The sequence below is a fragment of the Xiphias gladius genome, chromosome 23 (assembly GCF_016859285.1).
Source record: "Xiphias gladius isolate SHS-SW01 ecotype Sanya breed wild chromosome 23, ASM1685928v1, whole genome shotgun sequence".
NCBI classification, from domain to species: Eukaryota; Metazoa; Chordata; class Actinopteri; order Istiophoriformes; family Xiphiidae; genus Xiphias; species Xiphias gladius.
The window spans coordinates 3,933,040-4,077,218 of NC_053422.1; the positions used below are offsets into that span (position 1 = coordinate 3,933,040).

At 43.0% G+C, this 144,179-nt stretch overlaps 4 protein-coding genes across 17 annotated transcripts; 1 reads left to right on the forward strand and 3 right to left on the reverse strand.

Moving 5' to 3' along the window:
• Positions 1–33,270: 33,270 nt before the first annotated feature.
• arhgef37 (Rho guanine nucleotide exchange factor (GEF) 37) lies at positions 33,271–78,987 on the reverse strand. 10 transcript variants are annotated; one of them, XR_005706579.1, is made up of 21 exons: positions 78,841–78,987; positions 77,726–77,829; positions 74,548–74,582; positions 74,384–74,467; positions 73,932–74,039; positions 70,286–70,803; positions 67,799–67,928; positions 66,317–66,464; positions 65,940–66,139; positions 65,641–65,771; positions 64,290–64,394; positions 62,494–62,607; positions 61,754–61,923; positions 60,428–60,575; positions 59,963–60,091; positions 58,273–58,468; positions 57,296–57,465; positions 53,417–53,539; positions 37,742–37,897; positions 36,208–36,295; positions 33,271–33,946 (listed from the first exon to the last, which is right to left on the reverse strand). XR_005706579.1 is itself a non-coding variant. In XM_040119799.1 (18 exons), the coding sequence occupies exons 5-18, from the start codon at positions 70,790–70,792 to the stop codon at positions 47,929–47,931; spliced, it is 2,322 nt and encodes a 773-aa protein (XP_039975733.1). In that variant the 5' UTR covers positions 70,793–70,803; positions 73,932–74,039; positions 74,384–74,582; positions 77,726–77,829; positions 78,841–78,987; the 3' UTR covers positions 47,906–47,928. The 10 variants fall into 10 exon arrangements, 2 of the variants coding, with proteins under 2 accessions (XP_039975733.1, XP_039975732.1); XR_005706580.1 differs by having other exon boundaries at positions 74,384–74,582; positions 78,913–78,987; XR_005706581.1 differs by having other exon boundaries at positions 74,384–74,582; positions 78,852–78,987.
• Positions 78,988–80,073: 1,086 nt separating this feature from the next.
• elp1 (elongator acetyltransferase complex subunit 1) lies at positions 80,074–96,004 on the forward strand. 5 transcript variants are annotated; one of them, XM_040119887.1, is made up of 37 exons: positions 80,074–80,130; positions 81,354–81,566; positions 81,835–81,987; positions 82,181–82,262; positions 82,840–82,920; positions 83,093–83,178; positions 83,292–83,482; positions 83,643–83,766; positions 83,958–84,051; positions 84,554–84,784; positions 84,864–85,034; positions 85,500–85,578; positions 85,808–85,963; positions 86,101–86,207; positions 86,517–86,620; positions 86,715–86,768; positions 86,879–86,984; positions 87,657–87,772; positions 87,974–88,047; positions 88,440–88,518; positions 88,952–89,031; positions 89,135–89,272; positions 89,527–89,612; positions 89,768–89,916; positions 90,639–90,762; positions 91,385–91,482; positions 91,681–91,882; positions 92,022–92,083; positions 92,277–92,339; positions 92,542–92,602; positions 92,768–92,881; positions 93,419–93,518; positions 93,624–93,751; positions 94,097–94,248; positions 94,687–94,771; positions 94,937–95,000; positions 95,931–96,004. In XM_040119887.1, exons 2-37 carry the CDS (start codon positions 81,417–81,419, stop codon positions 95,980–95,982), a joined length of 3,996 nt encoding a protein of 1,331 aa, XP_039975821.1. In that variant the 5' UTR covers positions 80,074–80,130; positions 81,354–81,416; the 3' UTR covers positions 95,983–96,004. The 5 variants fall into 5 exon arrangements, with proteins under 5 accessions (XP_039975821.1, XP_039975820.1, XP_039975824.1 ...); XM_040119886.1 differs by having other exon boundaries at positions 80,080–80,220; XM_040119888.1 differs by having other exon boundaries at positions 80,096–80,133.
• A 43-nt stretch (positions 96,005–96,047) lies between these two features.
• Positions 96,048–112,312, reverse strand: LOC120785675 (probable carboxypeptidase X1). Its single transcript, XM_040120550.1, has 17 exons — positions 112,309–112,312; positions 111,888–112,079; positions 110,931–111,089; positions 107,165–107,274; positions 106,907–107,046; positions 106,655–106,739; positions 103,555–103,714; positions 103,357–103,448; positions 102,481–102,604; positions 99,902–100,098; positions 99,574–99,753; positions 98,440–98,637; positions 98,211–98,307; positions 96,925–97,064; positions 96,617–96,719; positions 96,110–96,209; positions 96,048–96,066 (listed from the first exon to the last, which is right to left on the reverse strand). The coding sequence occupies exons 1-17, from the start codon at positions 112,310–112,312 to the stop codon at positions 96,048–96,050; spliced, it is 2,100 nt and encodes a 699-aa protein (XP_039976484.1).
• A 1,770-nt stretch (positions 112,313–114,082) lies between these two features.
• Positions 114,083–121,445, reverse strand: smu1a (SMU1 DNA replication regulator and spliceosomal factor a). Its single transcript, XM_040120464.1, has 12 exons — positions 121,304–121,445; positions 119,612–119,822; positions 118,873–119,025; positions 118,453–118,563; positions 118,116–118,244; positions 117,826–117,945; positions 117,590–117,706; positions 117,140–117,267; positions 116,832–116,958; positions 116,525–116,692; positions 115,780–115,932; positions 114,083–114,853 (listed from the first exon to the last, which is right to left on the reverse strand). Exons 1-12 carry the CDS (start codon positions 121,327–121,329, stop codon positions 114,755–114,757), a joined length of 1,542 nt encoding a protein of 513 aa, XP_039976398.1. The 5' UTR covers positions 121,330–121,445; the 3' UTR covers positions 114,083–114,754.
• Positions 121,446–144,179: the final 22,734 nt, after the last annotated feature.

Consider the following 144,179-nt stretch of genomic DNA (forward strand, 5'->3'; position numbering starts at 1 on the left):
ACCCCGTGTACAATACCCTGACACAGTCATATGATGGAAGGTAGAATGTGTAACTTCCCTGCGGTCCTGACCTTTGACCTCATTACTGTAGGCCGGTGACTATATAGGTACTGAGGCAGTTGCACTTGTTGCATGTAAATCAGGATGACAGCATCGGTTCTGGCTGTCAGAGTGAAAACATTAAGTCCAGTTGCTTTGCAGGTCGTAAAAGAAATAAAAAGGACGTGTAGTGTATTTATGAAAAGCAGAGAGATAAGAATGCAAAAAAACATGTAGACATACTGAGGTGTGCCTAATGCTGTACAGTCTAAATTTTCTTGAGGTTCAAACGGTGGACTTTTCAGTTCCCTTTCATCTCGCCCTCATAACTGAAGCAGATACAGAAGGTGAGATCAGGGCAGCGTCAGATCATCACGGTGATCCCTCTGATACTAGGAATTTAAACTGCACAGATTCTGCCTTCCTCTGTCAGAATTTTCTTCTCGTTAGGGTGGAAAAACCTGTGAAGCGGCGCTTAGTCCTCCGCAGTAAAACTCTCCCCTGAAACCCAGAATGATGAAATGAGGGTGTTTGGCGGCTCCTCGCAGCAGGGGGAGGCAGTTTCATCGCAGGTTTTACAGAATGACTCCCCTGAAGCTTAGGAGTTAAATCTTCCCACACCAGAGTGATTTCTCTGGTTAGCCGGGAGATCAGAGAGGGAGGGCCTGTTACGGCAAACACGCTCATATCTGATTTGTTTCGAGAGGGGTAACTAAATAATTTATGACCTTTATTGGCCTAAACACGAGGAATTGTAACATCACCGGGCTTTACGATGGCCTGACGCTGGAGATGGTTGTACTGCTGCTGGATGAGAGCTAAATCATTCATCATTGTAGAGTCTTGTCTTACTACTGCTTTGCTTTTACATTTTTGTTATGCTACACTGTTTAGCTGTGACATTGACTTTCTATCTTGTCCTTCACCAACTGGCACCTACAAGTCCTGGACTGGGTCCCACTTTTGTGAGGTTTCCCCATATTACTTTCATATTCGTTTCATTAGTGGCACATGTAACCAAATCTCGAGCGCGGTGATTGGATATTCCTTGCCGAAAACGCCCACTGGGAGTAGAAGTTAAACAGGATTCCTGCAATTGTTAATCTTATTATGCACTTATTATTCAACCAGGAGAGTCTCATGCGGATTGAAGCCACGGAAGGGAACCAAACTATGAGTCAGATAACATTTTTTTATGGCAAAAAAGAAAGGGACTCTTACTTCTGAAACAAGGGGCTCCTCCCATTGGGCAACAAATAAGACTTACAGCATTTGGTTCCTAGTACTGTGCTGTTTCTTTTGTCGAATTGTGTCATAAATTAATGGAAAACTACTGCTACTGTAATAACTTTGCAGAGATGTAAAACCCCAGCCTGAACTTCCTGGTTTGCATTTTATCTCCCTGTCAATACCCTGTACTGCAGCGACATGCTCACACTGACACAGCCTCTTGTGTTGTTTATTCTAAAGGGCCATTATCATTCTGGATACACCCTAACGTGTGATTGCAAAATCATTTGATACTGTTAGTGTGACGTAAGCCGGAAAAAAATTAAGTCGACTTGACTTGACTTGAGGTGATCATGAACAATAACCCTATCAACAAGACGGATGGTGAGTTTGCGCAATGCAACAGTTGTTGCATTTTTTAAGGTCTAAGATCACTCTCCAGGTTAAAGTGCTTTTTCAGGTCGGGTGAGTTTTTTTCCAGGGAAAATCTGACAACAACACAGTTAGTCTCCACAATCTCCATCCTAATTTCAGCGCTGGTAACGACATTTAGGCCTGTATGTGACGTAGCCCTGGAAAAGGCGGCCTCGTCACCTCACAAATGTCAAGTAAAGTTAGCTTTTGTCATCATATGCCCTGATTACATTATCAAGGGTTCTAGAGCACCTTCAGCTGACATGTAAGACCTTGGCTTCTGATAAGCTATCGGCCCCTGCGCTCAGTGGAAGGCGAAGTGCAACAGGCACCGGAGCAACCCTTGAGCAAGGCATTCGATCTGAAAAACCCTAGCGAGGCTGACGTGAAGCTCCCGCTGGCTGAGAGCTGAGCCGCGTGTAGTCTACGAAAGGTAATGAAAATGTCGGAGTGGCATTCTGATAACACACTAGTGAATGAGCCCAAACTGGATCAGTGTTCATTTACTCTACTTTCTTATTCTTATCTAGAGCTGGAGCCGAATTAGCTAAAGGGGTGGACGCACACTATGATTGACGGGTGGATTTTGACTTGAACATGACGACTGATTGGATCAAGTCCACAAGAGATACAATCATAGCTGCCGTGCTGATTAGGGGGTAGCTGTTTACCTTCTGGTCTGGTTGTTAAAAGACGTCAGAATTAAGATCACTTGAAAGGTGTTTTTAGAACAGGACTATGGAGGTCACGTGTGTGAAGAGAAGAAATGACATATATTTTTTTAATTTTCCAAATGGAGAAATAGTGTGGGAGTGTAATACTTAATAATTCACTTTAACAGTTTTAGTGCAGAGAAGCCACTTGGCTGAAGTTCACTTTAACCTTAGTTTGTTCTCCTACATCTCCCTCTGCAGAGTTTACAGTTTGTTGCCCACATCTCTCCATCCATTGTTTCATCTAAGCTCCTTTTCAACATTTCTTCTCCTTCTACACACAAATTGCAGCAGTAATTAGGATGGCAATCTGTCTGTTGACTGATGTGCATCTCCGGTTTGGTACAGTCAAATGCAACGGTGTGTTCTTAAACTTGCGCAGGCAAATCTTTAGCTCAGTTCAGATCTCTCATCTTTGCATCGACTTTGCTGCCTTTGAAATTCAGCTCACGGTCAGTCGTACGTTGCCACAGGATTTGGGGGGGTTCCCCTGTGACAGCCCCCTGACTGTACACTACCTATCATTCAGTCACTCTCAGAAGGGCCTACCCTGACAGACACAAACACACATACACGCACAAATACAGAAAACCTGGCCGTAGTAAACGGAGCATGTAAAGCTATAAAAACATGCTGTCTGTTATCTATGTCTATCATCGAAAGACAACTGCAGGCAAAAGGTCCACTGAATGTTAAAAGTAAATTACAGCCGTTAACACACAGATAGTGGGTGAATTATCCTGCTCTGTGTGTGCGTGTGTGTGCGTGTGTGTGTGTGAGCGAGCGTGTCGAAAGAGAGTGAAAGAGAGAGAGTCATGCTTTTTATTGATTTGTGAGCTTCTTGTGAATTTTAATGAAGCTAATTAAGCTGTATAAAAACATTGTTAACTACGACTGAAAGTACACAAGGTTTAGAGTTCATAAATCAACACGAGGCAACACGCACAAACACACACACACACACACACACACACATGCTCAAGTTCATTCTGTTTGAATCCATTTAGTTTGGATCCGTTCAGTTCATTCAGATATTGGTCCAGTTTAACTAAGCCTGCTCTGTTCAGTTTTATTGCAATGCATTTTGCTCTAATCATCCGAAGAACAGAAGATAAGAGGAAGGAAATGAGGGGAAACTGGTGCAGTCGATGATTAGCAGGAGCAGAGTTGTAGAGGCAGAAATATGAAAGGTGAAGAAGAACAGAGGTGCAGAGGATGAAGAGATTCGTTGGGGAAATAACCGTAGGGATAGGGAGCAGGAGTAGGAGAAGAGGGAGGGAGCAGAGACTGGAAGAGGGGCGCTGAAGAGGAAAAGGAGATGTAGAGAGAGATGTTCAAGGAAGCGGTGAAAGGAGGTAAAATGGAGATAAATCGTGGTGGAGGAAGGACAAGTGCAAGGTGATGTCAAGGGGAGAGGAAGAGGAAGGTCTCTCTCTCTCTCTCTCTCTCTCTCTTCCATCCCTCCATCAGACTTTAATCTCTCCGGGTTGAAAGGATCAGAGGTCAACCAGAGGACTCATAGTGAACGGTGGGAAAAGGATCTGTCAGCACGCACGCACCAACGATGTAAGTAGCACACGCACGCACGGCAGACCCTCCCAAGAATGTCTCATTTGGAACAAGGTGACAACAAAGATAACACAATTTAAAATGTTCTGAAAAATGTCATAACTGTGCATCGTCACTGTTTTCAGTTTGCATCGACAAGAGATCTCTGACTTTGATGCTAATTATTCTGTGTAGTAAGAATCGAAACAAATGAACTGGGAAAAAAAACCCAGATTACAAGTTGAAATTTGGATAATAAAATACCATTTCCACTGCAAACACCCTGTAGACCCACTATATGAGCCGACCCTCAAGGGACTCAATTTATTTCATTATGAATGGAATGATTAAAAAAGGAAAGTTTAAGTAAGCCTGATTAGTCTAAGCTACAGTAAACTCTGTCTCCTCTGGAAGGAAAAGGACAAACATTTGCTGTGCGAGAACATACAACCTGGGTAAGACGATGTTGGATCTGCTGGTCACTAGAAACTAAAAATAACAGGCTTTAACATGACCAGCTTTAATACATTAACACACACACCAACATACACGACGTACATATGACCACACACAGAACAGTACAAGCGTATTAGGTATTACACGCAGACAGTATTTGCAGTATTCAAATGCAATACAGTTTTACATTGAGATGTGCCGTCTCTCTCTCCCTCTCTCCCACACACACACACACACACACACACACACACACATTCAGTGCAGTGTGTCCCCTCTCTCATGTGACTCAAGGACAAGTATCAGTGGCCGAAGGTCAGCTGGTTCCACATGAGTGGCCGGCATTCCAGTGGTGTCACTCTCAGCTGTGTGTGTGTGTGTGTGTGTGTGTGTGTGTGTGTGTGTGTGTGTGTGTGTGTGTGTGTCAGGGTTGGTTGGTTTGCATTTTAACACAGCAGGAGCCCGATTATGACTTTGAAGGGGACTCTGTCTCCCTCTCCCTCATTAGTTACAGTGCAACCGAAAGTGTGCGCGTACGCATATACATACGTGCATGTGCGTGAACCGTGTGTCTGAGTGTGTGTGTGTGTGTGTGTGTGTGTGTGTGTGTTGGCCTGGGTCTGTCGCTTGTCGCAAGTTCCCATTGGCTTTGCTATTGATCAGTGGTTGGTATTACACGTGACTGTGTGTGTGTGTGTGTCTCTGTGTATGTGTGCACCTGACAGAGTGTGTGTGTTAGTACGTAGTTGTGTGTGTGTGTGTGTGTGTGTGTAGATATGGCTTATTGAGGGCCCGCTTAGGTTTCACTGTCCATTGGTATGCACGTCTGACGGGGGCCGTGTGTGTGTGTGTGTGTGTGTGATGATAATAAGCCTCCATCTAATTCAGCTGGTACCAAGGCCATCTCAAGGCCACATCACCTTCCTCCTGAGTGTTTTCTTCTGGATCGATGCTCTCACACAGTGGAGGAGGAGGGCTGCTGTGGTCTCAGGGACAGGGGGGCGCTCGGTCTCGGCTTAACCCACTTTAATGTCGCTCACTGATGTTTGGCTTAGAGAACACTTGAAAATGAACACTTGAAAGATCAGTTGGTGAGGGAAAAAAAAAAAAAAAAATCAAGATTTCTTATCTCCTTTGATATTGAAATCAGTTTACAAATGTTGAAGATATCTGTGTGCCGTTTTCTTAAAGGGGCACTCCACCGATTTTACACATCAAGGTCAGTTCGCTTGTCACCGTCAGTTCCACTACGCACGTGAAAAAAACCATTTAATGTCTGTGGCGCTGGACGAGCTCTGTCAACACACCTAATTAGTCACCGAACAAGCCTGACTACGTCACAGTGATCGCGTCAGGGATATCGCAGCGTTGGCTTTGGGGCTACAAGTTTATAAGCGTTACAAACCGGAGGAGTGGAGTTGGGAAGACTTGAAATTTGAGAAGCAGGGAGCGTCCAATGAAAAAAGGCAATCAAGCTGCATTATGGGAACTGTAGGACCTAGATTTTTTTTTAATTTTTACTTCCACTGGGGACCAAAAGTCTCAGCCTCTGCTGCTTCAAGTCAGACAATTCTTTTTTTTTTTGTCTCTCACAAATCTCCTGACTTAACGCAGGTTCAAAACAACGTCACTGCAGCACGCTTTTGGTATGCCATGCAAAAGAGACGACAGAATTCTGTTTCAAGAACACACAGTGCAGTCAAGGGTAGCCACTACCAGCAATGATGGACGAGCCAAAATGAGCCTCGTTGAGTGCGAGGAGCGTTGTTGCCTTCAGGGGCTGCTAGCAGGGGTCCTTGATTATCAGTTCGGTTTGTAGTTTGGCTGCCTTAGTTCTTGTTTGTGAGTTAACTTTTGCAACGCGCAAGCACGCAGCTACCAGTGTTACACAGATTGTCTCTGTTTTGTGGGGTGCTCCGACACGGGGGCTTAACTCACGCAACCTCCCTTGAACTCCCTCCCAACAGTCGAAAACACTTCTGTTGACTTCCCGTTGACCTTTCGCTGCTTGCAGTCCCGTTGCATCACATGTAATTTCTTCTGAACTGATGCGGGGGTTCTTGTTTTTACCACATCGGGCCTAACGAGGGTCAGTGGGAGGCCACCGCTGCCCTCCAAGCCCTCCTCTGATGAGTAAATATGCATATCCACAGCCAGGAGGGCATTTACCGATGGGGTGAAATAACAATGAGGATATTCCTAGTGTAATTTTGGAGGCAAGGACGGGGAGTTCAGGTCCCATTCCCCATCCCCCGCCTCTTAATATCGGCTGCATGGAGTGGTCTATACCGTCTAATAAAACACCGACTCTTATCTCCACAGAGGCGATTTGAAAGGGCACGAAGATGACCGCAAATTATGAACTAGACTTTCTGTTCATTATGCAGAGGAGAGAGGAGTGTGAAAATAAATGGAGAGGTGAATAAGCATTCATAATGTATTTTTCAAAGTCTGCTCTGTCAGGGATTGAAACAGGTAGAATAATGTGTGATACTGTGGATGTAAGTTTTCCTTGGATTTCTATTTTTAGAAGGTTGTTTTTATTCGGCACAATGAAACTAATATACAGATAGAGTTCTTCAGCTTTGGTGGATGTTAAAGGGTCAGTTCACAAAAATTACCAAAAAAAAAAAGGGGTAAAAAAAACAAACAATTAAAATACATCTCCGGTGGTGTATTTTAATTACCTCTGCCTCCACAGAAAAAAAACAGTGGAGGTGAATGGAATTGTGTTCGTGCAGTTCACAGCACTGAACCATTACATTTTAATAGTAACTTAACACTAGAATCATAGAACCTTAGTTACATCTAACTGCTTTTTTTTTTTTCTTTGTAATGGAATTACACGTCTTTCCAGAAACAATGTCCCCATTTCTCAGGATGATCCACAAATCTCACTATGAGCAGTATTAATTGTGACTACTTTCTACCAAGGAAAGTAGTCACCTCCGCTCTGTGGATCGACAGATGTTGTTGCTGTTGTTGAGGCTTTCAAATGGGCTTCTTCAATCCCGTGAGCGCCACGGACCGTTACATTGTGGTGGCAGAAAGAGCGTCAGACAGTTATCTCAAAGCCTGGACGAATAGATAAATCCAAAACTATCAGCCTGTTGAGATGCCACTCAAAGGAAATCAGAAAAAGAACTGAAATCCTGAAGACCGAAATCGTCATGGATCCTTTTTGTCTTGTAGCTAAAATATATCTGAGTTTTATAAATGATTCTGTTACAGTTATATTCTGGTGACAGGACTGACTGAGATGCAGCGCGTCAACGTGCGTCCACTGACAAGAGGAAGTCGTCATGTCAGCCCGGTAGTTTTCCTCGACTCCTCCTCCACTCTCAGACTCGCTGTATTGCTCTCACACAACTCTATTATGACAGTTGGCTTGGAGGAATTCAAAACAAGCACGCCTCCAGTCCTCCCCATGGGCAACCAACCTCCATAACACACACACACACACACACACACACACACACACACACACACTCAGACCTATGCCTGCACAGGGTCTCATATGGACGGATATTCACACTCACTCAGACATGCATGTAATGGTCACACAGACCTGCAAAACAACAGACACAGACGCACCACAAGCCCCCGTTCTCATGTTTTCATAATGCAATGTAAAGGTTAAGTCTGGCTCGGCTTGTTTAACGTGCACACACACACACACCGCCGCTAAAGTGGAGAAAAACAAAAAGTCCTAACGCTTCTTTTAACCCCTGGCAGGTGCAGGGGAGGGGCCAGGGGTGGATGTATGGATGGAGGGGGCCGATAGGCTGCACAGGAGGACTGAGCCCTCGGGGGAAGGGCAAGCGCAGAGAGGGGCGGGGAGTTCGGGGTATGAAAGCGAAAGGGTCGGTTCACTCAGATATACCCCCCCCAAAAAAACCATGTGCTCCTACATCTTTAGTGAACTATAGCCCTGCATGTTGGTTTTGCTGAAACTTGTGCCGCCGCAGAAATACAATGGAGGTTGGTGGATTTTGTTTGTGGTGGTTCGGTCGTTTAAAACTTACACACAGAAAAACTCAGCAGTGTGACAATGTGTTTTTCCAGAGAACTTGTCCTGGTTACCGTGGAGGATTTTTTCTAACATGAATAAAAACGTAGTTCCAAATGAGAAATACTGACTGTGAGGCCTGTCCTTTTTGACCTTCCACTTGCCATGTTTTGTTCACTGACTCAGTCTCTCTCGAGTTTGTTCCCTTGTTTCTTGAGTTTGACTTTTTTTTTTTGTCCTTGCCCTCTGTCCGTGTTTCTGTCTCGCACAGTAAAAGTGTCAAGGACTGCTGGAGTCGCTCCAGAGAACAGCTTCCAGGTAACACACACACACACACACACACACACACACACACACACACACACACACACACACACACACACACACACACACACACACACACACACACACACACACACACACACACACACACACACACACACACACACACACACACACACACACAGAGTCATGACGGAGCCTGGTGACATTCATAATTGTGTAAGCACTCAAACATGCATTGGTACCGCACTGTAATGCATATGCACTCCGTGCAAACAAATGTGCACACATCATCATATCACATGAATGCTTGCACCACCCTCACACACAGACACACACACACACACACACACACACACACAAAGGCATAGTGTGCACTCATGTATAAAGAGCATTTAACAATAAGTTAACACTTTAACTAAAAACTTAGATCACTATCTGTGTAGTACTGACAGAGTAGAGGAGACACAACTGGAGGAAGGACATAGTCTGACTTTGATGATGGGAGGAGCGGTTTACCTTCCAGCTTCACACCTTCTCAACACAGGAGGGTTTGATACTCAGACCTTTCTGCAGCGAAACCTCCTCCGGTCTAACCACGACCAAAGCTCCCGAACATAAGTATTTCAAGTGCTTAAGTTTAAGAGTCAGCCAGCCAACATTTGTGATGTTGTCCTGTAACCAACGTAACTTTTACTCCAACGGAGTTACTCACCGAAAACTTTATGCAAATTTTGAGAGACAGTGTTGTGTCTCATGCCAAGAGAAATAGAATAGGATAAAAGAGACGAAATTAAGCTGAATAGACTAGAGGAGGAGCTGTGGGTCCCACGAGAGGACAGGCTGTTATGCATGCTGGTGTGTATGTGAGAGAGAGAGAGACAGAGAGAGTGTGTGTGTGTGTGTGTGTGTTAGTGTGTCCTGGATACCTCTCTAGACATGTTGTGTCATTTGTGTGTTTGTGTGTAGCTGGTGTGCATGTACTGTGTATTTGTCTGCATAACTGTGAGCAAATTTCAGTGTGTGTGTGTGTGTGTGCTTGTGCATGTGTGTGAAGGTCACCATGTGTGTGTTTTTGTGTGTGTGTGTGTGTGTGTGTTTCATTGTGCTCATGTGATACACTCTGCAAACAAAAGAGAGCGGACACCAGCGGCTACTCCCTGTGGTATGATAAAAATAAAACACACATACGTAATCACACACACACGCACACACACACACACACACACACACACACACACACACACACACACACAAACACACACTTATCATACACAAACTATTCCCTGGCTGAGAATGATAATGCAATGGTCAGAGGAAGGGAGGAGGCAGGTAGGTGAAGATAGTGGTGGTGGAGGCTCAGATGTAATAAATAATACATTTTCAAAAACTGAAAGAAGAGAGAGAAAAGAAACGAAAATACAAAAAAGGAACAAAAAAGTTGCAAGGAAAAGCAACTGAGGAATGGAAAAATGGAAAATGATAATGAAAGGGAAGCCTGTGTGTTACCCTGGCAGGAGCAGGGTTGAGGACCAGAATAGACCTGCTCCCTAAATCATTTATCAGCCATGTTAATGCAAACCATTAACTCTGCCCAACACAGGAAACCTGCCGCCAGGTTTTACCCTTTCAGCGGCAACATGATACAACGAGCGTGTGTTTATGTACGACGGAGTATTAGAGCCACGTTGAGCAAAAAACAAAAGTTCAGAGGTTTAGGGAGTAAGGATGTAATGTTACGAGAATAAAGTTGTAATTTAACGGAAAAGAGGTCATAATATTACGAGAATAAAGTCGTAATTTTAGGCTACGTGTTATCTTGGAGGGGGGATATCAGAAGAGCAGCCTGCCACCTGCCTTAAAATGAGGAATGTGGAGCATTTTGTGAAGTTGTACTTTATCACGTGTTTGACAAATAACGAAATACTTCTCCGTGTCTGTTCCGGAGAAGAAAGAACCTGTCGACCGATGCGCGTAGCACAGCTCGACCCCTGAGACAAACAGCAGTTGCCACGAGCAGGTTCAGGCTCTCGCTGACTGTCCTCCTGCCCATTTTATTGGCTGCTTGAGATTTTTTTCTCAAAACTTTGTGATGTAATTCTTGTAATATTACGACTTGTTTCTTGAAATACTACACCTTCATTCCCGTAATATTACGACCATATGCTGGGAATCTCAGAATTCCTTTCCCTCGATGCGGCCCGAGTACTCTGTCGTGTTTACGTGCCTGATGGTGAATGTCAGCGTCAGGTGACCAGATTTTGTATTGTGTTACCTACTCTATAGCCATGCTAGCATCTCTGTGAGGGCCGAACTCGGGCACAGTGATGCTTTGAGCTAAATGCTGATGTCAAAATGCTAACGTTCCTGTTAGCACGCTAACATTCGCTAAGTAGCGCTAACATAAAGTAAAGCTGGGTCGAAGGTCATTAGTTCTGCAGGTATTTGCTCATGAACCAAAACACTGGGCAAAGTGAAGTGTTGGTTAAATGGACTGGGATCTGAAACTCGTGATTTTGGTCTCTTCAGGGTTTATCCGGTCTCTATTTATACCATATTCTCTTCAGGATCATTCTGGCTCCTTCTGCTTTTGTCCTGACAGCGTGGGTGAAAATGTTGAATATCTAATTAGAGAAAGTCGGGCTTTGTTTCGGTACCTTTGATGCCGTTTCTGTGTCGCCGTTAATTTTGGATAGTAGGAGACAAGCGTTGTTCCCACTCACACAAACAGATGACGTGAACCCGACACGTCTTTTTTTGGGAGCGCACCTCCCGCCCCGCGTGCTTTATGGAGGTCTTGGGCCGTATTTCACTCAGAGGTTAAATGGCTGTCAAGCCTGGATGGTAGGAAGTTACACATTCACTGTCAGAAAAGGGTTCTGGTTGTGTGTGTGTGTGTGTGTGTGTGTGTGTGTGTGTGTGTGTGTGTCATGAGAGATGAGACAGCACAAGTGTTAGTGTTATGTGGTGAGAGAAGAATACAGAAAGAGAGAAAATCAGAGGGGACAGAATGTGACCAGAATGATTTTAATAATTACTGAAGGATATATTTTACGGTCGTGCCAGAAAATCTGCCGTGAATCTGTGTTGAATTTGACAAACTGATAGAGATGATTAAGTGATTAAGTCCTATTTTATATAATGAATCTTCATTGTTTCACATTGAGACACTTCACCTACCCTCTGATTCAATTCCTCAGGTACGTTTTGTTTCAGCTCCTGGCTCGCTTTCTTTCTCATTCATCAAAACGCTCAGAGCCACTATTGCGTACGCTGTAAATGGCACCTCACCATTAAGTTTTGTTTGCACGCTTTATTTCGCACAGCAGTTAGTAGATGCTCATAATGTACATGGTATTCTAGTTTCAGTTTTACGTTTTTATCTGTGCAGTGCATCTGTTCTGTAGTTCCTCTTTGCCGCTCAGACACCTTAAAAAAGCAGAAGGCCTATTTTTAACTTTCTTGTTGACCGTTTGGGACCAAAGCAAAGGCGCCGTGCCCCAGTCAACCCACAAAGAAGCAAACCGAAAGCAGAGTCGGGTGGCGCTGGCAGCCAGGTGACGCAGTGACTACTTACGCTCGTGGTTGCGAGCTGGACGGTAAGTTGTTAAAGTTAAATGGAGGCAGCACATTTGTGCTATCCAATCCTGACCAAAAATTTCCGCAAAGCAGAGCAGGGTTATATAAAGGAGGATGGTACGACGCAGCCGATACGATAGCTTTTTAAATTCTGGACTCTCCCGTCTTTCTCCGTCCCCTCAAAGGTCAGCATTGTCAAGACGGTTTACGTTTGGTCAGAGGTGTGAAGTTGCGTGGCAAAGGTTCACCATAGTTGGACTCTATGTGAAAGCACCACACAAAACGGACTTGTCCACACTCATCTAGCTCACCACTTGAACGTGGTGATTCCATTAAAAACAATGGATCTTCAGTGAGAAGTTGCGCCGCTATAAACGCTGGCGTGACCAGGCCTTGTCAACTTGTTCAGTTTAGTTAAGTTCTGCTCTCACCTGGCTGCTGGATCTACCTGTGTGCACACAATTTTTCCCCCCTGAAACACTGGCTCCATGGGAAACCCAACATGGCTGTTGGCACGTACAAAACAGGAAGTTGCATTCGCAGCACCTACGCTCCGGTCTCCCTGCCCCAGTTTCGCGTGGCGTTTAGAATCAGTGTTAAAGTTTTACTGCCTGGCCCGTTCCGACATTGCTGACCTTCTCCTTCCATACTTTCCTGTTCACACCCGGAGCTCTGCTGACCAGTTGTTGCTGACGGTTCGCAGAGCCAGGCTGGAAACAGGGAGCAGGAGGCCTCTCAGGGCCCCTCTCGACTCTCCGCTAAAGATGTTTTAAATTTCATTTGAACCGGATTTGTGTGTGATTTGACAGGTGGATCAGTACGAAGGTCAGACACTCCAGTGATCTTGAAATGAAACTGAAACACATAGCATGCTTTTGTAGTTGTGACAGCACTGCTACCGCCTCGCCACACACACACACACACACACACACACACACACACACACACACACACACACACACACACACACACACACACACACACACACACACACACACACACAGACACACACACACACACACACACACACACACACAGACACACACACACACACACACACACACACACACACACACACACACACACACACACAAACATTTCCCCGTCTAGTGAACAAAGTGCACAAATCCTGCTTCCCACATCACACTCATCTGCCCATCTCACCGTCTGACCTTGGCTCTGATTGGCTGCTGAGAACGCACCTGTCAATCTCAACAGGCTGCACCTCTTGTTTGGTTCCTGGGCAATGGCATCGGCCAATCCCAGCGAGCCCTGCACGTCAGTGCTTTTACACACATTCCCACTGACAGTCTGGGCTCGAATTACATTATAGTTACTATCCAAATAACTCACTCGCTGACTTACTTTACTGACATGCTTTATTTACATTTACAATACGAAATAATTATACACAAATTTAAACGCAAAAAGGAAGTGGAGACATGAAAGTGAAACTAATGAATGGATTTTTAAAGTAAAGATGAAATGGAAAACTTCAAAGTCAGAGTGGCCAACTTAAGTAAAAAAAGAAAAAACTCAAAAACTACGTTTACTGTTTGGTAGGATGGTTCTTTGGGCTACTGCAAAAATAAACTATTTAATATTTAATGACGGCGTTGGAATTCTGAGCCCAAAATAAAGTCATCTGTGTTTGTGCTTGTTTGTGTGTTATGAAAATCCTGCATTGCTAATGAGACACAGTAGAGACTCGTGTTATTGTAATACTCACCAGAGTGGTCTGCAGTAGTACTGCGCACACACACACACACACACACACACACACACACACACACACACACACACACACACACACACACACAGATGTACAGTCCTGCTCTGCGTCCTCTCTCTTGTCTCACTGTGGCTTCACAACAGTCTGAGTTTATATTTCAGGCATGAAAGCCACAAAGATCTCCAATCTCAGTGGTTTGAACAGTGAATAACACATACACACACACACACACACACACACTCTCTCTCTTCTTCCCACGATCTGTTTTTCAGTTAGTCATTTGTTTCTCTAACTTTCTCACTCTCTCTCTGTCACTCTGACGCTACAGCGAAATACAGCACAGCACAGTTCGTCACTTGAACCCTGATAATCTCAGAAGTCCCATTAAATTCCTCACCTAATGAGCAGAGTAATCCAAAGCAAAAGAAGACTAATGGAAACACGATTTCGATAAGTCAATCATCATTTTGGTTTGTCAAAATGCCAAAGTTTTGCTGCTGCCAGCTTCACAAATGTAAGAATTAGCTGCTTTTTTGTTGAATATCATTGTAAATAGAACATATTTGGGACCTTTGGCTGTTTCAGACACTTCTTGGGACCATGATGAGTTGGGATGGCAATCTATCATCAATTTTGACATTTTATAGACTAGACGATGACGGATCTAAAACTATTTAAGAATTCGATCAGTTAGAGGAGTCTTGTTTTTCATCCTGTGCACATATTTGCCATTTCTAGGAACATTTAAAACCGATTTCTCAAAGTTTGAAAGTGCTTCTACACAAAAGAATTGACCCGGTGATGTTTTACAGACCTTTAAGCTTGTGATTTACTTGCTTTTAACGACTGTATGTATTCAGCATTTCATGCATTCGTTCCGAGCCTCTCTCTCTCTCTCTCTGTACGTTTCTCTATCCTCCTCACTGCGAGTTCCTCTCCCCGAGAGCTGAACTTTATTACACTAAATATTTCATCTCTCTCTTCATCTGTCTCTCACTCACTCCGGAGTTTCAGCTACAGAGACTCTCACCTGCTCACCTCTCCCTCCCTATCCTCTCTCCAGTGGCGCAGTGACTCACACAGTAAAGCAGAACTTCATTGTAAACCTCAGATGACTAATGCATACACAGCAGCCCTGCTTTTCCTCTTCACCTCCTCCTCCTCCTCCTCCTCCTCCTCCTTCTCTTTTTCCTCACCTCAACTCCCCGTCAACCGCTTTTACCTTTCCGCTCCTCCTACGCCCAATTCAGACTGACAGCGACAACCTGCACAGCGTGATGAACAGTAGCACGAAAGTTCCTTTCTGTTGCTGTGTTTTGAAGAACCCACAGAAGCGTTTTCTCCAAAAAAGTGGACTTTCAGCCAGGGCAGACCCAGACGCTTTGACGCTTCTAAGCTTTGACCGTTGCCATGGTAACCAACCTCCAAATCAGTATTTGAGTGATGAGTTGTTTTGTTTTTAATTATTTATATAAGTATTACCCCAATAATCCCCAAACAGCACATGACGTACAAATAGTAATCCGACATTATTCATTATGCATCAAAATGAATTATTATTAGTTATTGTCAGATAAGGACATTTGATCTTAGCGATAGCTTTGTCCGTCACCGGGACAGTGACACGTCACCCGCTAGCAAGATGCGGAAAAAGTCAGGCGCCTGGAATAACTTCCAAATTGTTGAAGATGACCCCCACAAAGTCGAGTGCCATAGTTTTGTAGATCACCTGAAAACTGTACCTAACAGCTTAACCGTCCCGCAGCTGCAAAATATACAGGACAAACACACACACACACACACACACACACACACACACACACACACACACACACACAGACAGATTCAAAGTCATTTTCACAAGCACAATTTACACACACTCACAAATGTGCTTATAAACAGCTATGTATTTGTCATGTTCTTCCATTCTGTCTCATGAACACATGGTCAAACACACACACACACACACACACACACACACACACAAAAAACACAGCGTTTTCCCTGTAAGAGCAGTCCAATGTATTATTGAGTAGACCGCCGTCATTTCAGGGCCTGAAGGTCACCGACATCAATAACTCTGCTGGTAGCCACTACACAATCCCACTATCCACACACACATACTCACACACAGCTGGTCACATGATGGAAACTCTCATTGCCAGCAAATCCTGGTTCAACCAAAACCCAATGTAACAGCGGGAATCAAGGCTTCAACAAATGATCTTAATTTTGACTAAAGACAGTGTGCAGACGGTGTCCCCTTCCTGTTTCAACATGCACAAAACCAGGTCCACAAAGAAATGTTTTTCCTACTTTGGTGTGGAAGAACTCGACTGACCTGTCGGAGCCCTGATCTAAACCCCCATCCAACACCTTTGGGATAAACTGGAATGCCAACTACAAGCAACGCTGACGTGATCTCCTGATATCAGTGTTAGACCTCACTTGTCAGGTTCCCAACCACATGAGGCACAAAGCTTAAGCATATTTCCAGAAATCACGATGTGAATATTAGGAATTGGTTTCTCAAAATAAACAATGGGCGGCACTAATTCTCCACTCTGGTGCCTTTCAACCTTTGCAGAAGAAGAGGGTGCAGTACAATTATGCAGTTAAAAGAGCACAAGTCAAACCTCAACCAATGGGGAAAAATGTAGAGAACTTGAAGGAAATATGGCACTTATGTTTGTTTCATATATTAATTTGAGCAACGTTACAGTTTCCTCATCACTCTGCACAGATCTGATGTTTTCATCTGATCTGATCTAATGTTACCATCTGCTGCTCTCTGCAGTGAACATGCTTCATGTACATTGTGATTTATTTATTGATTTTGTTTAAGTCTGTTTCCATTGCACTTTGTCACAATTTACTTTTGCTGAAGCACCAAATGTTCCACCTCAGCCAAACGTAAAAACTTTTGTGATATTCTAAGTTTTTTTTTTTTTTTTTTTAAATCAAATTTCCAGAATTCCACCCAGGTTCGACAACCTACTAACGCTCTTGTGGCTGAATCAGAGCAAATCCCTGCAGCCAGGTCCCAAAAACTTGTGGAAAGACCTTCCAGGAAGAGTGGAGACTTCTACGGCCGCCGATCAATTCCTGTGATTCACGTGTAAAATAAGTCAAATATGCGAAAGAAGGAAAAAGGATCTGGCACAATATCGTGGCAGGGTATCGGGCCTTGTTTGGCTGTTTCTGGCTGACTTTGATCGTAGGCGACTCGGGTCGATCCCAGCTCCTTATCGTGAACCACTTGATCTTCCGACAAAGTCGTTCTTGCGCACGCGGGTGTGTGTTGGGATTTCGACGAAGTGTAGCGCGGTTATCAGGCAAACACCGTGTCATGCTGCTGTGTCGCTGTTAATGGTTTGCCTTTGAGGAAACAGACTGCTGCAGTAAGCATATCAGCGGCAGGATGGGTGAGCGACACGCCGCAGCAAAGGCATGAAGGGCGAGCAGGAGAGCAGGAGTTACAGAGTTCAGTGGTGTCTATGTGTGTGCGTACGAGAGAGAGAGAGAGATGTGGTTTATTAATTAACTCTGCCTTCCGTGTAATGCAGGTTAACATGCACACACACACACACACACACACACAGACGCACAAACACACTGTATAATAGTTATTACGGTGTCCGATGTGTCCTAATTGACCCGCTTGTTCTCAGATATGAGTGATTCCTGTTCATAAAGCAAACAATTAAAATACTAAAAAATATGTAGCACTGCAAAAGACATATTTCCAAAAATTATTAATGACCCATACGCATACATTTTTAATTTGCATTAAAAAATTCAAACACATTAAAGGTGGCAAAGGCATATTTTAAAATACAATGAAACAACAGAACAAAATGAGCAAGAGTCAATGAAATTGAGCTACTTATAGGCATGATTGAAAAGGCTAGTGTCTTTAAAGAAAGCAGATAATTCAGTTTTCTTAAAGATATGGATGGTCTTCTATTGTCATGTACAGTTAGGTACATCAAGATGTGACTGAAGTGTAGACTTTCAGCTTTAATTCAAGGCTTTTAACGAAAATATCGCATCAGCCGTTTAGGAATTACAACCTTTTTTATACATAGTCCCTCCATTTGCAGAGGCTCAAAAGTAATTGGACAGTTGACAATTGATCAATTTCATTGCCGGGTGTGGCCCGTTCCCTCGTTATTTCATGACAAATTAAGCAGATAAAATGTCTGGAGTTGATTCCAAGTGTTGAATTTGCATCTTGTGGCTGTTCATGGGAACTCTGAATATATGGTCCAAAGAGGTGTCAATGCAAATGAAGGAGGCCATCGTTAGTCTGAAAAAAACACAACAAACCTATCAGACAGATGGCAGAAACTTTAGGAGAGACCAAATCAACAATCAGTACATTCTTAAAAAGAAGGAAATGCACTGGCGAGCTCAGCAACAACAAAAGGCCTGGAAGAGCAGAGTAGACAACAAAAGTGGATGATCACAGAATTCTCTCCTCGGTGAAGAAAAAACCCTTCACAACAACTGGCCAGGTCAAGAACACTCTTCAGGAGGCAGGTGTCATTGTCAGAGTCTACAATCAGGAGCACTGGTAACAGTGAAGAAGAGACAGGCCAGATTAGACTTTGCCCGAAACCCCTGTAGAAAAAAGCCTGCCCAGGTCCAGGACAGGATTCTTTGGAAAGATGGAACAAAGATTAACTTGCACCAGACTGATGGGAAGAGAAGAGTATGGAGAATGAAAGGAACGGCTCATGATCCAAAGCAATAACATCATCTGTCAAACACTGTGGAGGTAGTGTTATGGTATGGGCATGTATGGCTGCCCATGGAACTGGGTCAAAGGTGTTTATTGATGATGTGACTGCTGATAGAAGTAGCAGGGTGAATTCTGAAGCGTATAGGGCTTTAGTGTCTGCTCAGATTCAGCCAAAGGCTGCAAAACTTATAGGACGGCGCTTCTCAAGGCAAAGAAACTGAATATTCTTCAATGGCCCAGTCAGTCAACTGACCTCAATTAGGTGACTGACTGAACCTCAATTACCTCTGAGCCTCCGAAAATGAGGGACTATTTATAAAAATGACCGTGATTCCCAAACGGTTGATGAGATATTGTTGTTAAACCCCTTGATTTAAACTGAAAGTCGACACTTCAGTCGCATCTTGATGGCTCCATTTCAGATTCATCGTGATGGTGTACAGAGGCAAAATCACGACAATTGCGACATTGTCCAAGTACTTATGTACCAAACTGTACATGACAATAGAAGACCATCAATATCTTTCAGAAAACTGAATTATCTGCTTTCTTTAAAGAAGCATCTTGAGACTCAGCTTTTGCGTATTGTTTATTTAATTCACAGCGTTTATCATCTCAACTCTGTTTGAATGTAGAAACTTGTTTGTTGTTTTTTTAAAGTTTGTGTGACTGTGTACACCACAGTGTGGTTATTAAACTGAGACAGAGGAAGGCGGCGGGAGACAGTAGGTGCATGCAAAACTGAATATAATGACTACATGTCAAAGGCTATCTGGATTCATGAAATGAGTTCTGGCTACTCTCTCTCTCTCTCTCTCTCTCTCTGTGTGTGTGTGCGTGTGTGTGTGTGTGTGTGTGTGTGCGTGTGCGTGTGCGTGTGTGTGTGTGTGTGTGTGTGTGTGTGTGTGTGCTGCGGGAGGGCTCAGATTTTAGATGTGGGATTACAGCATTATCATCTGGCTAAAAAGGGCAGAAGGTTCATCATCTGACCACTGTAGGGGCTCTGTACCACAAGCGCCACTAATACTACTGCTACTACTACTGGTACTACTACTAATACTAATACTGCTACTGCTACTACTACTACTAATACTGCTACTGCTACTGCTACTACTACTGGTACTACTACTAATACTAATACTGCTACTGCTACTGCTACTACTACTACTACTACTACTACTGCTACTAATACTAATACTGCTACTGCTACTGCTACTACTACTACTACTACTACTACTACTGCTACTAATACTAATACTGCTACTGCTACTACTACTACTACTACTACTGCTACTAATACTAATACTGCTACTACTACTACTGCTACTACTACTACTACTACTACTACTGCTACTACTACTGCTACTACTACTACTGCTACTACTACTGCTACTACTACTACTGCTACTACTACTACTACTACTGCTACTACTGCTACTGCTACTGCTATTACTACTACTACTACTGCTACTACTGCTACTACTACTACTACTGCTACTACTACTACTACTACTACTAATGCTGCTACTACTACTACTACTACTAATGCTGCTACTGCTACTGTGCTACTACTACTACTGCTACTACCTACTATCACAGCTTCTACATATACGATGTGACAACTGTGACAATTTACACTACTCCTACTTCTAGTGGCTGGCTTGCTATTAGCAGCAACTGCCAATACTGCTGCTGCTACCCACGTTATTGGTACTCCAGATGTAAGTACTACCACTGCAACAGCTGCACTACCACTAAAAGTCCTGCATCTTCTGCTGATGCGACTACTTCAGGTACACCCTCAGGTACTAATCTTACAGCTATTTCTACAGCCATACTATCGCTGCTTTCGATTCTACTCCAAGTACAACGATCCAGAACGGCATTCCTGCACCTTTGATTAATAGGTAAATAAATCTGATGGGCAGTCTCATACATAATAATGTGGGCCGGTGGACCATCAAAGACCGCATTAAGTTTTTACTGGCCCTGTCTTTCCATTTCCCAGCCGTCACCGTGTGCCTGTCATTCGCTGTGTGCATGGGAGTGTGCTGTGTGGGCGTTCTGGGACTGGGCCGACTTTGGCCCGTGTAATCACCCCCCCCTTCTATTCCTACAAGAACTACTGCTTTTCCTACCACTACTGTATTTCCATAATACCAGTACTTCTTCCGCGACCAATACCACGTGTGGTGCTGCGGCTATTGCTACCACTGCTCCTGCTTTTTCTCATTTTCTTACAAACACTCTTACTGCTACAACCGCTACTAGCGCCACTGCTGCTGCCATTTGTTCAACCTACAACTGCGTGCGCTGGCACATCGACTGTTACTATGACTATTACATCTACTAATATGCTACGCACTCAAGAAGACGTACTCGCTCATCATCATCATCATCATCATCATCATCATCATCACACCAGCAGAACTGGTCCATACGCACAGCAACCCCCCCCCCCAGTTTGTCAGCCTTTGATCCTGGCATCCAGCCACTCGCCTACCGGTCGTCCCTCCGCCTGTCTGTCATGGCTGTCAGGCCGGTGGCTGTGCACGCGCCAGGCCCGAGCTGTCAGTCACCCTAACCTTTGACCTTGAATGTGTCACCCTTCATCAGCACTGCGGTCGCCTTCTCATCAAGAAACGCGAGACGACACGCAGCTTTCACACCTTCTCTCCTCTACTTTTATTTCCTCTCTTCTGTCATTCTGTGGCTTTTTCAGCGCTCCATCAACGTTTCACTCCTTACCGGTGAGCACTTTCTTTAACCTGGTCAAAGCCCTTCCTTTAACCCGGGCTTTTAACTGAAGAATGGTCTGCAATCTGCTCAGTTGTCTTAATTATTTATCTGTTTAAATTACTCTGTGCATTTGCCCACCTCAGGATTTAATTCTCCTGTTGATTTATATATTCCTTTTAAAATTCTTTTCTTTATTTATCTATAAGGATAAAGCACATTAATCAAAATGTCTCAGATTGCGCCAGCAATTAGCCAGCATGCTAATTTTCAGCTGCAGGTCCTTGGAAAGATGTTCCTAAAACAAGTGAAATGACAGGGTAAGAAACACAAACTTGAGACAATGAGACACTGACGTGACAACAACAGCGATGAAACCAGCTCGCATAAATCACGCAGAGGCACAGGAAGATGAAAAAGATTCACGCAACGATACAGTGACCTCACCCACTATTCAGCATACCCACCCAAGGAGAGCAAACAGAAAACAAATGAATAATACTGGTAATATCTGCATTTTGCACGCTTACATTTTATTCTTCTTCCCTTTTCCTGGGTTTCAGTTTTATTTTTGCTTATTTTTTTCCCCTACCTTCTCCCAGTGCGGTGGCTTTTCGGTACGAAGCACAGCACAGAAGAAGGCAGCGTGTTTGACAGCGGGTCAGTTTTAAATATTTTTGTAGGGAATAATGGAACGAGAAGCGGCAGCCCACAGCGAGCTGTTAGATCAGGGGCTGGGGGCAACGGGCTGCACACTTCCAGCTCCTCAGGTAACCACCTTTACTGTGCCCTGCCGTTCTGCGGGAAAACTCCCAGTGCCAGCATGAAATCAGTGCACAGTTGGAATTATCACTGACTGACTTCTTTATAAAAACACAGCGAGTTTGTTTGGGAGCCCTGGGAGCAGCTGCTGTAGTGTTAAAGTGCGCTTGCTTTTACCACCAGTCATCACCAAATGAACTCAGACTGAGGCTGAACTTGAAGATTATTACTTTCAAAGATGATCCTCACTTGGCAAAACTCTTGGAGGCACCAGCTAAATGGAAAAAATATAACTGTGTAGCAGCAATTCATTTAATAATAATAATTTCTTACAGTTCTTTGGTTAGTTTTCATCCCGCGACCATGATGATCTCTCAGCATCAGTTGGTTGGTGTTTCAGCTCAGAGTCGAACCTGATACGACAACAAAAGATAAAGCGAGTCCATACACAACTTTACACACAAAACCCCAGTACACACAAATTCAGAAACTGAAACAGACGGGCACAGCTACACCAGAATACAGAAACATGCATTTATTTAACTGTATGTAGAAATGCATACTCGCCGAAACACGCAGGCGTTACAGTATGTTTGTATTGAACCAGAGGTCAGCACCCTGTTTCACCGCTGAAGTGGAATAGGAAAGCCCCCGAGTCTAATTTACAAAACAATTGATCTTTTTGGAATCAGGGCAGCACACACACACACACACACACACACACTCACACATTCATCTGTTCATTCACAAACCAATATACATGATGTAACTGGAAAACATATGGATGTTTATGTTAATGTGTGTGTTTTTATGTGTCTGGGTGTGTGTCCCTTTCATAGTATAGTATAGTAGGATAGAACCCCCCCCCCCCCCCCCCAACCCCTCGCAATCTGTCCATTAGTTCATCATCAGACTGTTTACAACCAGATAACGGGCTCAAACAGACAGCAGCCCCCACGTTTTAGATGCCTTTGACATGTTGGCAGTTTCACCAGAGAGACACTTCCTCTCTCAGTTTCTCAAATGATTCAATCTTGATAAGTGTTCGAGGCTCAAAGAGGTTAAATGATCCAATATCATATTGAAAGAAAACAAACCTTGCAGAAGAGTAATAAGTAAGTTCTGTGTAATGCCATAAATAGACGTCATGCTGCAAAACACGTCTGGTTTATTGCAACTTGGGTCCTGCTTTCATAGTTACGGCTATAAGATACAAGATCACAATATCAGTTATAATATTGGACTCACAAAGTTCTGGGAACATGTCAGACAATCTGACAGGTTGTAAACAAGCTGACACTTCAGCCATATTACCTAAACCACTTTTTTTTTTTTTTTTGAGCTAAGACCAAAAGTGAGTTACACACAAAAACCCAACATTAGCAAGAGTGCAGCTTCTCATCCAAGAAGGTAAAGCAAAATCTCTTCATGTTGTTTGCACTCGCTGTTTAGACAAACCACTCCGCAAAAATAATTTTTCCCTCCTCTGAACTCTAAATCACCCCATCACCAAACACAGCGTGGCAGAAGCTGGCAGCAGCCTGCCAGACAAATACAGATGTTCATGTTTAATAGACAACCGGCGAGGAGCAGCGTGATTGCCGTCCGGGAGACGAGAGAGCTGTCAGCACGAATACACAAACACGCGCACACACATTCGGATTGCAGTGTATTGACTAAAGTGTAAATCTTGGCAAATCACAGTCTGTCTACATGTGCAGGCATAATGTATGGGTGGACATGCACACATGTACACGCTAACACACACAAGCACACACGTACAGAGGCCCATAAACACCCAAACACGTGATGGTTGGGGATACATGCTCACTGAAAAAACTTCCTTGGCAGCGAAGAGATATCCGAAACAGCAAGAATGAATGTGTACGCGGTCGGAAAGAGAGGAGTCGGGCAACGAGGCGATGAGACAGGATAGGGAAATGGGAAACCTCAGGGCAGGAAAAATGGAGAGACGAGAGGCGAGGAGGACGAACGCAAAAAGAGGTGGAGGAGGAGGCGAAAGACAAATGTGGGGTGAATGTTTGCAAGAAACTTCTAAAAACATTGGTGGTGTATACTGTACCTGTAAAATGACCATAGTTGGTGTATTAAAGGTAACGCAGACCACCAGCGTGACATTATGGACAACATCCTTCAGCCAGTTACTGGAAACTATAAAGTGCTGTGCATTTTGTGTTTTTGTCCCAGTCACTAATGTGAAAATCCAACATTGGCCTGATTCCATATCAAAGAGAAATAGGGACAGAGAGACTGACTGGTACGGACCGGTGACCAGTTTAGCCAGTCCAGACCTGACATCATCCTATCTGGACTCAGCTTCTTAATGAAAGATTTATCTTATGGACTTTCTGTACCAGTCTCTACCAAAGCTATACGTGTGTGTGTGTGTGTGTGTGTGTGCGCTCAGCTATGAAAGTAATGTGAGCAAACGTCCTTGAAGAAAAAAAACAGAACTGGGTTTGACTGGTGGATTAATTGTTTACAAACATTTCTAGACTTAAGACGCCAACAGGCAAAATCTATTATTTATGCACTAAAAGGATAATTATTTCCTCAATTTCCATCATTATTTATCTTCTCTTTGTCACATGTTTTACAAGCAGGTTTGAAACGTCGTCAACCCAGTGTACCACAAACACTGAAGTAAAACTATCAGCGTAGCTCGGTCGAAAGGGAAGAAATCAAGAGCCAACGGCCTCGCTAGCAGCTCTGCGAGGTTGTACTTACGCACGGTGGTGTACTAATGTCAGCATGCTAACATGCTGTCAGTGACAATGCTAAGATGCTGATGTTTAGCAGGTATTAAGTTTACCATGTTCGACAGATCTTACTTTAGCGTGTTAGCATGCCACGATTAGCTAATTTCCACCTCACACAAAGTACAGCCGAAGCTGATGGGAAGGCCATCCGTCAAGTTTTGACCTGCTGGTTGCACCAGATGAAAAGGGATAACCTCGGTTCATCCTGAGGGCGGGACATGATCCATCAATATACCAAAGTACGCGCCAATCTATCCAATAGTCGTCAAGGCATTTCACTAAAAAACAAAAAACTTCAACCCCATGGTAGCACTGCAGGAAAATCGTTAAAGTCAGTAAGATGCATCCTCTCGGGACCATGAATGGCTGTACAAGAATTCCCCGGCAATCCGTTCAGTAGTTGTTGAGATATTTCAGTCTGCGTCCAAAGTGGTGGACAGAGCAGCAGAGTCATGCCAATGGCACGACATTTAAAAAAAAAAAAAAAAAAAGTTTAACAAAATGTATAAATTATGTAAAGTGCAGTGTTTTGATTGCGGGTGCAGCTACGTGTTTACATTGGCCTACGTCTCATTCAGACCCCGGGTGGCAGGCACTCGGAGAGGGCCAGTGAAGAGACACACAGAGCCGGTAAAAACGGATGGATTTTTTTATGGTCCACCGGCCCACATTACTCTGTATGAAACTGCCAATCAGATTTATTCACTTATTAATCGAAGGTGCCAGAGGAGCATTCCAGATCGTTCCATCTCACTTTAACCCCTGGCATATATATATATATATATATGTATATCTATATATGTTTATATTAGTGTGATCAATCCAACTGCACCAACAGTGTAGTTGCCTACACCGACTCACTGACAGACCCACGAGTCAAACCATGATACAAATTATGAATTGTTTCTCTCTCCAAGCACACACTCAGTGACCTATGGCTTCATCAACACATTTGTAACGCCGTAGAAGATCTTTTCACCTTTTCGAGATGATATGTTCAAACGGGATTTTCAACCTTCCTTTCACTTTACTGGCACATCTTCCTTATTTTCCGGCTATGCATTGTGTGTGTCTGTGTGTGTGTGTGTGTGTGTGTGGTGTGTGCTGTAATAGCCCATCACAGAGTGCTAATAGGAAGTCGGTGTAGGAGATTGAAACATCAAATGATGCCTCAGTGCATCAGGGAGAGAGACAGACAGACCGAATGCACACTGTTTACTGGCATGTATCAATCCGTTGAGGACAGGAATTTACAACTCCCCACAGCCCCTTAGTGGTGACAGCTGGGCACAGCAGGCGGACAGAAGAGTAACCAGAGGGAAGACAGTAACACTGACTCAAGTAAAAACAGTCAGATAAATAACTTGATTGATTGATGGATATATAAATAGCCTGTCAGACTATCTCGTTTTAACAGCTCTCCAAGTTGTTCTGGTCCTGACCGAGCTCATCTGTCAGCGTCGATGCACTGTAAACACACACGTCCTCACACCCAAAGACAGAGAACAGAGGGCACAGACTCCGGCATCACCTCGCCGTGTTGAAAGCCTACCAAGCAAGGAAATGTTTGCCTCGCCCCGTATCTGCTGAAGTTATGTGGAAAAACACGGGATTGGAAGCACAGGATCCAAAATACTCCCGGTATGATCTTTCCACAGCAACCGTCTCCCTGCTGGATAACAAAACTACACATCAGATACTCTGACTACCTGCCACGAACTTTGCACGAATACATCCTGTGCATGTGTGACGACTTTAGAAAATCATAAGGACGGAAAGTTTCTGTTGAGACATGACAGCGCGCTCCGGGCACACGCCCATTCATTCACTGCGGTTGCCATGTGAGTGACACGTACATCTACCTCACACAAAACCTTTACAGCAGTGCACTCCTTCGGACAAATGTTACGGCCTGACGCCACACCATTCATCATGATAATGTGCAGTTGGGCCTCCGAAGGCCCTCCATTACAACCGTAAGTCAATACACTGGGTATAATAACAATTGCTGTTCCATAACATGGTATGTTCCCCGCCGGCCTTCTCAGTTCCAGCCTGTTTGTGCTGTTTGCCAGACACATAATCAGCACGTGGAGCACACGTAAAATGATCAGAACAACGGGCTACAGGTGTGGTAAGACGCACAGGTATGCTGCAGAGGGAGACCTGTGCAACAACATTTCACCTAAATGCTCATAATTAGTGCTGCAAAATAAAGTCACATAATCTAACCCGTGCTCTTGACGCCATTATATCACAATTCAATTCTTCTTAACTGAGACACCATACAAATTACGCTTTGCTCTGTCCAGACCATGGAGGCATTTGTGTATCCTTATTATATTTTCAGCAGGTTTTGGCAGAACAACAGCAAAACGTGGCTCGTTGCCAAATGTCACGTTGACAGTTTAGTGGTTTCGCTGACACTAATACACAGTGTGACTTACAGTGAGCTCCGCTGTAAAATAAGCTTCGCAACCTAGATAGGAAAGCAGTGGTGTGGAGTGCATGCTGCAGGTCTAAGGTTGCAGGCTGCAAAACAAATTATAGTTTCTCTACAGCGAGAGAATAGTGGCTGAGCAATGAAGGTACAAACTATCTCTGAAGGATGAAATGAGCAAAGAGCCTAGCTGCCACAAATCAGATCCTTTTTTCTTTGTTAACTTAAAACGCAACCTGGCGGTGGCAGGCGTCATCATGTAATATTATAGTTTTGCTACGGATTTAACTGAGTAAACCCTCTCTACGGTAAACTGTTGGGTAAATATTGCAGTGCTGCTTCCCATGGACTGAGATTAGATCACCATCTCCCCTATCGGGCTCAGCACTGTTTGGCTTTTGGTTGAAATCCTTTATGTTGGCTGCTTACACTGCAAACAGTTTTGTTGTTTAGTGACAAAGTGTAAGTCTGCATCGCTGTTGACATGTAAGCCTTATTATGACAGACTCTGAACCGCTGTGTGTGTGTGTGTGTGTGTGTGGTTGTGTCCTCACATCTACATGTAGTTAAAACGATTCAGATGAAATGTGCTCTGACGGAAAACAGCCGAGTTCGAACGTTTGTTTCCTCCTTGTGCGCACAGTGCACAGGTGTTTATGTTTCTATAGGTCTATGTGCAGCATGTGATGTCTTAAAGGCCCCGACAACTTGATTTCTTAGTCAGTGTCTCGCTTTGAGCGATGGGTTCCTACATGTGCACACAATGATCGACACATTTAGAACAGTTTGGGTTATTTATAATCTAATAATACCACACCTACGCAGTCCAGATCAAGCAGATCAGGTGAGTTTTGGAGGGTTTTAAGTCTTAATAAATTATACCTAGAGGTCTTTTTGTTGTTGTTGTTGTTTTTTGCAGTGATTGTTCCTTATTTAGTTATGAATATCGAATGTAAATGTGTTTTAGCTGTGTCTTTCATGTCTTGAAGTGCATTCTTCTCTTTGTCCTTTATGTATTATGTAAAGCATTTTGAATCATCTTTGTTTATAAAATGTGATATTTCCATAAACTTTGCCTTGCTTTGTTCGGCACTAAAATGCTTTGAAAGATATGTGCATGTGTTTGATGCAATAAAACTGTGTGTCTGCTAGCGTGTGTGCTAAGGTGCTTATATCTATTTCCATCTGTCTGGGGTTGCATACCTACATGAATCGACGCGTGTGTGTGTGTGTGTGTGTGTGTGTGTGTGTGTGTGTGTGTGTGTGTGTGTGTGTGTGTGTGTGTGTGGTTGTGCGCGCGCGTGCGTGCGTGTGTCCAGTCTGGCCGGCAGCCAGCAGGAGCATGTGGCGCAGGCTCATTCCAGAAAGCCCACTGTAAGGAACGGGCTTAGCTTTAAACACTTTGAGATCCAGCTCAGATATTACGGTCACGCTCTAACAGGAGTTTACATCTCCATCAGCATTGCAGCCAATAAACAAATTCCTCACTGGAAACTAAAACACTTCGGACTGAGAGATGTGAGAGAGCTTCTGAAGATTAACTGCTCATTCGGTGGTTATAAATGAATCTTGGGAACTATCCAGGAGAAAAAAAATTAGCTACTCTTTTCTTCTCAAATAAAGAAAGTAAAACACAACAATATTTTAGCAAGTGTTTTGCTGACTAGTGCTCTGTCTGGGAAAGTGTTGCAGTGTGGTGGTGAATTGAGGTATAAGCAGACAGAATATGCTGACACACTGTCTGTGTTCACTGGCGTCAATCAGATAACTTCCTGTAAAAGGGTGCAGTGAGTTTAAAGACTTTCGTTGAAGCTGCACTAGGCTCTCAAAGTACACCTGTCTCATTAAGGTAAACCATTAAAGGCAACGGTGATATGTGTGGATACAGATTATTTGCAAAAATGAAATTCTGGTGCCAGATTTTTGATGACTTAATGTGAACCTTGGGGGCATATACATTAATTACAGCCAGTTGTAGTAGTAGTCGTAGCTGCTAGTGGAGCGATGTGTGTCAGAGCTTTGGTTTTGTGGTTTTATAATTTGGCAAAAGACGTTGTTGACATTTTTAAAGAGCACGGTTGAGGTCTAGTTTATTGATTTCTCCCTCTTTGCCTGCTGATCTAACAACATGGGGGGTTGGAGGTGTGGGCGGACATATCGCTCCGTATTTTCCAAGACCTCATGCTCAGTAAGCCACGGCGAGCTGCAAATGACGAGTGATTTGATCGACTGATCATTCTCGAAATTATACGCTGCCAACATATTTTGTTGTTGCTGTCAACTCGTAAATACACCACGTGTTGGAAGCTAGAGACGCTTTTTCGTGTCACTGGGCCATTAAGACAGACATCACAGAGTTGCTTGGATGGAGAACATGTTCATATCATCTGAAAAGTCGTCTCATTTCTTCTTCATACTTTTATGCCGGGTCGCCGTTGGAAGCAGCAAACGTCAAAAAGTGCTTTGTGTAGCTTTGACTGTACTATGCTTCTGTGGTTCAATGTGTTTACATAAAACAGAGTGACAAGGTGGGTTTTAACACTGGGGAGGGCTTTGGTTGAGGATTTGAATGAGACTGGGTCACCACAAATGTACAGGTCTGGTTAAAAAAATTGAGAGACATAAAGGGTACGCTTGACCTTTTGATAAATTTAATTCATTCCTCAAACAAAACTAAAAGACAAATAAGATTCACCTGTGCTTAATCTTCAGTGTTCACCTGAATTAACCAATGAAGGATGGTTTTACTGCATAAAAAGGGGCTGATTGTTTCCAGTTTCTTTTTCACAGTGGCGAAGACAAGAGAGCTGTCTGAGAGCATCAGAAACGCTATGATCAAAAAAACATAACAGTTCCAAAGGCTACAAGGCAATCGCCGAAGATCTAAAAATCCCTGTTTCAACAGTTCGTAATGTTATCAGGAAGTTTCACAGTCATAATAGAAGAAACTCAATGAGAGAAGTCTGCAAATGTGGATGCGGATTGTGGAAAAAACACCACGCAAGACATCTAAAGAGCTTCAGACTGACCTGGAAACCTGGAGCGCTGGTTTCAGTCCGTACCATACACTGCAGACTAAACCAAGTAGGGCTCCGTGGGCAAAGGCCAAGGAGGACACCACTATTGAAAGGCACAAAAAAGGCATGACTGATGTTTGCAAAAACTTTCATAGATAAGCCACAGTCTTTCTGGGATTTTGTTTGGGGAATGCAGTGCCTCAGTTTGTTCACAGTCGAAGAAATGAAGTCCATAAGGAAAAGAAAACCCTACCCAGAGTAAAACATGGTGGAGGTTCTATCAGGCTGTGGGGCTGCTTTGCTGCCTCTGGTACTGGAGACATTGAATGTATCAAAGGAATGATGAAATCAGAAGATTACCAAGGCATTTTAGAGCAAAATGTGTTACCCAGTGTCAGAAAAATAGGTTTGAGGTGAGGGTCTTGGGTCTTTCAGCAGGACGACCCAAAGCACAGATCCAGCAGCACAGAAGAATGGTTGAAAAGGAAACGATGGACTGTTTTAAACTGGCCAGCAATGGGTACTGACCTAAATCCATTGAAAACCTTTGTAGAAAGCTGAAATCCGCCACTGCAAGAAGGACTCCTGCAAACTTAAAAGAGCTTGAACGCATAGCAATGGAGGAGCGGCAGAAACTACCAGCAGACAGGTGCCAGAAGCTTCTAGATGTTTAGAGGCTACGGTTGCTGCCAAAGGCTCTGCAAACAAATATAAGCGAAGGATTTCAATAGTTGTGTCTGAGGTACATTTTGTGTTTGTATTATTTCACTATTATGCAAATTTTGTTTTTTTTTTAACTTTCTATTGGTCACTAACCTTGGACATTTTATTAAATATTCAGATGATACAAAATTGGTTCATTTGCATTTATTTATAACGATATTCTAAATTCTGTCCTTAAAATTCAGGGGTGCCAAAAATTTCAACCAGGACTGTAGCGTATACTCAAATTTATGGAAACAAATTTTCACTTAACTGGAAGGGAAAAAAAGTACATGTAAAAATACATGAAAATTTAAAATACATGTTACATAGGCCGAGCCCACAAGGTAACAAGGAAAGGCTTTTATGTAAATGTTATGATGGGACCTGTACTGTGAGAATGTAAATGCTTATTTTGATTTTTAATAGATAGACCATGATCCAATAACACCGGGAGTAAGGGCCCTATCTGGTGCAGTGCCCAGCAAGAAATTGACGTTTTACTGTGTGCGAAATTTTTATAATCTGGGTGACACCGCAACACATTTCAGGGAGCTTTACGAGGACGATCACTTACAAAGCTGGAAAGCAGTTTCTCTTGACTTGTTTTGTTTCTTTTGACAATCATTTGTCTTAATATTTTTCTTTTGGCTGTGTTCTCTCTGCCTCATCCTTCCCCTTCTATGCCCGGCGGTGCTGCTTGTTAAGAAACGTCAGCTGATTTCTCGGTGCGATAAAAAAATACATGTCATTATTACCCGCTGCACCAGGACGGTACCCTGGGCACTTTACAGATTTGCTTAACCAGTCTGGAATTACTTGTACTGTTCAAGGGCAACTCAACAAAAGCTGCTGAGGTAGGAAGGAAGTGTTACTCTGTACCGACTTTGGTATTCAACCAAGCAACTTCGCAGTCATAAAATTATTTCCTGAAAAACAAGACTGCTGGTGTTTACTGATAAAACAAAGATTTTCTATGCTGCATACTAGACAGTTTGACATGAGCAACAAGGTGTCTTAGCAAAGATCACTGGAGGTCTAGTGCGTGAGTGCCCTGTTGGGCGCGGAGACAAAATAAACCCCACACAAGGTTGGAGGTGACTGTTGGCCATAAACAGCAGCAGGGGGATCCTAAAATAGCGTGAATGGAGCTACTGTTACTGTATGCTCCCCTCTTGACCCTCAGCTTCCTCAGGACCTCCTATCAGCACCTCTACATGCACACGTAAGCATGCCTGTGCCCATACCAGCAGAGAGATAAGTGCACCAACACACATGTTCACAGATCTGTGATCCCCTGTGCTCTTTATACATGACATCTTTTCATGGCAGCAGCATTCTCCATGTGTCAGGCCTCTTATGGACTCGACCTTGGACGGTTGATCGACCTTGAATGACCAGCTGGCCTGCTAACTGGTATGTCGGGTTCTTGTCCGTCAGACTTGGTGGGTGATGTTTGAGTTGTGGGACGCTTGATTGGTTTTTCTAGCGGATAAACTGGTTGGGCAGGCCTTGTCCACTATGGTAACTTAACAACCAGTAGCCATTGTAACTGGTTCTGCTTTTGTTTCTCATGTCCTCTGCCCGCTTTGGAGCATTTAGAAGTCATTACGTATAAACATGAAAGAAAATCAGTTAGCCCCACTTAATCCACTGTAGCCTGTGCCACGACTGTAGTCACCTAGCTGGCAACATGTGATATACAGTATACGCACAAATATGATTGTGCTTATATAGCATATCTCTGGAGCAGTGGCCCCTCTTCAATGATGTGTATCTTAAGCAGCAATCCAAGGCCGAACCTAGAACCAAACACTTGGAGGATTTTGAAAGTTCAGGTCTTTTTTGTTAGACATAGCTCTGGCTTGATGTTTTTTGTGTGTCAAAAAGAAAAAAACAAAACAAGAAACAAGCATTACCGGCAGGTCCTCCCTGTTTTACTGATGATGATTCACTTGGTGGCCGTCCTCGTGTAACGTTAGACTGGACAGCAGAGAAAAATCTGCAGTAACGCAGAGAGTGTTGAACTTTTCTCAACTCAGGTTGGTGAGGGTGCTCATCCGAACACACAAGACGCTTGGGTGGATACAACAAGAGGTTTCCAGAGCAAGAAAAAACCTTAAAACCCAATCACATCAATCAGAAAAATGCACTACAAAAATACTACGACTGCCAAGAACAGGTCCAGTGTGATTGCTGCCTTGAGGCAAATTAATATTTTCCACACCCACCTAGCCAGGAGGGTAAGTGTTAGAGTTACAAAAGGTTGTCAGTTGCTCATATCTGACAACAGCATGCCACAGAGTATGACTCAGCAGACTGCACACGCCTACAGATGCGTAGACAGCTCTGCGCGCTCTGCTTTCTGCATCCATCTTGGTCTGTATCAGTGCTATTACCCTGTCTGGTTGGCTGATGATTTGGCTGGTTGACTGCCAAACCAGCTGAGTGTCTGGGAAGAGGGCTGGTTGTGGGTTAGCCGTACGGACAGACAGCGAGCTGGGGGAATGTTTGTCGGTCAGCTTGCTTGCTGACTGGTCGTTTCGCCGGCTGACGTCGTGGCTCCGCGGCACGTTGGGTCGTTAATTGGGTGGGTGGCTGGCAGGCCGGCTGGCATCCCGTGTAAGTACACTGGTGGGTGGATGTTGGGCTGTCAGCCTGATGTTTGCTGGTTTGCCGTTTGACCGACTGGTTGACTAGATGGGCGGATGATGTGACAGCTGGCTTTGGCGGGTAGAAGTATTCAGAGAGAGGGAGAGAGAGAGACTGTTTGAGAGACAAAGGGAGAGAGAGAGATGCCTGAAATGTTCATGATTGCAGTGATGCAGGTTGACATGTGTAACACTAAGTGTACTAATCCAGCGCACTGCAGCGCTGTCACCACGCATCTGTCCACTCTGCTGACAGCGACACCGGGTGTGTGTACGCGTGTGAGCGTGAGTGCACGTGTGAAAAGTGCCTTTGTACGTGTGTGTGCACATAAACGACATTTCACATGCGTGTGTGTGTGTGTGCTTATGTGTGAATCTGAATCAGTTCCGCCGCGGCTACTGAGTGTGTAATGTACACCAGCACGCGCCCCGGGCAGTCTCGGAAAATCTCTCTCACCCCGTCACACACACGACACCACACGCTTTTTATTGTCACCGTGCCCGTCCGCGTTTAATGCAGGAATTGCACGAGTCATACGCAGTGTAGATCGGGCCGCTGTACTCCATTTGCCGGTTGCGTGCGACATCTGAGCTACACTGAGTGCTGCTTTTATTTTCATTTCTCTAATCGGGGATTTAAACACATGATGACAGAGCGACGAAACGGATCCAGAGAGATTTGACAGCATGCGGTCGCTCCAGTTGACAATGATCATAACCGATAAAGACAATGACCAAAGCTACAAGAATATGAAACTGAAGTCCTTTATATACAAAAGAGCTGTTGTTATTTTTCGACATCTATATTGATCACGTTCAGGTAGCGAATTATTTCTAAAGCGCTTGAGAGGACAGACTTGCTTAACATGCGTCCACCGCAGAGACACGGACATAAAAGCGAGGCGGCAGTAACTGGTTCCGTATGTAGTTTATACGCCGTGGGGCGGGTTGACCTCCTCCCTTTCCCCTGCTGAAGCGTGTCGTTTATGTGCTGCTGGTTAAGGGATAAAAAAAAACGACGTCAGGAGGAGTCGGAGTGGCAGCCGCGAGTCAAGGCCAGCAGAAGAACATCTTATTGACAAAATCACTTAAGCCCCCTCCCCCTCTTTCACATTGATATACTGGAATCCTTTACTGGGCTCCTCTGCCCTTTCTTCTCGCCTTCCAATCTATTACCTTGCTTTTTTTCTCTTCTTCTCCTGCCCTTCACCCAACCCTGTCTTTTACAGTGACAGGGTCTTTATGGGTTTCCTGACAAACGTGACCTCCTCTTTCTCCTTTTCTTTTTCATATTCCGCCATCCTGTCATTTTGTCCTCCTCTGCCTCATCTTTCTCTTTTTTCCTCTTTTGACCGCCCAGTCCTTCAACTCCCCTTACCTTTTTCCTCACCTCCTCTGCTCCACTGCTTTCCTTCCCTCTACTCCGCCTCCACCTCCCTTACTGTATCTTCCCATCTTCTTCTTATTTTTCTAAAACAGATAGCCACTTTTTTATTTCAGTTTTTTTTTTTTTTTTTTTTACAGCTCAAGCTCGGAGGTGAGTGGAGCAGATCAAGGTCACAGCGGGATTTAGCTCTTTCTAGGAAATAAGGGGAAAGAGAGAGAGGTCTCGACTTCTAGCTATTGCCGTGTTGTCTATTTGCAGCCTCACATGTCATGGATTACAGGTGACATATCATGTGAGACTGTTCTCACCAGAAAAACAAAAGCATTGGTTGTTTGTTTAAACCGTTTCTCCTGAAAATCAACCTTTTGTGGATGTGCAAATGTTAACTGATCCCTTACACTGTCATGATGTTGTTGTATTCTGTAAAAACCAAATAGGAGGGAGGTCGGGGCGAATGGTTGGACATACAAAGCGTATGAGATTTTTTTTTTTTTTTTTTAATTAGGAGAAAAATACTTTTATGATGCATAGAAAAAGTTCTTCCTTCTTAGTGAGCTAAACACAGTCTTACAGTTACGTTTTTTTCATTTTGTTTATTTCCTGTAGCTCGTGCTCTTATCCAGAAGGAGGAGGCAGTGAATAAGGTCAGAGGTGAGAGGTCAGATCTCCCTGCAAATCTCCTGACAATGCCGAGTTGGAGTTTGGAAGGATGTCTGTGATTGTCTTTGTTGTTCTTAAAAATGTAACTTATTTACAAATCAGGCATTTTGTCGATGCTCACTTACAATGAGTACAGTAGTATTACAATACAATTACCATGCCACATTGGCAATATTCCTGTGACTCAAAAATTATAGAAAGAAGAGACGTGCCCAAAAAAAAAAAAAAAAAAAAAAAGACCTGTAGAGACGGAGAAGGGATGATTTGTAATAAAAAGAGACTTCAGAAGTGACATGAAATAGATGCAAATGAAACTAGATGATACTCACTGCACTGACGTGTCGGTTCCACGTGTCAGATTTTCCCTAGATGTTAATCAGGTCTTCGTTGCCCATGAGCAACCCCTCTGCAAGTTTCCTGTAAAAAATGTTTCAGAGGTTTTCTGCTGGAGGGCACAGAGACAGAAACATGATCTCCATCAACCTCTTTCAAGCATCGAGCCGATGCCCTTTTCCACAGAAAGCGCAGGGACTGATAAAGTTAACATTTTTGTTATAAATAATAACAGGTATTGACGATGGATTTTTGTGTTCAATAAATGGCTTCTTACATTACCACTTCTGGGTTTGTGGTGGGTGCTGTTGTCAGAGTTTGCTATAGAGCTCTATATTTCAACCTTCTAGCCGAACTTTGCGCGCGGTTCGATGCATGTGATGGTTCCAAAAGCTGAACCAAAGCCAGGCTTTGGCCTTTGAAACCCATAAAAGCCACTACAGTCACTCGGTGTGAGGAAAGCAGTACATCGGGTGTTAATACTGTCGCCAACATTGCAGACGTGGAGAAATGAGCCGGTGAAGGTGTCAGAGATCATACTGTAGCTACCTAAAATACCGCTGTGACTGTAGAAAACCGATGTATGATCAAAACAAATAAAGCCTCTAGGCAAGAGACAAATCAGAAGTTGTGACAAAAAAAATACACATATTGTATAAACCAAAGTAAAGTCACCTGTTATAAAATCTTATATGAGGCTATGAAGTAGCAACCGAACCAAAAGTTAAGTTTTAAAGTTGAATTCAGGTCAATTTCAAAACAGATTTTTTTTTCCGCACTGAGGTAAAAGTAAACACTACAAAGAGTGAAAAGAAAGTAAGACTGAAGACAAAGTGAGTCACCGCAGTTATTTTGAATATTCATTCAGCAATATCAAATACCATAAAAGCATCAAGGTCGGACCGTATTTAGTTTCCCCATATTTTAACTGAGATGCCACTGAGCTGCGCTCACTCTGTGTGATGTAACACACTTTTAGAAAGCTAATGAAGAGTGACAGTTCAAGCTGAAAGATGAGACAGATAAGCGCGTGTGTGTGTGTGTGTGTGTGTGTGTGTGTGTGTGTGTGTGTGTGTGTGTGTGTGCGTGTTTATGCCTTGCACAGAGGCAGAGGATGAAGTACTTGGTTCATATTCGTGTGCACTCGCATTCGTGCACCGTTGTGTGTCTGCGCGTCATCAGGACACTCCAAATTTAGTGACAACGATCACCCGATATGTTTGAGAGCGTCAGGGTCTCCGCCTAAAGTCAGTGTGTGTGTGTGTGTTTGCGCGTGCGCTTCGATTTGCCAGAAGAAGTCCAACACGGATCGGTTTACCGAGAGCACGAGTGGGTTATTTTTTAAGCTCTAAGCATTGTACTTTAGATTAACACAGTCATCGAAAAAATGTCACGCTGTCCTTTTCGTTGCAGTGTCCTCCGCCTCCCCAAACTTTAAAGTCACCTCTGAGGCTGCTCCTCCTTGAACTTGAGTACTAGCTCTAGAGTTACGAGGCGGGAGGGCCACGCCTTCCCGCAGTATTTTCTCACCTTTGTTTCTGAGAAGTCGGGTATGTTGGAGAGGGCGCGTCAGTTTGGAAAGGCAGATGGCCTGCTGCGTCCTCCTGAACTCAGCCTCCTGAACTCAGAAGCAAGGCGTCGTGGCTGCCGAGTTTGTCCAAGCTCCACCCAGAATCCAAACGGGAACTTTAAACAGATAAATGTTTCATTAGAAACTGTTACTTGGGAGTTAGATTTTCTCTCCTTACGTCCACAGGCGAGTGCCTTTGACTTGTTATCATCGAACCAGATATTTTCTAACTCAGGTGGACATCGGTTTTATGCTCATCCGGGCCTTGGAGGTGTTCCAAGGAAGCGATGGGCGGATCGATACCAAAAGTATCAATACTGGGTCTTTTAAAAAGCACGATTTTTCATAGGAGGGAAATTAAACCAAATACTGTAGATATAGTACTTGCAGCAAAATGGGAAGAATACAAAATATTTGCCATTAATGACTGTAAATCTGTAAGACATTTATTGTACACACGCATGAACGCACGCACACACACACACACACACACACACACACACACACACACACACACACACACACACACACACACACAGACAGTTAAAATGAACTGGAGTCTTGGTGCCGCATTTTGGGAAGATGAAGGTAGAGAGACATTTACTCATAGCTCTAGGGGGAAAACAGCGGCGGCGCAGCACAGCAGAGCTTCAGGAAAGAACGTGTGTGAGCATGTTTATATCTGTGTCTGTTTTTGGCTGTCTGCACGTGTGTTTGTGAGAAAATATACTGTGCACTTACACACACACGCACACACACAACAGAAATTAGAGCCACTGGGCACGTTTTACTCACATTTATTTCCGCTGATGTTTTTAACTTGACACCAACGCCCTGACCGACACTGAGCGGCAAAACAAACTCCATGCGGCTGCTACAGTATATGTGGAGCCGCGAAGGGAGGAAAACACACTCATGAGCCTGGAAAATGTAAAGGCCATCATAGACAATCAGTGGTCTGGAATAGAATTACAGTAGCACCACACCAGGGAAGCGACATTAAACTAAACGAAACCTGAAGGTGTTTTATGGACCTTTTTCACAGCAGAACAGGTGGTAATATAAAAATCACGTTAATGATGGCCGCATTTCACTGAAGTGTCTCAGTAGGCCAATCACGCTACAACGCATTATACCGGGGCCTTAGGAATAGTGAGCCGTAATGACTGCTGATATTTTCAGCTTCGTAATGTGAAAACGTCTGCTGTGTAGAAGACGGCTGAAAGAAAGAAGAAAAGCGAGGAGGACAGGGGCTGTGGAAATGAAACCAAGAGGAGGCTCACAGAAGCTGTCAGTCATCTCAGTGACGGTCTTGAAAAGAAGTTTCATCAGCCAGTCCACTGTGTTTGTGTGTGTTTGTGTTTGTGTGTCCAGTGACTTTAAACCGAGTCACTAACGGGTAACAGAGATGTGCACGGCCGTTTTGAGGGGCAACAGCTCAATTAGGGCCTCAAAAAAGGGTCTGTGTTGTATTTAAAGGGTGACAGACGAAAAGGGGACAGACGTCTTCATCCCGTATTGATGTATTCATCATTGAACGAGGCAGCGCCTGAAGTCCGTCTCTCTAAATCCTGCACGGTCATATAAACACAACCCTCAGCGTAGGCAGGTGTGACCTCAAACTGATCTATCTTAAAAATTAGCGAGGCAACCAATCAACACAAACAACGATGCGGTAACGGCGATGATTTATTAAATGATAAAATGCTGCATAAAGCTGCTGCACGATTCCTGGTGACACAGATATGGAAAGGATATTAATACCATATGTCAGTGTGTTTTTATGTGTGTGTGTGTGTGTGTGTTTGGGGTGACAGCTGATGTCTGAAATTAGGAGCAGCCCCACAGCCAAACCCCCCGAGGAGATGGAGAGGTGCTGGGTTGAGCTGACATGACACAAACACACACGCGGTATAAATATCCTTTCCACATCTGTTTGTGCCATCCTTGTTAGGACATTGCACTGACATCCATTCATTGTGGATAGCCTAACCCAAACCCTAACTCTAATCCCAACCCTTCACCGGTTCGCGCCTAACCCTACCCCTGACCCTAACCGGGACCTCCGAAATGACATGTTGCCTCATTAGGACCAGGCGTTGGTCCCCATGAAGACTACTGGCCCCGACAAGATTGGTGTTTATACCGCCATCAGCAGATTACCAATGACACACACATAATGAAAATCACTTCATATTTCAGATACAACCAACTTTTGTACCATGGGAAATTATACCTTCAGTTTAGGGAGAAGTGTTATTTAACGAACCTTTGGGTTCATTTGGTAAACCGGAGTCTTAAGAGACTCACTTTAAGGGACTTTACTTCATGTTGTCCTTTAGTTTTTTAACCATAAGAGCCTGTCACTAGGTCCACAAGTATCAATTCATCTACTGATTATGTTCTTTTTGCTTTTAATTGATTGTGCATTTAAGTAAACCGTAATGATAAACACTCATCACATGTTCCCAAAGCCCAATATGATGAGCTATGACCATAAATGACTAAGGTGAGAAAGCATAAAACTCATTGATACCAAATGGGGAAACTGAAGAGGAGTGACAAGGATGGGATAATGGGACTAATGTGAATATTCAATTATCATTGTTGTCATGGATTGTTTTATTGCCTCATCATCTCAGCCTTCAATGGCTCCTGCTGGTAGATGGATCTTTTGCTACCCTCGTACAGAGGCAGGCCAGCTGCCCCCCCGGCTTCCAGTCTTCATGGTAAACTAAGTTAAACCAGCAGCTGGCTGTATCTTCTACTGTAACTGTACAGACATGAGTCACGACATGAGACTTCAGTCTGAACGTCTAACTCTTTGCGAGAAAGCAAACGTGTGTAACGTGGTGTCAAAATTCAGCCTTGTGAGTGAGTGGACTCACACAATATGACCACCAGAGGTTGATGTCCTGTTACCCAGGACCACCACTATAATAATAACACTGTAGCTGCATTTTCCACAAATTGTTTACTCATGAACACCAGCTCACTCTGAAGATGGGTCACTTGTAAAAAATTTTAATTTTAAGTAGAACGAATCAACATGTTAAGACACAAGACTTGATTTTTTTTTTAAACAATATTTTTAGGGTTGACAATTTCAGATGGAAAATTCTGTCCAATTTCAAATAACTATATTCCACTTGCTTAAATTTAATTTTTCAGGTCTACAAATTAAAGTAGAGAAAAAATAAAAAATAAAAATCAAATTGTGTAATTCAGATTCCCCATTCAATTATTCTCTTTGTCTCTGAGACTTAGATTTGTTCAGATTGATACCACTCTCTCGTCTGCACAGTAAATAAGGAAGCAAAGCCAGAAACAGGGAACGTCAGATTAGCACAGGTCGGCTGTAGACAGGTAGCACCTCTAATGCTCAGTAATTACCAAGTTATATTTTGTTTGTTTTATCCGTTCAAAAACCGTGAACAAACTGTAAAGAGATGTCCAACAATTTGCCATTTTACGGGGGGGTTGAGGGCGCGGTGACAATGTGCCGTACTGTAGCTTGCGAAGGGGGCGTTGCCAGGCAGCCAGTGGAGACTATGGGAAGTTACTGCTTCCATAGAGAAACAGTCCAGCACACAACCCAACCCTACTTTGGTTTTATAATCCGGCAGACGTCAAATTGGTTGTAGAAGTGCTCCAGCAGGAGAAACACTTTAGAGTCCTTTCCAAGGCTTTGTATTTATGTCAGTTTTTGGGCTCATTGCAACGACTATCACGTCTTCTGTCACCGATTCATTTGTATTTATGTAACTTGTGAATGGGATCATTGCATATACTCAAATGCAACACAGAAGATGTGTGCGTGCGTGTGTTTGTCCTTGCACTTCCTCCCTAGTGAGGACCAGAACAGAAGTTTTTTTTTTTTTTTTTTTTAACCAACAGAGTGACATTTTTGGGAAGTGAGGACATTTTAGCAGGTCCTCCTTTTGTTTCCACTGAACGTGAGAGCAAAAACAGCTGTTCAAAGAAATGACCGATGCATATAAAAGCGGTAACTAGATAGATTAGATCTTCCTTGAGTAACAAACTAATATCCTACCAGATGCGTTGCAGGTTACAACTCGAGTCATTTGTTAGATGCTTAGGGTGATGCACCACCTTACTTTAGACACAAAAATAGTAACTAATGGAAAGGTATCCATGAACCTATGAACTCTAGTATGATGCCTTACTTGAGGGGACATAAAACAATTACCGCGGAGGCAGTAAGGAAGTAATGATTAGTTCTTTATTACTTAAAATTTAAGCGACAGATTCAGAATTAGTCTGGAACAATTCATTAAGGGGTCATTAAGAATATCAACAGATCATTGCACTGGTTCACTAACATTGCATACTAGTTTGGTCTTACGTAACTTATTATCTACTATATAGTGCTTGAATCAGTTATGCATGAACTACTTATTGTGTTACACCATGTCACCAGAATAAGAATCCACACTTTGGCAATCGACATTTTTTCAGTCATGCTTCGGTGACACCGTAGATAAGCGCAGTATTATTCGTATTATTGCTCCTCTCAAAAGTATATAGATTTTTCATTATTCTGGAATACATGGTGTTATCGGCTGCTCCCTGATCATCACTAACAGCTGAAAAAACGTTGTTTGACTACCATTTTAACTTTTGTACTGCCAACTTTAGTTTTGCACTACAGAACATTGGAGGATGAAGCCCCGCTCTCTGATTAAAACATATTTACACAAGGTTCTTGCACATGAAATAGTAATCCAAGTTTCCACAGCTCATGAGTTCACACGGAGACAGCAGGGGAGGACCGAAGTGTGGCGTGATTATCCTATTAACTTTTCATCTGTAGACCTCTGCTTTGCTTAGAGATGACTGGACTGAGAATCTTTGGCCTCTGCATGAAATTAAACTCCAAGGTTCACACAAATAATTAATTATAATATCTTAGGACTTTGATGAGTGTGAATGCAGAATACTCACTTTTTTTTTTTTAACTAAGGTGTTGGTTCGTGAAAAGTACTACTAACTCTCAAGGTGACTGCATTCCTTTAAAATCTTGAGTCAACTTTTCTAAAATGCTTTGGAGATAGAATGGCCCGTCCTTTTTCTTTCTCCATCCAAATGGATGTACAGTGGTGCCTCAAGGTTTGTGAAGCCTTTAGAATTTTCTCTACTTCTGAATAAATATGAGCTAAAACTTGATCAGATTTTCACACGTCTTAAAACTAGGTAAAGGGAACCAAATTAAACAAATGAGACAAAAACACCAAACCTGTTCATATATTTATTGAGGAAAACTATCCAATCGTACACATTTGTGTGGATCTATGTGCTAATGACTTCTCAAGAAGCTAATTGGTCAGCTGTTTCAATTAAGTTGATGGGACTGGAAGTGTGGGTTGCAGAGGTGTCCTGCCGGCACACAAAGTCTGGTTACTCAAGTCAGTTCTTCTCAAGAAAATTCGGTTGCTGTGAACTATGTCTCGAACACAAGAACTTTCACCGGGACCTTAGAAGAAGCATAGAAGCACAAAGCTGTAAAAGGCAACAAAAGCATTTCTAAAGATCTGGGTGTTCGTCAATCCACGATAAAACTGTCTACAAAAGGGAGTAAATTCAGGTACAGTATGTGCTACTCTGCCTAGGAGCGGGCGTTCTGCCAAGAGCACACCAACAGCAAGATGTGAAATCCTGGAAGAGGAGAGAAAGAAGCAAAGAGTAACAGCACAACACCTGCAGAGATCTCTACAGCTTGCTCAGCCTTTGGTTCTTTGGTACCAAGTTCACATTTATTCAGGACTAAAGAAAATCCTAAAGGGTTCACAAACTTTCGGGCACCACTGTATTACTAAGCCAGAGCTTGCTCTTGCGAAACTCAAAAGTTGCCGGGCAGAGGTAACTGATCCTTCACTAAGTTCGCACTTAGTCAAATTATAGATAAACCAACAGGCACACGGTGAACCCGGGCTTTTCAAACCTTTAGATGTCTGGGGCCCTGGGCCACCTCCCACTTTTCCTGGTTGATAATCCAGCCTACATCCAGCCTTGGCTTCATCAATAAGACTGGACACGAAGCACACCTGTACACACCTGACCACGACTTATGACTAGAGACACACTGCTGTTCTGTTACTGCTAAAACTTAAACTCACTCATCATATGTATCACTGTGCAGGCCACTGTTATAAAACTTAAAAGTTTAGAAAAAATAAAAAAAAATAATAATAGGATAAAGGCTTACATTTTAATGTGACAGCCTGTTCCTGGTCTGGTCAGTTTCCTGTTTTCAATCACAGAGGCTTTTATTCTGAAATCTGATTTTCTGAAACACACGGTGAAACACGCAGACACCCACACGGATGTGTACCGCTGTCTTTGTTAGGACGCTCAACGATATGATGCATTTCCTGAGCCCCTGACCCTGACCCTGACCCTGACCTAAACCTCATTCCAGCCTGAACCTTTCTAACCCAAGTCTTAACCCTCAAACAGCCCTTTGAAGTTGTGAGGACCGGCCAAAATGTCCTCGCAACGATGGTTTCAGACTAAAATGTGTCCACGCAACCACAGAAACACATGTACATACATACATACTTTACACTTTGCTGTCACAAGTGAGTTGTGATGTTGTGACAGTTGGTTGAAGCATCAGAGCCAATCCAGGGTGTGTGTGTTTCTCCTGCTTTCCTCCTCTTTGCCTATAAATCATGGCAGTCAGGATCAGCTGTAAATAAGGCAGTAACCACACAACACACACACACACACACACACACACACACACACACACACACACACACACACACACACACACACACACACACACACACTTCTTGCACGCAGAGGCACAGATGGCTTGCTCTCACCCTGAGGCTGCCATTAGCAACATGAACAGTTTGGTTGACCGTTGTTGCTGTTAGCACACACAGGCCACACACACACACACACACACACACACACTAACACACACATATAGGCAGCTGCCGCACCAGGATGAAGACACAACATGCTGGTGGAATGAAGATAAGTATTGTCCTGAAACAAACTCAAATACTGATGCGGTTTGGTTTTGCATTGTTTTTGTCAGACATGCTGTTCCCATTCAAACGTGCGCAGTAAGGCCACACTTAGACAAAGGTGCGTGTCTAACGACACTGTCATGGTATTTCCTAACTCGTCGATTGTTGATTCGATTGAAAATCTGTTTCTGCAAATTCTCCAGTGAGTTAATGCAATCATTCGGAAAATTCTCCCACACTCTAGTCCATATTATATCCCAAAGCATATCTCCAGCATTATTGTCATCTCCTTTCATTTGTCATGTTTCAGTTGCTCGGTCCCAATTAAACAAATGCTAATCAACAAAACATTCATTTATTTACGAAGGCCCCAACAAGCCGACTATCCCACACAAGCCAGGTGAGCCAAGTGATGGCGTATTCGGCTGTGTGGTGGGATGTGGATTTTGGGCCCAGATTTAGCAGCACCGGCTCCCAGGTTCTCAGGTTTTTGGCTCGGGTGCAGTTCTTCTGCTGCTCCCTGGGCGGCAGTGTGAGCTGTGTGCCTATTTTTAGCTCAGCTTCCACTAGAGGACAAGATATTTTTAGCCTGACACACACACACGCGCGCGCGCGCACACACACGCGTGTCCATCCTCCCACGCACACTGGAAGCCATACACTCGCACACACACACACTGATACCAAGACTAATTTCCAAACACACACTCACACTCATACATGCAGCCATTCAGAGGCTTTCGGGCGCCTGAAGGATTTGCTCTGCATCAAACTGCTGCGGACAGAAAAAAGGTTTTGCTGACGTAGGCGCGCATGAGCACGACACCCACGCGTCCGTGCCGCCGTTAAAACTAAACACACATGGTCGAATGGACACGTCCCGTGTGCTGAGTACATACATACAAACATACATACATCACCATAAGATATTCATGCATGCACGTCCATTTTTACACTGACACGTACAAAACACCCGAGCGTCTACACCTATGCGAACAGCGCGCCTCGATGTGCTTCCACACAGACACAGAGGCGGCGTTTGTTCCCTAAGTGCCACTCTAAAAGCCCCCAAACCAGCGCTCCAGTTCACACTCCAATGCCCACTGAATGAGAGAGCTTCCTTTTCCCCTCCATTTTCAAACCACTAACGTTTATCTAGTGCAGAAGAAGAGGAGCTTTGTGCTCACCGACTAAAACCTGTGGCAGCCTTTCAGAAGGCCCTTCGCCGCCCGCGAGGCTCAGATCGGGGGGAAAAAAAAACCACGGGTTTACTGCTGCATGGCACACTGCAGGCTACTGAGTCGTAAGATGAAAGATGAAAGAGTGTGTCTGGGGCCTACAAAAAAGGAAAAAAAGACGCACGGAAAAAATCTCAGACAACAGCAAAAGCAGAAAATTCAAGTGAACGCTGGTGTTGTGTTTCCAAGACACAAAACTCTGAGGGTGGACGAAGAACCTGAGAGATGGGAAAAGTTGAGAAAGGCACTCTGGGACGCCCTGGTGACCTCAGGGTTTAAGGTGCCGATCGTACGATCAGATATCCCCGGCTTGAGTGTGGCTGACTTCTGCCGCGTTTGAAATCTTCTGTCCCTCTACTCAAGGCGTAAATGCCCCCAAAAATACTAAAACAATGAGTGGTCCTCTGGTACTCCGCAGAGTCTTTGGCCACTAGCGGCGCTATGAGCGATGTCGTGTCCCGAGTTTTCCAACCTGGTAATCTTGATAAGTCCTGATAAGGCTGAGTTACATCTCTCCAGAAACTCAGAGATGCACAAAATGAACGTTTCCTATGTTTCTCCCTAAAGTGAACTGTTTTATTTCCACCCCCCGTTAATGTTGAACTTTGTTCGCAAAACTTTGGCGAAAGACCCGGGCAGCGTGTGGCGCTACAGTTTGCACGGCGGCCCGAGAGAGTACAGCTGCTCTCTCCAAGCAAAATAATTGCCTCGCTCTGCAAACTGTGTAACTAGCGCGTTCGACAGCTGGCGGCGGGAAGTGTCATGAAATGCAGCAGATGCGAGGGAAAAGGGTGGGGGAGGGGGGAGACCGCTACTGCATCGTGGGTAACGTAGGCACCAGGCGTTGACTAGGAGGAAGAACATGTGGAATAAAGAAAAACACAGTATCTCCAGTTCAGCTCAGTTCATCCTTCATTCAAAACTGTCCATCGTGAATCCATATATTTATTAAAGTGCAATGTTGAATTGTTGGGGTACTTTTAAGTATTGACATTTAACCAGCCTAGCTTAGCATTAAGACTGGAAGCAGGGGGAAAACGACAGGCCTGGCTCCGCCTGACGTCAAAAAATATGCCGGCACGTCTAAAGCTCAGTAATCAAAAGGTTGCATCTTAATGTGTACTCAAACAGAAAAGTATTTTTTATTATTATTTTATATTCTAAAATATATTATAAAATATATATATATATATATATATATATATTACTGTTAATCTCCAGAGAGTCTCAACCATAATGTAATTGTCAAAACTTTTTCTTCTTCCTGCAGATTTTGCTCAAACTCCTGGAAGTCATGCTTTCTCCATTATCACACCGAAACCTAAGGCTCAGTCTCTTTTTCCTCCTCGTTTGTGTTTTCATTTCATTAATATGTGTCGTCTTGCCTTTTTCTCTCTTTCCTTGTGAATCAATACTGGGAGTCATTTGTCTCACTCTCTCCATTTACAACGTCTTCGCTCGCCTCGTCATCATTAACATGTATGAAGTGAGCCTAAAAAAAGAAACTGAAATGATGCTAACGACGGAAAAACAAGCCGTTAGGGCACCTGTGGCCGGATGTTTGCCGCCAGTCTCTGCTGTCTGATGACGGCTGAGAGAACAAAACAAGTAAAATATCTGACAGCCGGAGAAAGACACAAATTAGCTGTTTGGGATTGACTCACTAACAAAATACATGGTGTGTTGGGAATATAAAAATGCTGTCACAACATTTTTCAAACTTTTCTTTCTCTGGGAAATATTTGTCTATGAGCAGCGTTACATTCGCACAGCAGGCGACGGGCACACTGAGGGGCAACTCGTCCAAAACAGAAACGCGACCAAACACAGCACAGCATATAAACGTGTGTGTGCGCGTACCTTTTGCCAGCTCTCCATTCGTTCTTTTACTCCGCTGCACTGAGGGTGTTAGAAGATGAAAGAGGTACCCGTGAGCGGTAAAAGCTCACACCTCCTGCTCTGGAAAAAACAAAAAGTATGAAGTGGCTCAGAGAATATGGGGATTTAAGAATTGTTTGTGCTGAAAAATAAGAAAGGGGAAAAAAACCAAACAAACAAAACAAAACGATCAATCGCAGGAACAAGAGTTGTGCTGATCCTGTCCTCAACTTGAGGACGGGATATGATTAAAGCCAATGAGCAGGAAGACAGTAAGAACACAAGGAATATACACAATGTCTTAGATGAACTGCAGATGATGTAGTGACAGCTGCTGTGTGAAGAATCCGACCAATTTGGGCAACAGGCCTGTTCACACTGCAGAGTCCAAAGCCTGTGGGGAACTGAGTTTACTCTGCAAACATGCTCAGTCTGTAAGAATCTGCCAGAACTAGTTTGTACACAGAGTAAACTGCTTAGTTGACACAGTCTGTGGGTTTCTGTGTCTTGCCCGAGGGGCACCACAACGGTGGTTGTTGGAGAAGCAAGAGGATACCGTCAAGTTCAGCGTCCAAATCTGCCTCGCTAGTCTGGGATTCGAACCGGCAACCTCCAGGATGCGCGCTTGCCAGTTTGTCCTCCACGGCATCTGGGAGGAAAATGTGTCGATGGATTTCCAGGCTGAGTTTTGTACTAATTCGATGAACGGTATCCATGGATGGATCATGAGAACGCGGGCCCATGGGCACAGAGAAGTAAATGATGATGGTATCTGTAACGATTTACAGGTCGATAGACTGGGATAACACTCGATTGAAAAGGTATCGATTTTAGTGATCTAGGTTACATAAATCTGTAAGATCTGCTTCACAGGGAAATAAAGTCGAGGAAATGATCTAAAAAACATGTAGGCTACTTTTCAACCAAATTTAGCCTGGTTTTAACCTAGTTTTTACCAAATCAATGTATCCTGGATAAGTTTGTAGAGCTAATATTGTGAGTCGAGCAATATAAAAAAACAATTAATTAACAACAGTTTTAATAAGTGCTTCGTCATAAGTAATTTTCAAACTCTGATGACATGTTTGGAAATGGTTTTGATTTGATGTCCAGGTCACGAGTTCCCAGCTTAAGACGACTACATACCTTCTATCAGTTTTAATTCTGGTGCTTTCTTTACACTCGCTGGTTCGGGCTGGATTTTCTACTGGTGTGAAATGACTCGAGGACACTGAGCAGGTTCCTGTTTAATTTTATTGAAGCCACGCAGTCAGTTCACAGCTGCCCCGACTGCTGCACTGCACAAGCTCTCATCTGCTGGGTGAATAACATGTGTGTGTGAGTGAGTTCGACATAGTAACTTTGGCAACACTTGAAATACTTCACGCTTCTTCTCAGGTCATGAAGCACTGCGGCGTCAAATAACTTAAAAACAACAATTTAACTAAACACAGTTACAAAGCAATAAATTATAAACAGAAATTCTGTACAGACTGTAAAAGACATGATCATCGGCATGTTAAACCTGTTACACTTCACATGTTGGTTTGACAGCAGGTTAATAAAAAAATAATTAAAAAAAAAAATCAGAGGTAAACGGAACAATATGGACAGAATAGACAGGATTTGACTTGACTGATCTCAGGCAAGCAATAATACTGGCAAAGGTAAAGATGGAGGCAACACACACATACGCGCGCACACACACACACACGCACACACACGCACACACACGCTTTCCAGTTGCACGCTGAAATACACAGGCTGGCTTATCCAACACAACCAAGGTCTCCTACTCCCTCTAGTGGTGTATGAGTGGAAAGCAACAGCTTCCTTTGGTAATGAAGGCACAAGTGTGTCTGTCAGGGTATCACCACACATGTGAGGACAACGTTTCCGCCTTGACCACCAAACATGTCCTGCATTTTATTCAGTCTCCGATCAAACAGAGAAATCCACCCTTTACTACTTACACTTATCATCGGGTGCTTTCTCAGTCTTTGCCTGGAGTGTGTGGTGAAATAATAGTTTAGTTTTTACACTACCTCCATTTTTGGGGAATAAGAACATACTTTTTTTTTTTTTTTTTAAAAACGTAAGACATTCAAAATTGCAGGGAAAACCAGCAATAGCAGCTTCACACTCTTCGTTTGTCATCAGTGGGAATTAGACAAAAATTTGCTAAAAATGACTGAATGGATCCCAAAATGAACGGTTTAACGCCATTACCTGTTTTCAACAAACATGTAATGGCTGAACTGTTCCTTTCACCCTAAACTGGCCTTTGAAGAGTTGAAAGCAGGTAAAATGTCCTCAGGTTGGAGGATTTTCTTCATTTTCCCTTCATCTTAATAACCCGGAGGACATTTGGTATTTGGCTATATAAGTACCATCTCTCTCTCACACACACACACACACACACACACACACACACACACACACACACGCTCTTTCTGTCCCTCCTGCTGCTCCGCTCCGTCCTGACATTCAGGCTGATGGGAAAAGCTAAGCTCCTGCTGAGCAGCTGTAGATCTCAGCCTCCCTCCCCCTGCTTCGCATCCACAGCAGCTGATGCAGCTCAATCCACCAGGAAAAGACTCAATTGTATAACAAACATGCTCATTTAAAAAGAAGGCTAGTTGAAGGAATGTCATGACTCAAGATTTTAATGGGGGTTTTTTTTATGTTAAGTTTAAAGCTGCATTTTAAAATTGATAAATAAATCTGTGAGCAAGCTATCGGCTGGTTTACGCATCCTACAGACACAGCTGCAAGTTTTGACCACCTTCATATAAACATACTGACCAGTCCAGCCTTAAAAAGTAGGTGGATTATTTTATTTTATTTTTTTTTAAACTGAAAGGACTGTGTTTGCCAGTACTGGGACAAATTTCTTGCTGAAGGGTTAAAGAAAAACATTTTTAAAAAGTCTCTCTATATGTAGGTAGTTGGGATTTGATTCATTCTCGCCTAAACATGTTTTTTTAACCTATTGTCAGATATGAGATGAGAGCTCTAAGTCTTGGGCCAACCACAGACTGTTTGGATATTTTGATGATGAGCTGGATCCTTCCACCATTAGACAAATCTTTTTTTTTTTTCAGCAAGAATGCACATAGCCTACTGGAGATGAAGACTTGGCTCCAACTCCGACTGGCATGTTGACAGGGTCGGGACATTATTATTCTTTAAGACATCAATGATACATTCAGATATTGCAGCAACTTGGGAGAGTTGTTTTTCCTTCCACAAGCACATCATTTAATGTGCCATGACTTAAAACCTTTAAGGCGCAGAAATAAAATGCATAGAGGAGGCATTCACCCTGGACTCTGCGTGTCTAAAACAGAGGAGGTGGTATTCGGGACCATGCCGGTCTTTTGTGAATGCAGGTCAGTAAACCTCGTGACGAGCCACTAAATGTACAGAACGCTGGGAGAAAATGAACAGGCAAATTTCCACTTCACCGACAAAAAACAACTTAACTTCTCCTGCTGTGGTTAAATGCTTTCACAGTCCAGCCAACTTGAAGAAACGCCATAAAGCGATGCGACCTGCATACGGTATCCATAGCAGCAGGCATCATCAGGTGTCTATGACTACAGTAGTAGGTCACTTCCTTCCTGTCTATACTATTTTATATCTATGATTAAACCTTTTTGAGCCAAAAACCAGATTGAGGAGTAGAATTCTTACTGTAATGAGGGCTGAGAGAATGAAAGCATAATTGTGACACTTCACCTGTACAAATACAAGAGTGACTGTAGGAATAGAGGAGTGAATTCACATCAGCTAATGGGCAGAGAGGGAAAAAGAAGGAGCTTGTTTAGGAAAAATAGTCAAACCAACAGAATAACTCTGTCTCTTCCTCTTCCGCACGTTTGTCTTCCATTTTCCCCGCAACTCTTTTCACTTCTTCCCTCCGTATGAATTCCTTCCTCTCTCTCTGTGTCTCTCTCTTCCGCTCGGGCCTGAAGACACTTCACATTTACATCACATTACACAGTCTGAGATGATGAGAGCGCTGTGTACCTGCCAGTCTTTATACAGTGTTAATCCTGCCCTCCAGGTGAGGAGGAAGAGACCGACCGACCGACAACACACATACACACACACACACACACACACACACACACACACACACACACACACACACACACACACACACACACGGACACATTTTTTGCCCTCTGTGTGTCCAAGTGTTACGGTCAGCTTGCTAACACATGGACACACTAGTAAGAACGTGCAGTCTCTCTTTTTCAGTTCAAGTGTCCCGCTGAAGACTGTGGAAAATGAGTCGAGTACAGCTCAGATGAATCCCGCTCGCCTTCAAAACTTTTGCAGTGCAACTTAAAGATCGTCCTTCCACCTTTAGATGCAGGGCTAAATTCTGTCTCCGCAAGCATACACCCTGCCCAAGTATCCATAGGCGAGACCAGATATAGCTACCAGCTCTGGGGCTGCTGCCTCCTTCATTCCCCCCCGTGTGTCAGATATATTAACACTTGTAAAGGGCAAGGATTCTGTGGAGCCAAGGCCAGAAAAACACTGTTCATAAATCAAAGGTTCTCCACCCACACGGACACTTTCAGATTGTTCTACAGGTTTTACTGCCCACACTGAAACCTTACAACAACACTACAAATGTATAAATGTTTTCTGTTGCACATGCACCAGTTGCTTGAGCCAGCACCTTTGATGCTTTTACTCCTTTACTAAGCAACTTTCTGCCATTTGTCGCGCTGTTGCACAGTAAAATGATTTTGGAAGTTTAGCTAACGTGTGGACGGCACTGCAGTGAGATGTCAGTGTTTAAAAAAGAAGCTCAAATTTGTTCGTCCGCACCAATATGCCAAACTTGCGCCATCTCCACTTCAGTGAACGCTTCTGAAAAGATACTGTATGTTTCCGGTGTCAGAAAATGAAGGCTCAGATCTGAGTTAGTGCAGAAGTGGCCTAAGAGACGGCCAGTAATCCCTTACTTGTAAAGGGTAAAGGTGAGTAAACTTAATCTTCCTTTTACTTTTCTTTCCTTGTGATTTTGAAAACCCCAACGCACTGATTTGCACACACAGGAAATAGGGAAAAGGCATGGAGAGAAATTTTAAAATTCCAGTTGTAAAATTGACAGCAGTCGACTAAGAGAATGTGGCCTGTTTAGTGCTCACACGGAGGCATTTCATAATTTAGATTATTCAACGGTTCTGATGTCTGTTTGAAAACTGATTTTGACATTGAAAATCTAGATAATTGACGGCCATGATGTAGATACTGTACATGCTATTGTTTGATGAGTTCTGAGAAGCAGGTGCAGCTTCATTACAAAAACAACGCTGTAAGCCTTCTACAAACATTATTGGTGAAACCCTTGTCACACTTCATGCTGTTTTCTTCCCCTCCACCCTTCCTTCCTTCGTTTCTCTCAGTGGGGCTGGTAACAGCCGGGTGGTCCCATCCCCATAGGCATGACTGCGAGGTAGTTGGAGGGCACGTAGCCTCTCTGCCCACCTCTCACCTCTACCAGGCTCCATTCAGGGTTCCCTCGTTTGTCGTGGGGCTCCAGGACACGGACCGGCTCGCCAGCCCCAACAGAAACTTCATGGTTTCCTCTTGCTGTGAAGTCATAGGCTGCCAGCACCTGTCAGAGAGGACACCGAGTCAAAAACAGAAAAGTAGAAGTCTACAGCCTTGCCAGCTTCCCTGTGAGGCAGAGAACAAAATGACAGGTCTGGAGGAACAACTTTGTTATTCTCTTGGTTCCTTACTACTGGTAGGGGGAAAAAAGAAAAATATGGCTTGTTATTACACTAACATGCATGCACAGCACTTCAACTGGCAGACTGTTAGTGTAACTGTTGTGTTGGAGTTGGAACTGGTTAATAAAATCTATATGAATATCATGTTTTGACTTTTGGTAGAATTCTATTGTTATGATACGATGCTGAGTTTCTGTTCCATGAATTTCTGTTGTACAAATTAATGATTCAGTCAAAGCTGTAATTAAAATTATTCCAATTAATAACAGAAGTTAATGTTACACATGTGAAGAGTTTGGTCTCATGCAATGCATAACAACAGAAGTCAATTGCTTTGAACTTTCAGGTTTCATTATTTTACATCTGATTTTGCCTACATCTGACATGTCGTGACCTAGAATGATATCAGGATACCTAATGCTATGATTTTACGATAACAATGTTTTCAACAATATCGTCCAGCCAAGTGGTCGGGATAACAGGCAAACATTTAGCGTGCTACTTTAGCTAGTTGTCCGAGTGAAAAATTCACAACACATGACTCCAAGAAACAAGCAAGCAGGAGAGAATGCATGCACACCGGTAGAGATGCAAACACACACACACACACACACACACACACTAACACAACCACAAATCATTGTAATGTTCTCTGAAAAGGTTAAGCCCACTAGTTATGTCTTGACAAATCCCATCTCATCACTTCACACACACACACACACACACACACACACACACACACACACGGACAGACAGACAGAATGAAGACTTCCTAATGAGGCCTGCGTTGGTGTGACAGAGTGTCCCAGCAGTGCTAATAGCTGAGTTTAGCCGCCTGCTCGGTGTCATTAACAAACCCTCCACCTCAGCTCACCTCTCAGCTACGACATTAGCTCTGCCCTGACGGTCTGCACCAGTTAGCATTTAATTAGCATTTTGCCGGGCAGAGACAGGGAGGAGAGAGACTAAAAAAAAAAAAAAAAAAAAAGGAAAGTGACAGTGGCTATCGGCAGCAGAGCGACTCACGTTACTGGATGTTTCTGGGGTCGAGAGAACAGCTAATCAGCACCTCGTTGAGTCAGGACATGGTGAGGCCACAAATGTGAGAGACAGCAACAGTGACTGACACTGCCTGCATATTTATAGAAGCCAGACTAAAATGGATTAATACTAATATTGTTTTCCAGGGTGTCTGCAAGCAGTAACGACACTCTGACCAAAATCCTGGAAACAGCAAACAGGAGGGAATTAGAGACCTACAATTTATATAACGACATATTCTATATAACATATATAACCACATATGACAATGACATATCTAATTGATTATCTAATTAAAACAAAAAACCCTCGTTATAAAGAGCCAGAGTGAAACCGAATTCTGTTCCGCTGGTAAAAGAAACTCATTTTAAAATCACGACATTTGTAACTGCGCTAAGAGATGATAACAGCCTTGGAACAGAGCCTCTCTCAACAGAAACTCACTTCTAAATAGTCCAAATAAGGACATTAGTGTTTTTGAAAAATCATCCAATATCGTTGTTCATTGAATACTAGAGCAGTGCAGGTTCAAAATGTGTCTGCCAGTCGGGGCTGACTGCCGGGCCTGCGTTAATCCAGCTTTCAGCTTTCTTGAGAGCATCAACCGAACAACTTCACACTCGACGCTGCGTTTCCTCTGATCCTGAGCAATACACCTGCGGGGACATAGCTGTGTCTCCTAGCAACGCTGGAGTAAACGCGTCATTTCTGGAGTCGGCCGCTCCGCTCCAGTTTGACGGTGTCTGGGTGACGGCGTAGAAGGGGCTGTTGCAGTTGGGTTCCACCTTTCTTAAACCCCCCCCCCGGTACGTGCGCCCTGTAAACTGGCTGGGTGCTGCACTGCCCTCGTAGTGTAGTCTTCCACCTTTTTCTACACGTCAAGTAACATGTAGAAAAGCAATGTCTGAAGCTTTCTTGAGAAACGCTCAACTAAAACAATTCACAGTCGACACTGCACTTCCTTGGGTCCTCAGCAACACACCCACGTAGTGTGAAGTAGATCGGATTAGCGGTTCTCGAGAAAAATCAAAATACAGACAGGCAGAGATTTATTTTCTTTATAGTTTGATTTATGGGCTAAGACATATAAACGGACAATAACACTCACATTCAGACTTTGGCTCAACTGCATCTCTGTCACAAATCACAGAGAAAGTTGAAGTCAAGACAAGTTTAGCACCTTAATGTTAGAGCTACACCTTCATGTCTTTAAAGTTAGACAGCCATCAATCTTTTCTATTTTCCTCAGCCACTAACAAAAGAACAATATTGTCAGTCTTCTGATAGCCTCAGTTTTCCCCAATGGAAAACAGTGGCTTAGTGTGAATGAAAGAACAGAAAGAAGTGAAAAATATGTGGTTTTAAAAGGTATGTACCATAGTGTGGACAGGGACCGATTGTGTGTATGTTTGGTGTATGGGCAGACTCAGGGTCATGAGGCCTGGACGTGGGGAGGAGTGGATGTGAAAAACCGCCTCTATAAAAAGGTCACTGGAGTAATCAGTCACTTTAACAGGCAATGTGGAGACATGTCTTTCTCTAAAACACACACACACACACACACACACACACACACACACACACACACACACACACACACACACACACACACACACACACACACACACACACACCTGATACTAAACGCAATCCCGCTTCTCATCCACGCACCTAAATCTCCTTCTCTCTCATGTACACAACCACATAAACCATCACAAATTTACAACCCCACAGCAGTCCCCTCTCACACTCACGTGTTGCTCATGTTAATCAATCTCTCAGCATACACACACACACACACACACACACACACACACACACACACACACACACGTACACTATCTTTCCCATACACAGTCCAGGATGCCCTCTTACAGATATGGACACATATCTGGCTGGATACACAGGGATTCTCTCTCTCTTTCCTCCTTGCGCACGCACACACAATTTCCAGATTGATGCTTCTGTCGCAGAATGCTGTCACATCGATCAGTCAACTCTTCAGAAAAACACACACACACACACACACACACACACACACACACACACACACACACACAGTCTGTAGCTTTTAATTAGGGAAATTAACACACTCTCTCTCACATACACACACACACACACACACATACAGTCACTCACTCACTCACTCACTCACTCACTCACTCACTCACTCACAGTTTGAAGTGTGATCTCAGATCATTTAAACCCAGGCCAGCGAGCTGAGGCCCATGTCACAGCCAGTCTAATTCCCATGTGTGGCCCTTTAAATTTAGGAGTCTAACATTTCTGTGGGGACAAGGAGCACTTGGTGATGTGGCACTAATGAGGTCCTAAAATAAGCTGACTGATGCTTTACTTGAACACTTCTGTCAACATATTTCGTATTTTATTTTATTTGTCAATAAACTGCGCCTCTTCAAACATTCAGGAGTTACGGTAGAATAAAAGTATTCTGTTTCTACCACATTAATATGCAAATTTATGCACCGAGGTGCTCAGACATCTAATGAGATCATCTGTGATGAAGAAGGAACCTGTGTAGTTAGTGTGAAGTTTCCATCAGGCATAGTGAGTCAATCAGTCATTCAGTTGATCACCTGGAAGCAAGGCTGGCTCCTGACTGTCACTGGCCGGCTCTCTGGGCTGTAGGAGTGTCTTCTGATTCCCGTCACGCCTTCTGGCAGGGTCGGGTGTGGCGAAGGGGGCGGGTACTCTGTTGGCTGATGATAGCGAATCAGCTTCGAGGAAGGAGCGTAGCCTCTTCTGCCTGCGTGCAGCGTACACAGAGGACGACACGTGGTGTATGTAAAAAGTATTTATTCTAACTTAAATGTAACCTTCAGTCCAATATTTTAAAGATCAAGAACTAACTTTTGATGTCTACTGACTCTAGCGGTTATTTTCAAAAATCATAGTTCTACTGTTTTTCAAGCCGATTTCATTTTCAGAATATACACTACACCCAAAACATTGCAATCTATCAGCCAGTGGCTAGTATTGTAACCTATATCAAATACTAGCTGTAACTGTTTTACTGTTGGTTCATAACCATACATGTCATCAACCACTAGATGGCACTCATGAGCTGCATTTAAGAAAAGCTTTTTTTAATACAGGAATCAACACCATCCTTTGTTTTTCTCTTAACTTCTGGATACCTGGCACCTCTTTGTTCCCCATATAAACTGTATGCACAGTAGGAAACCACTTAGTCATAGTTCTTCCTCCCCATATGTAAATGTAAAGAATTATTTAGGCTTGAGTCATTTCCACCAGATACACTGCTGTTTTCCCTCCACTCAATGGTCGTGATAACACCGTAAATGCTCCTCCACATTTCACCCAGCCATTTTCATTAGTTTGAGCACAACAGCAACGCTGCTCCCACACCGGAATCGCAGCTTGCGTTCGAAGCGCAGCACACAGCAGAAAACAGACCTCGACATAATCTCAGCATCCGCACAGAGTGAACCTATGTGCACAACTTGGTTGCATTTGTGGTAAAGATTTTGGTAAGAATGCTTCTTTTCGATACACATTTTAACCGTTTTCACAGTAAGACACTGGTTTGTACCTCCTGCATCAACCAGCCACCTCCGTTTGTCTCCACGGGTGTCGGTCTCACTGATAAGGGCCACCAGCTCCCCTTTGGCCAGGTTCAGGTCCAGGTCCCGGCTGCCCACGACCGTCCCTATCACCTGGTAGATCTTTCCAGAACCGTGCTTATCTGTTAGCTGCTTCAGACGGTGCTGAGAGGATGGGCTCAGAGGCTGACAAGGCGGAAGACAATGTAGAGTGAAATGTAATGAAACTGATTATTAATCAGACCTGACAAAGACAAAAAGGACGAGACAGGCCTGAGCAGAATAGGAAATGGTCAGTTCAGTGCCAAAGAAGTGATAAATGCATCATTTCCAACCTCTGTGAATTCAAGCGTGTCTGGATGCTTACCAGCACAACAGACTTGTACAGGTTAAACCAACTTACTCTACTTTATCAGGTATGTTTTTATCTATAAATCAAACTTCAATGTGTTTGTGAAGGCATGCAAGCTTTTAAGGGTTATATATATTTCTTACTGAAGCTAATACAGACCTAATTTCTTCTTGTTGAAATTAGGACTAAAATGTTTGTTGTCCTGAGTCATCGAACACGTTCGAAAACAAAAATGACTCATTCTCACTCAGAATGACAGGTTGGGAAAAAAACTAAACTTTTCCCGTCACTGAATGTGTGATCATTGCTGCCAAGGGATTAAGAAAACTGCAGAGGAAGAACAACAACATTCAGGATCCTGTTGTCCGCGACTGATTCACGATTACACGAGTGACGCAGAGCTGATATATGCATCACCATGATGACTTGGCAAATTATCAACTGTTCAAAGTTGATCATATCTAATCTCAGTTTATTATTACAAACTCAAACATAAGATGACGTGACTGTGCAACCTGCTCTTTCAGTGGGTTATTTATGCAAGTTGCTCGGCAGGTTTAAGGAACCTAACCCTGTTCCAAGACATCTGACAGACAGCTGAGCAGGAAATATAGTCAGCAGTAAAGAGATGTTGTTTGTTTATCCAATTGAATTCAAGAAAAATCACTCCGATTGACAGGCCAGGGGGCGCTTTGGAGATTAGTCTTTGAAGTGTCTTTTCATGAGCTGTTGCTTGGTAGCCCGGCTAAATAGAGATCTAGGAGGGTTCTGGGGGACACAAAGTTCACACACAGATATGGGCTGGGAGGGAAACGCTAAGCGGAATGCGAAGAGAAAGGATGTTTAAAACTCCCTATGCTTTAGTAGTTCTGGCATCAGTTTATATACTGATGGTGAAAATATTCAATTATAAACAAAGTAATGTCAGCTGGATTTAACATCCCTCACTTCTGTATTTTTAGTCTATTGTCATACTGTGTCTCCTGTTTTTATTATTATGGAGCCTGTAGTGTTGTGTAAATGTATTATCCTGTGTCGACGCCAATCAAACAGCTCAAATTTCTTGTGCACCTGTTGTGTTCTGTGAAAAAAAAGGCAACGTGACTGAGCTCAGGTCCCCAATAACAGCTTGTTTTGCTCGTTTTAGCGTTACTCTTAGTTTACAGTCTGTTGATCACCAAGTGTGTCTCTTATCTCTTTTAACCATCTTGGAGTTTTGGATCTAGATGAAGTAAATTATGCGTAGAAGCGGGAGTTGATCCCCAGGCCTCTTGGTCAACAACCAAGCAGAGCACAGTGTAAGGCAACAGCACTATTTCAGCTCCAACCTGGACGGCAGGCGCATAGAGCGTCTCTTCCACGCTGCGACACAAGGTCTCCAGCCTCCTCGCCCCTTCCAACACCGCAGAGTCTGCCCACTCCCAGAATGCACCAGGGCCGAGAGAGCTGTGAGGCAGCTGGGAAAAGAGAGAGATGAAACAGAGGGGAAACGGAGATAAAGAAACAAAATGAGCATGAAGATTCTATTTAAACTATTAGAGTCCTGAACTTTTATACCCTAAATGAGTAGTATACTGTAAGATAGCTCCCCTTGTGCTTTTTTAATTGACTGGCCATAAGGTGCAAGTAACTGGGTTCACCCAACTAACTTCTCAAGAAAGGTCAGCACTGTCTTGGACAGCACACTGACTACAACCTGGTGTGAAAAATATTCCTTTGCTTTACTTTATCTGCGCAGGGGCTCAGTGGATAACAATTTCACGCACATTGTATTTGATTACAGGATCGCCTACCTGTTGTGCAAAGCTCTGGAAAAGTTGCTCCATGTCTGAGGCGAGGTCTTTATGCAGACAGCTAAACGTCCCCAACATGCTCCAGATCATCTGCAGAGCTACACCGTTAAACTGGGGAAGCTCGTTGAGGAGCAAAGTATTGATTGTCCTGAGAGGAGAAGGGACGGAAAGAGAGGAGAGGTTTACACGCAAGTTGAAGTCAGTTGTCACCAGAATTTGGTTACAACTGGTTACAACAACTTTAACACCACTGCAAAAGACTGAATTGAATATTGGATTAAATAATGCTCAACCCTTTCATTAGATGTGCTTTGCAAGCTCAAATTAAATATGAAAATCACGTCCAAAAGGTGTAATTGTGTAGATTGTGCTGATTCATAGGAGGAGGCTCTAAAAATAGAGTGTGGTTTTACACTGACTATAAGAGGCTGGACTTTGAGGAAGACTGTTGGCTGGTTCATAATTTTGTAAATGTTGTACCGTGAGAAGGGAAGGTCTAGTGCGATCTGGCTTCAGCCAACAACTTTAGGTTTTTAAGTTGCTATTATAAATTTATAAATAACTGGTTTGACATTTACTCATTATTTTGTGTCTGGTTTCATTTATTTATAACTTAAAGAATAAAATAAAAAAAGTTATAAATTCATTTTTAATTGAATTCATTTGGTTAAAAATTCATTCAAGTTGAGTCAAAATGCTGAGAATATTCAACAACATTAAATGGTTCATTACAATTGAAGTGGATCTCACTCTGCTTAAAAAGGTTCATAAAATTGGTGACGAAGGCCAAACTAAAACAACTGTTGCTTACAAATCAGACAAATGAATAGAACCACAACCTCAAACCACAGTGGAAAAATTACTAAAAAGCTTAACAATGTGAAAAGTATGGTATTGTGACAACACCAGTGGCTATAAAGGGCACATGACTCATCAATACCAGAATTTCAGACAACAGTAAACTGGTTCTAGGGCAACTGCCACGGTTTTTTCAGATGTGCTCACAACCGCCTCAAATTTGTTAAGCTGGCATCCAGCAAAGAAGCCATTTGTCCTACTAGAAAATACTTTTCTGTCACTCATTGTCTCTTGCAACCCTATGCAACGTGAAAATAACCTTTTCTTTAGAGCACTCTGATGAGCGCTCAGGCTCAGGAGATCGCTAAGTAAAGTTCAGGTTCTTAGTCGAGACTCCAGTATGGACAGATGCACTCGGTGTCTCTGCAGATTGACCCTGTAACTCTCAGTTACACGACAGACCTTCCAACCACGAGTCCAGCATGTGAATTTAAAACGATCTCCGTCTCTCTCTCTCTCTCTCTCTACCTGTACGTGTTGGCCACAGCCTGTTCCTCGTAGCTCAGATTAGATTTGGCTTCTATCACTTCATAGTCGAGCAGCTTATCCAGCCGCTTCCTGATCAGGTTCCTCGGGCCCACCAGGAGGTCACGGAGTGCACATAGCGGCTTGTGGATCAGTGTCCTCATCCTCTTTTCCTGGAAGCAAGGTCATTAGAACAACATTAGAAGAATGCTGTGTTGCTATCTTTGTAGCCAGTATTGACACGATTTTAAACATTGAAATCAGGATGGATAAATATATATTCTCTATCATCGGCTTGATTCTGTGGACCAAAAACTTTGTACTGATGTCCAACACTTAGTTGCCCTGAATCAGCTTCTCAGCAAAATCTTGGATATTTGCGCAGGAAAGCAGGACAGTCATAACAACACTGGAGGAAAGCAATATGAAAATAAACAACAGCAAAATTAAACATCCCAAAACACTGCCTGTGGTGGCTTTACGGATCCTGGTTACCTCAGACTCATGCTAGATGCTGTTTAAGTGATAAGTGTGATGACATGTCCAACACCTGCACATGAAGGGCAAATCTAAAAGTACAGTTCTTGCTTCATAATGTAGGTTTAGCGATTAAAGGTCCTATTAAATGCATGAATTTTATTTTAATTGAGTTTTGTTTCACTATGGTTTTGCTGCTTTTACTTAAAGAATTTGACCACCACTGCCACCACGGGTATCTGGGTAAGAGTGTCGGGTAGGCTCACAAACGTAGGAAGAATCCACTGTCTAAGTGCCGTAGTGATTTCCTTGTAGCAAATAGGTGCCTTCTCTCCGTCCATATCAAAGTCGAACTCCTCTGTTTTGCAGGCCAGGAACCCCTGCAGACCAACAAAGGAGAAGGGGCCGTCATACCCTGCTCAGATGCCCTACTTCGGTGAGGCTGGTTTTGATTAACGAAAAGATTGTGGGGTTACTGAATTCACAAATGTGTTTCCTTTTTTAGTTTTCAAGGTACAAAGTAGTTGCCACGTCCAAATTAGAGGTTGTTCAGAGATGCTGCTTGGTGATTACGATACAAGAAAACCAATTGTCATGACTCCCAGGAGGAGGACAACTGGCTGGGCCTGGCAAAAATAACTGGCCTTTGATTATTAAGAAAATGTGAAAAAGAGGGGGGTGGGGGGCACAATGCTGATTCCTGTTGGTTAGAAGGAAACAGGAAAAAACAGTTGCCACAGAGGATAATTTCAGAGTGGAAAGGTACACAGAAACTCACACGTTGGACCTCAGGAACTTAACGAGGGTTTGAGTTTACACAGTGTGACTCATGAACACACTGTATGGCAATATGTTCCAGAATAGATATTCAGCCCTGTTCCAGTTCTCCATTACCATGACCAGAAAGTCGCAACTTCAAGTCCCTGAAATGGCTGCTAAAATTTGAAGGGGACGACACTTAACCTCAAAACATGTTGTTTATTGTAATCACAGTGAATATGAGCAATTGAATTAGTATGAAGTGGAACCATGCTGGAAAAAAAAGTACGTACGTGTAAAATTAATACTTGTGGAGCCCAAGCATCCAGGGTATGATGTTCCCCTCATATGTGATTCTGATTTTCTCATTAATGTATATAGCACAAAGTTACAAAAAAAAATTCCAATCCTAACAATGCTGACAATTAAAACTGAAGAAATGTGATGCTCATGTCAGTTTTTTGCAATTTGTTTTTCCACCTGAGACAGGTCTCAAAGTTACAGCAGCAAAAGGAGTTTGCCTGAATGGTGTCAGCATGGAAAACAAGACAAAACAAATAGAAAAAAAAAAACACAAGTAGGTGGCGTGTTCGGTATCTGATGAGATGCCTCAGTTAACCAAAATTCATATTTTTACAAACTGTAACCAAAACATGTTTGAAACAAAACAGGAGAAGCACCAGCACAGAGACATGATGGCGTCTTCAGTTGTTTTCTTTGTGTTTTATCAAAACATCTCTGTGAGATCCTACCGCTGACACATGTGGGTCACTTCCAAGAATAGATGCGAACACTCAAGCGAGATATAAGCAAGAGCAACACTTTACAGACAGTGTGATAGTCTGCAGTGCGGATGTAAGCAAAGAAAGACATGTTTACTTTCACAGTTTCCCTTCCGGCAATCTGGGGTTTAGTGCCTTGCTAAAGGGCAAATAACAGTTCCTGACAGATAAGAGGATTCTTCCCATAGCAATCCTGGATTCAAACCAGCAACTGTACACAAGCTTAGTATTCTAACCATCGGGCAACATTATAATACACACTTGTTCTTATCAACAACCCAAAGTCATAACTACAAATGAGTTTAAACAGTTTAATTATATGATTCATTAAAAACTTGAAACATCTTTTAACCAGGTTACCACCCACGCTTGTCAAATCTTCTCTTTCTTTAAAGGGCCATTGTAATATTTTAATTAAATTTAAACCATAAAAATATTAGGTTTTTAACATACCAACAGCAAAATGTTAAAGTAAATCCATTAACCATGAGTTACCATAACCTAGGACATTTGCAGCTTACCTGTAGGTGGTGCAGGTATGTCTCCACATTCTCGAGGAGCTCCAGGATCCCATGCTCCAGAACGTAAAAGAAGCCTTCCAGGGCGTCGAACTCCTCGTCAACCAGCTACAACAGAACGCACAGGGAGACATATGCTGCATGTTTGTAATATCAAGATAAAAGATAAAAAGGTAGCGGGTGAAGCTGCATGTCAGGACTTAAGAAAAGTCACAGGACTGTGATAGGTGGACTCCCAACACAAAATCATAATCTAACGACTGTAACCAGTCCGATTTCTCTAACTGTAAGGACCATGACAGCCAGAGTAATAAATTCAGAGCGCTATTGTCCAATTAGCGAAATGCTTAAAATATACCGTAATACAAACAGAAAAACTGGTTTCACATGCTGGAGCTGCATGATAACAGCTTTCTTTATGAACAACAGTTGTCAGGTCAGTCAGATCAGCACCCGTGGGATTCTGTCATAGGTTGTTTAGGAACCTATGATTTGAAATAGTCATCACGACTACTTGTACCAGACCTCAGATTCCCCCTAAACACTAGGTTCCACATGCAGTTACGTACACTGGTACATCGGTGCATTTTGGTGCATCAGCTCTTTCCAAACTGTCCTTCCAAGCTTTACCGCTTTTCAACACAACAATCATCATTTAATCATCTAATACATGCACTGTGAAGGTGCCTCTTGCCCATTCTATCCTCTCAAGCTGCGGTCGGGACTGGTGCAATGCAACTTGAACACCCAGGGATAACCAAAGCCTCCCAAAACTCAAAAGTCAGATCCCTTTATATCCTGCATAGTGTATATGTAATCAGGCTGCAACTGAAATTTGAGAAATGTAAAAAGATCAAAAGGCAAAACGGGAAAAGGATCAATCAAAATGAAGCCGCAGGAGACGTGTGAGGATGCGCATAGATGTGAACTCTTTGATCAGACCTTAAAAACCTTATTGGATTGACAAGTGTAACCATATTGTAGCGCCGTGTAGCAGACCAGAGTATCCAGCAGGTTTAATAACAGGTCATGCTGTATGTTCCCAGGTTAATCGCGAACTACTGCATCGCAGCTGCAAGGGAGGGTGCGAACTGGAAGGTTATTTACGGCTCAGAGGACTAGAAGAGTTCAGGGTCTACTGTACCCATCCTGAATTATTACTGTAATGTGCCGTTCCATTTGTTCATTTGGGTCATGTTTCCTTCTCTGATGCGTAACTTCAAACATGGGATGATGAATGTTCAGGGTCAGTTACGGAACAGCATCCTGGAGTTGGCAGGGATCCTGTGTTGTTCAAGGACACTTCAACGGAGAGCGTGTTATTAAAACTAGGGTTACCAAACTTCTGTCCTACCTTGGGTGCTATTCCAGTCTCGTGTTTGATTTGCTGGCTGAGCCTCGCGGTCTTCTTGGCAATGCTGTGGGAGTTGAAGCGGTTGATCTTGTCCTTGATGGTTAGGGTTTCTGTCTTCTTGTATTTGTCAGCTACAAAACACAAGGAGCAGTTAATCTAGTGACAAGTTACAAACACAGATGGCAACTTTGTTAGGCCTGGCTGATTTTCTCACAGCAAACGTAACAAAAGAATACAACAGAGGCATTTTATCTGTTTATGAGTTAGTAGTGGACGGTCTGGGAAGGGCCCCGTCTTACCAACTTCTCTGAAGCGTTTGTACTCGTTGATCCGACAGTTCAAGGCAACAGAGGTGTGAGCAGTCTGCTCCAGGAGTGCATAAGCTGGGTGAGCTCGGTCGGTGTGTTTCTGAATGGTCTGCAGGAGGAGGGGGTAGCGGGCGATCCGCTGCACCGGCATCACCAGGAAGAAACTCAGAGAAGTGGCGTTCACTTCAGGCCTGGAGGGATGAACGGCAATAGTCAGCACTCAGATAACTTCAGGACCGAAAGCAACAACTGTTACGTGTTACTTCTGTTGCTTATCCAGTTGACATTTTTTCATCTTCAGTTTTCGGCAACAGTTTTTAGCAAGTTTGGTCCCAGTGTGAAAGAGCAGGTAGATGATATAGACCTACGCTGAGGCCTTGATGACCCTGACAACCTCGTTCCAGAGCCCCTCCTTCTGTTTGTAGCTGTTCTCCACCACTGTAATGTGGTTGTAGTTGGCCAAGTATTCCTTATAGGCTGCCTCAATGTCTGAAGACAGGCTGAGGAAGGAATCGCCTGTCAGGAGGGAAAAACATATATTTACTCATTTACATAGAGAAATCATGCTCGGAGCACAACTTTCCTGTTTGTAAGGAGGCCAAAGAAGGTAAAAAGCAACTACTTTAAAAATATGACAAATAAATAAAAATAGTAGCTTTTCATATCAAATTAACTGTATCCTGCATATATTTGTATAATCTATCCAAATAAGAAAGATTGCTCATTTTGGTATCATGTGAAACACAATCCATGCCTTTACTGAAGTTATTGCCATTCTGATTGGAAGAACCATAGACCATGTGTAAAAAAAACAACACTCTCTTGTTGTCCCGTTAAGTGCTGTCATGGAGACAGGCAAATTTAATTAACAGCCTTCACGCTGAGAAACTATAAAATGTTGTCATGGGAAGAGACACGTCTGGACATGTTAATTTGTTTTTTTTTGTCCACGTTACCTGTTACATAATGTGAACATCAAACTTTGTGTGTTTCAGTGTTTTTTTTTTTTAGTAGCGGTGATTTTCCTCTTAACCCTTCAACTCTCAGTTTGACCAAAAAGATGAGAGAGTAATCTGTTCATAGTTATTACATGTTCATATCCAGGTATCATTTCATGGTACGAGCAGTCTACGTAAGGTCTACAAAGTGCTTGCATCCTGCAGACAGAACAGTGGGTGCATTTAAATCTCGTTAATTTAAAAAGGACATAAGGAATGTCTGGGAGTCGGATTTGTTTCATGTTCTTGGAAAGAACACAGTCACGCCTATAGTGTTTATTTCAAGAGGCTGCATGTGAGGTGTATGAGATAAGGAACACACTTTTCACCCCTTTATTATGTTGCGACACACACACAGTAAAACAGACTTACGCACATCTAAAACCGACCAAGAAAATGCAAAAAGAAACACTGAGGTTCAGAGAGCTTCTCAAGAACTGTCACCTTTCACACTAGGCTTTCAGCACATGCAAATACAAGTCAAATGTAGAGCAGACATTTCTAGGTATACAGCCTCACAAATTAGCTATACTAGCACCTCCAGACCCCTTGCTGAGACTGTGAAATACCCCATTTAGATTCTCAAGTGAATGTGAAAACCACATTAGACAATAAGATGTGTGAAGATTTTATTTACTTCCTGTCAACAAGTGTGATGAGAGGAATTGATCTAGAAAGAGAATATCTCTCTGAGACCTGCAACATTCTCACCACTTCCTGTTGGAAGTCTGAACTGGCTCATGTTGTCAAATAACAAAGAACAAACCCCGTCAATGAGATTAAGAGTTCAGGGGATGACGCCGCTTAATGGAGAAATTTAAGTGACTTTGAGTGTAAAGTTATATCCCTTACAGAGCGTCTCCAGGAAGAGAGGATCTCCAGGCCGAACATGCTTCTGGTCCAACAAGCTGAGGAGTCGACTCGACACATTAATCACCTCCTCAATGTAGAGAAACATGCTGTCCAGGTTGGCTAGAGGAGGCTAAGGTGGGCAGGCAGACGGAGAGACACGCGTGCAAATGAATTTAATGTCCAAACACTCATCACTGACAAAAATGATTTCAGAAATAACACAGAAAACATAAAAAAGGCACTAAGAAGGCTGCGTAGCGTGGCATAATTTCCATAGTTACCATTACTTGACATGTTCATTTATTGCATTTTATTATATGTAGCATATATACACACATCTGTTTGTGTGTGTGTTTGTTCTCCCTTTTTGTACAAGAAAAATGCTAATGCACAGCTGATAAAGATCCATTTTGTTTTGCTACATTCTATTCTAATGAGGGAACAGTGGGAACACTAACTGGTGAAAGACTCAACAATCTGCACATTGCCACAGCAGCGTTTCTGTCTCACAATGGCTTCATTTATCTCAATGTATTCTACTTTTCCATCCAGCCCTCCTCCACTCTGCTGCTTCTGTGTGTCCTTCTCCATCTCCCCCATCCATCATATTCCTTTACCCACATTTTCACCTCCCTCTTTCATTTTATTTCCCCACATCTGCATTTTATCTCTCAATTTTTTAAATCAGAAAACTGCCACATAACACGGACAAATCTCTTTCCTAATATCGATTTCATCAACCGCTCTCCTATTCACCAGTTTCTCTCCTTCCCTTAACAGATCATCAACCCGTAATTTAGCCCGTCCATTCCCTCTTTCTATTTTCATTTCATTCTCTTTTCCCTCATCTACCATTTCCTCTGTGTGTTATAACTTTCATTCTCATCGACAGCTCAGTCCTTGCAGCCCATAAAGCCTGATTCCCTTATGTTTTACGAGGCCTCATTTCATTACTGAAGTGATAATAAATGATAATTTAACAGTAATAAGCAATACCTCAGATGTAATGAAAAGCTAACGATAATAAACCATCAAGCGGCCTCTGCGTGACAGTACCTCTGGATGCTGGAGTGGCAATTCTACATGTAGTGAATACTTTTTGTTTAAAAAGGCACAATCAAAAGGGTTGTCCCATCATAAACAATCAAAACAAAGAAATAAACACGATACAGGGTCTAACACTAAACGACAAGAAAACCTAAGTTAATTAATGCTACTTGAGGGTTTGAAACTTTTGGGTACATGAGAGTGAGCTTGTTTTTGCATCAATTAATCTTGACCTGCAGCCTCTTTCTTAGCAAAACTGTACTGTAGACATGTGGGTAACACGCCTTGCTCAAGGGCAATGGGATGGTGGCGAGCACGGGCAGGGCTGCAACTAACGATTATTTTCAGAACCGATTCGTCTGCCAATTATTTTCTCGTCTTCTAATTGATTATTGTTTTGCCCATAAAATATAAATAGTGAGTGAAAATAGTGAAAAATGCCGTTTTAATTCCCAGTAACCCAAGATGACATGTTTGTTTTATCCGACAAACAGCTTTAAACCCCAAAATCTTCAGTTTACTATCATGTACAAGAAAGAAAAGCGTCAAATCATCAAATCTAAGAAGCTGGAGCCAGGAAATATTTGGCATTCTCCTCTTAAAAAAATGACTAAAAACACTAATTGGTTATCAAAACAGTTAGTGATTAATTTTCCTGTCAGTGAACTAAGGGATTAATTGATTAATTGTTACAGGTGTAAGCATGGGTCAGTCTCCTCCTTCATTGTTCGCATCTTAAGATTTGATACTGTGATCCTACAGCAACATATTTAGGTTAGGATCCTAAAAATAGCGGGAAAGATACTATATGAAAAATAATGGCACTTTTTTAGCTTTGCTCCAATCTTTTACATGCAAATAACTGATGATCTTGATAATGCAAATATGCACAGTAACAGTTAGACATTCATTAGGTAAAAACTTTCAAGCAGCTGCCACTTTAAGAAATATTGAAATGAAAAAGTAAAAAAGTCAAGACTTAAAAAAAAATGCAATAAAATAATTTTGTTTCCCCAAAGACTCAAAGAACTGATGAATAGTTACGATTTTGCAGCATTTTGCAAAAATAATCAAGACCAGTTTAAAATGTTTTGTTGATTAATTAATAGGAAATTAATTACTAATTTCCATATAAAGCAAAAATACCAACCATTCAGCAGACAGCAAGTCATCAAAATGTGAACTGTGGTGCTTTTCTTTGTTTTATATCATTGGCAATTGAATATATCTACATTTTGGACTGTCAATGGGACAAAGCAAGCAATCAACTGTCAATACGTAACTTTGGGCTCACAAGATTTGAGATGAATATTTTTCACTAATTTTCTGATACTATGTGGATGAATAGGAAAAATAATCAACAATGAAAGTAACCGTTGCCACCCTAACGAGGACTACTATTAATTTTGCCTAAGAATGGTACTACCACCGCATTCATACCTGTAATTTCTGCAGGTTGCTCCTGATGGTCACAGTGCTAACTTGCAGCAGTCGAAGATAATTCCTCTCAGACTGGACCAGCTCCTCTATGGCCAGCAGCTGTCTCTGGGCTGCTCTCTCTTTAGCTGCCGCTTCCTCCTCTTCAGATTTCTTTTTGGCCTCTTCGGCCTCCTGTGCCAACCTCTCCTCTGATATTGAGCTCTCCTCTGAGAAACTATCCTGTGAGGAGAGCTTTGAGTCCACAGCGCTAGCATTTGAATCTACAGGTTCCGAGGTCTCGGCTGGTGCTTCAACAAACACGGACACGTCTGACTCCTCCGCTGTGCTGAATGTCTCTTCTTCACATTGATTTTCCTCTGTGGATCCATCCTTCTCCTGGAGCTTTTCTGTCATTGGCTTTTTCATGGCGACCTTCTGTAAAGCTCCGAGGGGAGACAGCGCGGATGAGGCCGGTTTAGGGAGAGCTAGTGTGAAGGTGGAGGGCTGAGGCCTCCGGGGCACCTCCATGATGGAGCTCACTGTCAAAGAGAAACATTATTTAGACACTGTGCTGACGGAGTATGTTTACATTTTACATTAATACTTAAAAACAATGTCTCATCATAAGAAACATGTATTTTCTTTATACTAATCGTTAAAGCAACCCTAGTAGATCCACCGATGCAAGATCATTTTGTACTAACCCTTAAAAGCTGAAATTCCTCCATTGCTGATCGACTTTCTTATCAGTGTGAAGGGCAACAGATGCACTGAGCCACATTTTCTTCTCTCAATCTGAACCAGATGGACCACAGTGAATGTACGAGATAATTCGATCAGAAGGATGAAATATATGAGTTCATAATCAAACCCACATTTGACCTCAAGTCAAACCTACAAGTCAGTAAAGTTCAATGCAGAGACAGTGGAAAACAACTAGAGAGGACAACCTGCAGCAGTTGGCAGAGCTGAACTGCTGCAGAGATTTACTTTTTATAGGCCCTCCCCCTTGTATGTATCCTGTATTAGCACAGCTGTGTTGTCCAAGCAGCGCCAGACATGTCAAACGTAGCACATCTAACTTGACTATGCTACATCTGTATGTGCGCTCTCTATGGCACTGAAGCAAACGTACACACAGTAGGACCATGATACATGTTAAATGAGTCTATGACAACTTCCATGCTGTCGAAGTCATCCAGTATTAAAGAAACAACCTTTTCTAAACCTGGCTGTATTCTTAACCCTCAGTTTAACGGACCATTAACAACATCTATGTAGTATGAAGAGTTACTGTCACTCAAATTCAATTTCCACTGTCTACCATTTAACAACGCTGAGAAAACAGTTCGAGACAAGTTTTTCTAAACATCTGGTGCTGGGCAAGTCCTCCACAGGAAAATTCCTAGAATTTCAAAGCAGATTTTGTCCGACTCCTGTATTTGATTTAAGGTTTATCCCTTTAAAGTGAAGGTGAGAAACTGCAGAGCAATGAGTACTTGTTCCAAAGGGTAAGAAGATGTTAAAATTAAAAAAAAGAAAAAAAAAGAAAACAAACAAACGTGTTGAGAACATGTTTAAAAGTTGTATTAATTTAGCCTTTATAACTGCATCAACCAGCACACAGCAGCAGAGCTGCAGATGCATTGGCTTATACACAAACATGCGCCGGAGGGGGGTGCATTGTCATGGATCCTCTGAGCTGGAACACCACGTTTCACCCGCCAGGAGGCCGGCAAGCTGCTTACAGAGCGACTAATGCTGCCACTGGTGTGAAAATGAGCCATTACATGGTTCAGCTGAACAACCCTCTGTGGCTTTAAAGGACAGACTCTAATGACAGTTTATTTTTGATTCTGTGATTAAATTATAAACTGTGTGACAGGTTACTCATGACAACACTTTTAAACATCAGCAACAAGGCTCAGAGCTTCTTCCATGGATCAGAGTCCAGCCCTAATGGTCTGATTCTGTATCAACCTCAGAACATGTTGCACCACTACATAGAACTTCTTTCCTTTGTGTGAATGTAGAGTGGGTAAGTTTCGTTTCAGATGTGTTGTATGCCATTCACTTTCTTTTTGAACTGAATGTAAGGTCTTGCTGCTCCTAAACTATGAGTCACTGAGAATTTATGTCACTACATGTGATATGTTCCTGCAACAGTGTCACGCAAACAAATTCCTTTACAACTGTTGCCAATAGTGCGCAAAGAGAGTCAATTTGAATCTACTCTAAAGATCTTCAAAATATGCTCCTGAAAATTGATTCACTCATTTCTCATTCAGACAGGAAAAAAATTAAGATTTAAATCGAAAGCCCTCTGGCCAAAGAGGAAGCAAGCTGGATTTCAAACACGACCAAATTTCATGGCAATTTTTCGGTAATTGACAGTTTTCGATACCAGATGCCATGGACACATTTTGGTTTGTACCAAAAAGTCTGAGAGGTATGAGGATGTTGTTTGGCATTCTGTCTGTATTCCCATTGCCTTCTTATAATCTTGTTACATTTGATTTTGTTTTATTCCATTTCAGTGAGTACACACTGCCAGTTTATTAGGTAGAGCTAGCTAAAACTAGAGCTGCCTAATACAACAGCCCCACATAAATTCCTACCATCATGAAGGTTAAAATGCTCATTTTCCATTTTGTAGATTCAACTTTATCGAAGGCTATAGTTTGCAGTGCTGTTAAATTGTATTGGTTTATACTGTGAGGAGTTTCTAATATTTTTCATCTGATTTATATCGGTGAGGGCACACACGGGCAGAGGGCAGACTACTAGACTGCATTATTTTAGCTAGGTGCACCTAATAAACTGGCAACTGGGAGCATATGAAATTGTGTTTATACGTCTGAAACCTTTTAACCTTTTAAAATGTTTTGAATTTCTTCTGCATTATTTTTGTTATCATTATCGGCATGGCTACACTGGATTGCACTGTATTTTTCAGGTGTACAACAACTGTACATACATTACTATCAAAATAGGTGACTGTGACTGTGTGTCACTCATTTTGATCTAATCCCGCCTCACAGATTTATCTTCTCCCTCCAACAAAAGGCGGTTTACAGCAAATGGTGGTCAGACTTTGGGATAACTGAGATTTAACAATCAAGAAAGGTGTCAAAAGCTGGCGTCGAATACCTGTCCGATCAGACAGTTCCTTATTCAAATCAAAATTTTGCCTGTTTCAAACTACTTTGTTCAATCAACGTTCTCGACAAGCTGCTTGTGTTTAGACAGAATTTAACTTTAATTAATTTATTTTTATTTTTTTTTTTTTTTAATGAAAATCTAGCTTGCAGAAAAACTAGTATATAACTCTAAATATAAAAAGGTATTCATAACAGGGGTTTTTTTTGGTATAGTTACCAAAACTCAGGCATCAAATCGGCACTACCTATAAGCTCTTTCTTATCCACTACATTACAACAGTTATGGCACAAAAAAAAAACTCAGCAAGACAAATTAACCTGACATCAAAAATTTCTTTACATCCCAAAACAAGTTTGTCACCACTCCAGATTATGACATCTGCTTCTCACAGGCCAAACCATAACCACAGCAAACTGTTCACCATCCTTAAAAATAACAATGTGTGTGAGAGAGACATTAAAGAGTAACATTCAAAACCATTTACATGAGATCAGGCTATTATTACCTTGTGCAGGATCCCTGATTCAGCTGCAGTGCAGCTCGGTCTCCCCTCTCTCGCTGTCCTGTGCTCTGTCCCAACTGAGGCAGGAAAACTGCTGCAGAGGAGACACCGCTGCATGGAAAACACAAACACACACGCCTGTGTAACTTTCTCCAGTGACACACACAGCGCAGGCTGCTGCTGGGCCTCATGTGGCAGGAGTGTTTCAAAGTGTGTGTGTGTGTGTATGTGTGTGCGAGAGAGAGACACACAGTGCATGAGTGTGTGAGGGAAGGGGGGATGGGAGTGGAAAGGAGGGCGGGCTGGTTGTTTTGTACAGGAAAAAGAGGGGAGGGGTGGAAAGGGTGGCCACACACACACACACACACACACACACACACACACAAAAGCACACTCACGCTGCTGAATAAGCTGATTGACTGCAGCAGCCGGTGGTAAAACGAAGCGGCACTCACCCGGGCAGAGGCTGATTGGCTGACAAATCTTCCAAGTGGAATGAAGGACCAATGAGTCGGCACCTTGAAAGGCCTTGTGAAACCCTAAAGGGACCAATGAAACCAGAGCTTTGAAGTGATTGAAGTTTTCCTCTCACAGGAAACAAAAGCCCTGCGGGACGTACCATCCTCTTCCAATTAAAGGGATTGTCTGGATTCTCTGGTAGAAGGTAACAAAAAGAGATATATACCTCACTCCTTTGGATATATTTCAGCCGGAAATAAAAGATTTATGGCGGTTGTGTCCAAAGTCTATTTTAAACAATTAAAACAAACAACTAAAGAAACTGTAGGCCCACTAAGCAGCAACTGGTTACTAAAAATGTATTTAAATGAAAGTTAAGAGGACTGTGTTATTTGAGAGTCTGCAGCATAACCATTCACTTTCATTTAATAATAAAGAGAGTGACTTCACCCACTTTTTCCTCTAAAGGTATCCAGCCAGGTTCACACAGATTTTTTTTTATTCAGAGTTGATTAGAAACAACTGTCACCGTACAATAAAAGAGAATGGGAATTGCAGTGCTTGCAGTGCTACTGCTAAAAATTAGTTTAAAAAAAACAAACAAACAAAAAAAAAAAAAAAACATCTGAATAAGACTAAGGGCCGACATCAACATTAGCATTGTGTGATGCCGTACTAGGGAGGAGCAATGTTATGCACTAAAGGCTACTGACGGAATGCTAATGTGCATATTTTTACCACATTAAATATCTTAGTTTAACATGTTAACATGCTAACATTTGCTAATTACCACTAAAAACAGTGTTCAGATATTTCACTAAAAGACAAAAATGTCAACCTCATAGTGGTGCTATAGTGTGCAAACTTTTGTGCCAACATGTTAATTAGATATTGAGATATTTCACTGGATAAGTTTAAACCTGAATCATCGAAGTAAAGTTCATCCTCTGTGCACCATGAATATCTGTAACAAATGTCATGACAGTCCATCCAGTCACCAAAAGCCAAAAATGTCAAAGTGGTGGCGTTAGAGGAAAAGTCAGGGGCTCACTAAAGTCAGTAGACTTCAACCTCAGGGGACCGTGAATGTCTGTAGGAACTTTCATGGCGATCCATCCAAGAGTTGTTGAGAAACTTCCACCAAATGTACCAAAGTCACGGACCAACAGACTGACCTTGCCGTTTCTCAAGGCATGCCACTAGCACGGCTAACAACAGTCAAACTTTCAAGCTGTACTAACAGTGTGTCAGTAAAACTGGGACACTGTTTTTTTTTTTTTCTTCTTTAATCTTTTGGCTCCACACCACAAGATCAAGTTGTCATCTATCACAGTCGTTAAGAAAACCTCCCTTCAACACAGGAAATCTGCTTGATATAGTGCAGACAGGCGATGTTGCTGAAAATCCCAAAAAAATAACAGGGTGGAGATTTAACGCCGACAGAGCAGGCGTGATGGAATCATAAGTCCTTTCATTTGTATCACTTTCATCTTCCGTTACACTGTAAATGTTTTATCTGAAGAGGAAGACGTCAACACCAGACTTGTGTACTTTCCTGGGACGTATGAATATATTGTTGAGTTTTTCTGTTTTGTGCTGTTCTGTATGCATTTTATTGTTGAGTTTAATGCATATTAAAAAGACCCCTCTAGGGACGGGAAATGCAAATAAACTTTGCTTATAAATGCTGTGGTATGTGGCATTGGTTCATGTATGTTTTTGTCCCTTTACAATTAACATTTTATAACATTAAATACCTAATGAATGAATACTGTTTTACAGGCATAGCATTTATTAAAAGTTTGTTGTTTCTATCCACAAGTATTTTATCATTTTCCTATACAATTTTTTCTTAACCGTCAGATGACGACATGACATTTGTTCGCTATTTCTCCTCAGAAACAACAGTGAACCAAACATACAGACTCAAATGGCTCAAATTACTATGTGTCTATGAGAATAACCGGAATATGTTGATAGCTTTAACCCAGCCTCAAACAATGAAAAAATTCATTGGAGTCAGCCGCAGAGCGTCTGGAATGAAGGAGGGAGTGAGGGAGGCAGCGGCTAATCTGGTCCGCCAGATCGGTATGTCAGGGAGGAATGCCGCAGGACTGGATTCTTTTATCAGCTGACTTATGTTCATTTCATGATAACTTAAGGTGTCTTGCAGGAGAAAGCGGGTTTACAAAGAGACTTCAGGTACTCCTCCAACTCTCTACAGTGACCTCTGAGAGCAAACACCTTTCTCAGGCAAAAACCTGCCTTTCCAAGAACAAAACTGCTCCATTCCTAGAAAGCATCACTCTGCCAAGGCTAATTTGTGATTTAGTCTTACAAGATGGGTGAACTTTTCCGTAAACTGGTGCAGTTGTAGAAATTTTGCTTTACACGTGCAGTGCTAGGCACTTTCCAGGGCAGGAGAGTTGATGACATGGTAAGACGTCTAAATGCAGAACCATGTTTACTGTAATTGCTGGGGGGGACTAGTTCCTGGCTATGGTATGCGTGCCTTCACACGAAGACATAGTTCAACCTTGGAGGTATGCCGGGGATCGGGGAAGCAGAAAGGGTCAAGATCGATACGACCTGCCACAGACTGGCTCGGATTGCTTCGGTAACACTGTGATCCTGCGTCGGCACAACTGCTGTCATTTGCTGAGCTGGAGGTTGCCGAGTATGTTAACAACCCATGTTAACGTCTTCCTGCTGCAGGCTACACAAACAGCTGCGGAAACGTAACGAAGCTGGAAATGAAAGCAGCGATGATTGCATCCTGTCTGCTTAGTCAGCATTAAATACCACGGCATTACCGACAATGAGTGAGGAAGTGTTTTAGGTCGACGGTGAGTGACAGCAGATTAAGGGTGTGATCATACCCTTACTTTGCTTTCTTTGGTATGACCTGCAGGTGGGGAAAAACATCGTTCACCACTGACCAACAAGCTGAATGAAATTTTTAGTCCACTGAATGTAAATATCCGAAAGGCAGCAACCTGATTACAGTGAGTTTGTTTTTACTGTGCGCTGGAGAATAAGCAACATCTGCTAGCTAACCCACCCTGATTTCAAAAGAAGTACCTACAGGCATCTTATACTAACAGAGATAGGCTGCGGACTCAGTGTCCATCATATATGCAAGGAGCTTATGTACAAAGAAGCCATGTGAATCCAAGTCGTAAAACAACTGAGTGGAAAACTCTGGTTTTTCCACATCGACGTGAAACAAATTGGACATTTCTTTCGTTTTTCAAAATTAGAGTCACAACCTGTGAGCTAAAGATGGTGTCCAGAATGATGATAAGGATAAACTGTTCACAAATTGCGGCACTACCCACATGTCTTAGGTTTCCTCTCTCAACGTCGTCCCACTCAGGACTCCAGAAGCAGCAGAAGGCGAAGGAAACATCACGGCAGCCTCGGCTCCCTCCTCGCCGGAGATCTGAAATAAACAAATTCAGGTAGACTAAACATCACTCTACAAATGAGTGAGTGTTTACCCCCTGTCTGTCTCCGTCTGGGGTGAACCACCGGTTATCTCTCACGCAGTTATCTTACAGCCGACCTCACTGTCTGACCCATTCACTTTAAAATCGGACAAGAAAAATCTGACTCTGCGTTACGTTCGCTGAGCGGCTCCTCGTGACAAGACATATTACACACAGATTTCACAGGCAGCAAGGCATGGAGATGACACTACTGTCCATTGAAACAGCCCCTGGGAACTGGGAACACACACACACACACACACACACACACACACACACACACACACACACACACACACACGGGTATTTAACTCTGTTTCCAAAAGGATATCATCAATGTACAACTTTGAGACACACTCAGTTGTGTGTGAGAGAAATCTGTGTTAAATTTTAACAACCTGACATCTGTGTGCAACAGGTGGACAAGTCACAGGAAGGGAATTTTTAACCCCTCAAGCAGCCTCTGACCTGGTGTAGGGGAAAGGTGGCCTTCCCCCAATGTCCTCTAACAATAAAGCAGCGCCTTAGTTTAACATCATTCGACGTGTTGGTAGAGGCCTCACGTTGTTATCTCTTAGGGTGATAAATGACGCCTGCAACAGCAGCATCTGCCTGATTTGATTTCATTGTGAGTGAATGGAGAGGTGGGCGGAAACCAATCAAGACGACACTTATATATATATATATATTTCTTTATTTTATTTATTTATTTATTTTCAAATATTTCTACACTCACTCTTTCAGCTCTATCAGTCGGTAGACGTGTCCGCTGGAGGGTCTTAAAACTAGCTAGACGCCGTTCACAAACTGCCGCAGAGCAGGATTAAAAAGGCTAAAAAAACAACAACAACAACAAAAAAAAAACCCCGTTTGGTTCACGGTTAGGGCATAATGCGGTTTGTCCGCTGCCTCGTGTTCGGACTGACACAGCGGCGAATGACAGAGAAATGTAACGCGGGGTTTACCGTATCTGTACCGTCCTCTCGTCGCCTGTTTAATCCCGCCGCGACGCGCTGGGCTCCCCGCGTCTCTCTCACCTGTTGTCAGGCAGCAACCTGTCAGCGTCCCGGCAAGAACAAGCGGGCACGACGTCCGGTCGCTGCTTTACAAAGTAAAAGCCTTACGGAAGCGGCGACGTCCGTGTTGTTTTCAGAGTAAAAGCCGAAAGGCAAATGTGCTGCTCTTCAATTCACTAATAGGGAAAAAAAACAAAAAAAACAAAAACAAAAGGGGGTTGGAAAATGACTTAGTAGATTTACGCAAACACTGTATTTAACTAAAATTTTTAGGTGCTTGTACTTTACTAGAGTATTTCATATATATGTGTGTGTGTGTGTGTGTGTGTGTCTGTGTGTGTGTGTGTGTGTGTGTGTGTGTGTGTGTGTGTGTGTGTGTGTGTATATATGAATATATATATATGTATTTATAGCATATGAATCAAAGCAGACATTTTTATTTAGTACATTGCCCTAAACTAATGTTCAGTATGTGCATTTTCTGATATTTCAGATAAAGTATATTTGAAATTTCACATAAATGCGTAATATACTCAAGCATTATGTAAAAGAAATGATATAAATATAATATAAATAATAGATGTAAACATAATATTATATGTGAGACAAAGCGTGTAATATGGAACCTACTTGATGAAGTGAAGTTTTAAAGGTATTTATGGAGATATTTTCAGTTTCTGTCATGCACAGCTTCCATTTACAATTTTTTTTTTTTTTTTTGCCTGTATGGACAACAACCATAAACATAAATATGTTTAACATATACAAATATATTAAAACAGAGAGGGGAAAAAACGTAATAAATAAATAAAATCAGACAAAATACACAATGTACAAGCAGTTGTTCACATCCAGTAGAAATAAAATTGGAAGGTGAAGGGTAAAGTACAATCGAGAAGTTTTAATTTGTGGTATTACAAGTCCTAAGACTGCTTAGGGTCTTAATTCCTCTCTGATTTTGCAATTTATCCACCACAAAAGGGAGAAAGAAGGTAAAGTTGGGTTTTCTTTCTGACACATTTAGATTTGAGAATATGGAACATTTTCCAAAAAATTACAAACAGTTAAATTAAACAGATAACATCCCTCGTCATCGTGTTGTTTTTAAAAAACACATTTAAAATAATCAGCCGGTTCCCCCGGATAAAAAGTCCATGTGTTCCCATTGATGTATGATTCCTCCCCGGCGCCAGGGGGCGATAGCGCCGTGAGCTCACGCACCCGCGGCAGAGGTGAAAGGTTGTGAGTCTGACAGCGCCACATGTGTGTTGTTTTGTTGTTGATGCTGGACATTTAAAAGGTTTTACTTATTCACGCTGTTTCTTATCGGTGAGTTGTGTTGTTTGTTTCTAATATCGATCAGTTTCATAGCTGTCATATTCAGTTTGGATGTTGGATTAGCTTTGCTAAAAGCGTGTTGCTCCTTACATTTGAATTGTAAGCTAGCGGTTCCAGTTCCATTTTCGGACAGGCTGCACACTTTTAAAATTACATCATATTAGTTAGTAAATTGCGAACAAGCCTTTTACATCGTGGAAGTACTTTTAAGGTAAAGTTACACCGTCATGTAACCTGTCTGACTTTGGCGGATTTTTGGCGGTTTTGTCACTGATGCCATGAAGGAAGCAATGAAAAAAGGTAAAGGAAAGCGGCTAACAAGTTAATGTAACGTGCTAAAGGATTATTAAATAAACCGTGTAATTCAAAACAGGTTGATAAACTTGATTTTTAGATCATTGCGTAGGGGTGTTGCCACCCAAATTTTGATTCAAAGAGGGAAAGAGCTGGTTTGGTAGAGGGGTGTGTCCGATAATGGATTAATCTAACGTAGCAGTTGCGTTAACATCTAGAAAGAGGGAGAACATACGGGGTTTTTTTTCCCCGAGAGACGACTTCTAACTATTCAGTCTGACTCCCACGGTATTGAGATGAGAATTGAAGCCATGATCTTCTTGTTTACTTGATAAACTATAGACTATATCGTTTACTTGATAAATAAGTAAACAAGCATTGTTTACTTGATAAACAAGCATCTTACTGAACCAAAAATGTTCACTTACAGTTGACTTGATTTCTTGAGACAACTTTAGGTTGTGCAGTCCGTCCCAACTCATCCTCATCTGCAACTATTAACTCTCTGTCATCGGGGCTGGGCAGAGTCCAACATCCAAATATGTTTGACCGCATACCTCAGTATGATGATTTGATATATTAGGCATGGCTGTTTGGAGAAGACATTTTACACAAGGAAAGCTGAAAGGCAGTCTGCTGTTGCGTAGACACGGTGGTCAGGCAGGTAGTAGCATTTGCTGTTCATTGACAAAAGTCACCCTCAAGATGACCAACACTGAAGCCATCTCATTATTTAATGACAACCCAAGTCCTTGATGATTTCTGCTACTTTGTCAACGTATTAATGTTCCACGGATATATTGCCCAGCTCTGTCTGTCTGCGGTTTCAGGTCTTTTGCAGCCTTTGGGTCCAGACTCAGGTTCGGTGTGTTCTCCGTCTGTCCTGAGGTAAAATGAGGAACCTGAAGCTGCTGAAGAGCCTGCGCAGCTCTGAGCTGCAGGGTCCGGGCTCCCCGCAGTTTTTCTCCGTGCGGGCCGACACCGGCTCGCTGCTGGTTGCCTCTCAGTACTCCATCACAGAGTATGAGCCCCGAACTGGCCAGGTGAGCTGGTGATGACACGCTGTACTTGTCTCTTTGTCTCTGGGGGAGTCGAGGGTTTTCAGCACTGGCTGATGAGAAGAAAAATTGTGTGTAGTTGTCAGTGCTCAGAAATTCACTCGTTCATTTTAGCTTTATCTGACTGAGGAAATTTTTCAACAACTAAAAAAGGAAAGGAGCAGGACTTTAACTGGGAACCTTAGTTTTAAACTATGAGTGGGGCTGAAAGTTGGTTCGCTCATCGTTAACTCTCCTCCGTTCTCTACTGCAGGTGGTCAGTGAAGCCTCGTTGACAGCGGACGGTTTCCTCCCGGAGGATGGCAGTGGCGTGGTGGTCGGACTGCAGGACCTGGCTGAACTCGAGTCGGCGTGTTTGGCCACAGCCGGTGGCGATGTCGTCCTCTTCAACCTCAACACGTGCCAGGTCAGCAGCACAAAAAAGCTGGAAAGTGAGGACATCGTGTCCGTTCCTCACCTCTTCAAAATGCTCTTTGAGCGTAGAGAATAAGCTTTAGCTTTAAGATTAGTCTGTTTTGAGATAAGGTTGGGATAAAGAGCCAAGGAATGCATTATCTCAGTGAGACTCCTCACAAAACATCTGCTGTGATGTTCCACAGTTGGAGTGTGTTGGCAGTGTGGACAGAGGTCTGACGTCGATGAGTTGGAGTCCTGATGAAGAGCTTGTTGTTCTCACTACTGGTCAGTATTTTAAAAGAAATGGCAAAGAAAATGTTATTCATACAATTGTTAATGCGTTGTTTTAAATCAAAAGCTCCCACCTTAAGTTCAAGGTTTTGAATGATCAGAGTCAGAGAGCCCTGGGTGGAAATGTCAGTCTCTTGAGTTATACTGTCAGGTTACCTTTTCAACACTGCACACAAAGCAAAGTACAAAAAATCTCAAGATACTAAGTATAGTCTTGTTTCAACACTGGGCTGAGGGACAGTACCTGCTGAATCCAGATGTATAAACTTTTAGAGGGCCATTACCCTTAAAGGTCAGGAGAGAAGCCGGTCTTAGTGAGGTGAGTTATTATAAAGCTGAGGCAGTCATAGTGTAGGTGAGAAATTTTAACGTAGCACAATTTCTTAGCTGGACATTGGAAAGGAAGAGCCAACATTTCTGATTTCTGCATACGACTACTATAACACTGTTCTACTCTCTAAGACATACAGACATTATGTAACCTTAGGAAGAGCTCAGTGCGTAGAAAGTCCAACAAAATATATCCTGCTGTGCTAGAGATGAATAAATCCCTAATGATTTGTGCTCACAGGTCAGGAAACGATCATCATGATGACCAAAGACTTTGAGCCGATCACTGAGGTCGGAATCCACCAGGACGACTTTGGGGAAGGTACGCTGGCTCCGGTGGACCCTGTTCAGATTATTGGTTCCCACCTTGAGGGTCAAGACCCACAGAGAATCACCAGATGATTCATGGAATGTAGAAATATTTGTAATATGACCCAACGATAATGATATTTGTATAAAAATTTTGAATCTTCTTTACATTGTGTGTTTTGCAGGAAAGTTCATCACAGTGGGTTGGGGGAAGAAGGAGACTCAGTTCCACGGCTCAGAGGGGAAACAGGCAGCCCAGAGGAAGCTCCAGGTCAGTGTTCAACTAAGGAGACCTCAGTTTGAAAAAAAAAAAAAATTGATGTAAATGAATGGAAAATTAGTCTAAAATGAAAATATTCCGAACGATGTAAACTCGCAACACAGGAGGTGCAGCCAGCCACTGGGTGGGACGACTGCAGGCCGCGGGTGACGTGGCGAGGTGACGGGCAACTGTTTGCCGTCAGTGCCATCTGTCCTCAGACCGGAGCCAGGAAGGTGCGGGTGTGGAACAGAGAGGGTGTCCTGCAGGCCACCAGCGAGCCAGCAAACGGCCTGGAGCAGGCGCTCTGCTGGAAGTAAGACCGCTGTTAAAGCAGTTCTCTTTTAGTTCATTAAACTAAACTAACCGTGGAACTTTAGTTTAAGTTTTAGCAGCATTAGCAGTCGCCTGGATGCCGGCTGATTTTTGCCTGGCTCTGTTGAGTGAATGTCAGTATTATTCTCCTTGCGTTTCAGACCCTCCGGCAGCCTGATAGCCAGCACTCAACGCCATCCCAACAAACACAGCGTGGTGTTCATGGAGAAGAATGGACTGCTGCACGGAGACTTCACCCTGCCCTTCAGCAAGGACCAGGCCAAGGTGCGCGCAGCTAAATCTGACTTTATATACAACTTATAACTTTAGACACATTGATAGATACATGTCAGTCACAGAACAGATATAAAATGATCAGCATGGCAGCGATCAGTGGTGCAGTTTACGTTCCAGAGGACAGTGTTATCAGCTTATTAGACTGTGTGTGTTTGTGTGTGTGTGTGTGTGTGTTGTAGGTGAAGGAGCTTCTGTGGAACAGTGACTCCACTGTTTTAGCTGTCTGGTTGGAAGACATGACCGCTGGACAGGATGGACGGGTCAACACTTACAGTAAGTTCAGCCAAAGTTGAACTCTGGTGTGTCGTAACATTTATTGCTCGCTGCTGCAGAATATTTTTTAAAGCTACCACTCGAAGTCCGGAAAGCAAAAAAGTTTAAATCCTACCAGACATATGGGGGTTTCAGATTCATTTTAAAACCCCCATATTCCCTAATTCAGATTAAACTAACCTAAAAAAAAAAAAAAACGGTTTGCATGGTGATTAATTATCTGAAATATTGTCCTATAAGATTAATGTCAGAATTTTGCAAATAAAGTGAAAGAAAGACGCAAAAATCAGGTAATGAGGAAAAAATTCAATTGATGAGGCAGCAAATTTTAGGCTTCGACAGTTAGAAAAACAAGGCTATGAGGGACATTTTCTTTAGTCGGTTAATAAATCCACAAATGAGTTATTAAATGATTCAATAAATAAATCAAATGTTTATTATGGTCAGATTATTTTATCAGTGTGGTGAATTCATGTTGAACTTGGTGATGCTCTCTCTGCAGTCCAGCTGTGGACAGTAGGGAACTACCACTGGTATCTGAAACAGAGCCTGGACTTTGGCAGGGACCCTCAGAGGGCTCCGGTCTGCGTCTGCTGGGACCCTGAGCGTCCCCTGAGGCTCCACCTGGTGACGCGCAGCTGGACCGGCATCACTTACGACTGGGGCTGGACGACGGAGCGGAGCCCCGGGCTGGACGCCACTGACCACGCCAGCGTGGCTGTGATCGATGGAGGTGAGCAGCGATGACATGAGAGGAGGCGAAGCTGCAGAATGATTCAGCGTGATGTTAATGTTTGACTAATGCCCCTCAGATAAAATCCTGGTGACAACCTTCAGGCAGTGTGTTGTGCCTCCTCCCATGTGTTCATTCGAGCTCCAGCTGAAATCACCAGTCAACCAGGTGACCTTCCTCTGCCAACCTCAGAAGACCAATCACCTGGCGGCACTCACCGCTAACGGACAGATCTCAGTCTACAGCCAAGGTGGGTCATGCGTTGTTTCCCCTAAAGAGGGGGAACAAGTTGTCAGCTGAACTCTATCTAACCTGAGCCTTGTGAGCTCAAACCCAGTTTGTTCAGTGTATTTGTGCAGGACTTTCAGTTCAGGAAAATTAGAGCTCGGATTCTGAGTCTGAACCTGATTAAAATTGACTCAGTGTGTTTGGGCCAGTTTGAGTTATAATTCCTCTTGAGCCACACGGTTCTTGTTGTTTCTTAGAGAAAGGACATAATCCAAACTAACTACAGAAAACACCCAAAATACCTACTGGATCTTGGGTAGAAGATGACACACACAGTTGCTTGAGCAGAAGAAAATGATGTCTGGGCTGATTCTCACATTTAGCCTTTTTCTTCATGTATTTTAAAGGGACATAAACAGTCTACACGTATTGGTTCTATATATTATTGTTACCTGTGCATTCTATTTATTCTTTTTATTTTTTTTAGATTCAGGAGAACAGGCTGACAAAACAGCTGATGGGTTCAGGATTGTGTCTCGTCCCCTGGTCCTCCAGAAAACTTTCAGGTAACGCCATGACCGGCGACGCTGTACATGATACTGTTTCCTACTGCCACACAGCTGATTGCCTGCCTGAACATCACCCGCTCGGCCTGATTCGCCATTACGTCAGTAATCTGAAAAACTAGTGTCTTCATTTCAAAATGTGCTAAATCTCTCTCCGTTCAACTAACAGTTGCTGCTTTGTCCTGGTTTACCTGTGTTCAAATCATTCTCCTACCTACTTGTCCTGCAGCGTAGCGGCTCTCCGGGACGACCCTCTGGCCCTGCGGCAGCTGCTGTGGCTGGAGGATGAGCTGTTTGTGGGCGTCAGCTCCGGCCCGCTGCCGACCTCCTCCACCCTGCAGATGCTCCGCCCTGCGCAGGACGCCAGTGACGCACTCAGTGTCAGGTCGGCAAACCGCGCAACCGCCTTTAGTTACGCCTTTGTCCTGCAAAGCAAATAAATAAACATAATGACACTGAAGTCATTTAAGGTCATATAGTGAATTATTCCCCAGCTTTTGAATGCCGTTGTTTACGCCTCAGGTCTGAGATAGAGGTGGACGGTGTTGTGGTCAGCATGGTTCACTGTTCACGGAGTGGCACCGTGGCCCTTCAGCTGGAGGACGGACAGATCAGGAAAGTGCTCTGGGGTCAGTAACCAGCTTCTTTTTGGATGCTAAGAGATGTTTCATTGGAAAATTATCAACCCAAAACATATTATTTTATTTTAAACCTCCATTACAAGAGTCATTCTGCCTTCTTTACCACCGAGCAATAATTTGCTGCCTGGTAGAGTCATGCAATATAACAGTGTATCCGCGGGGGATAGATGACTGCAATTACAAAGTTACAATGATATAAATTAAATAGGTCTGACATTTTCTTCCACTTTAAATTTCCTGCACATACATTGATACTTGTTTTCACACCTGAGGAGATTTTTTAAAATCTCTGCGTAGATCGTCCCGAACCATCAGTGGAGCGTTGGCGTGACTCCAGTGGATGCAGCGTCAGCTTCCCTGTTCCCTGCGTTCAGACGGCCCTCTGCAGCATCAGCGGGGAGGTAGAAAAACGTACTGGCTTCTGATTACGCCATCAGTCATAAGTCGGATCTTTGCACACAGGCCATAATGCATACGTTTCTGTTCCGTGTTCAGGAATATCTACTCGGCCTGACGGACAGATCCCACCTGTACGCTGGAGACAAAGAGGTGGGCCGTCAGCCGTCTTTTCCCCAGCTCTCTCAGTATATGTCCGTCCAGAGGCGGGAAGACGCGTGGCTACTGGGATGTGTGTTCATTTATATCTGCTTCCTCCTCAGCTGGCCTCCAATGTTTCTTCGCTCGCCGTTTGCAACGACTTCCTCCTCATCACCACGCACTCCCACACCTGCCGCTGCCTCCAACTGAGCGCTCTCAGTGTCAAAGGTAAGGTGGGGACAGCCACACAGTGAAACGCCCAGAGTCAAAATACATTTAGGCTCATGGCCTAGGGTTACGTACAGAAATGCAAAACGTTTGTAATGAGCTGACATACTGAGATTCTAAATTAATGTTATTTAGTTCAGATTTAATACAGTTTGATATTTTTCATTTACATTAGTAAAAGTGAATGAATTATGAGTAGTAATAGTTAAATAAAAAATATTAATATCAATACTTTTTAATATCAAGCAATAAAAGAAACGCCCAGTGATCATGTTAACTGCAGGACCGACAGTAGTAAACAACAGACAGTGATACGGGGGCAACTTATTGTGCAGCTCCCAAAGACCCATTTGTACCTGTATTCCAGGGTCAGAGTAATCCATCTCAATGTGCCACTTTCGCCGACGCCACGCGCGTCCATGTAAATGAAACACGGTATCGTTCCAGTTATTGCTTTCGGCGGGGACCTGGAGGTGTTAAGTAAAGAGCTTCTAGGAAGCACAGTTGCTGTTAAACGTAAGCTTTGTTGTTGGCCCAGGCTCAGGCTGCTCTCATCGTTAATGCTAACGTCGGTGCTGTGTTCCTCCGTTCTTCTGGGACGAGGTGTTAGATGGTGTTGCCGCTGGTATGTTTTTATGGCACAGCTGAGTCGAGTGACCTTTGATCCGGCAGGGCTGCAGGCGGCCTTGGCCTCAGACAGAGGCCAGAACGACGAGACGCTGCGTCGGGTAGAGAGAGGATCCAGGATCGTCACTGTGGTGCCTCAAGACACCCAAGTGATTCTACAGGTCAGGCCAACACATACACACTTACACGCACAGACACACAAAGGCAAAAGCAAAAGCCACGGCAGCACTGCAGATTTGATCGTCCGAGACTGAGAGTCTTTTCAGGCAAATTCAAGATCTAGAACCTCAAAAGATTTTGTGTTTTCTAAAATGACAGAGTTAGAGGTATGCAGTCTCTGATTCACTTCGGTTTGTGTCCAGATGCCTCGTGGGAACCTGGAGACCATACATCATCGAGCGCTGGTGTTGGCTCAGCTCAGGAAGTGGTTGGACAGGTGACTTTGATGTTCTTCCATCATATCACATGCTTGGTTTTCAAATGATATGTTCGCTATTGAATTTGGCCAAAATTATAGAGACAAACGTTCCTTCCACTGGTCTTAACTACACCCACCTGGGATCTTAATGTGGTTTTTCTTATATTTTCCCATAAGCTTAGTCTTGTTTTATATACTGACATAATCTTCTCAACCTTCGGGTTAGGGATTGGAAAGAAATTCATTTGTAGCCTGAAATGAACAGTCCGATGCTTTACCCAGATTCCTAGCTCGGCCTAGCTGAGCACAAATACTGGAAGCAGAGAGTGAACGAAAAGTGAAAATTTTGCCAACCTGTATCTGGAGTGTTAATCTCAATTCTGCATGTTGTTTTTTGTTTCTTTTTTTAGTTTGAGGTTCAGAGAAGCCTTTGAGTGTATGAGGAAGCTGAGGATCAACCTGAACCTCATTTACGACCACAACCCAAAGGTTTGTACTGGGTTTTAACATATAGTTCTGTGACAACGGAGCCTTAATTTAGTCTGAAGCAGGCCGTTAATAAAATTTCACTTCTTCACAGGTTAATTTACAAGGGAACACTGATTTTTTTAAAGTAAAAATGAGAAGATACAGTTGAAGAACGAAGGGTTTTGGCCTGTATCATACAAGGTGAAGAAAACACTGGAACATACAGGATAGATAATTAGATGACAAGTGTGATTTCCAAACAAGATATCTAACATTTGGAAATATAAACACAAGAATTGATAGCAGTAGATTTAAATTACTTAAAATGCTTTGAGGGATAACAGCATGATGCTTTTTGCAGACTGGATTTCTCTCAGGCTACAGTCTGTTTCTGACCGTGACCAGTGGTGCAATGATAAAAAAAAATAAAGAAGGTGTTATTTTCCTCCTGCAGGTTTTCCTGGAGAACATAGAGACCTTCATCACACAACTGGACGCCGTCAACCACATCAACCTCTTCCTTACTGAGCTCAAGTAGGACTTTCTCAGAGCTGAAAGATTGGATTCAAACATTTAAATTAAAAAAAATACAATAAAAAATAAATCTATTACATGTGTTTTTTTTCTTGGTACCCAGGGAGGAGGACACAACCAGCAGCATGTACCCCCCTCCTGAGAGCAGCCCAGTCCAGCCCCAGTCTGCCTCTGGCCAGAAGAAGGTGGATGTGGTTTGCGATGCTTTACGGCACGCCATGGAATCGATGGATCCAAACAAGTCAGCGATATTGCTAATGAAGTCTTTAGACATACATGTTCACATAACAACACAACATAATGTCAGGGGTAATTTATTTAAAGTGTCTGACAAATGACGCTTGTGCATCCAGCAGATTTTATCCAGACCCCTTTTATAGCATGTAAGAGCTGTAAAAACATAGTGAATAGAGTGATTTGGTCAGAAATGTGCGGTGAATTTATCGTTTGATAGCACTGGAGGGTCCTAAAATGATCAGGGTGTTCTTCCTCCAGGTTCTGTCTGTCGATACTCACGGCTCATGTGAAGAAGACGGTTCCAGAGCTGGAAGTCGCTCTGCAGAAAGTCCACGAGCTTCGAGGTGAGAACAGCCTCAAACACACTGATGACCTGCAGGAGATGCAGTCTACAGCACGTGAACGCTGCTGCGCGCAGACACACGGACAGACGGTAGTGGAAGAGAGGAGAGGATGTTTCATCATTACCTGATTAAGTCTTGTGTGTGTATTTGTCCAGAGAACCCTCCTGCAGCTGCGGGCGCTGTGAGCGCCGAAGAGGCGTTGAAGTACCTCCTCTTCCTCGTCAACGTCAACGACCTGTATGAACACTCTCTGGGAACGTACGACTTCGACCTCGTGCTCATGGTGGCCGAGAAATCCCAGAAGGTACGAGACGGTGGCGGAGGAGAAAACACCTAACTCCATGTTTCATTTCACTTAACAAACGAGGGTCGCAAAGTTCTCTACAGCACAAATAAAACTGGAAATCCTAAGTACCGTATATATTAGACATGGTCAGTCATGCTAATGAGGTCAGTACTTAGACCAGTTCACCGTTTGACTTTAAGTGGAAGTATTTGAACATCAACCTGTTTCTCTTTGCATACGAAGTGTGATCATTCAGACCTCCTCATCACGGTAAGAAGTTTCGAGGAAAATATTTTGCCCTCATTAATATGCAGATGTATGCACCAAAGCATCAGACGGCAGTAAAAATTAAACAAGAGGCATTTAAGCTGCCAAATATCGCACATATTTACTCCTCGATGTGTTAACTTTCACTGCCAAGCGCACTAAAATCTCATCTGAATATCAGCTCTTGCAGGAGGTCATACAAGTTTTTAGAATGCATGAGTCTGTTCTGCTCTGGTGCCTACTGTTCTTAAAAAAGGAAAAAATCCCATATACTTTACTTTCCATTTTCCAGTTTTCAGATGGATTTCCTACATTCCAGGCAGCCAAACATCTAAAAAAACACCTGCGTGATCCTTCACTTATTTCTACACTCTACATGCCATATACAGTATGACTAAGGTGTAACAGGAGGATGAATTAGGCATCATGCTGTCTGCTAATGTTCCTCCATTTCTGTCTGCAATCCCCTGCAGGACCCCAAAGAGTACCTTCCCTTCTTAAACATGCTGAAGGGTCTGGAGCCAAACTACCAACGCTACACCATCGACAAACACCTGAAGCGCTACAGGAAGGCCCTGCTGCACCTCAGCAAGTGCGGTCAGTCACATCGTACCTGTCAACTCGGTGCATTTTGGGGCCGTGTGTGTTTTTTGTCTGGAAGCCACCTGTTGCATGTGAGGTTTTCCAGTTACAAGACTCGCAGCCTCAGCTCTCCATATATCAGTTTAGTAACAAGTAATTCATTCCACTTTATGTCTGAAAACTATGCCTAAGTCCTTTGTTGACCTAAAAGAACTTTTTACAGAATGGATCTGCCACAATTTAGAAATATTTAAGGAAGCATCTCAAGATTATTGGCATGTAAATCAAAGATACTATGAAGTTGCTGTATTGTATGTAGAGTATATGAAAGAAAACAACATCGTGGCTCTTGTTAGAAAAGTCAGGGCAGTCATTATCACAAGCAAAGAACAGTTAAACGTAGACATTTTTATTTGCTTTACTACGCCGAAATACACAATGCCAGTGACCAAACAGCAATAGGCTCAGAAATCTAGTAAGATCAGATTTACACATTTTTATAAAATAGAAAAATTTCAGAATAAAAGTAGGAAGTTAAACGGTGCTAGTGTTTTGCAGTTTGTTTGTTTGTTTTTGTTTTTTTTTCCTCAAAAATCCAATGTGAGCATGACACGATCTTGTTGTGTTTTATGTTCAGGACAGGACCATTTCCCTGAAGCTCTGCAGCTGGTCAAGGAGCACAAACTCTACAGTGAAGCTCTGAGACTGTACACAGCAACCAGCGCTCAGTACATGGTACAGACCGAAACGAACCTCGAGTTTGTAGCGTGTAGTATGAAACAATTAGATTAAGTTACAACAGAACACAGAAAGTTGCCAGTGTGTGTGTTGAAAACTGTCATTATTACAGAATATCAAGGATTCAAGCATCGACATTTGCTCATGAAGCTGTACGTAAAACCTGACTTCCACCTCCCGACCTTTGACCTCCAGGCTCTGAGCTGCGCCTACGCCGAACACCTGGTGGAGCAGCAGCAGGCGGAGCAGGCCGGCCTGTTGCTATGGCGATGCGGAGAGTCAGTCAGCGCCCTGCAGGCGTTCGCCAGCAGCTCCAGTTGGAGAAACGCCATCTGCGTGGCGCAGCAGATCCCGCTGCCACCTGACCAGTTAGCTCTGCTGGCCAGGGACCTGGCAGGTAACCACGACAACAGACCGAAGGGCAGGTAGACAGTCAGTCAGACAGGGAGCTGGTTAGCTGGCGAGACATGGTGTGGTTTCACCGGGGCGTCCTCAAGTGTAAATCCTAACGCCGTTTGTGCTTCCTTCCCCGATAGAGAAGCTGACTGAGCAGCGGCGGTACTCAGAAGCTGCCCTGCTGTTGGACCAGTACGCCAAAGTAAGATCCTCTGCAGCCATCAACTTCTGGACAAAATGGCTTCTAATAAAGCAGCTCGCCGCTTGAGCCGAAACCAGACTGATAAATGTTGATTTTTAAAGTTATAATGTGCTGCAAATCACCCGGCAACAGACCACTCCCTGTGTGCGGCTGCTGGTTGAGGTCTGAGGGTCTGTATTTTTGTTTCCAACAGGACTGTGAGGAAGCCATCTTGGCTCTGATCACAGGTGCAGTCTGGGAGGAGGCGCTTCGATTGGTCAGTGAGCAAAATTAGCCTCCCTTCCTTCTTTTTACCTTTTTTTTTTTTTTAATTGTCATTACCTTTTTCTGAAGTGTAAAAGCCTTTTTACTTAAACATTTTTCTTAAACATTTAAAACGCCTGAAAATTTAGACTGTAGAACAGGCCTTTTGTGTGTTTCTTTGCACGTGTGACGGTTTATTTCTTTGTCTGCTTCAGATTTACATGCACAACAGGCAAGACATCACTGAAACCAACCTGAAACCTGCTCTATTAGAAGGTAAGAACAGTTCAGACCGGCATGTTCAGCCATGTGGGCTGTGTGATGACGCTGGCGTCAGTGTGTCCAGTTTTCAGAAACATGGTGGAAAATGGCGGCAAGAAGCCGAATTAGGCCGCACGGAGAACTTCTGTCTTTTGATGTTGTCATGTTGTCTTGTATCAGCTGTCGGCACCCAGACTGTTTTCCTGGAGGCTCAGGTCGCGACGTTCACGCGGCACAGGACCCGGCTGGCTGTGGTTCGAGCGCAGAAAGAGAAGGCCAGACTGGACATGCTGGGTGAGAATAAGCCGGGACTGACGAGACAACGTGGTTGATCGTTTGGTTTGAACGTGTTATGATTGAATGTCAGATCCGTGTCTTAAAGTCAAACTTAACCCAACATTTTTCTTTATAGTATCAAATGTTCACCTCTAGTAGGCCTAAGAGGAAGTTGTAATAAGATTCATCTCTGTAAGAATAATAGTGATTTGTTTTTTGTTTTAAACAAAAAAGGGTCAAAGTTCATGAGAATTTCTCAGACCAGTCTTGCAGCATAATCTCCATCTGTACGCTCAATGTTCCAGCCATATTATCACCACAAAATGGCTAAAGAGAGTTCAATTGTAGTTTAAATGTTTCCTAGAGTGATCAATTTCAACTTCGTACCCTCTAAAGAGTATAAAGTAAAGCATACAGGTCAAGAAGGAGGCAAAAAAGGACAAGGAATTAAGAAAATGAACTCTATGGACTTAAAAACATTTTCTGATTAAATTCTTCCATTGGAATCATAATTTAAACCCTAAATCTTCGGTAACCCTCCTTCTTCTCTACCAGATGAGGACGGTCCCGACTGTCCTGATGCTGAGCTTTACTCTGAAGCCAGCAGTGTGATGACCGGCTCCAAATACTCCCAGAGTAACTCCCGCATCTCCTCGTAAGACAGAACTCGTTGTTCAAAGTCTGGTGTTTTTGTTTTTACAACAATAATAATAATAATTCAATGTTGGTTTCTGGTTTTCTGTTCATGCTCTGCCTGCAGGAGATCATCCAAGAACCGGCGGAAGGCAGAGCGGAAGAAGCTCAGTCTGAAGGAGGGAAGCCCGATGGAGGACAGAGCGCTCGTGTACGCCCTGGGTGAGATCATCACCGCTGTGGACAAGATGAGAGGTACAGACCTAAACACCCCAAGGCTCTTACTCAGTTATATTTGCTTTGCTTTTTATTTTTTGTAACTTTAATCATTCGTGTTTGATTTGTCTCAGTCAAAAACTAAGATCAGTTTGCGGCTGCTTGATGGAAAAATGGCTGCAATTCTGTAGTGTACAGTGTAGAGGTAGAAGTAAAACGGTAGGAGGCAGCCAGGGATGATGGGAAATGTGGTGCTACTTTGGAGAAGCATTCAGTTTGCATTTAAATACCTGCCCTCACAAAATCTACTTTTTTTTTGGAGCGGCTTCCTGTATAATTCGACCAGTTTGACTGACGGCTCATTTGTCCCGTCCCCCCTTGCAGAGGAAGTGCACGGCCTGCTGAAAGCCCTGGTGCTGTTCCAGTTCGACAGACAGGCAGAGAAGCTGCAGCTGGCCTACGAGGAGGCTCTGCAGATGATGGAGACAGCAGTGCCTGAGGTGTGGCCAGAAGGCCTCCTAAGCAACCAAGCCCCGGTAACTATCATGCCAGATAAATCTCAGAAATGTCAATACAACACCAGTAATATGCTTTCTTCACACTTGTTTTTATGAAATGTTCAATTTGTTTTAATTTATTGATCGATATGTTTGGACAAGCAGCGACAAATTAGCTCAATCAGAATCAAACTGGAGAAAAGCGGGATGAAATAAATGAATTATTGACATGTTCTTTCATGCAGAATTCAACTTTTTTCTTTGCACTAAAGGGGGAAAAATAGCCTGCGCTTGGACAAAACGAAACAACACTAACATAAGATCTCCCAAAAAAGTAGAGTCAGGAGTCGAGATGCACGTACGCATTCTGTGAACGTACGAGAAATAAGACTGTGCATCGTGTTTGTTCGTGTTTAGGATTATTACGTTGTTTTTGTAACCTTTTTATAATTTAATAATTTAATTCCCGCTCTTTAGCTGACTGGGCCAAACTCAACAGCAAACAGCATCATGGCTTCTTTCCAGCAGCAGCAGCAGCAGAGACCTGCAGCTTCACCACAAGGTCAGCCGCCGACTGGTGACCTTGACCTTTCTGGTCGCAGGTCACTGACGCACAACTACATTTTATTCTTCTAATGCATATCTGCTCTGTGCCGTATGTGAACAAACATTCAGAAATAGTTTTGTTGTAAGAACATTGTTTCACACTATTTTTTTTTTTTTTTAGAAGCTGAGGTCCCGACACCGCCAAAGATGAGAAACAGTGTCAAGTGGAAGCTCATTATCCTCAAGTAAATTAGTTTTATTTCTAATGTTTTTAACTGTAAAGTCAAATGTTAATTATGTAATGAATAAAGATTCCGTTAATGTCTCCTCCTACCAAATTTGTTCATTCTCTGCAGTTTAGAGACAAGACAACATGACAACAGTTCTGTGAGATCAATTTAAGTTTGTTTTCCTTTTAAAAGGACACTTCGGAAAGTAGAAAGTTTTTTTTTTTTTTTTTTCTTTCTCCTAAACCTCAAAATTGCACTTAACGTACTGACGTATGTTACTTTCCAATTTTGGTGCCGTTTTCGTACAAATCGTCTTACAATCTTATTAGATTTGTGGAAATGATGCATTTATTTTGAAAGAGCCGTCCCGTTCCATCCTGAAATTCCACGAATTCAAGCACCTGTTAAAGAACAGGAGGCGCTCTTGCTCATCTGGAACTGTGCGTCTGAAGTTAGGTCGGGGTCAAGTTTTTGTTTTTGTGTTTGTGGGGGATTTGAACGCGGTACAGGATCTCCTCCCATGTTTACTGGCAGCTTATCTGGGAAAATAAGACCAGCTTCTCATGTGAGGAGAAGCCTTGTCCTAACGTAGCCCCTGGTATTTGCTTGTCACGCCGTCAGAGCACGTTAATACTTAAAGTCCAAACCCAAGACAGCAGTTCTGGAGACTGCTGTGACTTAACAGCAGCAAAGATAAATGTGTGTGTGTCTTCAAGTAATGAATTGTTCCCACGATTGTTCTGCTGCTCCACAGCAGAGGATTAAATCGTTCATATATCCGGACAGGTGTCGTTGATAAAGAACAGAGTTTCTAAAAAAAAAAGAGAGAAATACTGACATGACTCCAGTGAAGACCGGTTGTCTCTGAACCCATAGTGAACTGAACAAGTCCTGCTTCGTTCTCATGTCGTCGTCATCGTTACACCCTCTTTGCCCGTTTGGCAGCGGCAGCACGCCTCCGGTTGATGGCCTTGGTGGTGACACGGAGCTTACGTAGCCGTAGCTGGCGGAGCCTGAGCTGCAGGTCCTTGGGGAGTTTCCCCCCCTTCGCTAAAATCTCTTCTAGCCTCTGTTTGGGCATCTTGGTGAGGCGGAAGTCGCAGATTGTGGGGTAGTGGTCGTACATGACCCGGCAGGTGCGGGAGGAGGGGAGGTACCCCTCCGCGCTGGCCGTCACTCTGTACTCACCGGGATTCAGCAGCCGCCAGTAGTCGCCATCAGCAACTGCGAGGCAAGAGACAGCAGGAGAGGGAAATCCTGAGCGGCGACATGCACTGAATAAAACACCATTGTGCTGGAATTTTACAGTATATTCTTCTCTCTACTGTTCTGCCCTTCAATTGGCAGTTTATCGGTCTAACATCCACAAAATCCAGAGGCCTTTGTACCGTAAAAGCACTTAATTCTGCTTATTACAACATTATTACAATGAGAAAAATGGATAGAGTGTGACCAAATAATAAAGAGTGAATATTTTACAATTCCCAAGATTCATGTGTGTGTTTATTTTGGATGTGGACTGAGAAAGATGCGTAAAGCTATAAAGTTATTGTATGCTAGTTATGTACAGAGCGTTTTCTTATTTTTTTTCCAACCAGATTTCATATCTGATGTGAGATGTAAAATGATACCTGATCTAATATGATGATCAATGTCGTCCACTTTTATGATGGCATCTGCTATACCGGCCTCCGTGTCTTTGTCCCGAACCACACCTTTAATTCCACGGTGAACCTAAAAAAAAAAAAAATTTAAAAAAAAGTCAAAGAAAGGAAAATGAGACGTCCCTGTTTTGTTGGGGCTGTAGATATCAAACAGCAATTCACTGTAAAAAGCAACAAACCAGAGATTTGAGAGAAGCTTTGGTGTTTTGCTCACAGAAAAAAGAACAAAAAGGAACTAGAGAATTAAAGAGAGAGGATTAAAAAATGAGCCTGACCTGCTCCATGTAAACCAGCAGAGACTCTTTGTTGTTGTCCCACTCGATGGGAAGCTCGCTGGCATGAGGGAATTTATCACAAGACAGCTCCACCGTCACCTCGAAACAGTTGGTGTGGAGGTAGCTGAAATCATTCATACCTGCAAGACAAACACAATACACGCGGGTTAGTTTTCCTTCCGTCATGAAACCTCTGTAGTTCTGCTGCCGCTGAGGGGTTTCATTCCTACTGGCCTGCGTTTGTTTTCCGTATTCTATCCGTTGCCCCATTTCAGGCTTAAAGCTGTAATCTCTCACTTTCTGGACATTTGCAATGGAAATGCCATCAGCTGTGACCAGATAATATGGTATTTACCCTTTCGTTCTCAGGCCGAAAACTCTGTTTTTGTGCCACTTTCATTTATCTGCCTCTCAAAGTCCCTTGTTAGCTTCAAACATGGATGTATCGCACGCGTTCCTTTTCAGTTACAGTGGCTGCTGCGACTCGCCAAGCACAGAAACACATGATGTGAACAGGTGCATTCAGTCTTCATGGGAAAAAAAAAATTTCACGTAACGTAATGCATTTATGAAAATTCTGAAGGTGTGGAACAGGTTAACTCATTGCGGAACAGTCTGATCTAACCAATCACCGAAATCGGTGAGGTCTTCGGTGGAACTGACAGCAACCATGGGCTAACAACAGCACCTCGATGCAGTGTTAACAACCAACATTTAACTCAGAGCAACTTGTACTCAACTTTCGCCTCCGTTAAACTACACCACTAACCTTTCTGACTTCATAGAGGTCAAGGGTGAACCCCTACATTGTGCTTTTTAATTTTTTTTTTTTTTAGCAAAAGCATCATAACCAACGGGTAATATCGGCAAACTATTCAGTGATATCATTCCAGCCCCTTTTCCCACTTAAAGACAGTGACACACAACCAAACTTCGAAGCGTACAAGCTGCTTAGTTTGCTAAAACAGCAGCTAGAAGGCGGGGCTAGGGTGAAGCCTGGCAGTTTGCTCTGCTCAGAAGGAACGAGACTGTTGACATGTTGACTGGCAGCTGGATACACCAACTGGTTAATCTACAAACTCCACTTCAACAGTGGGACTGACAGGGTTAATAAAGAGATGAAGTTAGAAGGCTCTGGCAAGTCCTACCTGAATAAAGACAGCAAATCAAACCATGTATTGACCATATACATGAATATGAAGAGGATATAATACTTTAAAGGCTTTACGGATTTCAGCCAAAACACTCTGGATTAAAGTAACTTTAGAAAACACACATATTCTTACTTCCTGGTACGTTGTGCCAGGCGGCTCCATTGATGATGTTGTTATATCTGAGGAAGTCCTTGTTGTGGCAGGGCCGCCGGTCTGGGTTGGACATCACCTGGTTATGAGACGGTATGAGACGCGACAACATGTTAAGTGCATGGTTGGGGCATCCAATCCCCCATTCAGACTCTGTGCTGCAGATGTTTTAAGAATGAGGGCAGTGTGTGCCAGTAGGAGGGGGACTGACCTTATTGGTGCTGGCGTACGCTGTGGCCAGCCAGCGGAAGAAGCTCTCGTCAGCGGTCGGCGTGTGCTCACGAGGTGCCCAGTCCCGGGTCATGTCGTACGGGTAGGTGACCACCAGCTCTCCGCCGTGGAGGTTGGCGCTAAGAACAAAGGGGATGTTCTGCATCCAGTTGATGACAGCTCGGGTCTCTGACGCCACCTAATGTTGGAGGTGGAGATTTAGTCAAAGGTGTACAGACACAGGGGATAGACTCAGCGCTGTCAATACAGACTTTTTTGAAATTTTAGACATTTTGCTAATGCTTTCCCCAAGAGCAACAGAGAGCCAAAGTCCTGCCCGTTTTTAATTAGCCAGACAATGTATATTGCCATACAGGGTGTCCTTAACTGGTGTCTCTGAAAATCTAAAATCTGTTTTAGGGTTTTATATCCATGTCGATGGATCGTCTGCTATTGAACCTTACAGTTAAAACGATTTAACAAAGGTAAAAAGATGTTTTTTCCAATGGGCTTTGTGACAGTGACAACATAAGTCAGCCAGAGCAGCGCTGTCAAAGCCTCGTAGAAGCTGCAGTGAAATGACGAACGTCTGCTCCGTCTCACTGAGGTCAAATGAGCCAGGATAACTGGCCGGGCCACGCAGGTGCTCATCCTCATGTTGCAAGATTTTGCTTGTAGAAAAGTGAGACAACCCCAGAGGAGACGCTTTCAGTCCGTCCATGCCGGGGACGCTGTCTGCCATAGTGTCATTTACATGACATGTCGCATGCAGGGGCTTTAATGTGACACATAGCAGCACGAAACCCCATTCATCAGTTTAATTGTCAGGCTACAGTCTAATCATCAACTGCAAATGAGTTTATCTAGAGATGATAGATGCATTTCTACAGCACTGGTACTAAAATTAATAAATAAAGACCAATTTCTTGACAAACCCTGTTGCTTCATATTGAGATGTAATGGCAGAGTAACAAATAGATTGGTCAAGAGCAAAACATACAAATATTCCTTTCACCCTAAAGGTCAAATATGGAAGCACGACGGGAAAAGAAATTTTACAAACAGAAGAACATTGCTGGTTTTGTATTATTATTGTACCTCTTCTCAAAGTGTGACGTGTGTCTACAAAACTTACGAAGGCTTCCTCGGAGGTGTACTGCTCGGGGATGGGGAAGTAGTGGTTGATGAGTTTGGACCGGTCCGTCTCCAGCTCGATGGCAGTCCACATCACTGAGTTGAGGTCAGCAAAATTGTGGTTCATGTCTATGCCTTCGTAGCTGTAACGTCCCAGGGCCCAACCTGCCAGCTCCGAGCCCTGTGGATTAAGGAAAGGAAGAAGGGTGGGTGGAGCCCGTGCGGTCAGGGGTATTTATAATCATTTCAATTTAGTTGCTTCAAATTGGTGTCTGATCACTTTACCCATCTACAAAACGAAACCTTTGACTAAAGGTAGTCCCAGGCACCTTTTTAAAGGCTATCTCATAGCCATCAGGGTTCATGGAAGGCAGGAGGTGGATGCGAGTCTCTTTGACCAGGCGGACGATGCGCTGGTCGCCCCGCTTGTATTCCTGGCACATGTGCTGCATCAGATAGAGCAGAAGCTCCCGGCCCAGCACCTCGTTCCCGTGCATCCCTGCGACGTACCGGAACTCTGGTTCTCCTGCAGGGGGCGCCAAAACAAAGACACAGGTTCTAGTATACCGGACCGGCGGACATTTTAAGTCTTCTGCTTGTCCTGTTGCTCATGTTCAGTGTCCAAAAATGTCCAGATGAGTTAGTACTGTTAAAGTGAGGTCTGATTAAGAAGATAAATCAACACGTGGCAAGAAAGACTCCAAAAGACAAGTGTTGTTTGAGAATGCTTCTTGCCCCCCAACCTCTGACAATAACAAGATGTCTTTATCATATTAGCAGGTCATATGTTTGTCTGTTGCTCCATTATATCAAATATCCTCAATGTGCAGTTTATATCGTAAGCTGTGAGGATGAGGAGCCCATCGGCAAATCTTAATACACCTGCGGTATCTGGGTTTTTCAAAATACAGCTGCACAGATCAACCTCTCTCGCTGACCGCCATGAAAGACCTGCATCTGTATCCTGTTTGGTCCACATACGTTGCACTAACAAGGAGCTCTGAAATCTCACACGTCCTCCTCAGAACTGTTTATGGGGAGGAATTCCAGCTCTCCGCTCTGCTAACGCAACACTGAAGACTGAGATGAGTTTCTTACACCGTGGCTCTGAGGGTTGGCTGATCTGGGTTTGTCAGGGCTTTTTTTGCATACAAAAACCCGAAGGCCTGCACACAATGAAACGTTTTGAATTCACGAGGTCTGTGCAGTCAGCAAATCCATATTTATTTCGACGTTTTGAGTTTGAAAATGGTTTGGAAGTAGAAAAAGCAAACTGTCCTTGTCAATATTGGAGGAGCTCCCTAAACCTGGCTCCAGAACCTGGAATCACTGCCCATTTTAATGGTATTTTTCTTGATTTGAGAAATGGTAATATAGACGGGTTTTGCTTCAGTGACTGGAGCCGGAAACACTAATGAATATCTTGAGTCCGTGTTCTGGTCATTTATCATCGTTTGTCATTGATGACTTATCCAAGTATGTTTAATGGTTTTGCAGTAGCCAGCAATGTATGATGGAAACTTGAGTCACTTGAGTCATCATCCCAGTCAGAAAACTGACACTGGGACTGGGCAACGGTTTCATTAAAACTCATCAGATCTTGGGAGAACTATGGGGGACGTGATCAAATCGGTGCTGTTTTTGCTCAGGACATGGTAGCTAGGTAGGCTGTTTGTTGTTGAAAGATTATAAGGTTATAAGCTTAAACGCCAGAAGCAAACAGTGGAGTGTTCATTTTCTGACAGTTAGAAAGCCAAGTAAGCCCGAAATTCTCTGTTTCACCGGTGTCCCAGCTAAGGCGGCAGCACGAGACCAACTTTGAGACAAACGCTGTGCAACACGCTACATGGTACTGCTGAGAGACGGACATCCGTGGAGTTAAATAACCTGCGGAGAGCGAAGGGGCAGAGGGAGACATTTGACTTCTTTGAGTCCAGCTTGCGTGCTCCTCCTGTAGCCACAGAGATGGAAGCGAACATGAAGAAGCTGAAAGCTCAGTCAGCGGAATAAATCAGGTCACAGACTGAGCAGAGTGGAGGGAAAGAACTGATCTTTTCCTTTGTGACGGCTGCCGATTATTTGTGGTCCCGAGAGGAAATCCTAACAAAGCCGGATTTCGGTGATTTTTGAGATGTGTTTCTCTACAGGTAGAAATCAGCTACCATTGCCTTCAGTTGATCCCTATCTATCTATCTATCTATCATCTATTTATCTATCCATCTATCTAAAAAATATTGAAACGTAACTGAACTTTTTGCACCTGTGAGAGGATTACATTTGACAACTGAAAATAAATTTGAAAGACCGAACGGAAAGGCACGATCCTCCATAAACCTTTCCCCTCCGCTGCCATGTGGGCTGAGCGGAGGAGGCCAAAGAAAACATTTGTGCACCTCAGAATAAATGAAGAGAGGAACTCTGGCCTGCGCGGGTCTATGCTTCACACAGTGCTGGACTGTCCGATTCAGAGTTTGGGATACAGTGGCAGCCACTGTCGAGGCCCCCTCTGACCCTCTGACCCCTCCGATCACTCTGCGAATGCAAAAGCTGGATCTGTCCCTCGGTAGACGAAAGGATCCCTCTCACTGGAGGAGAAGCAGTGCGGCAGCAGGGCAGCATGCGGAAGACTGCACTTGTAGTCAAGGAAGGATTTTTTTTCTATGTTGAACTGCTCTAAAGGCAGAAATAATCCCGCAAGCTTCTCTAATTCAGAGCCTTTGACCTATGGACTGGCGACGGATAGGGAGCTCAGAGGAAAAACGTAATATGAATTATTTTGGAATAAGTGATTCATAAAGAAAATTATAAAGCTGACGGCAAATAATGGCACCTACCAAAGGTCAGGACAACATGTTTAACTTTTGCTTGATGAAAATGGTGAAACTTCAGTCCCCTCATCGTGTCTCACCCAGTTCGTGTTTTCCGGGGTTGTCAGAGATCTCCATGACGTAGAGCTTCAGACCCGTGTAGCTCTTTCCGATGCTGTAGATGCGGGTGATGTCAGGACAGGCCTCGTTCACTGACTTCATCAGCTGGGGGGGGCAATTGTGTGAGTGATGTTTGATCTTTATTGATTTAACATGATGAAAAAAATGATGGACTAAATAAACGTTAAATGAAGCGCGAGCTCAAATCACGGTTGGGACAAGCTGGGACCAACTTCTACACACACACCTCTGACACTTAAAAGGAAAACAAAACTCTGAGAAAAAATAAAGTCAAAAACTTCAAATTTTTTGACTTAAAATAATATTTGCAAATTCAATTTTTTCAGATTTTATTACGTATCTCCCTTTTCTTTTCTGTTGGGTCTCTGTAAATATAACCATAAAGAGTACGGTGTAGACCTGCTGTATATGAGAAGTGTCCTTAGGTTGTGTTAAAATGCCAAATGCATGTCCCAACGTGGATTGGTGTGCTTGTTTCTGTGGCCGGTTTCCTGACCGTCAGATCCAGGACGGTGTCTGTGAACTGACCGCAGGTAGTGGCAGCCCAGTGAGGACACTGCCATGATGGAGTGAAACCTCCCATAATATTTGCTTTTTGGTCGGACTAAGACCCGACCACACACACTGTGGGAGCTTTCTAGGGCCACTGTGAAAACTAAAAACTGGTACATTTGTCAACATGAGACTGGACTTTTATTATGAAAAAAGTTTCCTGACAACCGAGCTTCTTTTTTTTGGTCTTTTTAGCACCATTGTTCAGATGTTGTGATCACCATGACTGCCGTCTTCCCATCGTCAAAATCATCGTACATACTGTACCTCATCCTCTGTCCTACCTTTCTCATCTCCTTGTAGTTGTGGTGTCTGAAGTCCAGTTTGTCTTCGGACTCCGCTGGCTCTGTCTGCCATGCGTAGATGTTATTTGGATCTATGAAATGGGAAAGGTGGGCGTTACTGCAGCTAAACATAGTGTAAAAAAAAAAAAAAAAAAAAAAAGGACATAAAACATGTGTCCAGCTGTTGGCAGCCTGTACCTGGGAGTGTGCAGCCCAACACCTCGGCTCTCAGGCAGATGTCCCCCTCCGTCCCGTTCTGGTACCAGGTCTGCGGGTTGATCCGGATGTAACGGGCCACTGTGGAAGTGTTGAACAGGGCGAGGACAGGTGACTCAGTATCCTGGTTCCCTTCGAATACCTTTAATGCGGGGACACGTGGTGAAACATTGGCAAAGACCCTTGTGGACAAGACACGAAACCACCATGTTCGGCTCTATAGCCGACGGACCTTTGCTACACAGCCATCCCTCTTTTTTCTTCCACTGTGGACCATGTGATGATACACTTGGCTATGAGGCTCAAAAACAGGACTTCGCACTTACTGCTGCATCAATGCAAATCATGAATTTTCACTTCCATTTGTGGATTCTTCCTCAGCTTTTAATCTCTCTTCCCTGCCCTCGTTTGACCACCTGAATTATGCTCGACAAAAATACAACAACAAGCTGTGAACTGGCTCATGAATATTTTTCTTTCATGCATTTGCCTCCATAAAAACTCTTCTTAAATTTTTTTCACTGACACCATTGAGTTAATAGTTACAGTCTGGTAATGGGACAAGGCTGCCTGGCCCGCGGAAAAACCGAATTGAAAAAAATAAAAAAATGGAAAAATGCATGATGGATACATCATGGTCATCTGTGGCCGTGGCACACATGCCAGAAAGACCGGCGAAATAAACAAACCCAACCAGAGCTGTACAGTTTCCAAACCCGTTTTAGCAACTTCAATAACCATATGCTCCTTAGGATTGATAAATAATACAAGTCTGTCACCGTGGAGATAATGGAACAGCATGTTGCTTTGTTACCACTAATTCCTTCCTGACAAAAAAAAAAAAAGGAGGAAATTCCAACTGTTTGCTCACCGGTAGGACGGATACATAACAACATCTTGTACAGACCTGCAGTATCTCCTCTTTCATCGGTCGTCCGACGTGGCAGCACGTCCCGCGTTAAGCAGACTTTCCTTTACAGGCTTTCGTCGGAATGGTGGTAACAGCTTGTGGGTGACTTACACTGTAATGACTTTCCCTTTTATTTATTATATTTTTTTTTTTCTTCCATAAACTGACATTTAGCATCCGCCGCATGAGTTTCGACGTGAAACGTTCCCTTAAATTGTAAGAACGTTTTTTTTAAAGGTTAAAATGTGACTATTTTACATGAAAGCATACATGAAGAGCAACCTGACGTTCCCCTTCCGCAGTGGACAGTAGTATAATGTATTAGTTCATAGGTACAAGTACTGACTCAACTACAAGACGGTTTGCAGGATACTCACTCAGGGTCGAGGGTTTTTAACATCTCTCAGTAACGCTCTACCTCACGGCTCGTGCAGTTTCTTACTCATTTCCTGGAGATTTTCCCAAGATCCTGCTGATACTTAATTGTTAATTAAGTGATGATAGTTAATAGTTAGTAATTCTTAGGAAATAGAGGGTGTTTAACTGGTAGCCTCTAGCTAGTAAGTACTCATTCATCATATTTAGACATGTTGCTATACCAACTACCAAGCTGTGCTGCAAGATTTAGGCCTGCAACCAACTGTTTTTCCATCAATCTTTTAGTCTATAAAATGTCTGGAAAATGGCCAACGTCTGTTTTTGTGGCCCTGGTCTTGTGGAGGAGCCCTGTGTCAAAATCTACTTTTAAGAAATCAGGTCACTAATCCTTTACCATACTTTACAGAGTGGACTTCTGGGTCTGACACCCATCCACCTGAACTCAATCCTACAGGCTGACGCTCCTTCTCGGCCACCGCGTTCCTCCAGGGAACACCGCCTGGCCACAAGGCGATCAGGGTCCGGGCTGTTCTCGTTCGTGGTTCCCCGATGGTGGGACGAGCTGCCACGTGTTACCGGAGCGGCGGCGTCTTTATCTTCAAGAATCTCTTGAAGACTCATCTCTACCGAGGGCACCTCCTCTCTGCTAACACCTCTAACACCCCAACGTGCCTAACTAGCACTCACCGCGCACCTTCGGTGCACCTCTTTACCCGATCTCTTTGCACTTTGTCTTATTTAACAGGTTCAGTACTTGCTTCAGTTTCTCCTACTGTACTGGGGCTTTAGTGTCGTCCCTCACTTGTAAGTCGCTTTGGATAAAAGCGTCTGCCAGATGAGTAACTGTTAATGTAATATAAATGCAGCACCTAATTATTTTAGTTTATATTGAGCTCATTTGTTGTGAAGTTGTGTTTTATCAAAAACAACTTTATTTTTCCTGTGTCAAGTTATATGCGATATACATACAACCTCAGGCAAGGCAGCATTATTCCATCATAGAAGAACTGTAAGGCTGAAACTAGCAATTACTTTCATTATCAATGGGTCTGACAACTATTTTCTTTAATAACCATTTTACCGTTCAGTCTATAAAAGGATAAATTTGCTGATCCCCTCAAACGGTCAAACTGGAAAACTAGCAACTTTTCACATCTGAAAATGTTTTGTCATTGCCGCTTTAAAAATGCCAGCTGTCGTTTGGCTCGAAAACAGCTGCCTGTGGTTAGTTCCCGGAACCAGCTCAACACTTTAACTTTGACCTTAAATCACAGCGTCAAACGACACCAGCACATTAGTAGGAACCTAACCGCCGGTTAAATAAAATATTAACAAAAGTTCTAACAAACCTTAAATGGGTAAACTGCAAACCGTCTTCTAATGGTTATGTTGACAATACTTGTCCTCAATATAATTTAGCGAGCTATTCATGTGTTTTACTGGCTTTGAGTAAATTTCATTTCAGCCTTTTAACCGTAAAATACATTTTGACGCTTTCTGACTGACATTCGTAAGCAAATGCTTCATGTTGCAGCTCGTGCATGAGCTGCCATCTTTTTTTAAAATCCAAAAATGTGGTAAGGGGAAAACCATTACAGTGTAATACACGCGCCGGCCGTCACCACCATGATAGCAAAATCCTCGAAAGACAGATGAGGGAGCGTGCGACAAGGGCGTCACTGGCTCGAACACCAGATCAGCTTAGGAGGTGAAATGTGAAAGTGGGGAAAAAAAATGGAGGAGAGAGATCAGAATTGAGCTAGAAAGGTGGAAGAGAGCAACTTGTTCACTCACAGCCTCTTGGGTCCCGTTCATGCATGGCTTCCAGACATACGAGTCGTTACTGAACTGCACCTTGTAGGTGTGCACCATGTCCCAACTGTGTGCGAGCAAGACAGTACAGATTAGGTTGCATGTGATACGCACAAAGAGCCCTGCAGACGAGCAGAGGTCTAAAATAAGAGATATTTTCATTTTTGCTCTACCAAACACCATTTCCCGTCACTTTCTCTAATGCTGTAAAAACCTTCGACCCTCAGGACTGACCTCCAGATGGAGCTGCGACCCTGCAGGATGACACCGGTGAAGCGAGTCGGCCGCCGCGCGTCGACCTCCAGCCACTGCTTCCTGTCTCGGTACTGAGCACACCAGGCTCCATCATAGATGTCTCCATCCTCTATCCCAGACTGAGACACACACAAGAAACACACACACACAAGAAACACATAGTGTTAGTGCTGCTCTGCAGGCGGCACGTGTTGTGCTAGACTGAGCTTCGGATTTGCTGTCGGTCCGCGCGGTTACCTGGATGTTGAGACGGCCGCGGTGAGGGCCCAGGCCCCTGCGTTTGTAGGACGACGCTCTCAGCTGAGTGTCTTTGACTTTTAGGGACTCCAGACCCAGTGGAGGACATTCTGACACAATCAACAGAGATCTAGTCACCATTTCAGGATTTTTATAGACTGGCAGTAGAGTGGCAAAGCAAGTGGGAACCAGAGTTCCCGAGCTGAAAGTTGGATTGATGTTTTGCATTGACAGTGGTAGATGATTAGCTGAGCGCTGGCATTCAGACGGGCACCAAGTTCTATCCATTCAGTCCCCGGCAAAAAACACTGGCGCACGTTGTTGAAAAGAAAGCAAGTTTCTTTGAAAGGCTTTGTAAAACATCTCCCAACAAGCTCCGGAGAGCCCCGTGGCATGAGTAATCACACTCCTGTGCCACTTTACCGGTGGTGTGAATTTCAAATGTAAGCTTTTTACACCTTGTTAAATGCATCCTACTTAAAACCGATTCACTTTTGGATTTTTGATGAATCCCGGATGAGTTCCACAACTTTGGTTCAGCGTTTTGTTGCCGATTACAGCTCTGGCTGGCATCCTCTCCGTAGCAAGGGCCGTTGAAGGTTTTTAGTTCCGCTAGACATACAACACTGAGGGCAGAAATGGTTTCGGAGAGTACATTTAAATAATTATAGCCAAAGTCAACCTGGAAGAGTCCTGTGTCTCTGTCCAGTGACCCGTGAGTTTATTGTTCAAAGTCAAAATTTCGAATGTAAACTAGGAAAAAGAAAACTCATGGAACCAGTTTCTTTTCCACACACTTTGCTGCTCTGTATACTCCAGTAATTGTATGCAGATCTGCATACTGCAAGTACTGTAATTATACAAACACATACACTCATATGTACATATATAATACTGATCATATGTACACCCCCCCTTGACCTTGTGAGGGAATAGCTGAGAGTCTAGACATTGCAAAAGCACGTGAGTAAAACAGAAATCACTCGAAAGAGAGTTTGCCCGTTTACGTCTTTAGGTATTTTAATGTTATATAACGCGCACGAATTATATAACATCCTATCAACGTGACGAAATTACAGACGGTTGATTGAAGAAAAAGAAAACTGAATGAGTGTAGAAACATGACAAATGCAGATGGGATGAGTACGGAAACGATGTGAATCATATGCTGCCACATTTTCAGTCACCAGATGTCACATCAACTGAACACCTATGGGAGAGATTCTGGGGGTCTCCACCGACGCCACCATCAGATCCATCAAATGAGGTTTAACTTCAGGTTTTCGGTTTCAGGTTTTTATTGTTCACGTTGAGGAATTGCAACTTTTTTTTTTAGTAAGCAAAAGTAAAAGGTCTCAACACTTTTTTCCACCACGGACATATTTATAAATCAAGCCAAAGAAGTAAATTGAAAGCGAAGTGAAGAGGGGGGCAGGAAATGGAGAGAGCACAACTCTCTTGTTTCTGGTGATGTTTTTTTAAACCAGTCCAGCGTCCTCTGCTGCCGAATTAAAGCCCCAGACAGGCTCTCATTGTCTGGAGGGTTCAGCTCGGTTCAAACGGCCTCTTCCTGCCGGGAAGCTTTACTGGCTGTTAAAAAGTGTCCGGCCAAGGTATAGACACAGTATAAGTGAATGCTGACTGTAGGTGGCCTTTCCTTTAAAGACCCTGTCCCCCTTTTGCCTTGCAGTCCGGCTGGATCTCCGCTGAGCCGCTCGTGACCCAAAATGTTGCTCAGCCTTAAACAGCAATGTCTCTCTTCGTTGCTGTTGACCACTGGATTCCTGCCAAACTATAAATTTCTTCTGAAAAAAAAACTGAGCCTGAGCCAGAGAGACTTGGCGAACCGACAAAGACGCCCAGAAGACAGAAACGTCCCATTTATTGTAAATTCAAGCCGCCCCCCAACCCAGCTGATTATCCTATGAAGTTACAGGGAACACGGACCATGACTCATACTCCAACCTGTGCTCAGGATGTACCGTATTTCTAAACCCGTGTATCTCTGCTTTTTTTTCTCTGTTCCCCATAAACCCCTCTCCATTTCCTTTCACCTTTTTTTCTCCCTCTCTTTAAAAAGGGGCCACGGGGGGGGCATCAAAGAGATGTTGCACCCACCCCGGGGTCTCATCTCCCCATGTTCCTCGACATGATCTTACAGCTTCATCCGCTCATGACCCCCACTCTTAAGTGGCACAGTCTTTGTCGGTGACACAAGAATATCCTGTGAATATCGAGCCTTTGTGCAGGCAGGTTCATTGTGTTCGAAAAGAAGAAGATCACTCGCTCCTGAGACTGAAAACAATCTTCTTAGCAGAGGACGTGAATATTCAGAGAACAAATCACGTAGGTTGGTTGCAATGGAGCGACCATAGCGATGTCCTAAGTTGTTTCAGCTCTTGTTATCAGGTTTGAACTGCCAACAGTCAGTCTGATTAAAGCTCATCATCATCCGAACTGCTTGCGACACTTGAAATGTTGTGCTCAACATCTCTTCTACCTTTCCTGCTCCCAGGGTCTCAAACTCTTTCAAACTCAATTCCTCCACTGTTCCTTTACCGGAGGGAAGAGAAAAACAGGTGACGTCTAGCAGGTGACGTTTCAAATTTCAGCACACGGACTGTTGTGTTTACAGATCTTCTCTCACGACAAACACTGTTGTTCTGCGATTTGACATTCTTAAAAAAGAGACAGCGCCGTGGCCACCGAACCACTGCACAGAAACTAAGATTCTCCGGACGATGCCATCGTTAGTCTGTACTTTCACACTTACTTTTCCAACATGGCAGCTTTTCGGGCATATCACTCATAGCTAATCTTACTCCAGCACTGGCTCGACAGGCCTGAGTGGATTTTAATGAGGCTCGGCCCTGATTTGACATGACACGACAAGCTGCTTTTACTAAGCATTTATTTCCAGCCGACCTCCACGGGCTAATCTCTGCTTCGACCCTTCCCTCTGCATACACGCATTATATATACAGACGCTCTGTATACACACACTTCCCACAGTGGGCTCAGTTCCCGGTCCAGTACACACACAGATATACGGTGGGGTCCAAAAGTCTGATAAAGCGGTCTCGGACTTTATGGACCCCACTGGACACGCATACACCAAGAATGTTAGAACACAAGATATGTAGATATGCACACATACATTTACGAGAACTTGTGCTCAAAGCAGCTGGTAGACCGGTTGCAGCTCTCTGAAGGCTGAAACTGAGATACGCAGAGACGTATCCCCACAAAGTTGGTAATTACCAAAGTCGGGACTAGATTTTAGGGTTAGGGTTAGTAGAAATGTCACTACAAGGTTCAAGTTTGCGTGTGCGAGAGAAAGAGTGAGCCACAGACAGCGAGAGACTGGCCGGAGTGAAGCACTTCAGATCGACCCCAATTTCTTTATTGTGCAGAAGTTTAGATATACAGTATGCGCTGCCTCACAGCATGGAACCCACATGAATCAGATCTGGGTCTGAACTTAGCGTTAAATCAGCAAATGGTTTTTTGCATTTGTTTCAAAGCTTTCCTGGGTGGGTTTGCCTCAACCGATAATTCAGCGTCCCAGTGGGCTTCAAATTTCCCACTTCGCCTGAAGCAGGTGTATTCATAGGCCGGAAAATTACCTGAGACCACTTGAATTGTCCCGTTGCAGTAAACCACGCCTTTTTCGAGCTGGTGAAAGCACTAAAAACTATTTGCCGCCAACATCTGACCCTTGACCGATTGACATACTGTATACTCTAGGGCTAGTCCCGATACATACGCGGGACAGTTTCCGTGCTGGCCACTGATGTGCTCACACTTTTTTTGGCCTTTGGTTTGGCTTTCTTGACAACCCTCGGCTTCTTGGCGATGACTCTGGGTTTCTTCAGGACCGTTTCGGGCTTCTCTCCTACGTTAACGCTCCTGGCGGACCTCCTTGCTATGAAAAGGCAAACCACTTTATGCACCGGGAAACATGCATTTAGAGCTTGACTTCAGGTAAGCCTCTTTTTGGATAAACTCTTCTTTGGCATTGGTTGCAAAGCTATCGCTCCATCTAAGAGAACCAAAGGACACAGTGGAGGGCTGCAAGCCAACTTTAAAATCTGAGACTGCATTCATGTAAATACTGCCTGGAGATTTTGGCTGTACATGTTTAAATTTAAAGATTAGTCTTTTGGCTGCAGCCACAGCTACAGTGAGTAAACGGCTCACTTCAAGCCTTCATTGCAACACTATACAATACTGGTTTTAAGGAGTGTGAGGGGTCATGTTTTTTTTGTTTTTTTGGGTGTAGGCATCTGACCGAGCATCTGGTTTTCATCTGGTTTTTCATCTGTAGAAAGCACATGGCCTAGTTCTCTCACTGCACACAGGATAGAATGTAGCACATCCTCCCCCCAACCCTCGGACAATGACTCTCTGACCGCAGATATGCAAAGACCAACGGAGCTCTTTTTACACCCTGGGAATCTAATCCGGGAGGCTTTGAGGAACCCTGAAGGACACGTTAGGGTTGAGTTACTAGATAGCTTGATGCATCTAACTTACATTTCCTCCTCAAATGAAAGTCTTGGATACTTTTTTCCCAGAGGGTGATCCTTAAAGGAATATTCAGTGCATGTTTTAGTGATCAATTCTACCACTGTAAAGTAATTACTTCCTGCAGAAATGTTTATATTAAAAAAATATAAATATAAAACCCAATGATAAAAATATCAATTCTCTATCCACTCACCAAATTCCAGAGGACCTTCCTCTTCCTCAGCTTGTTTTCTGGGAACTGCTCTCTCTGCCGTTTTACCAGTTTCTTCAGCCAGATGTTCGGCAGTTGCGGTGATTGCGGGAGGTTTAGTTGTTGACTTACTATAGCTGGTTGTGAATCCTGTGGTGGGAACATCAGTGGTGTTTGGAGTGTTGGCGGTTTTTCCTGCAGAAAGAAGGCTCACAGTTGTGGTAAAAGCCGCATCCGAGTCCAAGGTGGATCTCACTGGACTTGTGTCATCGGCAGGCCTGGTTGAAATGAGGACAAATGATCCATAATGCAAATACAAAAGCAGTATGAAGTGCAGAGCTCCTGCCATAGTAACTCTTCCCTGCAGAAACACCACTAACACTAGACACCCATTCAGCCTCCTTGACCCGCGCTGTCAACGCACCCATCATGCAAAAACAACTTCCACTCAAGAGATTTGGAAAATAAAACTTGGGTCGACATTTTCCGTGATAAATAGTTGTAAGGAAGACAAGCGTGTTTAAGACTCAGAAGTGGAGCTGAAAATACAGACAGACAAGTAGAAAATTCACAAGAGATGAATCGCTTCCGTCATTTTGTTATGCAAAATGCCAAAACTTCTGTTTCCAGCTTCTCAAAATGTGAAGATTTTTTGCTTCTCTTGTCATGAAGTATATGATACCAAACGGAATATACTAAGGTTTTAGACAAATTTCTGATATTGTACAGAGAAAACAATTGCTCAAGAAAATAATCAGGAGATTAATCAATGATGAAAATATCCGTTGGTTTCAGCCTTGGTAAAAACTACAGTTGTTTTCTCCCACAAAGTACAATACAGAAAGCCGTATGTAAGGCATGCCAGCTACCTAAAAATCCTACCGCCAGTTTTTTGCTCAAAAATTAAAGCTTGCAATGTTAGTTGGGTCTGGCAAGATGGAGAAATCGCCAGCCCCCTGCTTTCTTAAATTTCATATACACTTTATATGCACATCATAAAAAGGAAAAAGTTGCCAGGAAACGAACTAAAGTTGCCAGTTAACTAACATTAACTGAAACTTTCACACCCTAAAACATGCGTGGTATCAAGTGACACACACATGCCTTTATTTTGAAGGTTTAATAGAAGCCCTGGAACTTCCCTTGCTGGCTGACTTGACTCCACTCTCTGCAGAGTTGCTGTACTAACAGCCAGGATTCAAACTCAGTCAACCCTCCTCTTCATCGAGGAGCAGAGTTTTCAAACCTCTTTCTACTACACGAAGGCCGCAAGCACGGCTGGAAGTTCTTAAATGTTCTTCTTGAAACTCCTACACAAGATATTTAGTGGCGGTTGTACGGTGACACCTGGTGTCCTTGTTTCTTTAAACCTTGTGAAAAGTCCAGAATTTCTTTGAAAAACTCGTAATAATTCAGATTCATTTAAATTGTGTCTATAAACTTTAAACTGCGTATTTCACTGTTCTGGTTAAATAGCTTTAATGACACAGACAAGAGGTATTACATGGGACATTTGGAAATCCAGTAAGTTATAGAACCTTTAATTTGAGCGAACTACTGGTAATTCATGCATTTAAAATTTGAGAGAAGTTTTCAAAATTAGCCAGGGACTATCAGACTCAGGAATAAGAAAATAAAAGATGGTCTTAGTGATGAAAAAAGATATATAAAGTAAATATAAAATCTCTTTCCAACAAATGACATGTATTCAACAAGAAAAATACCTGACAGTAGGCGGAAGTATAAAAGTGAAATGCATTATTCTATATTCCGAAAGTTACAGGACAGATTGAAACTTCTGCTGACAAAACAGATGTTTGTGACAGTAGGATCATCCATGTTTGGAGAAGGGAATAATTCCAGGAAACACATTTTTTGCAGTGACTTCTTGCCATGACTTAAACAAATACACACCAACACAAAACTACACACTATTTAACCAGGTCTTCTTGGAAAAAAAAAAAATTATTAAAAAATATATTTACACAAAAATTGAATTTTCAAAACAAGAATTAAAGTCTAGTATCTACACTCCTCACCCCAAACATCTGGCAACTCCCCTCCTCTCGCTGAAGTAAGAGGGCTCTGAAAAACGTCTGCAGAGCTCAAGTGTGGTGAACAGCAGAACCTCACCTATGTGAACAGGAACTGAAAATGTGTAATGGATGACTGACGGGTTTTGTTTTTTTTTTTTTTACACTTTATGGACAATTACAAAAGCACCTTTCTTGAGTACAGTTAAAGAATATTTGCAATAATCATTGGTGTCTGGTTCAGAAGTTTCTTTATCCAACTCTTGAATAACATGACACCGACCCAAATGAATAGAGTGTCAAAGTAACGAAAGTGTTGTTTTGTAAAATACACGTTAAATAAATTTCTATGTTTGTGAACAAACTGAAAAAGTATTTCATAGACTGAAAATGTAATATTTTAGAAACTGAATGACACGTTTCCAAAAAACTGAGACTTGACTCTTGTACAAAAGTGAAAAATCTAAAAACTCCCCTTTACCCTCACAGGTTGAGGTAAATAAGGCTCTGCTGTGAAAACAACCCATACTGACATAAACTGTCAACATTCAGCTGCATGCTTTCAATGATACAAAAAGTACCTGTACACTCTCCGCATTGTTATGCATAACACACACTACCAGTTTCAAATGGAAACATGCAGCTAAATGTGTAAAACTGATGGTTTAACTGGGATCATCCACATATACATCCAAACCTTTAAGTCCACATGGACCTGGGAGTGATTCACCAGGGCTGCAAATTGACAAAAACAAATAGAGACGGGCAGAGCAGTGTCCAGAGTGAGGAGAGCAGCTGCTGAGCGAGAACGTCCAGTCTCAATTGGGCGTCAGCACCTCAAGGCTTCCAGAGCTTCAGCAGGCCGTCCTCGCTGTAGGTGCCGATGAGGTTCTGGTGGGGGTGGTGGGCGATGCCGATCACATCCTTCTCGTGGACCTGGAGGTGGGGGGGGTGAGACATGAGAAAGATCCTGTGATTTACATTGAAAGATGCTGTACAGAGGAAAGCTCATCAAAAAAAATGCTCATTTTAAAGCTATTTAAAGTTTGTAAAATGCTGGATGTACAGTTAAATACAGATGTACTGTATTTAACAATGAATGAAGTTACCAGCTACAGTTCCAAAGTGCAGTAAAAGAAAACAAACATTACTTACTTTAATTACAAAGTTGTGTGTTGTGGCACAAGGTGTCACCATTAAATCATTTAAGATTTACAAGGTCATCTTGAAATTCAGGATTAAACCATATCAGTGCAATAAAAATGAAACTATGATGAAATAACTGCTGTGCATCAAAACAAAAACAAAAACAAAAACCCAAAACAATTTATATAATAATATAATATTCTTTTTGTGGTTATTAATTTTACTCAAAACAAAGCAAGACTAGATCCTCTAATTGTTCATAAACAAGCTTTAATATGCACAACATGGGATTCCACTAAAAACCTGATAAAATATGAATTAATAGCATATGAGCAAGTGAACTATTTAAAAAAAATCATGGTGCAAATACATGCGTTGTAACATTGGTGTAACTGTCACTGTATAAAGGTAAATATATTTATAAAAGTGCACCAACAGCGTGGTTACAAACATCTGAGTGACGTCGGCACAATTTGGTCAAAATAAAAGGAAAACCATACGAGGCTTGTTTGCCACACATGAAGAACATTTTGTCATTTATCTCCTTGTTGATCGTGGGGTTATTCTATTACATAAGACAAAGGAGCCGCACATCCCACCTTCAACACGTAGATCAAAACCTCAGTCAGAATTTTTGAGTAGCCGAAGCAGAGGAGTGAACAGGCTGTGATATATCTGGACGCTTTGATCTTGTGCTCCTGAGTGCAGGAACGTACCGTCAGCGTTCGCTCCAGTTTGCCGGTGACTGTGCTGAAGCAGTAGAGCACAAAGTCTTCACCCACGCAGTAGATCCACTCGCCCCGGGGCGACAGGGTGCAGCACACAAAGTCACCACCTTCCCTCTTACCGGAGCTGAAACTCCTCACGATCTGCACGGGGACACACACACAGATGCATTCAAGCACACACCGAGCACAAATGTGAGAAGGCAGGCGGGTAGGCAGGCAGTTTTATAACCCAGGTTACATAATGAAAACACTTTCAAAAATCTTACTATTAAACTCTGAACTACATTTTGTTTGGAAATTAAATGTGTTAAATGTGTAGTATTTCAAGGAAAACTAATGAGCTCAGAGTTGCTACTGATTTTTATCTGGCATAGGTGAAGGTGTTTCAAGCAAATAGTCGTAACCCAAATAACAAGGGATCTGAAAATACAATCTTATTGTTAAAAATGCGTTTGTGTGTGTATAACCATTTAAGTCCCTGCTGATTTGTTTAATTTTCTCTCGATACAGAATATACTGTAGTAAACGCTTTGTTTGACTTATTTCTTGATATTCTGTGTGTTGTTGCCTGTGGCGAGGCATCTTGTCTACAATGAAAACTGAGAAAATGATCTCCACAAAACAATCTAGGCTTAAATAGTGTGTGTAGTTATTCATGAGCTGCCTTTAGCATCATGCAGTAGATCACGAACAGAGTGTTGGGATGCTGATTGCAGTGATGATTTGGACCGACCTGTCCCTGCATGTTCATGATGACCACTGTGTTGGAGCGGTTACACACTACAAAGTGCTCCGGGTTCTTGGGCAGCAGGATGACGTTGTTGACGGTGATGTCGGTGCCTGCTGACGTGCCCAGAGGTTTGAAGGTGTTGGAGCACTCAGTGGTCTTCATGTTCCACACCTGACGCGGGTTGAGCACAAGCAGGAGAGACACGGGGCATTATGAAGCAGACACATGATACTGTCCGTTGAAAGTAAGAGAGGAGGGAATGAAAGCAAGGGGTTTTTTTGTTTTTTTTTCCAGCATCTGCTTCTCCTACCTTCACTGTACCGTCGGAGGAAGCGCTGATGATGTGGTGGCCATCTGGAGTGAAAGTGGCCTCGTTGACGAATGAGGAGTGACCGCGGAACTCCTTAAGGGTTTTACCTGACTTCAGTCCGTGGATTCTTAGGCCACACACACAGACACACAGACACACACAGAGGGACAACGTTCACAAAAATTATCCAAAAAGTTAAGAACACAATTGTCCCGTCAGCTAGAGGACTTAGTTACTTCCACAGCTGACTCCCATAAAGTTTGGAAGAAACGAGAAGGTTGAAGGTGTTCGGTCTGATATGAGCTTACCTGATTGTCTGGTCGAAGGAAGCACTGAGGAGCTGGCTGCTGTCTTTACAGAAGCTGACACATGTTACTCCTTTACTGTGGGCACGTTCAAATCTCCTCAGACACTGACCGCTCTGGATCTTCCACACCTAAAACACACACAAAAACACAAACGTAAAGTTTTAAGGGCATTCGAAGTTGCTTTCTTCTTGTTGATACTGGCACGCAGCAATTAAACGAATACTCTCACCAGTTGAAATGTTCTACTGCCTTGATTTTATGTTCAATACAAAAATAAGATTTATGTTTTTGTACAACAGAAAAACTTAAACAATAAATTGAAAATGCGTTTAACTCAAATTAGTAGAATACTTTTTTATTTTTAATGTCAATTAATGGATAATTTCAGGTTGTACGTAAATAATTCCCCTAAGAGCAATGGGAGGAGGAGAAGTAAAGTTTGTCTTTTACCTTGATCTTTCCATCTTGAGCTCCGGTGGCCAACATCTCTGTGTCCCGACTGAAGCCCATACACAACACTGCATCGTCCATCATCATGAAGTTATCCTGAGCCTGGTACTTCAGATCCTGTAGAGCACAGTGCATAGAGTTATTTCCACAAAGCTGAAGTCCTTTTTGAAATGACAAGTGTAAATACAGTGTTCTATTCAACCACACAGCAAATCCAGTTTACGTGTCTCTCTTACCTTTCTGATTTTGCCGGTGGTGAAGTTCCAGACCTCGATGAAGCCGTCCACAGAGCCGGTGACCAGGTACTGACCATCGGGGGAGAATCGAGAACACTCCACATGAGATTTCTGTCCAAACTGTGGAGGGGAAAAAGACATGCCACATGTTTAGGGCACAAAACTGACCATAACTTATGGAAGTGGGAAATTAAAATGAAAGTATGCTTGGTTGAATGCACAGTTTGAAACAGTGAAGCAGCCCGCTAACGTGGCTTTCTACCATCCATACTCTAGGACATTGTTGGCACCTTGATGTGTCTGCTGAGCTGGGTGGGGAATCGCTCCTCCTCCACATCTTTGACGGCAGCTTTACCCCTGAACAAGTCAATGGTCATACCGGGAGGCAGGAGTCCCTGATGCTGCTGCCACTTCAGTGACTGCAGAGGAGAATGTAGAAGTGGACAAAATCATCATTGGCACTTTATCTGGACAGAAGCATAACGTGTATGGATCGGGAATATTAATAAAAAGAAGCAGCATGACTATGCACATATGTTAGACTTAAGATGCAAATGAGTTATTTTATGGTGAGTCTCTTCTTGAGGAATGAGAATCATCACACCTGCAGGTTTCTAGAGCACTTACCTGTCCCAGCAGAGCCATGAGACGAGAGGGTGGCACCACACTGACCTCCCCTGCCAGGGCCTGGGCGATGGCTGCTCGGCGCTTCTCCTTACTGCTGCCGTCTGGATACGCCTGAATGATAAGACACACAAAAATAAGAAATTCCACTCCAGATAAATGTAATCTTTCATGTGTTCTCTTCAAACAACATTTAGAATTAAAACAATGAGTTAAAAAGGCATTGCAAATCCATTCAATAATTATGATATTACATTCCCGTATGTTGCTTTTGTAAAGATGAAGAATCCTGTTAAAAAGTACAAAAGGGTCTTTGGAGTTTAGGAGCCAAAAGCAAAATGACTGGCCAGAGCTACTGATCTTAAAATTATCCTTCATGGATGAACGAAGATTGCATTTCGTTCCATGACGATTTGGACTCACCTCTCTGGGATCGAAGTAGGAGCGAGCCAGCAGGTTCTCCAGGTGGATGTATCTCTCTGGTTGGGTTTGTTTAAGCATGATCATGGGGTCGGTCTGCCTGAGAAGTGAACGAGCTGCGCCCAGCTCTCTCAGCTCGATCAACTCCAACACAACCTGGTCAGGAAACAACACAGGCACTCTGATTCTGAGGAAACGAGACTTCATCCATGATCCACCTGTTCTTTTAATGGGAAGATCTGCTGTTATCAGTCATGACAACAGCAGAACAAATGCTGGGTCAAAGACAACAAACTAAACATATGCATTCATAAAAGATTAAGATTTAGATTAAACAAACTGCTTCCTTGAATATAAACACAAATAAAGTTTAAGACTTCAGAACAGAGTTTAAAGATTTCTTTACAGAAATTAAATGGGACAACAATCATGCTTAAACCAACAATACCACAAAACGACCAAGGAAAAGACATCAGCGGAGATGGACGGCTAGATGACAAAACTACCAGTTGCCATGGCTACAACATACTGAAATATCAACCTATCAATCACCTGGTGAATTCAGTTTATGAAGTGGAAGAATTGGTGGACTGTAGAAAAACAAAAGAAGACAATAATATGTCTCCGAAACACCTTATTGATACACTGGGAATGTAGGAGCATATCAAAAATCCAGCATGAGCATTATAAACATAAGCTGACAGGGAGACATGCTGTAGACCACAACTTGTCCGAACCTCACCTGTTCATAAAGGTCTATCAGGGTCTTATCTGGCAGCTTGAGGGACTGGATGGCCTGCAGGACAGTATCCCAGTGGCCGCTGTTTATGTCTGCCACAAAGCTCTCTATGCTGTCCACGGTGTTCAGAGACACTGTGGTCTCCTCCTGCAGGGTGGCTAGAGTCCGGTGCAGATTGTTTTCTTTTAGGTACTGCATAATCAGACGGATCACGCTGTGGAAAACGCAAACTGATGTGAGTCGTTAGGATAAGCAGATCTCGCAAGACATTAAGGTAGTTAAGCTGAAGCAGTTTAACTTACAAAGTGTTGAATAATGATTCATAGTTAGATGTCAGTAGATCATTTAACAAGAGTAACATGAAAAAAAAACAATCAATTCATTTTTGGACATCGGTTTTCCTCTTGCCACCGCCAAAGTGAAATAAGTGGTCAAGAACACACCTGTTGGTGAGAGGTAACGCCTGCCTGATAACTCAGCCGCCCAATATCATCGGCTAATCTAACCTTATTACAGATGATTGTTACTGGCACATACAGTACTGTGCAAAAGTTTCAGGCACTTTAGATGTTTAGATTCTTATCAGTCACGGACACCGTCGGGGAGGCGTCTGATCGGTCCTAAATTCATTCTGCGGCAGGACAACAAGCCCAAACCAGTCCTGCAACAAACAGTCCGGCCCCCACGGAGCCCTGATCTCATCATCATGGAGTCAGCCTGGGATCCCATTAAGGGGCAGGAGACAATGGCACAGACCAAATCCACAGAAGAGCTGGGGCAAGTTCTCCAAGATGCCCGGAACAACACACCTGCCAAGTACCTTCAGAACTGTTGGTAACGTGTGCCGAGGAGAACTGGTGCTGTTTGATAGGCAAAGGGGGGGGGGTCACAGCAGAGACCAACTCTGAAAGCATCCTCACTTTAATTTTGGTGCTTCAGACTTTTGCACAGTGCTGCATGACAATCTCAAGTATCAAGAAACTGCGGGGAGTACAGAAACGCCATAGATAAAGTTTGTGATTTAAGAACATTGACACCAATAAGCACGTACTCCGCAAAGTTTATTTCTCTAACGTAAACTGTCCCGACGCGTGTACATACGTTACAATTTAAGGGATGTATGTCAAAAAACGGATAGACTGCTTGGGATTTTTAAAGGCTCAAATATTGATATCAACGTCGAACATCCGGTATCGATCGGGCCTCAGTGCGAGCCCAGTGTCCTGCTGGCGGGCGCATCGGCAAGGGAGGCAAGGTGCACCGGTCTCTAATGGCTCGCTCGCTGGATCAAGTGTGATCAACTCACCTCAATAACCAGAGCAGTATCTATAGCAACTGCCCGTGCACCCTTAGCTAATGCTAACTCAGTCTAGCTTCCCCTATCCCGCAATTCTGCCCGCTCCACGGTGTTGTACTGAAAACACGAAAAGCGCGGATAATGTCATACTTTAAATAACACAGTCCAAACCGAGACGGATTTCACCCCGCTACGTCGAAAGACAGCCGACAACATCTACACGGGGACAACTGTAAATGAGCTTGTCGTAGTTTAGCTTGTGCTAGCTTAGGGCGCTAACGCTAGCGGAGGATGAGGCAGGCCTCGTTGACGCGAAGTGTGGTCAAATGCGGAGTTATAAGCGGAAGGTTTATTATAAAAAAGACCCCGCTTTAAGAATAATCAACTGGACTACTTACTCTGCGGATTCCACCTCCAGAGACATGATTATATATCTTAAAATACCAGCCCGAAGACACTCTTGAGTCTGCAGCGAAGGCCAGCAACACGCAGGAGGTGCGCAAACACGGAAGTAGTGGGAGGACTCAGGCGTCTTCAAAATAAAAGTCTCATGAGGGAGAACGTTATTTTATTTTTATCTTTTATTTTTTTGGCGTGGTTCAGTCCGCGCGTTGATGCAAAGATTCGGGTTCAGGTTCGGACCTGTGAATCAACACAGGACATCAGCATACGGTGCTGAACCGTCAGCAACGTCTGAACGTTTCCTCCCGGCGAGATGTCTCGTTGTAGCTCTGAAAGTGCCACGACTAATTAAGAGGCCGGTTTATGGTACATACGAGATTTCTGTACGTACAAAAGTCTACGGGCAGACTTCATAAAAGCAACATCTGCACGCGTCACACAACAAAGTGCACGAGCCTTGCAGATGACCTCCGTAAAGCCAGAGGTGTGGGTTTAATCGTAGGACGTGGAGCCGTCGGCGCATTACTCCTCCATCCCGCTGAACGTAGCTCTTCCAACGTGCACGTTGTTTCGTGTGTCCGGACAACGGGCCTTTCGTGGCGGTTACCTAACGGTCCCTCGGACTTGAGACACGCCTGGCATCAGTTATTCTCAAAGCGGAGTCTAGGGGCCGTCAAACGGACTCAAACAGAATTCTTTTTTCGGCTGGAAATCACTTTACCCAGAGCATATATCAGAATAACTATTTCGTCAGTATAGGTTTCATTTGGACTGCCCCCCCCCCGCCTCCTTGTGTGAAGTGAGCGCACAGGTAGGTTTGCGTCCCCCGGGACAAGGCGGTCTGTAATGTGATTGCTGCGGGCCCCGTCCCCCGTCCCCGCACGCATCCGTACGTGCACAGCCATCCCCATCTGCTGTGGTGCCATCCGTTGTTTTTCCCGAGACGGTCAACAGGGGGTGCTGTCTGCGCAGCCGTGGCTCAGAGGCCCTCTCGACTCCCTCCTCTCAGCCAGTGAAGGTCTTTCAAGGTTATGATGATGATGATGCTCGGTGCGGCACCACTTCAGTCTGCAGTGCCGCGGCCTGGGTTTGATTGTCTTGGGCAGTCGTGACATAATCCCGCCATGAGCCCGATCCACACTGGAAATGAATTTGGCACCCACAACACAGCAGACATCGCTTGGTTTCATTTGCCTTTGCGGATGGAGAATTATATTTGGAAGCAATGAGGAGAGGCAGAGAGGATGGGGAGGGGAGGGGTGGTGTTTTCACACAATGCCATAGCACCGCAGTCATCCTGAATATATTAACATGAGAGCAGAAGAAAGATGTCAATATAATTTTGCTGTCTCCTGGCATGACAAAGCAGAGGCTGGAGAGTGCTTACCAATGAGGGAGACACCACCGCGCTGGAAGAATGACAGCGACACAAAAGGCTGTAATGTAATCACTTCATCCTTTCTGAGAAAAACAAAGATACTTCTAAATATATGTGAGGTGCCGGTCGTGGTGTGCAATGAAATTAACTCTAACCCTTCCATTATAATTAGAACACATTACCACCACAGAGAAACTTAGCCTTTCTTTGGTCTGTTAACAGAACCACACAAGTTGTGTTTCTACCTGCTCCGTGATGGGAAACTATTCTAGGAATCCTAGAATGGAATCACATCACTTCTCATTTGTGATTCCCACAAGGTTTTCAAGCCAAAAGAATGTGAAAGAGAAAGTCTTGACATCCATGAGCCAGACCCGGCCAACTATTCCGCAAAAAAAGAAAGCATTTACAGTCAGGCACATAGGCATTTGGACAGTGACATGAATTTTGGAATTTTGCCTCTGTGCGCCACCACGATGGATTTGAAATGAGGCCATCAAGGTGCGACTGAAGTGTAGACATTCAGATTTAATTCAAGGGGTTTAACAAAAATGTCACATTTACAGGAATTACAGACATTTTTATACATAGTCACTTATTTGCAGAGGCTCAAAGGTAATTGGATTATGACTGACAATCCCTTTCATGGCCGGGTGTGGCCTGTTCCCTCGTTATTTCATGACAAATTAAGCAGATAAAATGTCTGGAGTTGATTCCAGGTGTTGAATTTGCATCTGGTAGCTGTTCATGGCAACTCTGTATATATGGTCCAAAGAGGTGTCAATGCCAATGAAGGAGTCCATCATTAGTCTGAAAAAAACACAACAAACCTATCAGACAGATGGCAGAAACTTTAGGAGAGACCAAATCAACAATCAGTACATTCTTAAAAAGAAGGAAATGCACTGGCGAGCTCAGCAACAACAAAAGGCCTGGAAGAGCAGAGTAGACAACAAAAGTGGATGATCACAGAATTCTTTCCTCGGTGAAGAAAAAACCCTTCACAACAACTGGCCAGGTCAAGAACACTCTTCAGGAGGCAGGTTTGTCATTGTCAGAGTCTACAATCAAGAGACGCCTTCATGATGTAAACACAGAGGGTTTGCCTCAAAGTGCAAACCACTGGTAACAGTCAAGAACAGACAGGCCAGCATGTATGGCTGCCAGTGGAACTGGGTCAGTGGTGTTTATTGATGTGACTGCTGATAGAAGTACTGGGATGAATTCTGAAGCGTATTGGGCTTCACTGTCTGCTAAGATTCAGCCAAAGGCAGCAAAACTTATAGGACGGCGCTTCACAGTACAGATGGATAATGACCCAAAACATACTGCAAAAGCAACCCGAGAGCTTCTCAAGGCAAAGCTGAAAGTCTACACTTCAGTCACATCTTGATGGCTTTGTTTCAAATCCATTGTGGGTGGTGGACAGATGCTAAAGTACAAAAATTGGATAGTACACTATCCAAATACTTATGCACCTAATCGTATCTGCTATCCAAAGCCTCGAAATCACATTTTTGAAAAGCACTACAGACAATTCTGCATTCCTGGCACAATCTGCACAACACCATCTCCTGTGTTCTCATGGAAACCATTTTAAATGCCGAACTGAAATGACCACTTTGGTCACGCTGAATACTCAAAGCTCTGTCAATAATAACAAATCAAAGCACAGAGCCAAGGGAGACTTGTTTAAGTGATGAATAGATGAATAAATCAATAGATGACAATGGGGGGGGGGTACAAGAAGAGGAGCAAAGGCACCTGGGGATCCCCCCTAAGCTGGATGTGTTATGACAGGCCAGACCAGTTTACAACTTTTGTTCTGGCAACAGACAGCAGTCCAACTTTCTATAAACTTGGTCCATTCTGGATTTGTATGTTTCATTTTCAATTCAGCAAGGAGAAGACATAACAGTGTTTTGAATGTAATGTTTCCTTCTGTAAAAGATTAACTGGAGTTTTGAATTGTTTTTCTGTGTTCCAGATTTGTATTATGTGTATTGAGAGACAGAGGTGCTGTAAAAGGTGATCTGCGCATCCCAACAATTGGGAAAAGTCGCATGGAATGTGATAAATACTTGCTGTATGTCATAGCTGAGATTCAGTGCCATTACTTTTTAATGAGGATAAATCCAGATAAGAATAAGTTACACATGATAGTAAATCTTTGCGATGTCTTGTCAGCTAAAGAGGGGATTATAGGTGTGCTGTTAGAGTAGGATGCACTAGCTTTTCTAAGATTTGAACAGCAAGGATACTTTGCATGCATACTGCTCTTCAGCTAAGATCTTCATTTGTAAACACCGAGATGCAGATACGGAAAGACAAAATGCACATGTAAGGGCTTTGACTCGGAATAAGATGTTGTACCACAGACTCATGACCCAGATCAGAATAGGAAACTACTAATAGATGTAGCATTTTTGTGGTCACACTGATCAGACTGCATCAGAGCTACTGGATGGCACATGTAAGTGAGAAAAAAACCCCAACTAGGACACTTTCACGTGCAGTATGAACTGAGCCCTACACTGTGAACAGTGAGTGGAGGGTTATGTGCCCTGTTCCAGCATCGATTTAGGGAGGGAATGTATCTTTCGCATTCTGTGCTCATTTTTTTTTTCTTGCAGGCGAGCTTTAAATCTGCGGCCTGTTTCACTAGCCTGTGCACAAATTGGCTTATGTGTCCATTCTGTCACTATGTTAGTGGGTTTATGTGAAATTTTTACTCAGTCAAACACCTTCAGATTAGAGTTGGTCATGATTTAGTAATGCAAACAAAACCACGTCACTGCAATGGAAAACTTAGTTCCAAATTTTAGCAAAAGCTCTGCAGCCCTACTCCAGAACGTAAGGAGTTGAACTGTCCGTTGGGGTGGTCTATCTAGCAACAAGTTCTCACTCTTAAATGACAAAGTAGTATGTAGACAGAGCAGCTCCAATGCAAAGATTATACACATGACCTTTGCTTTCTCACCATTGTGGTTAAGTTGGCAGGAAACTGTTAACTGTTGGCAGGAGATGGGTTGCAAACTGTGGTCTCTGGCCTCAAAGTCAGACACTTTGTATGCCCTATCAATGACCCCTTGCTCCCTCCTTAAGACTTTTTGTGTTGGTTTAACATTATGCTACTTCTGCCTTTGCTACTTTGTTTTTCTGGTGAAGAAAGTCTCAAAGTTTAAAAATAATAATAATAATGATACTAATAAGAGAGTTGTTGGAGGAGGATACGCACCAATGTAATCTTAGCATGAGACGGAGATTGAAGTCGGATTTGTTGGACTTGAAGGCAAACAAATTCACATACCCATAATTTTTTTATGGTTATTTGCATTTTCATACAGTGCTCATTTCACAACATTTCCAGTAACCAGCTGATGCAGAATACATCACAAAACTAAAACTCTGAATAAAAACAGCTAAATGACACGATAAAACCCCATTGCTTTGTTTGGTTTTGTTTATGTCTCTTTAAGAGCTTTGCCCCTGAGCGTACCTGGCGACCGAACACAATGAACAAGGGTCCATTAATTTGCTGCTGAGAAGCTACTCACAGCTTCTTGCTAATGGCTGATTTCTCCGCCAGTCAGTCAGCCCCCTAGTAATGAGCAGTAGTGGGTGGACGGTGTGTGTGTTTTAGAGTGTGCCTGTGTGAGAGGTATTGGTGATGGGGGTGCTGGTGGTGGTAGTAAGGCGGAGGTTATCGTCCAGGTGGTAAATCTTGATGAATCTGCCCCTGCAGGCTCTTTGCTGCCAGGTCTGAGCATCACTCCAATTGGCATGTCCATTATTCTCAATGGATCCATTAGAAAGCCAAAAGGGACTCATTGAGAAACCCTTATTGATATCCTCAATCTTCTTGACACAAAAACAGGAATAAGGTCCAACACACTACCTTAAGAACTGTATTTGAGGAGGAGGTGCACAAACCCCTACAAAGACACTGAATCTGGTTCTGTCATGCCGTAGCAGCTTGCAGTGGAGCGCGATGAATTGAGGGTCATCAAGGTGATAAAGCGCTGAGCTGGAAATGGGATTGTGCCTGTAAGGCGGTGTACCAGGCAGCACACATGTGAATGGATATATGTTCGTCTCTAAGCAGTCTGGATAAGAGAGATACACAGCCGGGCACATTTGTAACTGTGACAATGCAGAATAGAAGCTATCCACTTACTGGGTGAATGCTAGTACCCCCCCCCCCCCCCCCCCACACCCACCCATTGAAAAGCTCCTGGGGCAGTGTATTATTTAAAGAACATTAAAAAAAAAAAAAAAAAAACACCCATAAAGTGCTGACACAAGTGGACGGTTTTGACTGGGGATAGCTCTCTCTTTTCACTTACTGGTCTATCTCTGCTTGCTCCGGCGCCTGCACTCATGTACGTCTGACATCTATGACCCGAGGCGCCTTTTTTTGTCAGGTTGTGTTGAGAATTCACTGAAATTCACTGAAATCTTTTCAGCTGGAGTAGGGATGAGAGGCATGCTTTTGGGGGGACTTTTGGAAGGTCGCCATGGCTATGATAGGCTTTGAGGTGTGAAATATCAGCCAATGCTTAGTTGTTGAAGATACAGTAAAAACTTGCATGACAGTCTGTAGTTGCAGGGATTATGAGTCAGAAGGAAAAAGTAGTATTGGGACATAAAGCTAGAGAAACAACAATAGTTTCAAAGGTTTCTGACTCCTTTTGAGGCTGCTCTGTTGAAAGCTACAAAAAAATCCAATCATTATTTTGATGAAATTTTGAAGGCCTCGGTATACTTCTAACAAACTAGGCCATATGTCCTGTTATTTGAATATGTCTGAAGGCAGAAGTCTTTATATCTGTTCCAAATGGCCACACTCAAACCTAGGGTAGGAAAACCTGCCATTAGCCTCCTCTGGCTACGATAGCAAGAAATCTGCGTCCTCGCAGTCTCAGTGAGCTGAACTGTACAAATGAGAAGAAGTTTTCGCTTTTCATTTTGGATCTGACCGGGCTTTCACACCAAATGTGCAAGTCGTCTGACGCTACCAAGAAAATCTGAAGTATGGTAGAAAAACTCAGAGAGAGTGGGGAAACCAGGTTAGAAGATCACGGTCCAATCTGATGTAGTCCATGGCATTCTAGTTAGCTGCTTTGTAGCATAAAATGAAGACATAATGCTATTCATTTTATGCTCTACCTCTTGCAAACTATGTGAAATCGCATGTTTAGTATCAGGACAGTTAAAGATTCCTTACAACTCATGAAAACATACTAAGCATTCACCAAGAAGCTCCAACGTTGGTGGAAAATTGGTTCCCTTTCTTAACTCAAATCTTCAAGTCTCAAGAATTAACCTGACAACCTTCTCTAATCTCTGGTGAGGCACATTCCTTATGTGATACTGTAAAACCCTCCAAGGTGCAGAGCCACAAAAAGGCTCTGATCATTCTATTGAGGCTCACAATTAAAACCTAATTGTGTTCAGAAACCCATTCAACAGAGTTCACAGTAGGCAGATCCGGCAGGTTGAAATGAGGTTATTATGCAAAACACAGAAGACAAAGGGAGGCTATTTACAGTTAATTAACGTGGTAATTTTCTTAGTAACTGTCTAATCATTTATACAGCGGAAGGGATGCGGATTCTTAGGTCTCTCTCTGCTTACTTTAACTGGAGCGACTGCATCGGAACTTGGCTTGACCGCACATTTGTATGCCCCTCACACTCCTCCCAGGGAGTTATTGATTCCCCGTGTCTTGGTCATTGGCATGCACAGGCACGATAATAAGTAAATCCATCTTCTGTCAGTCCCTGCTGAAGGGAATGCGTTCCTAAGGGGAAAAGGGCAACATATGCAGGTCGAATTTTCTTCTTTGGTCTTTTGTTAAGGATTACCATGGCATTGTTTTCTCCTGTGCAGTCCCAACATGCTGCATCAACGCATGAAGCGCAAGGGGATTCATACAGGTTTGGCATATTCACCGGCACAGAGAATCCAATAATAGAATAAATTCATCCATGGTGGTTTAATTAACGTGTTCTGCTGGAGTGGAACAAAGCTAGTTGATGGGATATAAACACCCAAACTAAGACATAAGTACACTTCATGAGACAGATACATCCACACTAACGTACAAGCCTTGAAAACGAGCAAAATACAGACATGTTGAAATATTTAATGTATTCAAGTAGAAAATGACCTTTATGCTCTTTTTACACCAAAATCAGTGTGTATATGCAGGTTTTTTAAATGCAGGTAAGCCCGTTAAAAAAGGCACTTGACTCCTTTTCCTGTTCCCATAGTAAACAAGTTCTCTCAGGGACAACCCTGCAGTCTACTGCAACAGGAAGGGAGGGCATTTGGTCATCCTACAAGCTGTGGTGGACCACAGTTTCTGGTAAGCATTACTTTCTTAGAAAATTAGTTTTTTTTGTTTTTTTTTTTGGCTGGACTGCAATAGCCGGGGCCAGCTCTACACAGCGGGACTGAGAGTGAGCTGCTAGCTGCCCTGCAGACTGGTGAAATGGATAAGTCGCGTCTCTTTGTATCCACCGGTTTGCGCTCCTGACAGTGTCGGAGAGACTCCGTGTGAGACGCTTCGGTCGGAAAATCTGTGTTTTTAAAGCTCTTTTTGCGGCTGCGCTCCCTATTTCCAAGAGGAAGAAAAGGGGTGAAAATTAGCGTATCCATCTGTTGTCATATTTCCATCACTGCCGATCAGAGCTGGAGCTGATAAATACCCGGGACTACTGCAGGAATGAATGCCGATTGTACCCTTTGCCACTGAAGACAAAATTCAGATGTTAGTGGGAATAAGTTAGTGGAATAAACCATGCCTCCGTCCTGAAGTACATACTGGACTTTTTTGTAGCATGTTAGCATACAGGTTAACTGCCCACTTGGCCTCCAAGACCCCGGTGGTTTTGAAAGGAAGTTCCTAGACATTTCATTCTTTGCTGATGGAGGCTATTTTCACCAGTCCACAGTAGCATATCCCATCATGGAGCTGGTTTCAAGCTGAAATAATGGGCTGTGGACTGTCAGTGTGCCCATGGCAGTTGTCATCTATAAAGACAGGACTGGTGTGCATGGTTTCTTTTCAAATACTGGATTGGGCTGGAAGTCCCTGGTGGGCTCTTCAGGGGGGCGACTTCAGAAATAGAACAAGAAATCTGAAATGTCAATGCCTCTCCTCATCTGTCTTATAGCACCACTGTGTTACATTACTTTTTGGTGGCATTCTGTCTCCATAGAAATGTGCCTGAATGTCACATTTGATTGAAAGTAAGGGAATAACCCATTTGGAAAGGTCACAGCTGGATAATGAGAGCCAGATGGCCTTTTTTCTTATTTGCATTTTAAATTTATGATGTACGATATGATATAATTACTGTACGTCAAGGTGAAATTACTTTTTGTATTTGCTTTGTGAAAACTACCTCTCAGGGACTTCGTATAACTGTAACAGCAAACAATAAAAACCCTCTAAAATTAAAAGTGTTAGTACCCAGGATACACTGTTTGACATACCATTTTTATTAACCATTATATTTACTTTCCATCCCATTTTCAAAAAACACAGATATTGCTCCTGACTTTATTTTCTGATTTTTTATCAAGTTCTTGTACTATGTGTCAATTGCATTTCATTGCACGAAGAAAAAGTTCATGAAAAAATCTGCCTGGATTAATAATGTTCCTGCTCCTGCCATCTATTCATAGCATACATGTCGTATCAGGGATATACTGTAATGACGGATGTATTCTGTATGCACATTCAGTTCCATAAATATTATGTGCGTAAATTAGGAATAAAAATTTAAGTTTGTCCTCTTATCTGGCCCGCTTAAAGGAATAGTTTGATATTTTGTCATCTCTCTGGCTACAACCAACAGGCAGGTTAGCTTGGTTTAGCATAAGGACTTGAAAGAGCGGGGAACAGCTTGCCTGGCTCTGCCCAAAGGTAAAAACATCCATCTACCAGGACCTCTAAGACTCACTAATAACATGTTACATATCGTCTTGAAGTTGCGTTGTCACTTTGTGGTTGCCAGCCAAGAAATTGCCTCGGATTAAACAAGATATGAGGTAAAACCAAAATTGGAACTATTGCTTTATTAAGTATTACAGGGACTATTACCTTTAACAATCATATAATTATGTATAATATTAAAGTATTAATGAATATATCCAACACCCACATTTCTATAACCAGTAAACCTACATTTGATTGACTGAAAAGCTTCTTTTTAGCCTACAGTTTGATTATTTTGGTATTTTATTTATCACCAAAATGGGGACACAGGCATTCCAATTACGGTAAATCTTCTACTTCTTTTTACTTACTTTAGACCCATTATGTTGTTTTGTCACCATTGGTGGAGCTTGGGTGGTGATTCGTACAATTCTAGCCCACATTTGGTGAGAGGAGGGACATCGGTCTATCAAATGGAATGTCAGTGTGCAATCTAATAAAAATGTGTCAAAATGATATAATCTAATATTTTACATTGTCACAAAGCTTTTAAGGCAGGTTTTCCGTGAATTTTACTGAGCACGTTCATGCCCCCTCACCCCCTTTGGTTTTGATGATGATTCCTCTACCACCATCCTCTGTACAAACTTTATTTTTTTTACCCACATATGATAATGGTCTAGGAATAGTTTGCACACTTTTGTGTTGTGTAATATACGTTACAGCATCTAGGGAGCACTAGTGAGTCCTTAGACGGTTTACACTTTGTGTCCCACGATCTACTTTTTGGGCCCTTGTCACATGGTCACGTTTTCTTGATTGATAGCAACCACACAAGGCTAAAATACTCAGTATTTTAATTTTAAATGTTTGAGAGAAGTTGGAAAAAAGAAGAGGAACGATGCTTTTTCTACTTTCTTATCCCATGAATCATCTTGTGACCCCTCAGATTCATCTTGTGACCTATTAGAGGGGTCCCGACCCCATTGATGACAATAGATTGCATTGCATTAAATAACGTTAAAAGCCAAAAATGCGTTTCCATCCACATTTTCTCATAAAACCAGAATTATTTTTCAGAATAACAATCAAATGTCTACTGGTGCTCCATCAAACCATGACTGCCTGTCAGCCTGATGATTTTGTGCTTTCAGTTGGTCATGGATGGAGGTCCATAAAGGTTTTTTTCATGTCCATCCTAAAATGTTTCCTTGTATTTCTGAATCATCAACATATGACTTCATTTTTGGACAAAAACACAAATGCCAAATTAAGCTCAGAAAAAGGGGACACAGTTTTCTTTCCTATATTTATGAGGATGAATACTAAGACCCGTGATCAAAAACATCAATACACACAGGTGCACATCTGTTTCCCCAGCATGCACATACACACTCAGGTGGACTGGAGTGTGAAGCAGAGTGCGAGCATCCGTCAGTCTCTCCCCAACCCATCACTGAGCTTCAAAGGGTTCCCGATCAGCAGGAGGTGAGGAGAAAGAGAACACGCCAGCTGCCGCATCATGTGGTATTATCCTCCACCGCTGTGTGAGGCGGTCGGCGGAGCCTCAGACGTTGATCGTTTCGACGTGATTTCACACTGCACCATCACGTTGCTGTAAAACTAATAGCTGTCTTCCCGGCGGACTGGAAACGGTGATTTTTGACTCTGGGTTGCAGAAGATTTAGTGGTAGAGATTTTGCTGTGCTCTATGTGTATTGTACATGGTAGATTTCTTTATGTATTTATTTATATGCATTAATTCATATTTAATCCCCCCCCCAAGAGCAAACACTGCAACATAGAACATGTGCTGTTTATAAACTAAGACTCACCGGTGGATGGTGTGTTCGCGTTGCACTGTGTGATCTATGAGCGGTGAAACAGTGTCCTAGTCATGAGAAGCACGAGCGTCATTTCAAAAAGTTTCTGATGCATAAACATTTGGCTAATTGAATGGGTGGAACAGACTGCGCTCTGTTGTTTCAGGCTTTCGCAGCAGGAATTTTAATTACTGATTGGGAAGCAGAATTGGCCTGAGGCTTCAGAAAATATCTAGAAGTTAAAATTATTGTTTTGTTGCCACAAAGTTGTTGAGGGGATGCTTTTTATCTGATGTACTCAACAGTTCAGTTCATACCAGTTCCTTAACCGAATCACTTTTTAGGGCTTAGTCACACTACCGTGAAATTTTGCACAAAATTTTTATTTGAATTCAAATTCATTTTATCTGAATTGAATTATCACAATCAAAGGATTTGCTCCCATCCGAAACGTGAACCCTGCTGGAGGTTTCACGCCAAGTTCCGGTGAACACAGGTGGAGTTACCAATCAGCGACAAACTGTTGACCTCTAAGGTTGGTTCGGATAGAACGCAAGGCGGATTTTAGAGAGTGTGTGATGGCATGCGTAGACAATGGAAAGACACCCAAGCACTACTTGAGGGGAAAACATGCACTTACATCCCGGGGTTACTTCATAAACCTACAGAGATCCGAGAGGAAAAATGAGAAAAGGCTGGAGGGAAGTAAGAGGAAGAACTGGCGAGTCCAAAGTTCAGTCAGCCACACACACGTACACACAGGCAGAACTGCATGGCGCCCCGTTCATTGCTATGAAAGTTGCTCACTGGGCGCCCTGGGCCCCTCTCACTTCTGTTTTTTGTTTTTTTTCGGGCCCACAGAGCATGCTCACTAAACCCAGAGCCAGACGAGCACGAGACTCAGACCACCGCTGGCCGAGCCGGCTGACTTCCTGCACACACGAACGGGATAAATCAATTGAATCATACAGCTCTTCTGGCTGTTGCAGGGCAGATTTGATTCTTCTAATAAATAGAGTCATTTCAAGGTTTTTTTTTACAGCCTCTTCTCTTCCATTAATTGGGAAAATGTGTAAAAAAGGCTTTTTTGGGCTGGTGTGTGTCCTGGTGAATGCAAACGTCGCAACACCCCCTCTGTTCCCGGGGGCTTGTCGCATCGCACAAGATCAGTGCGCCCACTGCTCGCTAGCTCACGGCTAACATCTGTACAGTCAGGATATACTGCTCTTAGCGTCTTCACTTTTAGACAGAGCTTCTAAGAAAATACAAAATTCCTATTCCAAAGGCCTCTGGGATGTTTTGATGTCAGTCGTGATACTGTATTGAGTAGATAGTGTAAGTAGCAGCAGCCGCTGGTAGTATCTAGCTAGTAATGTGGAATTTTTGGTACATTAAAACTGCAATGTAACACGAAGAGATTTAGTTCTGCCGTTTCTAGCTTGACGGGCCAAGCCGTTTTTATTCTCAGTTTATTTGGATAAATGCCTGGTATGTCTTTGCAGGCTGTGTCTCCTAGCTACAAACGACCAACCGCCACAACTGTCCAGACAGATAATAGTAGCCAGCCAACATCGCGTGGGACCGATTTCAAAACTCAGCAGGAACTCAGGTGGTTTCTCTCATTTTACTCTAGATCCACCCTCGTGCTGCCTTTCGGGATGATTTGAGCGGATGTGTCTCCACTACAGTTCACGCTGCAAGGCGTCTCATCTGGTCCTGCCTACTGTGAATGCAATCGTGCCACCTCCAAAATCTTCTTTATGACGTTTACGCATCTTTAGAATATGTATAATTTAATATACATCTTCTAATGATGAGGTAATTCTCATTTTTCATTTTCATTTCTTTTCTCTGCACAGTAATTGCTACAACATTTACGCACTGCACATCTTGTTTATAAAGGCTAAAATTCCTGTAAACGTGGCAATAATTTTTATTCTACTCAGCAGTGGTGCCTATCGCTGCTCACCCTTCATACCTGGTTCCTCTTGTATTTATTCCAAAACAAATTGCAAACAAGGAAGTCATCGCTTTCTTTACAACAGGGAAGAGCAACGAGACAGTGAATGTTTAGCGCACAGAATATTAATAACTGCAAATATAAAATGTTCACGGATTAGATGCAGGTTCAATAACTACTATTTAACGGACATCTGTTGAAACTCTTCAAGATTACTACTTTTAGACTCACAGGGAATCAAACCCTTAACCTCGACAGTCTTTGCACTTTGCTCTACTCACTGAGCTACACAGAATCCCCGTAGCCAGGCACTGAAAGTAAAGAGTGCTGCACAAGCTGTTGCCACAAGCGGCTCCCCACATCCCTTCAAGTCAATATTTATACCGAACTTCATTATCAGTCCCATTTTCCTGATTCACCCCTGAGAAGAGGCGTCAGAAAAAAAGAAAAAAAAATCAGCTGGGCTTCTTCTGCCGAAGGGAGAGATTGTGTAATGTATGTCTTTTGTGGCCGAGGAGAATGGAAGGAATGAAAGATGTCAGAGAGCAGAGGTGTTTTCTAAACCTCCATTCATCGGAGTAAAAAGCTTATACAACGCTAAAACCCACACAAGCCAAACACTGGAGAGCTGATAAGACTTAAAGGCAAATCCAGTACAGTGGGGCGCCGGTGCTGGTTTCTCCTGGCAGAGAGGAAAAACCCAGCGTGCCCAGAATTAATAAGACATGAGAGGCCGGTTTGTGACTTCAAGGTTGTTGGTTCTGGAACCAAGTGGGATGTTTTTAGTCTTGATGAAAGCCCCAAACATGGCAGCGGGTAAACCAAAATTTTGTGAAATTAGTCTCAAGGTTACACCCCTGTGGTTCATTTTCAAATATCATTTTGAGGAAAAAATAAAAGAAAAGCAATTGCAGCTTCTCAAGGGGACGATTGCAGAGATTAAAGAAGAAATCAGAAATGTCACTACTTCTTTTCTCTGTCCTCTGGCTCTTCTGTTACTCTTCTACTTGTGAATGAAAATGTCATTTTGTCTGCGGAGGAATGAGCCTGGCTGTCAAAATTTCATGAAATCAAGCAACTGTCCTGTTCGCAAAGGGCACAGCCTCTCGACGAGCGCTGGATGGCGTTTTTCATTTTTCTCATTTCTAATTACATTTGAATTATATCTTTTATTTCACGAAATAATCCCGACTCAAGGTCCACTTACTATGTTTTTCTTGAGCTTTCAGACATATTAAATGGTCTTCATCCATGGATGGTTTTGGCTGAGTTGTGGATTTGTTGACATGTAAGCTTAGTAGCTGTTATAATTTTCATCCATAGAACTTTTAGGATCCTTAAAGTTCATTTTTAGACCTGGAAAATAGTTTGACGACGAAACAGTCTCCACTCAGGGTCAACTTACTGGCTGTTTCCTGAGCTTTCAGCCTTATCACGTGGCCTTCACAATTAGGAAGATACATCGTATAATGTATACTGTATGCTTAGGTCATAAATAAATTAGACCTTTTATACGTCCCAATGAACCTGTCAGGCACTTAGTGTTATTGCAATGAAAAATGTAAGTGTCCTTGAAAATTGAATTTTTTGGCAAAATGTTTGGATATTGGTTAGTTTAGATTCTAGTAGCTAAAAAAGAGGTCGGGGATCAAGTTGGTCTCACATAATGGGTGTATCATGAAAATATTTATGTATGTGCATATTCTATTTATGTCAAATAGATTTCCCTCACTTTACCACTGAATAAAATGTTGTCATTTAATTTTCCATTTGAAGCATGTTTTAACCGATGCACTTTTACTATATTTTTAATGTTTATTAAAATCCAATGACTCTTCAGAGGGTGAGTGGTATCTTAGTTTCCCGGTGTATTACACTACCATTGCTTCACACTTTTCTCCGTTATTGACAGATTCCTCTCCGTGTTGCACTGATCCTTTTAGCTTCAACTGAGCATACTCCGTGTCAGACTACAGAAAGTAGGACAAACTCTTTGAAAAACCGTGTCACCGTGACATTTATGAGACAAGCTTGCGTGAAAACATTCCTTATTCTCTGTGAACTGCATTTCAATCAGAGTCAGACTGTTGCTTCTTCGTGGGTTGCAATTCAATACTGAGTGGTCCAGCTTGAAAAACAAAACAAAACAAAAAAAACGACTGTCCAGATTTTCTTCTGCCCCGATATAAAGTCCTGTTCCCTCGGCACTCCCGGCATTGGGAATATCAGCCGAAGCCAGTGCCTCAGGGCTAAATGATGTGTCTAGCGACGAGTGTCAGAAAAACCTGATTCAGTGTCCTGGAGGGGAAAAAGAAAGTCCTGCTAGTGTAGAGTTACAAGGTCTCTTTCCTTCTCTCTCTCTTCTCTGTCTCGTCATATTAACTCATTCTGTGTGTATTCATAGTCACTGCAACATGACATCATACCATTTTATTTAGTCATTAAACATCAGGAAGATCTTTAATATATTTTCTATTGTATCGCAGTCTTTATTTATATCCTATTGCAAAATCCTTCATTGCCTTTTCATTCTCATTTCTCGGTATCTTTGGATCTTTCTCTCACGAACCGACTCTCAGTCTGTAGTCTTCGCTACCGCTCCGTGCCTCTTCCCCCTCGGGGATCAATAAAGTTTATTTTATCTTATCTAATTTCTCTGGGGAAAGTTGACTGGGAGCGTACGTTCTCTTTATCACTAACGCGATCAGACTCGGTCACAAATGAATTCACGGCAGGACGCTGCCTAATAAAACCAAAGTCTGTCGAACACTGACTGAGCATCTCCACTGAGGCAGTTTGGTGTTTTTCTGCCTTGCTCAAGGGCATTCTGGGCATCTTGGGTTTTTCTCGCCCAAGTGTGAATTTTTTATTTTTTTATTTTCTAGTTTTTTGATGCACGTTAACTGTAGTCAGCACCAACACACACTAGCTCTATGCGTCGCACATTATCTGGCACGTCGCGTAATCAGTCTCCACCGGCACTGGGAGTAGAAAACACCAGCAGCCCAAGCTGAGCAGTCACAGCTCATGTGGTCTCCGCTCCTATCTCCATAGTGCTGGCTACATGCGGGCCTTGTTGCTGCAGCGTAGTCTCCCTAATGTACAGGTATATCACTGTGCATCAACCTTCAACAGTGGCAGACCTTGAGAAAGCAGTCCCTGCCGGTATTTCCTCTCGCTTGGACTACTGACATTCTCTTTTTGTGATTCGCTTATGAGAAACTCAAGGAAAAATCAGATCACATCACTCCCCCCATTCTTGCGTCTTTTAAGTCCCTGTGAGTATTGGACTTGATTTGAACATTTTGCTAACAGCCTTTAAGGCCTCGCAGGTTCAGGCCCCCAGTTATACTGTCGATACGTGAAACCCGGATCAAGCCCAGCACGGCCTGAGATCCTCAGGCAGGGGTCTCCTACTCATTCGGAGCGCTTGTTGTTACCTGAGGTGACCGGGCTTCTTCAGCCCACGGCCCTTCGCTGTAGAACTCTCTCTCTCCTTAAAGCCTTCTTAAATTGTAACCGTGTCTTCATCAGCAGTGTCTCCCAGAAATGACCTTCCTATACAACTAGACTGTAGGAAATGTAATCCCTGGCTGGATTATGTTGAGAGGCAATATATTTCTTGAAAGAATGAAGGGCCACATTTATCAACGACGGCAGAGTCGGCGGGAGGTTTTTTTCGGGATGGATGGCAGGCGTACAGAGCACACAACTGTCACACCCGAGACCGGGTTTGCATTCGTGACTTGCCAAATATGTAAGGTAACAACATGTACTCATTATGCAAATAGAATACGTAGAAAACTGAATGCTTCTCATTTGTTTAACTGTTTTATTCTGTGTTGTACTTTTCAATTTCTTTTGTAATCTAATTATTCTATTCTATTCTATTTTTTTGGGTCGGTTTTGCTGTCAAGCAACTTGTAACTCTGTTTAGAAAATTGCCATATAAATAAAGTTATATTATATGAATCCAGCTTTCAACAGCAGACCTTTTTTTTGCTGTTTTTTGCTGATCAACATTTCCTGCCAAAAGCACCACCAAGAACTTGGTGAGCCCAAGTCTGAAAGGTATAAGTCAGAGATAAAATATTAAAGAGCAATTCAATACCTTTTGTTTCTCTTGCACTTGCAACCCCTCCCAAAAGAGATGTCATGGTGCACAGACCAAACCCAGGAGCACAATCGTACATCACCGCAGCGAGGTGGGAAGTTAGACCTCTGAAGGGGGGCCAACACAAGATTTCCAGCTGCTGGTAATTTGCTGGACTTAATTAAGTTGATGGACTTAACCTACTGCTATTTCCCCCCTTTCCCCAGATAGTTACACGGCATTTTAGAGTACAGCTCTAGAAATCTTCTAAGTGCTATTAATTTATGAGCAACTGTGGGTTTTAAACCTGGTTGGGGTCCACCCAGCACCGTTCGGTCTTACTGTGTTAGTCACTGTCTGACCCCCGAGACTCTGGGAGATACTCTGTGAGAGACACATCCAGAGAATGACAGCACGTCCTCCTAGTGGTCAAGTGTTGCTGCACTTACTATATATAAGAGATTTCAGACGTATGATATTATAAGTCATTATAGGAAAGCCCTTTACGCCACCCTTCTTGACAACCCAAACTTGTAATATTAATTTTTCAGTCTGAACAAATGCCCATTTTGTCCGACCGTTGAATTATTTAAAAATGAACTTATCCATGGTTTTAATCCCATTTGTTTTTCTACAGATCACAAGGGATTTAATCAAAGTTCAGGGAGGCTTCTAAATCAGAAGAATGAAGCATGGTATGGGATATATACTGTCAACTATAGACAGCAACCCTTTCCATATTGTGACAAGAATAAATCCTCTGAAATGGCTCAAATGGTGCGCACACACACACACACACACGCCTTCAAGCTAAACTTTCCGTTTTCTTCAGTGCAAATGAGATCAAGCCCCGACGCTCTCTACTTAGCTTCCATCTGACCCCCACCGCATGACATTTCTCCAGACACTCAAAAGTGCATACTTTATTAATACCGATGACATTTAGACTTTTTGGGGCTAGCTGCTCTTTCATGGCACAGAGTGTATCAATGATTTATAGGTGGAGATGGAATTTGCATCATTCGGTCCTCAAATGAGGATGAAGCCGCACGTCAACCTACAGTCACACGAGCCTGTTTTTCATTAACAGGCTGACGTGGAGTTGACTGTAGGTTTTTTGAAATGTCTCACTTATTTATTTTTAATTTTTCTTTTGTGGAACAGTGAACCGATCTTATTTGCAGTGTAAAATTTTACGTATGAAGTAGTTTAAAGTTTTATGTTCCGATTCTGGGGGAATGGGCTTATTTGCCGAGTTAGATGAGACGACCGACACCACGCTCATGTCTTCTCATTAAGTACAGAGCTGGACTTGTACAGCAGCAGCAGTAACGACATTATTTTACATCATGTATTTGTGTTGTTTTGTGTCCAAACATTGTTAATGTTTTGTGTTAAAGTTGAGAGAGAAATACCTGAAAAGGAAATGATAAACAGATATTTACACAAACAGTGTAGTGCAGTGCTGAGACCAAAAGCTTGGCAGGAAACAAAACAAAGCGCTGTTAAATAAGTGAGATTATTATTATTAAGTCCATTTCTTTTTGCAGAATGCACAATAAAAGAAGATAATCATAATTCACACTGAATCCTGATTTAAGTGCACTACACCGGCTCAGTAAAAAGACTAGAAGCAGGGGGAAAACCATACCATCAGGTCACTCTAGTCTAAAAGCATAAATTGTCATTTTTACATTCTTTGTGTACAGATTAGATAAACAAGATATGTCGTGGTAATTAGTGAGCATTAGAGGTGCTGACGTAGGCAGATTTTGGAACAGCGCACAGAGCCTGGCTGTCTCTGTGCTAAGCTAAGCTAATTGCCACCCGGCGCAAACTTCATATCCGATGCACTGTAATGGGAGATACCTCTTTGAAAGTAAGTGAATAACATACTTTCCAAAATGTCGAACCGTTCCTTTAACAGTTGAAAGCTGTTTTACGGCATTTTCAATTTTTTTCTCACACTGCACCTTCCAAATTAAAACTTTCTGAGATATTCTCGCCAGTAGACCTGCCATGCAACAGATGTGGACAAGACTTTTAATAACTGGATTTGAATTGTTCAAACCATGTCTTAACCCCTCAAACCAGATCCAATCGTGGCTGTTTTCGGTGTATAAGCCCCAAATGTAAGGATATCAAGTAACCAGTATGACTTTATATCTTTTCTTTGGTATCATTTTTACTAATAAAAACCATCAACAACGGCAAAAATATGGGGATAGATAAACCTAAAGAGATTCTACAAAGGATTCCAACGGATACCGATTTTACTGTTCCTGGTGGACACATCTCTACTAGACTGCACCACGTCACTCGGTCCCAGCTGAGTGTGAAATATGGCATACATTAGAAAAATAAACCAGTCCATTAGATGACGCTTTGCAACCAGAAAAGGCATAAACAAAAGCTGCAGACACGGGTGACAAATTGCATCCTTTAGCTTTAGCAGATCTTATCTGAAAGGACGAGATCTCATCTTCCCGCTTCTTTTATCACCTATCAAACTCGTTCTCCTGACGTTGGCCTCTCTGCCGCCGGGCTGCAAAAACACGACAAACAGAATCAGGGCAGCTCTTGGGAGTTTCAGGTGAGATAAGGCATGATATTAAAGGTCATCTTATTTTGCTCTGATGAATTCACTCTCTTGTCTTTTATACTCTTGCAAGGCAATAAATCTTTTCGTCCTGCAAGCTCTTTCTAATACACTCGCACTTGCAATTTTAATCCATCATCCCTCACGTTAATCTAGTGGTTGGATGTTTCTGAGCTGCTTCCGCCCTCTTGGAAAATGTTAAGGTGATAGCATATCACCCTTCTCATTGCACACAATGAAACAGAATTAGTTCGAACACGGAGCAATCGCGTGGAGGAAATCCCTCTCGTAACACCGGTGGAATCAGTCCTGGCTGCAAGTTCACTGCCTCCGCTCCATTATTGCTTGATGACAGACTCCTAATATCCATCTTGTTGAGAGGCTTCTCACGATGAAAGCGTGCATTTCACTGTGCAATTTACACCGAGGAGTCGGTGAGGATCAAACTGGTCCCTTGGAAAAAGGGATCAATAGCATTCTGAAGGCTGTGCTTTAGTTGGTGTTAATTTGTGTTTTAAGCAGTTGTATGAGCACACATCCAGTGGTTGCGCAGCAACATTAGCCTTCATTTGGAGACATGTTTTGGCCACCTGGCAAACTAAGTCCAACGTTCACTCTTTTTTAGCTCTGTTTTCGGTCCCTACCGACTCCTGAGGGATATATCTGGCTCTTTAGCTGCTAAACGCTCCACTATGTTCACCAGCTGGTCTTTAACTGCGTCTGTCTGCTGTTTTTTACCGAGCAAGTAGCACACGGTGGGTTTTTTGGAGATTTTTCTCTCCAAACAGCAGCCTTGTGCCATTTGAAATGACACTGTGAGAGCAGGGCGAGTTGTGGGCTGGACAGCTAAACAGTGAGCTGTAATTCACTATAGAGCTCTGTCAGGGGGAACTGCGGATTCAGGTGATTATCGTCTGCAGGTTCATCACCATTAGTGACCCCTTTCCCATTTTTAAAGTCTTCTTTTTACACAATACAGGTGAAAATGCCAAAAATCTTTAAAAAAACAAACAAAAAAAACTGGTAGTCTACAAATGCCTTTTGTAGGGGACAGAAATGCATGGACTAAAGTCCAAATTTCTTTGCGTTCCTACATGTCACTATAAGGAGCAGATGGGTTTGACTGCCAATTATTTTATGTGCACAGTTGGTGCCATTGTCCCCAGTGTGACTATACAGAGAGGATTTATTTTTTTATTTTGTTTGCGTTAGTAAGTATTGATGGTAAGCCTCTTACTGGCAATAAAATTATGTATAGCTCACCACTAAATTGCATTAATTTTTTCATTACACACCAACATGTTTGTTATGAGCGTTTCACAAATACTTCCACAGACCGAGGCTTAATCGTCTACTGTATTTACCTTAAATTTGTCCATTCGTTTTTTTTCAGATATCTTGCTGGCAGACAAACTATGGTTCCAGAACATAGATTTCTTCAGTTTTAAATTGGGGAAGACTTCCTTGACATGCTGGCAGGGAAAGACATTTCACAGAGCATCAATCCCTTATCCGACACTCTTAATGAGAGGGTTTTTCCGGCGCTCCTGTGTATCCATTAGGCCATTAGAAGCTTCTGCAGCAGACGGTGTTTGTGTGACTGTGCATAAAGTCCTTGGTCTCTTCCCGGAGCAGGTAAACAACTCTCGTTAGAGACAGGAGTGTTTTGAGGCTTCCTCAGCCGTCAACTTCCTCCCCGCAGCGAGTCGCTCCCCGAGGATCACCAGTCAGCCTCGGCTTCCTCTGGCTTCTCCGCGTCCCGTGTCCTCTCATCCTGCGCGACAATGAAATAATGGCTGTTGAATACCTAGTTGATAGCGTAATCACATGTTGCCTCGGGATGTTGCGCATGTAGTTGGTCTCTGTTGGCCATGTTAGAGCAGCAGATAAGTGAATGCACCACCCTCTCGGACTAGTTGCCAGGATGCCGATTGTTCTCGCTGCCGAGGTGCCCCTTCATCTTGCAGAGGGGTGAAGAGTCATGCCATGAAATTCACTCGGCTTTTACCAAGAGTTGATGAATTTGGTTTTCGAGGCGATTTCAAACGCTGATCTTATGCTGCGATGGGGCAATTTCACAGTGTAGAATGAGTTGGAAGGAGTTCGAAAGAGGTGATGAGTTCATAGCTGTCATGTGGGGAAACTTTTATCTATTGATTCGCCCACGGAGGATTAAAAATGTCATGTCAATATCTGCTTTCAGAGATACGAGGCATAAAGAATTTCACAGTGAAATATGGTTCCATTCAGATTTCATTAGACTCAAGGCCAAACGAATGCTGCGATTGTTGTCTGTTTTCAGGTTCCCTCTGTGAGCCAAAAACATCGTTTTTCATTTCCCTTGCTTTTCATTTCATAATTAGTTGTTTTAAAGATGTGTACTCCTTCATATGAATATCTGCTCTTACCTCAAACAAAAGGACATCTTTAGAGCTACTGTACATTTAATTTGGCTAATACGCAGCTGTTGAGCTTTTAGCTTCAAAATCCGAACAATAACGTTCCCTAAAGGACCAGTATGAAAGGTTTTACGGCCTTTAATACGCAACAAAATGAATACAATTAATCTGCAAACAGCTGAAAAGGTTGTTATCGACACATAGAAGTCAGTTGTCTGTAGGTCTTCATCCAACAGCTCACTGTCGCTGCTCCATCTTGCTTCATTCCTCCTTCATAAAAAAAAAACTATAAGAAAATGATGTCTTCTTCTGCAGATACAGTTTTAGTGACGAACAGGGGGTAACTTTAACCGGGCGGATAAGTACATTCCATTTCCTGTGGCTGTTTCTGAATAAAAAGCCACCCTACTTCTAGCCACTTGGCTATTTTTACTACAAACCCGCAGCAGAAGGAAATGTTCTGTTGGCGTCATTAGAAACTTAACGCAGCTTTGGTGCGACCGCAGGAGAGCCGACACTGAAGCGGGAGGCTTCCGTCAATGAGATAAGATTACAGACGCTTGACGTCATGCCTGTATCGTCCTCCGTTAATCACCTGTGTTTCAGTAGGTCATTGAAATCCCACACGAGAATGACGGACTCTGCCACTAACGTGAAAAACCTAGTAAGTAG

What these genes read in the sequence shown, in the direction of transcription:
- arhgef37 (XM_040119798.1), bottom strand. Translation starts at nt 70,792, where the DNA reads ATGGAGGTGCCCCGGAGGCCTCAGCCCTCCACCTTCACACTAGCTCTC. An exon ending in TCTCTTCCTGGAGACGCTCT is followed by an intron (nt 66,465 to 67,798) that starts GTAAGGGATATA and finishes CCCTCCTGACAG; the next exon opens with GCGATTCCTTCCTCAGCCTG. An exon ending in GCTGTGGCCAACACGTACAG is followed by an intron (nt 60,576 to 61,753) that starts GTAGAGAGAGAG and finishes TTCTCCTCTCAG; the next exon opens with GACAATCAATACTTTGCTCC.
- elp1 (XM_040119887.1), top strand. Translation starts at nt 81,417, where the DNA reads ATGAGGAACCTGAAGCTGCTGAAGAGCCTGCGCAGCTCTGAGCTGCAG. An exon ending in CAACCAGCGCTCAGTACATG is followed by an intron (nt 91,483 to 91,680) that starts GTACAGACCGAA and finishes TTTGACCTCCAG; the next exon opens with GCTCTGAGCTGCGCCTACGC. An exon ending in ACCTGCAGCTTCACCACAAG is followed by an intron (nt 94,772 to 94,936) that starts GTCAGCCGCCGA and finishes TTTTTTTTTTAG; the next exon opens with AAGCTGAGGTCCCGACACCG.
- LOC120785675 (XM_040120550.1), bottom strand. An exon ending in CAGCACGGAAACTGTCCCGC is followed by an intron (nt 107,275 to 110,930) that starts GTATGTATCGGG and finishes TGATTGTGTCAG; the next exon opens with AATGTCCTCCACTGGGTCTG. An exon ending in ACACCTCCGAGGAAGCCTTC is followed by an intron (nt 98,638 to 99,573) that starts GTAAGTTTTGTA and finishes CTCCAACATTAG; the next exon opens with GTGGCGTCAGAGACCCGAGC.
- smu1a (XM_040120464.1), bottom strand. Translation starts at nt 121,329, where the DNA reads ATGTCTCTGGAGGTGGAATCCGCAGA. An exon ending in CCTCCGACGGTACAGTGAAG is followed by an intron (nt 116,693 to 116,831) that starts GTAGGAGAAGCA and finishes AACCCGCGTCAG; the next exon opens with GTGTGGAACATGAAGACCAC. An exon ending in TCATGAACATGCAGGGACAG is followed by an intron (nt 115,933 to 116,524) that starts GTCGGTCCAAAT and finishes GTCCCCGTGCAG; the next exon opens with ATCGTGAGGAGTTTCAGCTC.